This window comes from Mustela lutreola, chromosome X (genome assembly GCF_030435805.1).
Source record: "Mustela lutreola isolate mMusLut2 chromosome X, mMusLut2.pri, whole genome shotgun sequence".
In the NCBI taxonomy this organism is placed as follows: domain Eukaryota; kingdom Metazoa; phylum Chordata; class Mammalia; order Carnivora; family Mustelidae; genus Mustela; species Mustela lutreola.
This window is the reverse complement of record NC_081308.1, coordinates 41,831,636-41,971,309: the sequence shown is the minus strand read 5'-3', so window position 1 is coordinate 41,971,309 and position 139,674 is coordinate 41,831,636. Positions and strand designations below refer to the sequence as shown.

At 47.7% G+C, this 139,674-nt stretch overlaps 6 protein-coding genes, 2 long non-coding RNA genes and 1 pseudogene across 13 annotated transcripts; 5 read left to right on the top strand and 4 right to left on the bottom strand.

The window, feature by feature from the left end:
* The window catches only part of LOC131820931 (small ribosomal subunit protein uS2-like), a 747-nt pseudogene extending 585 nt beyond the window's left edge, over positions 1 to 162 (top strand).
* An 8,117-nt stretch (positions 163 to 8,279) lies between these two features.
* On the bottom strand, positions 8,280 to 13,115 carry LOC131820863 (uncharacterized). Its single transcript, XR_009349797.1, has 3 exons — positions 13,038 to 13,115; positions 10,329 to 10,442; positions 8,280 to 10,178 (listed from the first exon to the last, which is right to left on the bottom strand). It is a non-coding gene; the product is annotated as an uncharacterized LOC131820863 (long non-coding RNA).
* A 75-nt stretch (positions 13,116 to 13,190) lies between these two features.
* On the top strand, positions 13,191 to 21,519 carry UXT (ubiquitously expressed prefoldin like chaperone). Its single transcript, XM_059156711.1, has 7 exons — positions 13,191 to 13,261; positions 13,437 to 13,543; positions 14,542 to 14,623; positions 14,763 to 14,830; positions 15,107 to 15,214; positions 21,137 to 21,200; positions 21,420 to 21,519. The coding sequence occupies exons 2-7, from the start codon at positions 13,446 to 13,448 to the stop codon at positions 21,471 to 21,473; spliced, it is 474 nt and encodes a 157-aa protein (XP_059012694.1). The 5' UTR covers positions 13,191 to 13,261; positions 13,437 to 13,445; the 3' UTR covers positions 21,474 to 21,519.
* A 1,195-nt stretch (positions 21,520 to 22,714) lies between these two features.
* On the top strand, positions 22,715 to 37,296 carry ELK1 (ETS transcription factor ELK1). 3 transcript variants are annotated; one of them, XM_059156709.1, is made up of 7 exons: positions 22,720 to 22,849; positions 30,060 to 30,203; positions 30,809 to 31,082; positions 33,537 to 33,986; positions 34,624 to 35,070; positions 35,733 to 35,834; positions 35,920 to 37,296. In XM_059156709.1, exons 3-7 carry the CDS (start codon positions 30,873 to 30,875, stop codon positions 36,016 to 36,018), a joined length of 1,308 nt encoding a protein of 435 aa, XP_059012692.1. In that variant the 5' UTR covers positions 22,720 to 22,849; positions 30,060 to 30,203; positions 30,809 to 30,872; the 3' UTR covers positions 36,019 to 37,296. The 3 variants fall into 3 exon arrangements, with proteins under 3 accessions (XP_059012691.1, XP_059012693.1, XP_059012692.1); XM_059156708.1 differs by lacking the exon at positions 30,060 to 30,203 and having other exon boundaries at positions 22,715 to 22,849; XM_059156710.1 differs by lacking the exon at positions 30,060 to 30,203 and having other exon boundaries at positions 22,718 to 22,849; positions 30,839 to 31,082.
* A 4,429-nt stretch (positions 37,297 to 41,725) lies between these two features.
* CFP (complement factor properdin) lies at positions 41,726 to 47,413 on the top strand. Its single transcript, XM_059156707.1, has 9 exons — positions 41,726 to 41,882; positions 41,964 to 42,114; positions 43,567 to 43,742; positions 44,193 to 44,363; positions 44,496 to 44,687; positions 44,885 to 45,058; positions 45,265 to 45,456; positions 45,613 to 45,724; positions 47,182 to 47,413. The coding sequence occupies exons 1-9, from the start codon at positions 41,819 to 41,821 to the stop codon at positions 47,345 to 47,347; spliced, it is 1,398 nt and encodes a 465-aa protein (XP_059012690.1). The 5' UTR covers positions 41,726 to 41,818; the 3' UTR covers positions 47,348 to 47,413.
* Positions 47,414 to 51,626: 4,213 nt separating this feature from the next.
* Positions 51,627 to 98,685, top strand: SYN1 (synapsin I). 2 transcript variants are annotated; one of them, XM_059156896.1, is made up of 13 exons: positions 51,627 to 52,192; positions 63,312 to 63,369; positions 63,475 to 63,566; positions 66,819 to 66,975; positions 67,145 to 67,234; positions 92,886 to 92,948; positions 93,637 to 93,779; positions 93,878 to 93,952; positions 94,059 to 94,161; positions 95,249 to 95,395; positions 95,783 to 95,870; positions 95,967 to 96,552; positions 97,632 to 98,685. In XM_059156896.1, the coding sequence occupies exons 1-13, from the start codon at positions 51,816 to 51,818 to the stop codon at positions 97,657 to 97,659; spliced, it is 2,007 nt and encodes a 668-aa protein (XP_059012879.1). In that variant the 5' UTR covers positions 51,627 to 51,815; the 3' UTR covers positions 97,660 to 98,685. The 2 variants fall into 2 exon arrangements, with proteins under 2 accessions (XP_059012879.1, XP_059012878.1); XM_059156895.1 differs by having other exon boundaries at positions 97,594 to 98,685.
* TIMP1 (TIMP metallopeptidase inhibitor 1) lies at positions 85,031 to 88,780 on the bottom strand. The gene is made up of 6 exons (XM_059156900.1): positions 88,626 to 88,780; positions 87,666 to 87,807; positions 86,850 to 86,929; positions 86,571 to 86,697; positions 86,177 to 86,301; positions 85,031 to 85,307 (listed from the first exon to the last, which is right to left on the bottom strand). Exons 2-6 carry the CDS (start codon positions 87,784 to 87,786, stop codon positions 85,137 to 85,139), a joined length of 624 nt encoding a protein of 207 aa, XP_059012883.1. The 5' UTR covers positions 87,787 to 87,807; positions 88,626 to 88,780; the 3' UTR covers positions 85,031 to 85,136.
* Positions 94,392 to 97,552, bottom strand: LOC131821133 (uncharacterized). The gene is made up of 2 exons (XR_009349841.1): positions 97,261 to 97,552; positions 94,392 to 95,162 (listed from the first exon to the last, which is right to left on the bottom strand). It is a non-coding gene; the product is annotated as an uncharacterized LOC131821133 (long non-coding RNA).
* Positions 98,683 to 110,075, bottom strand: ARAF (A-Raf proto-oncogene, serine/threonine kinase). Of its 3 annotated transcripts, none has more exons than XM_059156897.1 (16): positions 109,943 to 110,075; positions 108,468 to 108,662; positions 108,203 to 108,306; positions 107,330 to 107,432; positions 107,082 to 107,236; positions 106,875 to 106,973; positions 104,210 to 104,369; positions 104,079 to 104,106; positions 103,843 to 103,988; positions 103,547 to 103,749; positions 101,647 to 101,823; positions 101,496 to 101,542; positions 100,916 to 101,034; positions 100,542 to 100,673; positions 99,448 to 99,582; positions 98,683 to 99,263 (listed from the first exon to the last, which is right to left on the bottom strand). In XM_059156897.1, the coding sequence occupies exons 2-16, from the start codon at positions 108,561 to 108,563 to the stop codon at positions 99,129 to 99,131; spliced, it is 1,839 nt and encodes a 612-aa protein (XP_059012880.1). In that variant the 5' UTR covers positions 108,564 to 108,662; positions 109,943 to 110,075; the 3' UTR covers positions 98,683 to 99,128. The 3 variants fall into 3 exon arrangements, with proteins under 3 accessions (XP_059012880.1, XP_059012882.1, XP_059012881.1); XM_059156899.1 differs by having other exon boundaries at positions 104,210 to 104,351; XM_059156898.1 differs by having other exon boundaries at positions 108,468 to 108,622.
* Between the last annotated feature and the right edge of the window lie 29,599 nt (positions 110,076 to 139,674).

Genomic DNA, 139,674 nt, shown 5'->3' with positions numbered 1-139,674 from the left:
GCGCAGGTGCGCTCTGTGTCAGCAGTTCCCTCTGAAGACTGGAGCGCCCACTGCTCGGGCCACTGAATGGGTAGGAACAACCACTGAGTGGTCTTAAGCTGCTCTTCCACAAACGCAAACAAAATGGAAATAATGTTGATGGAAAATAAACAGTTTGTAAAAGTCGAAAAAAAGTCAAGTACTCTACTATATTCATATTATTTTAAAGTGCCATTACCTCGCTATGTGCTAGAGATCCCTCTGAGAACTAACCTGCATTTGTCCATTTAACTCTCTTAATTCTGCCAACTGCATATTATTTCTCCCACGTAATAGCTGGGGAAACTTGGGCACAGAGTTGATATTAACCTAAGACAGGGTTATTAACATGACCTGTGGGAAAGTGGCTGAGTCGGGATTTGAATGCAGGTCGATAGGGCTCCAAAGCCTAAACTCTCCCAAGCACTACGCTTCTCTGGAAAAAAAAAATAACACAAAAACTAAGTTTTGGAATTATTGGGGATGATACTATTCCTTAATACACCTGGGAGATAGTCGTACAGTGTTGCTAATCCACGTGTGCTGTGCGAACCAACAGCGTGACCTGGGAACATGGTAGAAATGAAGAATCTTGAGTCCCAATCCAGACCTCCTGAATAAAAACGAGCAATATCCTAAACAAAGATCCTCGGGGGTTTCAGGTGCACGGGCTGGAGAAGCGTTGGCTAGAATTTGGCTAGAATTCCGCTGTGCACCGCAAAGGGCTAGCTAATGAAAGGTTCCATTCCACGCACAAACCCTGGAGCTCCTCCTACTGGCAAAACACCTGTGTTTCAGCGCCCAGCGCCCCGCCCCCCGCCCCGGCCGGCCTGCGTTTAGGCCTCTATCTCTGGCTCACTCGTTTATTAAATCCATTCAACTATCTCGATACATAGCACTGAGGATTCATCAGTGAATGATCACAAACCAGAGCAGAAGTGGAGAAGTTACATTCTATTGGTGGACGGCAGAAATTGGACTGATTGCAAATTATATGCTGGGTGGTGTTAAACTCTGTTGGAAAAACAAAGCAGGCTGAGGAAGTGAGGCGTCCAAGAGTATCGGTACAGAGAGGCAGGACTGATTCTGAGCCAGATAAGATAAAGAAATATCTTTCTGGGCAGAAAGACAAATAACCATCACACAGAGCACTATAAATTGAGACCTGATTTGCTCAAAAAACAAAACAAAACTAAATCCCCAAAGCATTAGAAAGAACTAGAATGTAATGGTTTTACAAAATATCAGGAGAGATTTTTTTGATGTTGGTCTACTTTGACTTGCCCTAACTGAGAGGTGCTGGAGCCAGATAGTTCTTGACCCTTCCCATCTGCACAGGACAGAACTTGAGTCTCCTTTAAAGATGAAGGCGGGGGGCAGGACACTAACTGTCTAAAGAGTCACCATGCAAAAAATATCCTCTACTGGGGCTCCTGGGTGGCTCAGTTGGTTAAACGACTGCCTTCTGCTCCAGGCGTGATCCCTGGGTACCGGGAGCGAGTCCCACATGGGGCTCCCTTCTCTGCGGTGGGTGGCCTGCTTCTCCTTCTTCCTCTGCTGCTCCAACTGCTGGCACTCTCCTGCTCTTTTGTTGTATCAAATAAATAAATAAAACTTCTAAAAACAAACCCAAACAACCCATAAAACCCACAAAACACCTTCTTACTGTTATCCCTTTCCTCATACTCATAATCTAGTCTAATCAAGAGAAAAATGTCAGACATACCCAGATTGGGGGACATTCTACAGGACATCTGGCCAGTACTTCACAAGGCTGTCAAGATCATGAAAGACAAGGAGGGAGTGAGAATCTGTCACAGACCACAGGAGACTGAGGAGACATGACAACTAAATCCTGTATGGTACCTGGACTGGATTCTAGAACAGAAAAAGAACATCAGTGGAAAAAACTGGTGAAATCCAAATAAAGTTTTGAGTTTTGTTACTAGCAGTGTATCAGTTTGGGTTTATTTGCTTTTGTTTTGTTTCGTTTTAAATTCAATTAGCCAACTTATAGTACATCATTAGTTTCAGATATAGTGTTCAATAATTTATCAGTTGCATATAACACCCAGTGCTCATCCCATCATGTGCTCTCCTTAATAACCATCACCCAGTTCCCCCATCCCTCCACCCCCTCCCCTCCAACAACCCTGTTTGTTTCCTAGAGTTAAGAGTCTCTCATGGTTTGAGTCCCTCTCTGATGACCTCCCATTTAGTTCTCCCTCCCTTCCCCTACAGTCCTCTGCCCTGTTTCTTATATTCCACATATGAATAAAACCATATGATAATTGTCTTTCTCTGACTGACTTATTTCACTTACAGCATAATACCCTCTAATTCCATCCACATCAGTGTAAATGGTAAGTATTCATCCTTTCTGATGGCTGAATAATATTCCATTGTGTGTGGGGGTGTATCACATCTTCTTTATCCTTCATCCGTTGAATAATTATTTCATTTTTGGAAAAATACCATGGAAATGCAAGATCTTAATAATGAGAGAAATTGGGTAAGGGATACACGGAAACACTTCCTATTATCTTTGCACCTTTTTTGGAAATCTAAAATGATTCCAAATTAAAGAATTTTTATCTTTTTTTAAAAAGTATTTTATTTACTTACTTGGTACAGAGAGAGACTGAGAGAGAGAGAGAGCACAAACAGGAGGAGTGGCAGGCAGAGAGAGAGGGAGAAACAGGCTCCCCACCAAGGAAGGAGCCTGGTGTGAGGCTCAGTCCCAGGACACTGGCATCACGACCCAAGCCAAAGGTAGACGCCCAGCCCAACCGAATGAGCCCCCCAGGTATCCCCTCCTTTTCTTTCTTTCTTTCTTTTTTAAGATTTAATTTATTTATTTGACAGAGAGAGACAGAGAGAGAGAGGGATTTAAAAAAATTTCAGTTCAAAGACTGGCAAAAGGTTGAAACTTGTTGAAGTTGAACAGTAAGTGCAAGACAGAGTTATTGTACTATTTTCTCCACTTTGATGTATATTTGAGATTATCCCTCATTAAAAAAAAAATTTAAAGAAAAATGAGCTCGTTCTGAACAAAGGGAGAGGAAAATCAACCTGAAAATAAAATGAAAAGGGAGAAATAACTACATGTAACATTTACTTTAAAAGATGTATAGAGAGGTGCGCAGGTGGCTCAGTGGGTTAAAGCCTCTACCTTCGGCTCATGTCATGACCTCAAGGTCCTGGAATCGAGCCCCATGGGGCTCTTTGCTCATCAGGGAGCCTGCTTCCCCCCGCCCCCTGCCTGGTTCTCCACCTACTTTGATCTCTCTCTCTGTCAAATAAATAAATAAAATCTTTAAAAAAAAAGATGTATAGAATATTGTAAACAATTTCACATTAATTCAAAACTTAGCTGATATCATTGAATCTACATTAACATCATAGCATCACTAAAGATGGGGTAACAGACATTATGTCTATCAACAAGAATACAAGACAATAGGAAGCCCACGATACCACACATGAAGCATGATAAAAAAAAATTAATTTAAATTTAATCTAGCATCCAGAGCTAGGTCACATTTACAAGAAATACCGAGAATGGAAAAACAAATTCAAAGACTCCATGATGAAAAAAGTCAGTTGAATCCAGGTTATGGGACATTCTACTAGACCTGATAACCAGAATTCTTTACAAAATCAATTTCATTAAAAAGGAGAGGAAACTGTTATGACTGGAAACATAACAGCCGAATACAAGGTATGAACTTTTTTTCCTATATCCCTGCCCTCTTTCCCCTGGATTATTTCAAAGCAAATTCCAGACACCCTATACTTTCTTCTTAGTTATGTTTTATGTTACTCCTCCAAATAAGGGCACCTTTGAAAATAATATCATTACCACACCTAAAAAATTTATAATCCCAGATTATCAGCAAGTGTCTAGTGTTCAAATGTCCCCATTTGTATTATACATTTTTAAATGAATGGTTTGAATCATGATGCAAATAAGTCTCACATGTTATAGTTAGGTGATCTATTTCTTAAATTTCTTAATTTATGTACTCCTTATCCACCTCTTTTATCCCTCCTTGTATGTATTTGTTGATGAAAAGAGATAGTTTTGAAGACCTTCAATGAATGTATTTGGAATGGATTTCCAAACACACCCCACAGTATTAGTTTATATGTTCCTCTGTTTTCTACATTTCTGGTCAATTGGTGGGTAGATCTATTGATAAGATTCTGATTCAATTTTCTGTCATTTATGTCATTTATGCTTCAGAGGTGGTGTGACCAATGTGCTTTCTTCAGGTTGGGATGTTAGGCTGTCTGTCATTTTTTTTTTTTTTTAAAGATTTTATTTATTCGACAGAGAGAGATCACAAGTAGGCAGAGAGGCAGGCAGAGAGAGAGGAGGAAGCAGGCTCCCCACCGAGCAGAGAGCCCGATGCGGGGCTCGATCCCAGGACCCTAGGATCATGACCTGAGCCGAAAGCAGAGGCTTTAACCCACTGAGCCACCCAGGCGCCCCTGTCTGTCATTTTTTGGTGATTTTATTAGTAATTGGTGGTTATTGCCTAATAACATTAACTCACAATGGTTTACAAAATAATGATATTCTATCACTCTTCTTCACTTGTTATAAAAGTACTTTTATGAAGAAAGGCTTTCTCTCATCAACTGCTAGCTTTGATCAAAAATGATACAAAAAAGCAGAATAAATGTTTGATTCTTTCCCTGTATTTAAGCAAATTTTAAATTAATGAAATGGTTTATAAGCATTTCTAAATGTGACATAGGAGTTGTTTTTATATCAATATGAACTCCTGGATTTAAACATATTTAATGTGCTTTGAACCATTGCAGTTATCCCTAATGATGCTCAAATTGTCCCATCTTTCACCAGTGGAAGCTTCTTCAGTTGGTTTCTGAGTTATTTTGACATGACAATAGTAGTCTTTGAAAGCTTCCTAGCCAGCTGGAATAACATGATGGTCCGATACAATTTTATACACTTCCTTTTACAGTCATAAAATCACTCCCTGATTGCTTTTAGTGAGTAATGGTATATATAGGCTCCCATCCAGATACTGGGAATGCTCAAGGCCACTGCATTGACCATTGCTTCTAAGTCTTTTCCATAAACAGAGCTAGGAAATAACTACTTTTTAACCATAAAAGACATCATGATTCACATTGATACTTGTTTATATTTTTTACCTTAATTTAAGTGTAGTAAACATATAGTGTTATGTTTTAGGTGTACAATATGGTGATTCAATACTTCCATATTTACTCAATGCATATCAGTTTAAGTGTACTCTTAATCCCCTTCACCTATGTCACCCATTCCCCCACCTACCTCCCCTCTGGTAACCATCAGTTTGTTCTCTATAATTAAGAGACTGGTTCTTGGTTTGTCTTTTGTTTCTTTCCTTTGTTCATTTGTTTTTTTCCTAAATTCCACATGGGAGTGAAATCATATTTGTCTTTCTCTGACTGACTTATTTCCCTTAGCATTATACTCTCTAGCTCCATCCACGTCATTGCAAATGGCAAGAGTTCATTCTTTTTATGGCTGAATACTATTCCATTGTGTGTGTGTGTGCATGTGCGCACATGAGTGTGTGTGTGTGTGTGTGTGTGTGTGTGTGTGTGTGTACCACTTTATCCATTCCTCTATCTGTGGACACTTGGGCTGCTTCCATAATTTGGTTATTATAAATAATGCTGCAATAAATTTAGGAACGCATACATCCCTTTGAATTAGTGTTTTTGTATCTTTTAGGTAAATACCCAGTAGGCTGATTACTGGATCATAGAGTAGTTCTATTTTAAATTTTAATTTTTAAAAAAATTTTTAATTTTGACGAACCTCCATACTGTTTGCCACAGTGACTGCATCAGAATTGCATTCCCACCTACAGTGTGCGTTCATTTTCCTCCACATCCCTGCCAACACTTGTTTCTTGTGTCGATTTGAGTCATTCTGACAGGGATGCGGTGATATTGTAGTTTTGATTTGCATTTACCTACTAGTAAGTGATGTTGAGCATCTTTTCATGTGTCTGTTGGCCATTTATATGTCTTCTTTGGAGAAATGTCTGTTCATCTCTTCTGCTTATTTTTAATTGGATTATTTGGTGGGGTTTTTTGGTGTGGAGTTTTATAAATCATTATATATTTTAAATACTAACTGATTATCAAATCATTTGCAAGTATTTCCTCCCATTCAGTGGGTTGTCTTTTAGTTTTATTGGTTATTTCCTTTGCTGTATGGATGTTTTTTGTTTGATGTAGTCCTAATAGTTTATTTTTGCTTTTATTTCCCTTGTTTTAGGAGACATATCTAGAAAAATGTTAAGACTGGTTTTGTGGGCTGATATGTGATCTATTCTGGGAAATGTTCCATGTACATTTGAAAAGAATGTGTATTCTGCTGTTTTAGAATGGAATGTTCTGAATGTACCTGTTATATCCACCTGAGTGTGTCACTCAAAGTCATTGTTTCCTTTTTTTATTTTCTGTTTGGATGATCTGTCCATTGATATAAGTGGGATGTTAAGATACTCTACTATTATTGTATTATGGTTGATTAGTTCCTTTACTTTTGTTATTAACTGTTTTATGTATTTGGGTGCTCCCAGGTTGGGTGCATAAATATTTGTAATAGTTATATCTTCTTGTTGGATTGTCCCCTTATTAAGTATAAAGTGTCCTTCTTTGTCTCTTGTTGAGTCTTTTAAAAAAGTCTATTTTGTCCAAAGTAAGGATTGCAACCCCAGCTTTCTTTTGGAACTTGTTTTCATTTGTGGAACATAAGGAATAGCATGGAGGACATTAGGAGAAGGAAAGGGAAAATGAAGGGGGAGGGAATCGGAGGGACAGATGAACCATGAGAGACTATGGACTCTGAGAAACAAACTGAGGGTTTTAGAGGGGAGGGGGCTGGGGAAAGTGGTTACTCCAGTGACAGGTATTAAAGTGAGCATGTATTGCCTGGAGCATTAGGTGTTATATGCAAACAATGAATCATGGAACACCACATCAAAAACTAATGATGTACTTCAATATGGGAAAGGAATCCATCAAAATCCTTAAGGAGAACACAGGCAGCAACCTCTTCGACCTCAGCCACAGCAACTTCTTCCTAGAAACATCACCAAAGGCAAAGGAAGCAAGGGCAAAAATGAACTATTGGGACTTCATCAAGATCAAAAGCTTGCACAGCAAAGGAAACAGTTAAGAAAACCAAAAGACAACTGACAGAATGGGAGAAGATATTTGCAAACGACATATCAGATAAAGGGCTAGTATCCAAAATCTATAAAGAGCTTAGCAAACTCAAAACCCAAAGAATAAATAATCCAATCAAGAAATGGACAGAGGACATGAACAGACATTTCTGCCAAGAAGACATCCAGATGGCCAACAGACACATGAAAAAGTGCTCCACACTACTCGGCATCAGGGAAATACAAATCAAAACCACAATGAGATCCCACCTCACACCAGTCAGAATGGCTAAAATTCACACGTCAGGAAATGACAGATGCTGGTGAGGATGCAGAGAAAGGGGAACCCACAACCCACACTATTGGTGAGAATGCAAGCTGGTGCAACCACTCTGGAAAACAGCATGGAGATTCATCAAAAAGCTGAAAATAGAGCTACCTAACAACCCAGCAACTGCATTACTGGGTATTTACCCTAAAGATACAAACGTAGTGATCCAAAGGGGCACGCACACCCAAATGTTTATAGTAGCAATGTCCACAATAGCCAACCTATGGAAAGAACCTAGATGTCCATCAACAGATGAATAGATAAAGAAGGTGTGGTATAATATATACAATGGAATACTATGCAGACATCAAAAGAAGTGAAAACGTGCCATTTGCGATGATATGGATGGAACTAGAGGGTATTTATGCTTAGCGAAAGTCAATCGGAGAAAGACAACTATCATATGATCTCCCTGATATGAGGAAGTGGAGATGCAACGTGGGGGGTTTGGGGGGTAGGAAAAGAATAAATGAAAAAAAGATGGGATCGGGAGGGAGACAAACTGTAAGACTCTTAATATCACGAAACAAACTGAAGGTGGCCGGGGGGAGGTGGGTAAGGAGAGGGTGGTGGACATTGGGGAGGGTATGTGCTATGGTGAGTGCTGTGAAGTGTGTAAACCTGGCGATTCACAGACCTGTCCCCCTGGGGCTAATAATACATTATATATTTATTAAAAAATTAATAAAAAATCTTAGAAAAAACTAATGATGTACTCTATGGTGCCTAATATAACATAATAAAAATAAATTTAAAAATAATAAAAAATAAGGATTTTATTTATTTACTTGAGAGAGGAGGGAGGGAGAGAAAGAGAGAACATGAGCATGGGGAGAAACAGAGGAGGAAGAAGGGAGCCCAGTGTGGGGCTCAATCCCAGGACCCTGAACTGAAGGCAGATGTTTAACTGACTGAGCCACCCAGATGCATCCCCTGCTTTTTTTGACATCCATTTGCATGAGCGATGTTTCTCCATCCCCTCACTTCCCATGTGCAGATGTCTTTGGTCTGAAATGATGGGTCTTGCTTTTTTTATCCATTCCATTACTTGATGTCTTTTAATGGTTTACAAAGCCTAAAATATTTATTCTCTCATCCTTTTACAGAAAAAAGACCACAGAGGATTGGTTAGAATATTTAATTCCATACATTAAATATATGGCTTCATTACTAACATTCTATATAGTATCTGACTAAATTATGCCCATTATCTATTAGAATCAAGTTATAAAGATAGTCATAATTTAGTCTGATTAGCATAAATTCAGCAGACTAATTAATAATAGTTCAGAAAGCATATATTTCTACTATATATTATACACAATCACCATTGCACTATATGCCTGTGATTCTAAATAATCCTTTCGTATCATCCATAAACAAATTTGTTTTCAAAGGTGGTTTGGCAGTAATCCGAAATATTTTACTTTATAAAATCAAACGTTCATTATTTTTAGGGGCACCTGGGTGGCTCAGTCGGTTAAGCATCCTACTCTTGATTTCAGCCCAGGTCTTGATCTCAGGATCGTGAGTTCAAGTCCCGCCATGGGCTCCAAGCTGGGCATGGAGCCTACTTAAAATAATAAATACATAAAAATTAAAAACTACGATTAAAAAAGATACTTCTGTATTTTCTCCCCAGTATTGGCTTCCCCTCATACCTGTCAACTCCAGCCAAATGGAGATGAGCCTCTCAGATTCCTCTTCTAGAAAGGACTCATTGCCCGGCTGTAAGAAGTGTGGTTACTGGAGAGACTCCAGTTAGCTCTGCTGGGCTTCATCTCAGCTTTAGCACTAAGGGCCTGCTATTCTCAGGGCTGTCTCCAGCCTATGACTGAGCAATGAGGGGGCTCAAAGGGCGAGGTGGGACTCCTCTAACAGTGAATCTTTGCTCTGGAGCTCTATGTTGGGCTAGCGGCAAGTCTGTCAGGTTGACATCATGGTCTGAAGCTCCCACTGCTCAATCCTGCTTCCCCACTTTGCTTTCACAGGTGCCCAATACACCTGCACTTCTAATTCCATGTCAGTATCTTCTTCCTGTGACACCAACAGTGTATTACATATCCTTCTGGTCTTTTCCAACTTGATACATGAAAAACAGCATTTCACAGGTTTTCTTTGGCATTTCACTATGACCGAGGATGAACATATTGTCACATATTTAGAAGTGATCTGCATATCTATGAATTGTCTCTGTCCTGTTTCTTTTAAACTGCTGGGCTTTTATATTGATTTGCAGGAGCACGTTATTGATTGCATCTGTTGCAAATTTTTCTTTGCAACTTGCCGTTTGGCTTTAAGGTTTTTAAGGTTAATTGAGCATCCAGTAATTTTATGAACACAGTGTATTGATACTTTCACGACTTCAGAATTTTATGGCATCACTACAAAGGATTTCAGTCTAAGATAATAAGTACTTTCCCATTTTTTTCTTCTCACGCACTGATGGTTCCATTTTTATATTTAAATCTTTAATCCACCTGGCATTTATTTTAGTGTAGGAAGTAAGGGAGAGTTCTAATTTTATTGTTTCCTGGAGAATGGCATGAAATATTTCCTTCTGCTGATGAACTGGCATGTTTTCCTCGTGGACGATACAAATCATGTAAATGACTCCATTTCCCCTTTTGCTATTGTTGTAGAAAGATCAGAGACAAATTCACAAGCACACAAGTGAATTTCATACCAACATCCCAATTTTCCTTGATGTCAATTTTCTATCTGTTTGTGTTTTTTGTGATCCTCCCTTTATTTTTCAATTTTATGAGATGTATTCTTACCAGGTTCCAAGTATCCAGTGGAAAATAAAATAGGGAGTAAATGAATACATAAGCTCTAACTCAGCTGGGCCTCAGTCATTTCTTGCTCTTCCTTCCCTTTGGGTAGGAAGCTGGCTGGGAGGGAGAGAAAATACAAATGGAGATGAGAGACACGGTCTGACACGGTTTGCCTCACCTCTCCCAGAAGCACCAGGCTGGAAACGCCCACCCATGAGCCAGGTAAGAGGTCACCAGTGGAAGCTTGGAAGGCCCACATGCTTAGAGCACCAACGTATGTATTGGTGACTGGCAGAGTTGTACAGATATGACATGATTGGGGCTGGCAAACCTCTCCTATTAAAGCCCAGATAGTAAATACTTCAGGATCTTCAGGCTATCTGGTCTCTTTGGCAGCTACTTTGCCAGTAACAAGCACGAAAGCATCCACAGACAATAAATAAGCAATTGAGTATAGCTGTGTTCCAATAAAACTTTACTATTTGACACTAAAGTCTGAACTTTATGTACTCTTCAAACATCACAAAATATTCTTCTTTTTACTTTTTCAAGCATTTAAAATAGGGAAAACCATGTTCTTAGATTTCAGGCTGTAAAAAAAAGGGTCAGAAACCCTCGATGCAGAGCTTAGATGAGAAAGTTTGTTATTGGGAATATGTGTATCATTGTTAATGCTTGATTGTCAATGCAGTGACCTCCTTTAGATCAATAATTCTATGTCTAGAAATTTATTACAAGGAAATAATCACGGTGGTACACAAAAATCTGAAAGCAAAGACTGTTACTCCATCCTGGATTATAACAATGAAAAAAATTGGGACACATCCAAACATCCAATAACAGAGGAGTGGCTCAAAAATCTGAGGCCATCCAAAACATGGAATGTGATGCAGCCATGTCAATTATCGTGTGGCTCACAAAGAGAGAAAGCAAATGCAGTCAAATATTAACATTTGTTGAGTCTAAATGCAGGCTCTATGCACTGCCAACTTCTCTGTAGTTTTAAAATGTAAAAATAAAGTTGGGTACATGGTTTTATAAGGTAAAAAATGAGGGCACCTAGGTGGTTCAGCATCTGCCTTGAGCTCAGGTCATGATCCCAGGGTCATGACTCCCAGGTCATGAGCCCAAGTTGGGCTCCCTGCTCAGCTGAGTCTGCTTCTCCCTCTGCACCTCCCCCTGCTGGTGCTCTCTCTCTATGTCTCCCTCCCTCTCTCTCTTAAATAAATAGAATCTTTTAAAAAAAAAAGTTAAAAATGTTGTTGTGAAATATAAGTTAATAGGCTTGCACGGACTCATCTCCAGCTCATCAGAATTCTGTGTTCTTTTGTGTTAAATAAAGATAATAAACATAACACTCTTTTTTCCCCACAGGAAAATGGTATAGATTAACTCAATAATACTTGTCTACCTACCTGGTGTCTGTTTTGGTCATACCAAATGTAATTCTAACTATATGAAACATGAGAAGATTTTTAAAAAGATTTTATTTATTTATTTGACACAGAGAGAGAGATCACAAGTAGGCAGAGAGGCAGGCAGAGAGGGTTGGGGCGGGGGGGGGGGGGGTGGCAAGCTCCCTACTGAGCAGAGAGCCCGATGCAGGGCTCAATCCCAGGACCTTGAGCTCATGACTTGAGCCAAAGGCAGAGGCTTAACCCACTGAGCCCTCCAGACGCCCCTGAAACATGAGATTAAAAAAAAAAAAAACAGGGGCGCCTGGGTGGCTCAGTGGGTTCGGCCGCTGCCTTCGGCTCAGGTCATGATCTCGGGGTCCTGGGATCGAGTCCCGCATCGGGCTCTCTGCTCAGCGGGGAGCCTGCTTCCCTCTCTCTCTCTCTCTGCCTGCCTCTCTGTCTGCTTGTGATCTCTGTCTGTCAAATCAACAACAACAACAACAAAAAAAACAAAACCCACATTTTAAAAAATCACGTTTCCTTTACAAGCATCTTGTTCTAAAGGCAAAGAAAAGCTTGACTTGCTTAGGTTTTGAGCATTTGAAAGAAAAACTTGATTTTACATGGGAAACACACAAATTATCTGAGAAGACTTCCCTGGTAGAAAGGTGTTCTCTAGGCCCTATAAGTGGAACAGCATTTGAGGGATCTGGCCATCTGGGTTCTCCCTTCAGACTCAGCCTCCACTTCCTGGGTTTGATGCTATTATTTGAAAATCTAACATGGGAAAATAAATTCATTAACTTGAGTGCGTACAAATAAATAAAAAGTTTACATATTTAAGTAATGACATAGGAACTATTTCTAACTACAGAACAGAGCACTTGAGCAGAGGACTTGAGCGATCTTGAGCAGAGGACTTCAGCGACCCTCCAGTCGCCGCCTTTCTTAAACGAGGTAATAGACATAGTGCGTTGTCGGTATCTGCTTGAAATTTAGTTATGGATTGCAAACTGCAAAACTGGAGTTATCGAAGACGAGTTTCAGAAAATCTGTCTCCGTTTAAATTTTTTTTTAATGCTCACATTCATTCCTATTACCGGGAGTCAAACCCAAATCTCCCGCCTGAAAAATCAAAATCACAGCGATAGTTCACAGGAGGTACACTCCCTTTTACAAACCAGAACCATAATCAATTTTTGCCCGTCTGCTTTCAAAGCTCTGACTTTTAAATACTAAATGATTTACTTTCTTTACCTCTACCTGCGCGACCCGCCTCACCCCAAACCTGCCAGATCCCAATAAAGCCACTTACTCCCCAGAGGCTCTGCGCATCTCCCTGTTCCCACGCTCTGCGGTCGCGCGTACTCTCTTCGGATTCCCTGAAGCCCCGCCCTTCTCTCCTCCGCGTTCAGCCCTTTAGAACCGCCTTCCCCACCTGGCTATTTGGTTGGCCAGCGCCCTTGTCATACGTCATTCTCCCGCGCCACCCGGAAGCCACGGTTTATAGAAAAGGTTCTTATTGTCGGCGGCTCTAAGGTGAGGGCCGCGTTTGGGTGTCCCTGGGTGGCCGAGTTCCAGTGTTGGGAGGGGCAGAAGGCAGAACCCCCTGGCAGGAGCCAGACGAGCCCACTCCCGCTGTTGAGAGGGTGCAGATGTACTGTGTCGGAGGCACAGAGTGGTCAACGTGGTCTACCCCCTCCCGATTCCTCAGGAGCCCATCATGGCGACGCCCCCTAAACGGCGGGCGCTGGAAGCCACGGGGGAGAAAGTGCTGCGCTACGAGGCCTTCATCTGTGACGTGCTACAGCGGGACCTGCGGTGAGTGACAGCGTGGAGGGCCTGGCGTGTGGAACGTTCCACGTGGGGGGCGGGGCGTTCGAAGTCAGGGCCTAGCCTTCTGATTGGTGGGGGAGGCGTTTGGCGTCCGGCCCCGTGCGCGGATCCGGCGAGAAGGAGGGGCGACATCCGGGGTGCGACTTGGGCTGGGAGGTGGAGGTCTTAGTAGAGGGTGCGTCCGCGCCAGAGCGGCCTCCCATATCACTTACAGGTTGAGCTAGAGTCCAAAGCGGGAGTTCTCAGGTTCGAATCCATGGCCATTTCGCCATCCGTGTGAAGACGTTGTACCCTGACTCGCCTTTCATTGCCTCACTTTTCTTATCTGTGAAATGGGAAAATTGATGGAACCTTCTTGATGGGATGGTTTTGAGTTTTTAATGTGTTCAGTGCCTGTAAAGGATTTAACATGGATACTACGGGCTCAGTGTGTATGAAAATTATTACTATCATTATTAATCTGAGCAAGAAGTAGAGTGTCCAAAAGTAGGATAATGAACATCTTAAAAGGGATGGAAGATTTTTTTTTTTTTACAGTGAGAATGGGACACTTTTTTTTTTCTTTTTTAGAATGGACATTCTGATTGGAGGGAGGTATTGGGAGTAGAGTGTGATAATAGAACTAATAAATAGTAGCTAATACATACATAGAGCTTACTATTTGGTTAGGCACTCCTATAAGTACTTTGTAGTAAACACTCGTTTAATTCTCCTAATGCCTCTGAGGTAATACTTGTGATCCCTTTCCTATAGATAGGGAAATTGAATCCTAAAGAGGTTATTTAATTGCCAAAGTCACACAACTAGTAAAAAAGGGGAGCCTGGGTTCAAACCCAGGCAGTCTGACCCACAATTCAAATCTTAACTTCTGCACTAAAATGCTTCTTTAGAGCATGGCAACATGAGGGTCTTGGTGATAAATTGAGGTATTCTGAAAGGGCCAGGGTTTCCCTTTGGTCACTGTTGTCCTCTTGCCCCATCAGAAAAGTGCTGGACCATCGCGACAAGGTATATGAGCAGCTGGCCAAATACCTTCAACTGAGAAATGTCATTGAGCGACTTCAGGTAAAAACACCAAGGTTAGGTACCATTTTGGTGTGTGTGGGCAAGGGAGGGGGATGGGAGGAGAGACCCCAGACCAAAAGCTGTCAGCTGACCTGAAAGTTGACCACTGACCCCTACCTCTTTTTCCCTGGCCTCACAGGAAGCTAAGCACTCGGAGTTATATATGCAGGTGGATTTGGGCTGTAACTTCTTCGTTGACACAGTTGTGTGAGTGTCTACCTGCCCCTCTGAGCCCACAGGGCTCAGCTTCCCCCTTCCTTCATTCAACAAATATTTTTTTGAGTACTTGCTGTGTACCAGACGTTGCCCTGGGTGCTGGGGATATGACAGTGAATCAAATAGGACAAAATCCCCGCCCTCCCAGAGCTCCAGTTTGGGTAAGGTGGGAGGAGTGGACTGAAAAAAAAAATCTTTAGTAGGCTATATGGTATGCTAAACAGTGATAAGGACTTCCCCCACTTCCTCTAATGATTGTTTCCTCAGCTCAGACACTTCACGAATCTATGTGGCCCTTGGATATGGTTTTTTCCTGGAGTTGACACTGGCAGAAGCTCTCAAGTTCATTGATCGTAAGAGCAATCTCCTCACAGAGTAAGTCCATCCTATGAGGATAGTGTCTAAAATGCCATCATTTGCAACACCCTTTTCCCTTTCCCCATGGCTCACTGGGATGAGACTTCAGGGGCCATTTCCCCTCCTCCTCAGGGCTAGGGCTGAGGAAAGTGGAGAAACAAAGCTTAGCCCCAAGTATAGCCCATAGTAACCACTCAATAAATAAATGGTCGTTGTATTGTTCATTCACCACATTTGTTGGCTCTCTGTTCTGTGTCAGGCTCTGTACTTGGCAGTGGGGAGGTAGCAGTGAACAAGACAGAAGGGTTCCTTGAAGGTCTAATTTTGACCAGATCCAGGAGGTTTTGGCCTATAAATTAGTAACAGCAAGACAAATTACCTCTGAATCCACCTCCTACTAATTTTCCTGCTCATTCACTGTACTCTCACCACACTGACCTTCCCGGGCTTCTTGAAACACCCTCAGAATGATCCCACCTGAGGGTGACTGCAGTGGCTGTGCTCTCTGCCAATAACACACTTTTCCAAAGTGCATACATGGCTTCTTTTCTCCTCAGTTTGAGTCTTTCTTAAATGTCACCTCCTCAGTGAGGCCTTCTGTAACCTAACTTGAAAATTGCAACCTCTGGGGGTGCCTGGGTAGCTCAGTTAGTTGAGCATCCGACTCTTGGTTTCAGCTCAAGTCATGATCTCGGGGTCGTGAGATAGAGCCCCACATCAAGCTCTGGACTCAGCGGGAAGTCTGCTTGGAAATTCTTTCCCTCTCCCTCTGCCCCTCCCCACTCACTTTATCTATCTATCTATCTATCTATCTCTGGGTAAAATCTTTAAAAAAAAATTGCAACCCCTGGCACTGCTCATTCCTCTCTCTTGTTCTACTTATGACCCCTTAATGTTTACTGTATAATTTAGTTCTTTCTAAAATTCATTGCCTTCGCCCATTAAGGGGAATAGATTGTCTATACCTTCAAGAGACCAGAGTAGTACATAGCATTCAGTAGGCATTCTATGTTTATTGAGTGAATTTAAAAGGGTATGCCGGAACCAGATGGAAGGGGGGGATTGAAGCAGATCTCTGGTGGTGGAGGGGAAGGTAATGTGGGGAGAAAGTGTGAGCTCCAGTTGAGTTTAAGGCTTTGTGCAGGGAAGGGAAATTGGGAGTGTGGATGAGAGGTTTGAAATGTAGCTAGGGAAAGCTTTCCAGGGGGAAATGACATTTGAGTCTCTCGGTTGTGTGAACAAGCCGTGGGGCTATTTCTGGCAAGGGGACCACATGTGACTGCCACATTTGCAGAATTGCTAAGAGAGGCAAACATGCCAGGAGAGGGAACACCGAGCAATATACTTAGATGAATACCATCTTACAAGAGTGAATATCACTTATCTAAAATGGTTAAATTTTTCCTACATTCATTTCTTCCAGACTTGTCTCTCTCATGGTTTTAGTAATTCTTTTCTTTTCAAACCACTCCAATGTTTCAGTGTTAGTAGACCCGAAAGAGCCTCAGATCTGCTGAGATTTATAAATCTCAGTGATCAGACCAGTTGGTGAGGGGGTCAAGGGGCCTGCTCTCATGGGCCAACATGAGACCAACCACGTGGTCTCATCGTGGCCAATGGACCACGAGTTCTGAACTAGTGGTCATTTAGGCCACATCCATTTTTTATAACAAAACTTTCCTTGTTCTGTGACAGGACTTCTGATACTTTCAGATATAGATTTTAATTTTTTTAAGATTTTTTTTTATTTGAGAGAGAGAGCTTGAGAAGGGGGAGGGTCAGAGGGAGAAGCAGACTCTCAATAAGCAGGGAGCCTGATGCGGTACTCAATCCAGGGACTTCAGGATCATGACCTGAGCTGAAGGCAATTGCTTAACCAACTGAGCCACTCAGGCGCCCCGAGATTTTAATATTTTGAGACTTGATGTATTTACCAAAAATATATTTACATTGTCAGTGCCTGCCCCCCTTGTCTGTCTTTTTGATATATTTATCTGGTTTACTAGTGTCATGAGAAATGTGATTCACTCTCTTATTATTTTATTATAATTAGGAGGGCTTCCTAGAAGCTTAATCTTTCTAGGAGATGAAGATTTGAGTCTGGGTAGCTCGCTCTCCTCTTTAAAATACTTTGTTCTGGGCGCCTGGGTGGCTCACTGGGTTTAGCCTCTGCCTTCAGCTTGGGTCGTGATCCCGGAGTCCTGGGATTAAGTCCCACATCGGGCTCTCTGCTTTTGCGAGGAGCCTGCTTCCCCCTCTTTCTCTGCCTGCCTCTCTGCCTACTAGTGCTCTCTGTCAAATAAATTTTTAAAAATCTTTTAAAAAAATACTTTGTTCCTTGGGACACACTTGGAACTAACTTTCTTTCAGGTTATTGTATGCAGCCAAAAAGACTGTCAGTCCTTATTTTTAGCATATTTCTTTGGGGAGTGGGAGGATCAGGTCTGTGTGTGTATTCTTTCCTGATTACACAGAAAAGAGTACACGTCCACAAACGTGTAACTGTAGAAGAGACAGATTAAGGGCACCTGCTGGGCTCAGTAGGTGGAACATGTGACTCTTAATCCCAGGGTTGTGGGTTCAAGTCCCACACTGGGTGTAGAGACTGCTTAAAAATAAAATCTTTTTAAAAAGAGAGAGAAGAGACAGTAACCATTTGACTGTTAACACTGCCTTACATATTGAAACAGTAGCAAAAAACGAAACATCTCTCATTTGTGTTACAACTAGCCTTTGGTGGACTTTGTATTTCCCTCCTTTTTAAAAAGTATTGCAGCTCATAGCCCTTCCTAGACCAGGCTTGTACCATTAACTAATTTTGTTCTCTTTATGGATGTTCCTATTGCCCTTAGAAGCTGATCAGTTTCATTACTCTGTTCTTTGAGTAGTAACCCTGATATTCTTGAAAGCATTCTTGCTCTCTGGTAAAAATACCATGCTTCACTGGTTTCTTGTCTTTAAACATATATTCAACCGTCTCCTGAGGACTTCAGGCACCTTTGCATGGAGTCATTCATTCAATATACTTTGGTGCATACTATGGGCCACACACAGTTTGCATCCTGGAGAGACAGCAGGGAACAAAGCAGACCAGTCTCTGTTCTCTGCCCTTACATAGCTTACATTCTAGGCAGGGGAGCCAGACAATAAAAAATAAGTAAATGATGTAGTATGTCACAGGTTGGCAGTGCTACAGAGAACAGCAGGGAACAGAGAGAAGAAACATTGCCTGGGAAAAATTTTTTTGTATGATGATTTTTTTGTATGATGACCATTACCAATTAGTCTTATTGTGATGATCCCTTCACAGTGTATACAAATACCAAATCATTATGTTGTGCCCTTGAAACTAATGTTACATGTCAGTTATACTTTAATAATTAAAAAAGGGATGGGTGCCTGGGTGGCTCAGTCGGATAAGCTGCCCCACTCTTGATTTCAGCTCAGATCATGATCTCAGGGTCCTGGGACCAAGCCCCACGTCGGGCTTTGTGCTCAGTGGGGAGTCTGCTTGAGGTTTGTCTCTCTCCCTCTCCCTTTGCCCCTCCTCCACTCTCTCTCTCTCTCAAATAAATAAATCTTTAAAAAAATTTTAAAAAGGAAATGAAACACTGCCTAGGATGGGGTGGTTGTAATTTTTTTTAAATTTTATTTATTTATTTGACAGAGATCACAAGCAGGCAGAGAGGCAGGCAGAGAGAGGGGGAAGCATGCTCCCTGCTGAGCAGAGAGCCCGATGTGGGGCTCGATCCCAGGACCCTGGGATCATGACCCGGGCTGAAGGCAGAGGCTTTAACCCACTGAGCCACCCAGGCACCCCGGACGGTTGTAATTTTAAATAGAATGCAGGGAGCTGCCATTATCTGAGAGGGAGATGATAGAGAAAGAGCAGATTTAGAGAGAAAGACCCAGGAGTTCAGCCTAGACCCGTTAAGTATGAGGTGCTTATTAAACGCTGAAGTGGAGTTTTTGAAGATGTAGTTAAAACTCCCAAGGCTGAAGTTCAGGAGAGGGGTCTGGACTGAAAATATAAATTTGGGAGATAGTGATACATAAATGGGTTCATAGTGCTGTATTTTTCCCCCCAATTTAATCTTCTGTGTTGTTACCTTCTACTTTCCTTATCTAGTTTGCTTAAAACTGATTTCTACTTTGATGTATAGTTCAGCAAAATAAAATATACATTCCTTATCACAGTTTCAAGACCCTGCACGATCCAGCCACTTCCTACCCCTCGGACCTTCTCTCATACCACTTTCCTTCCACCATTCACTTAATTCCTAACACTCTGACTTCCTGACTGCTCTTTCCTGCATCTTGGCCTTTTTGAGGAAAAGACCCTATCTTACTATATTACTTACTCATTCTTCATTCTTCAGAAGGGCCTTCCTTGATCCTTTCTATCAATTAGGATTCTTTTGGGTGAGACTGATCCCAGTCGGCCCAGAAGATATAAGGAACTGACTGGTTTCTGTACTCAACAGTCACGGGCCAGAGTGGTTTCCGGCAATTCCAGCTTTGCAGTTGCTTAGGCCTGAGCATCCTTCGTGAGTCATCTCTCTCTCTCTCTCTCTCTTTCTCTCATACCTGACATCCAACCGTTTGGTAAATCCTGTTGATTCTGCCTTCAGAATATATTCCATATCCAGTCACTGATCACTTCAGCTGCTGACAGTGGTCTGAGTCTCCCTCTATCACCTAGGCTATTACAGTAGCCTTCTCACTGGACTTCGGCTTCCACACTAGCTCTCCTTATCCCCAGTTCTCCATACTGCAACCAGGTGGATCCACCGAAACCCTAGTCAGCAGAGCCCCTGGTGGTTCAGTGGGTTAAGCGTCTGCCTTCAGCTCGGGTCATGATCTCAGTGTCCTGGGAACGAGTCCCACATCGGGCTCCCTGTGTAGTGGGTGGTCTGCTTCCTTCTCTCCCTCTGCCCCTCCCCCTGCTCATGCACTCTCTCTCAAATAAATAAATAAAATCTTAAAAAAAAAACACCCTTTGTCAGTTCACATCCCTTCTCTGATTACAAGCTTCCCTTGGCTCCCATCTCACTTAGAGTAAAAGTCAGAGCCTTGTGGCTTTCACCTGATCTGCCTCCCCAGCTTACCTCTCTGACCTCACCTCCTACCATACCCCCTTCACTTATTCTTCTTCAGCCACACCAGCCTCTTTGCTGTGCTTCAGACATGCCACGTACACCCCCACCTCAGCATCTTGCCATGTGCTGGCCCTTGTGTCTGGGACTTTCATCTTCCATCTGTCCACATGATTCACGTCTTTAAGTCTTGACTCAAGTGCTTCTCAGTGCAGCCGTTTGTAAGTACCCTCAGAATTAGCAGGCCTCGGGGCGCCTGGGTGGCTCAGTGGGTTAAAGCCTCTGCCTTCGGCTCAGGTCATAATCCCAGGGTCCTGGGATCGAGTCCCGAATTGGGCTGTCTGCTCAGCAGGGGGCCTGCTTCCCTTCCTCTCTCTCTGCCTGCCTCTCTGCCTACTTGTGATCTCTCTCTGTCAAATAAATAAATAAAATCTTTAAAAAAAAAAAAAAAGAATTAGCAGGCCTCACTCCTGCACTCCGTATCCTCTCTCATCATTTAACTTTTTCATTCTGCTTACAACCATCCAACATATTCTTGGTGTTACTCTATCATTCGTCCCTCTTAATGAGAGCTCGAGCTCTGGAAGACCGAGATTTTTGTCTGTTGTGTTTGCTGTTCTCTCCCCAGTACCTAAAATTGCCTGGCATAGAGTATGGATTCAGTAAATGTCTCCGAGTTAGTGCAGTCCAGAGGGTGGCTAGGCGTTTGTGCACAGCAGGAGGTCAGGCAGCAACGTATCCTACCACCTGTCACAGGAGGTAGGTAGTTCTCGAAATGATGTGGAAGCATTCTCATGAGCGTTAAGTGGGGCCCACTTCACCCTTTCTTGTTTCTTTTCTCCAGGCTCAGCGACAGCCTCACCAAGGACTCCATGAATATCAAGGCCCATATCCACATGTTACTAGAGGTGAGAGCAGCTCAGCCCACTCTTAGACTCTGTCTCCAGATGTGTTCAGGGTGCTGTGACCTGAGGAAGGGAGAGAGCCAGGGACTGGAAGGACCATCTTTCTCTCTAAGCTGAAGCCAAGCTGGAGCTAGGCGGGCTCTGAGGGAGGGGAGGTCACAGCAAGCCTGTGTGGAGGCCCAGACCCAGTCTCTGCTCAGTGCCTTCTGTCCTCTTTTTCAGGGGCTTAGAGAACTACAAGGCCTGCAGAATTTCCCGGAGACACCTCACCATTGACTTCTTCCCCGCTTCCTCAGACATTAAAGAGCCTGAATGCCTTTGAGTCACATGGCCCTTTTTTCCCTACCTCAACCCCTGCTGTTTGCTGAAGGTGCCCTGTTTCTAAAGCACAAAGTTACCAGGAGCCCTAGAGATATAGTCTCTGTGTGGAACCTATAAAGTAACCCTGAAGTCCCGCCTCCAGCCTGTTGCCTGGCAACATTTGCCACTTGGCTTTCCACTCTGCCCTCTCTTCCGTTGTCTTGGCAACCTGGGCCTCCCACCTGACCTTCTCTTTTTTCTATTTCTTTTCCTGGATATAACTCTTACTTGTCTTAGAGAATGGGCCGATTCAGGGTGGAGGTTTGTAACCAAGACAATCAGCCTTTCCCTCCTGGCCCAAAGGTTTATCCCTCTTCCCCACCTCAGTGGTGAGTGGGGTGCCTTACGTTACACCCACGCTCGCCTCGGCCCAACTTTGGCCTCGCCCCGCTTCTAAATAGTTCTAGGTTCCACCAAGGGCTGCAGAACCGCATCCCGCCCTCCTCGGTCCGGCCCCTATTTTAGGTTGAGTCCAGCTTTCGCCAATCAATACAGAGCCAAGTTCCGCCCCTTTCTAACTGACTGCTGCTCACCGCTGACCTCGTAGGCATTTAGTTTCCGCCGCTCAACGCTCCTTTGCGTGCCTGGCGGCTGTCCAAACCTCCTACCTGGGCTCGGTTCTAAACTCGTCTTTTCTAGCCAATCACGGTAGAGTTATCCTGCCCACCTACGCACGGCCCAGACCCAACCCCCTCCTTGCCTGCTGCTCCGCCCGCTTCCATACAAGTCCAGCTTCCGCTGAGCGGCGTGGAGTACAGCACCGCCCCGTTGGTGTTTTGGCAGCTGTCTGGAGTCCCTCATCCACCAATCAACAGGGAGCAGAGTCCATCCGCCCCTGTCCTCGGAGGCTGTCTTTCGTATAGGCCAATTGTTGTGAGGCAGGCGCCCCCAGGATCTTGTCAATCGCCCACGGGCTGTCAGGCTTGGGCCAATCAGCGTGAAGCACCGGCGGGTTCCCGCACGCCTGCTCTGGATGCAAGCGGCCATCTGCGGTCCATCAGTTCCCCTTGGACCAATCACGGCACAGCTCTATGGAGCAGGACCCGCCTCTCAGCCCTAGAAGCCTCGCGGTCGAGCCAAGCGCTCTGTCCAATCAACGAGTGGCAGAATGCTCGGCTCCTCCCCCGTAGGCCCACGTGAGCGGTGAGGAAAGGCAGGGGCGGCTTCTAGGTGCTGCCGCCGCCGCCACCGCCGCCACCGCCGCCTCGGAGCCCGGGCCTGGGGGGCGGTGGGGCTGCGCATGGAGCCCCCGCCCCCCGGAGCTGCCAATACTGCCACTGCGCTACACACAGGTGAGCCCGGGGCTTGGAGGGTGGAGGGCCGGTCCGTGACCCCACGTATCCTTCCCGCCCCCGCGCGAGGGATGTGGCTTGGCCCGTGGCCTGCTGATGTTCGACTGCCCACCGCCGCCACCACGGCTGGTGGACCTGCCTGTGGTGTTGTCCCCTCCCTTCGCCCCTGTAGTGGATCTGACCGTGGCCTGACCCCCCTTCCTGTTTTATAATGGATCGGTCTGCGGGCTTGTATTTTCTCCCCACCCCACCGTACAGTGGACTCGTCCGTGGTCCTGCCCCCACCCCCACTTATAGGGGAGCAGTCTTTAGCATTGTCCGATTACTTGACAGTAGGTGCATCTGAATGTTTTTCTCCCGTCCTTAACTTTCAAGGGCCCCGTCTGTGGCCTTGTTTGTTCCGCCACTCCTTTTCCTTGCAGTGAATCAATCCATGGCGTTGTACACCCCCCAACCCCCTTTAACAGTGAGTTAATCTGTGAAGTTGTATTCCTGCCTCCTCCAGTCCCCCAGTGCATTAGTCCACGGTTTTATCACACACTCTGTTTTACGGTGGACCCGTCTAAATGCCTGTATTCACATCCCCTTAATCATCAGCCCATTGCCCTAATCCTTTTTTTTTTTTTTTTTTTTTTTTGTAGACTATTGCCCCAGTCCCTGGGATTCTCCCTTCCTTTTAATAGTGGGTCAGATCAGTGCTTTTTATCTCCCCATTTTCAGTAGCCTAGTCCATGGCCTCCTTCTCTTCTTTTAATTGGTCTGTGTGATGGCTTTTCACCCCATCTACTGTGGTACAGTCAGTATGCCTTTCTGCTCCCCTTGCACCACCCTAATAAGATGAGCCTTTGCACTCCCCCACCCCCGCCTTTGCAGCGGATCTGTTCATTGGCCTCCCTGCTACCCATGTGCTTGCATTCAGGCACACACCCCCATGCCCTCCCCTGAGTCCAGTGTGCTTTGTAATCCCTCTTCCAGGAGGGGGTTTTATTTTGCCCCTCTTTTCCTTGTGATGGATCAGTCCATGCCTTCCCTGCCCCCCCATCAGTGGCTCCTCCCTTGTGCTTGTTGAACCCAGGGCTTTTTTACTCTAGAATACACCCCCCTCGTACACATCATTAACTCCTAAGACTGTCTGCCTCCTTCCAATAAGTGGGTGTATCAGAGATAGTGATAATGCCTTTAGGCGCTAATGTTTACTGAGTGCCTACTAAGTACCTGCCAGAGAGCTTTGTGTCAGTGAGCTCATTGAATCCTCACCACAACCCTGGAGATAGGTACCCAGGAAAGTTTCAGCATAGGGGGTTCAATACGTCATTTGGAGGTAAGTACACAGTTAGGCTGCCCCTCAGAACACAGACTAATTTTTGAGGCTCCCCTCTCTCCCATCCCACCTGAGACCCCACTCCCCAAACACCACATTACTTGTCATCTCCAAGCTTTTGTTTTTGCCATTCTCCCCGGGACTGCAGAGCTGTCTCCATTCTACACCTTGTCTCAGCACCCATCCACCCCCAATCACAGCAGCTTATGACCTGAGTGACTTAACCACTTTCTCTCTGCCTCCGCTTCCTCATTTCTAAAATGGAGGAATCAGAACCAGAACCCCCTCCAGTGTGAAGCATCCCAGGGAGTTAATAAAACAAGTCACCTCCCTGACCTCACCTCCTGCACCTCATCCTCCCACCTCTGTGCCAGCCACACTGAGCTCCTCACTCATTCCCAGGTGCAGCAAATGCAGTCCAGCCTCAGGGCCTTTGCTTTGGCTCTGTTTTCTGCCTGGAACGCTCTACCCCCAATCTTTGCATGATTGGGTTCAGAGCTCTGATCAGATGTCAGCCTGTCCCTGACAATCTGAACCTGCGTATGTAGCAGGCCTCAGGTCCCTTCTTGGCTTGACTGGTCCCTTTGCCCTCGGTCGCTATCAGACACACCGTGTAGTTTACCAGTTTATTGGCCCTCACCATTAGAACAGGAGTCCCATGAGGGCTTACAGTTTCTTGTCCACTTATTTATTGCTGGGTAGATATACCTAGTATATAGTAGCTGCCCAATAAGACTTTATCACACGAATGAATGTGAAAAATACTATTTTAGACAGATCAGGGTTGGGAAGATGGAGATGAAGAGGGCATGGGAGAGCTAGTTAAAGAAGCTAATTGGGACTGTTCATTCAGCCAACACTTAGCACCTACTGAGTACCAGGCACTCTTCTAGGTGCTGGGGATATGGCAGGGAACAGAACAGGCAGAAATTCCTGTCTTTGTGGAGCAGACGTTTGCTAAAAGTAGGGGAGATGGACTATATAAATAAAACAGTAAGTAAAATTAGATAGTATGTTAAACAGGTGCTAAGGGGGAAAATGAAGTAGGGAAGACAGGGAGAGAATATTAGGGTGGTTGAAATCTTGGGCACCGGGCAGGCCTCCTTTAGAAGGTGACTCTTGAATTAAGGTCTGAAGGAGATCAGGGAGGAAGCCATCAAGTCTAGGGGCAGAAGGACCAGCTGGTGCAAAGGCCCTGAGGTGGGATTATGCCTAGTGCATTCAAGAAACATGGAGAAGGCCATTGTGGCTGGGGCAGAGTGGAGGGAGGGAGGCAGGCAGGAGACAAGGTTAGAGCGGTGATGGGAGCCAGGCGGTGTAGGCCATGGTAATACATAAGGTTGGAGAGTGAGGGGATGGAAACAGCTAATACATGAGGTGAGAGCTAACATTTGTCCAGTGTCTACCACATGCCAGAGAGATTTTTCTAAGTCCTTTACATATATTGGCACTTAATCTTCACAAAAGCCTTTGAGAATCATGTATCTGGAGGATATTTTGCAGATGCAGAAACAGACCCAGAGAGGTTGAGTAACTCGCCCAAGGACACACAGCTAGAACAGGGCAGAGGAGCAGGAGACCAGAGAGCCAGAGAGAAGGGCTTTGCAAGAGCAGACAGGTTTATTTGGCACACTGGATCACACAGAGGAGGAATTCATTCTGCCCAGGAGATAGGAGAACCTGAGGACCGTAAAGAGTTCATCAGGTGTGAGAAGGGGGAAGGGTATGTGCGTGTCCTCAGAGATGGGAACTGGGTGAACTCACAGTGCCCATGATGCAGGGTGCCAAGCTCGTGGGCACTTTAGTCTTCATACAAAGGCCCTTCCCACAGATGTTCACGTGGCTTGCTACCTCCCCTCCTTGAGGTCTCTGCCAGCATGACACTTTCTCGGGGAACACTCCCTGCTCACCCCATGGGAAACACCATCCCCGATACCCTCGAGGGTCTTGCCTCTCCGTCTCACTTTAGAAGGAGCTGCTCTTGTAAAGCACTGAGACCACTGCCTGCAGCCAGGCTGCCTGGGCTTGAACCCCAAGTCTGCAAACTTCCAGCTGCATAATGTGGGGCAGGTGACTAAAGTCTGCGCCTATTTCCTCCTCAGGAAAATGGGAGGATCATAATAACGCCCGCCCCCACGGTGTTGCTGTGATGATTACATGAGTTAAATGATGAAAACGGTGTGTGATACACAGTAAGGGTTGTATGACTATTTTCAAAATTCTCATCATTATTCATAGTGTGCATGTAGGTGTCTAACAGGCCTCTGAGATCTCCTGAATTGACCTGACCTTGTCCCAACCCCTGCTCTCCTGCTGTGCTCCCATCTCAGAGGGTCCCAGGTCCATCCTTCCAGGCACTCAGGCCACACACCTAGAATCCCCTTTGATGATGTCTCTCTCACTGCCCCCCACCCCGGCCCACCGCCATACTGTTTGATCAGCAAGTCCCACTCACTCTCTTTCCACATTTTGTCCAGAACTCAGCCATCCCTCCCCAGTTCCACTGCAGCCGTGGCCATCACTCACTTGAACGGTCACCATAGCCTCGCCAAACCCTCCAGCCAGTTCTCCTCACAATAACCAGAAGGATCCAGTTAAAGTCCAGGTCATGGCCTGTTGCCCCTCTGTTCACAGCCCTCATGTGGCTCTTCTCTCAGAGTCAGAGTCCTGGCAGGGCCCACAAAAGCCTTACTCAGCCTGGCCCCCATAACCCCTCTCTTCTCACCTCACTACTACTTTTTGGACCCGTACTCCTTCCTCTCTGATCTTGCCTGACACCTTGCTCTTCCTCTGACCTGCCCTGCGCGCTCCCGCCTCAGGGTCGTTCACCCTAGCGGTGTCCTCTGCCTGGATCACCCTGTTCCCCGGGTCATCGCTGACCTGACTCGCTCACCTCATTTAGGTGTTTGCTCAAATGTCACCTGCTCAGGGCCTACCCTCCCCTGACCACCCTTTTCAGAAAGAACCACTTCTTCCCTGCCTCCTTTTTTCATAGCTCTTCTCATTGTCTGACTTACTCTTTGACTCATTTATCTTCTTCCTTAATTGTCTTCCCCACTGAGATGAGAATTTTGTTTTGTTCACTGCTGTATCCCCACCCAGCCCCCAGCCCACAGTAAGCACTCAAGAGACTGGTTGCTAAATGAATGAGACAAAGAGACGTAAATACACCTGAGTGAGGCAGATTACTAGGCCTCTTCTGAGGGGTCAGGTGGGAAATAAAATAAACAAAACATGAAACCCTGTGTGCTGTCAAGGCTTGGAGCAAACGGTCAGATATTACCTTAATTAGTAGGTCTGATCACGGCTGGAAGAGGATCTGGTAACATTGCCAGTCTTGGCCACCAGGAGTCACACTGGACTCTTTGTGCCTCTGAGACAAGCAAGTCTTTGAAGTCAACTCAGTAAAGCCTCTGATGACAGGACTCTCAAATGTGGACACTTTCATGGCTTTGTGACTTGTATAATGGCCTAAAACTGTGTCCGCCCAGTGAACTTCAAAAGAGCTCAGACAAGAGAGACTCATGCCGATCATATTGTATATTTCATTACAGATTAAAGAATGAAGGATGGTTCTTTAAAACCTGGTTTGGAAGGTCTTATTCTTAACCCAACAGTCCCAGCCTGTGAACAGGCGATTGATGAAAGCTTGTTCCTTAAGGAATAGGAAGCTCCGTGTTCATTTCCAGTTCACCGTCCAGTTCAGCGAAGAGAGCAGTTTTGGGGTTGGGTGGGGACGTGCTGAGGGAACAAGGTCGGAGCAGTTTAGCCTAACAGATTACATGCTTAGATAATGGGAATCTGACTGCATGGGGTCCAAATCCTGGCTGTGCCACTTGGGCTCCATGGCCCATAGGACGTCATCTGGACATTTTGTATCTTAGCTCCCTCCTCTGTAAATTAGCGATGATAAAGAGCGCCTACTTTCCCAGATTTGTGATGAAAGATACATGAGTCAGTACTTATAAAAATAGCAGTACACGTCTGCATGCCCTTATCCAAAACCCTTGGAACCAGATGTGTTTCAGAATTTCAGATTTTTCAGATTTTAGGAAGGTAACAAGGTGCACATACAAAATGTTACATAACGCCCTCAGTAATCAGCCACATTCAGATTTATGTAGCAGAATGTAGGAACAGTCAGCACTGAGTGAGGATCACTAAAGACCGGAAAGGACTTCATTGATTTCCAATCTGGTTTTGCTGCCCAAAGGGTGATAAAGAAGTTTTCTGGGGTTTTGGGTTTTTGGGTTGTGTTGGGTTTTTTTTTAAGATTTATTTATTTGAGAGAGCAAGCTCACACATGCACAGGGGGAGGGCAGAGGGAGAAGAAGAGTGAGAATCCCCAAGCAGACTCTGCGCTGAGCCCAGAGCCTGATGCATGGCTGGATCCCATGACCCTGAGATCATGACCTGAGCCAAAACCAAGTGTCAGGTGCTTGTCTGACTGCACCACCTGGGCACCCCAAGAAGTTTTCTGTTTTTAGAGTTTGGGGGATTTTGGAATAGCAGATAAGGAATTATGAATAAATTGGAAACTAGATTCTATTAAAAGCTTATCATATTCCAAGCACATGATATCTAATCTGTAGAATAACTCTGTGAACTTGGTATTATTAGTATCCTATTTTACAGGTGAGCATGTTATTATCCCTATTTTAAAGATGGGAAAGTTGAGGCACAAAGAAGTTAAAGAATATGCCCAGGGTCAGGGCCCCTGGGTGATTAAATCCATTAAGTGTCTGCCTTGCTGCTCAGGTCATGATTGTAGGGTCCTGGGATCAAGCCCCTCATTGGGCTCCCTGCTCAGCGGGAAGCCTGCTTCTCCCTCTCCAACTCCCCGTGTTTGTGTTCCCTCTCTCACTGTCTCTCTTTCTCTGTGAAATAAATAAATAAAATATTTGGGGAAAAAAAGAGAGAGAGAATATGCCTAGGGCCACACTGCTAATAAGTAGCAGAACAAGGATTCCAGTCCTGGCAGTCTGGTTCTAGAGCCTGAGTGATTGTCTGGTAGGCCATATTGCCTGATTGGAACAATACCAGCCAAGCATTATGAACTCAGCAAATGTTAGTTATTGCTGTTACCAAGAAGGAGGACCGAAAGGGATAGTAACAGGCCCAAGGAGTGCAAAGTTGACAGAAGAAAGCAGGCATTGAGTTTCAGGAAAGCTTAAGAAAGGCTAGGCTCCTGTGGCTGGGACTGGAACGATGGGGAAGACTTCTAGAGAGAAGAGAGCAGCCCCACATGGCATGAACAGCTTTTGCGAGGGGCTGGCAGAAGGAACCTCCTGGAAAACTTGATATTTAATGTGGCAGAGATTGCAAATGAAAACGTTCAGGTGAGGGAAACTATGCTAGTTTTCTACTCCTGCTATAACAAATTATTGCAAATAGAATTGCTTAAAGCAATGCAAATTATTATCTTGGCACTCCAGAGGTCAGAAGTCCAGCCCAGCCGCACCAGACTGAAACCCAGGTATGGGCGGGGCTGCATTCCTTTCTGGAGGCTCCAGGGCAGGATCTGGTTCCTGCTCATGCAAGCTGCTGGCAGTATTCAGTTTGTTGAGGTTATAAGATTAAGGTCCTTGTTTCCTTACTGATAATCAGCTGAAGGTCGTTCCCACCTTTTTGAAGCCACCATATTCCCCCAGCTTGAGCCTCAGTCTTCCATCTTCAAAGCCAGTAAATGGCAGGTCAAGTCTCTCTCATGCTTTAAATCTCTCCTGCCTCTTCTGTCATTGCAGCTCTCCAAGCTCTCTTTCTGCCTTTTGCTTTTTTTAGTAAGAGTTCCTGTGATTAGATTCAGCTCACTCACATAATCCAGAACAATCTCCCTAAGGTCCGTACAGTAGTACCCCCCATCCACAGCTTTGCTTTCCGCGGTTTCAGTTACCCGCAGTCAAGCAGAAGATGGTTCTCCTCATCTGTCATCAGAAGGTCAGTGGTAGCCTGACACTGTGTCTCAGTGCCTATATCATTACCTCATCTCGTTATACGAGTATTTAATCATCTCACATCATCACAAAGAGGAGGGTGAGTACAGAACAATGAGATATTGGGAGAGCACATTCACAACTTTTATTCTAGTATATTGCCATCATTGTTCTATTTTAGTATTAGTTATTGTTAATCTCTTATTGTGCCTGATTTATAAATTACATTTTAGTGTGTGTATATGTATAGGAAGAAACATAGTATATATAGGGTTTGGTACTGTCCGCAGTTTCAGGCATCCTCTGGGGGTCTTGAAACGTATCCCCTGAAGATATGAGGAAACTACAGGAACCTTAAGTTCACCTGCAAAGTTCCTTTTTCCATGGACGTAACATAACATATCATAGGTTCCAGGGATTAGGATGTGGACGTTTCTGAGAGGGCCATTATTTTGCCTACCACAGTGTGCCCTCTGGCCCCCCAAAATTCATGTTTGTCTCACATGCAAACTACATTCACACCATCCTCTTGTCCCCAGAAGTCTCCTTCCATGATGGGGAGTCATCCAAAGCCAGGCTGAGGGCACATAGAATTTAGTCTGAGGGTGTTTAGGGAATGATGGTGCTTTGAGAACAGAAGCAGAGACAAGATGGAAAGAAAGGACTCCTCCTCCTGCTGACTTTTGCTGCCTCCTGTGTTCACAGCCTCTCAGCTCTGAGCCGTCTGCCCTCCAGGTACCCCTGGGATGGCGTGAGCACCCCGCCAGCGATGGACCCCTCTGTGACGCTGTGGCAGTTTCTGCTGCAGCTGCTGAGAGAGCAGGGAAACGGCCACATCATCTCGTGGACCTCACGGGATGGCGGTGAGTTCAAGCTGGTGGATGCTGAGGAGGTGGCCCGGCTGTGGGGGCTGCGTAAGAACAAGACCAACATGAATTATGACAAGCTCAGCCGGGCCCTACGTTACTACTATGACAAGGTAAGGCCTCTGGGACCGGGACTGGAAGCTGCCGACATTTATATCGGTTATTTCATTTTCCTGTCTTAATTGTCATAGCGATAACTTTGAAAACAGAGTTTACTGTTTTTTACCCTACCCTGTCATACTCTCAGACCAATGTTGGGCACCCCAAATATTTATCTCAGGTATTTTCTTTTTCTTTTCTTTTCTTTACTTATTTGAAAGAGAATAAGTGAGAGAAAGACCATGAGCTGGGGCGGGTGGGGAGAAGCAGACTTCCCCATTGAGCAGGGAGCCCGACACGGGGCTCAATCCCAGGACACTGGGATCCTGACCAGAGCCAAAGGCAGTCGCTTAGCCAACTGAGCACCCAGGCACCCCAGTCTAAGGTATTTTCTCTCTCTTACTGCTTTATGGATGAAACCTTCATAGTAATACTAATACCCCTACTCACCCCTTTTCTGAGGTCCCCAAGTTCATGCTGTTCCACTACTCCCCCCACAACATTTCATTTTCTTGCCTTATTCCTATAGCTAAAAATTTGGAAAACAGTATAATAATGACTTCCTTATCCTATCTCCTGGAACTGGACCAGTCCTGGACTCCTCAGTTATTTCATTATCTGCTCTTATTCCAGAATAAGAACTCCAGAATAATCTTATTCCTAGCATCATAATGTCCATGGCAATATTATACTAACTTTTCCTTATCTCATCCTCTAGAATAGTGAACGCTTTTGTCAGTTCTTTTCTTCTCAGACCTCCAGAACAACATGTATAATGCCAGCTCCACACACCATTCTCGTGCATTCTCAAAGCAACACTGGCCCACCCCACCCCAGCTTTTATTATTTTATCCTCTTATGCCTATATCTAAAATTTTACATTTTCCTCATCCTCTCAGATTCTTAGACAAGTGCTGGATTTCCTGTCCCTCACAATAGACCAGTTATTTCATTTTCTTCTTTATTTGAAACTTCCAAAGCAATATTAGTGAATATTCCCTTTTCATTCATTTTCTGAGAAATAAAAACCTACCCTGTGAAATATCTGACCATCATTAAAATGTCTCTACGGAGCCCTGGTGCCACCCAGATGCCTTTTGTCCCCCAGAACAGTCCTGGACCTATGCTGCACACCGTAAATCATCATAGCATTCATTCCATTCTCATATTTTATTCCTTTAGCTGAAACCACCAAAACAATATTGAGGCCACCTCATTCTGTGCCCTGAGACCACCACAGCATTCCTGAGACCCTCCAGACCTATCCTGAAATATCTCAAACATGGTCTGCGATCTACCCAGCCAGCCTTGAGATTCCCTCCAGTGCTTATACCAATATTTTAATGCTCCTGTCTGGTTGCTGTCAGTCACTTCATTTTCTAATTGCCTTAGCTTAAACCTGTACCACAATATTTTTTAACGTTTTTGAAGATGTTATTTCTTTATTGAGAGAGTGAGCAAGTGAGGAGGAGGAGAGAGAGAGAGAGAGAGAGAGCCAGCCCATGAGCGGGGTGGGGGGCAGAGAGAGAGAGGAGGAAGCCAGCTCCCTACTGAGCAGAGAGCCCAATGCAGGGCTCGATCCCCAGACCCCGGGATCATGACCTGAGCCACCCAGGCACCCCTTAAACCTGTACCACAGTATTAAGAATGAGGGTCCTCAGTTACAGTTAAGTCCAGAAATAAATTATGACAGCTCAGAAAAAGCCCCAAAACAAAAAAGAATAAGGCTCTTCAGCCTGTCCTTCCTAGTAACCTTGCCCTGTTCTGCCTCTCTATTGATAGCTTTAAATAATCCTCTTTATTAATAATTCACTGCTGCATTCTTCTCTATTAATTTAGTCTCTAACAGTATTTACATCAGTTACTTCATTTTCCTGTCTTACTGCATCAGCCACACTCCCCAGCTGTCCTGGCAGCTACTCCCAAGGCCTGGCCCTGTTAGCCCACAGACTCTCCCGGTTCCAGGAGCCAGGAGAAAAGCCTGTCCCTGCACTGGCTCCCCTAGGTGGGGCCTCTTGTGGAGAGGTGCTACAGGGTGTGGGGGTGTGCCTTTGAGGAGGGAGATGAAGGTGGAGATGAAGAGTGACGGGAAGACATGGAGAGGGATGGATGGGAAGGAGACATGGAGGGAAGGGCAGTAGACTAAAGAAAGAGTTGTGGAAGGGAGAAGAGGGAAAGGGGAGAAAATGGGAAAACTACAAGAGAGGGGAATCACAACAGCAAGAGAGGTAGAAACAGAAGGAGGGGAAGAGAGGAGCCCCCAAATTTTGAAAGATGTGGGTAAGAAATGGGCTGGGGGGTGCCTACTTGGGGGAAGATGTGTTAGTGGAATGGTGTATAGGTAAAAAGCCAGGAGAGGGGCAAGAAAGACCCTAGGAGACACCCCTCCGCCCCCTCTTCCATACCCTCCCTCCACTGCGGCCCTCTCAGAATTCTAAGGCCCTTTATCCTGTCTCCTCCCTTCCCAGAACATCATCCGCAAAGTGAGCGGCCAGAAGTTCGTCTACAAGTTTGTGTCCTACCCTGAAGTCGCGAGGTGCTCCACTGAGGACTGCCCGCCCCAGCCCGAGGTGTCTGTCACCTCTACTGTGGCAAATGTGGCCCCCACTGCTGTACATGCTGCCCCCGGAGACACAGCCTCTGGGAAACCAGGCACACCCAAGGGTGCAGGAATGGCGGGCCCCGGGGGCTTGGCGCGCAGCAGCCGGAATGAGTACATGCGCTCGGGCCTCTACTCCACCTTCACCATCCAGTCCTTGCAGCCACAGCCACAGCCGCCCCCTCATCCTCGGCCTGCCTCCGTGCTCCCCAACACCGCCCCTTCGGGAGCAGCAGTGCCCCCATCTGGGAGCAGGAGTACCAGTCCCAGCCCTTTGGAGGCCTGCCTGGAGGCCGAGGAGGCTGGCCTCCCTCTGCAGGTAAGGACTGGAAGATGGAAATTCAGTAGGAGGGCGGGTGTACAATTCCCAGATGAGGAGGGCTGCTGGCAGAAGGGACATAGACATTCTATTTAGATACCATGGAAGGAGAGACACACAAGTTCCCTGGGAGAAAGGCTTGGGGAGGAGAGCCGTGCAAGTACTAAGAACGGATTTGTTTAATGCATAGGTTCTCTCAGCTTAGCGTTCATCAGAATCACCTGGAGGGCTTTTGAAACGACAGATTTCTGGGGCCCATCGCCCCCCCCCCCCCCGCGAGTTTCTGATTCTGTGGATCAGGAGGACAAGCACGAGAATTTTTTTTAAACTAGTTTCCAGATGAGGCACATGCTGTTAGTCCCTAAAGCAAAGTTTTGAGAACCACTGCTTTCATGAATGAGGGCAGTATCCCCAGGAGGCCCACCCTTAGGGGAAGCCCTGTCCCGCAGAGAGAAGCCTCCCCAGAAGCAGCCTCACATCCTCGGCAAAGCATCACGTCCTGCTGGTGGACCTGTCTTGACGTGTAGTCACGCCCCGCCCCCGTACGAAGGACAAGTCCTTCCAAGACAAGTCCTTGGCTTCACTAGCCCAGCAATCCTTACGCGCCCCCTCTGCCCGCCCCCCCCTCCTCTCCCAGGTCATCCTGACCCCACCCGAGGCCCAGAACCCTAAATCAGAAGAGCTGAATGTGGAGCCCGGGTCGGGCAGGCCACTGCCCCCAGAAGTGAAAGTGGACGGGCCCAAGGAAGAGTTGGAAGCCGCAGTCGGTGGGGAGGCGGGGTTTGTGCAGGAAGCCGCTAAGGCCGGGCCGGAAGTCCCTCCTGCGGAGGGCGTGCCAGCCCGGCTGCCCGCGGTCGTCATGGAGACTGCAGCGCCGGTGGGCGGCCTTCCGGCTCCCACTGCTTCCAGCACAGAGATTGCTCAGCCTCAGAAGGGCCGGAAGCCTCGGGACCTGGAGCTTCCACTCAGCCCCAGCTTGCTGGGTGGGCCAGGACCCGAACGGACTCCAGGATCGGGAACTGGCTCTGGGCTGCAGGCGCCGGGGCCAGCGCTGACCCCGTCCCTGCTACCTACGCACACATTGGTGAGTGCCTGTGAAGGGGTGGGGCGGGCAAGGGAGGAGCTAGACTGGAAAGGCCAGTGCAGTCATCTCTGGGTGAGCGGGAGGGTGGAGCCTCCGAGTGCCATTGACTAGAGGGGCAGGGCTTGATTAATGGGGAGGGCGGGGAGGGCGAGCTGGTCTCTAGTTCCCCGGGGCAGAGAGTGCCTTTTGGAATGATGGGCAGGTCTCGGGGGCTTTGTGGGCGGGGACCGAGAGGCCTTGGGCAGGGCAAAACTGTTTCCTGGGTTGGGGCATGGCTTGGGGATCCTGCGTGGGGCTTTTCGGGCTGGGATTTCCTTAGTGGGTTTCCTGTGAGGTGTATGAGTTGGTGGGATGTAAGAGTTGGAGGTAGATCCTAAGCTGATGGGATGGTGACGTGTGAGGTTTGAGAACAACATGCGGATGGGGTCTTGTAGGTGGTCTCGCCCAGTGAAGCTGGAGGTGGGCTCTCAGGAGCTGGGAGGGGTTGTCTGTAACATTGGAGAGGTGTCCTGGGCTTAGCAGTCAGGGGGTAAGCCTGTGCACTTTGGGAGGGTGAGCTCAGAAGGCTGAGTGGGAAATCTGGTGGGACTGGAGCCAAGTTCCTTCCATCTTCCCACACCTGCTCTCTACTCACTTGAGCTCCAACCACCCCTTCCCTGCAGACCCCGGTGCTGCTGACGCCCAGCTCGCTGCCCCCTAGCATTCACTTCTGGAGCACCCTGAGCCCCATTGCACCCCGTAGCCCAGCCAAGCTCTCCTTCCAGGTAGGATCCCCTTCCCCCATGTCGGAGAGGGTGAGAGACCCCAGCATGGCCCCCATGCGTGATCTTTCCCTATTTCTGTCCCCAGTTTCCGTCCAGTGGCAGCGCCCAGGTGCACATCCCTTCCATCAGCGTGGATGGCCTCTCAACCCCCGTGGTGCTCTCCCCAGGGCCCCAGAAGCCATGATTACCACCACCACCACCACCCCCTTCTGGGGTCACTCCATCCATGGCCCTGAACTTCTCTCCAGCCAGCCGTCTCAAGGAGAAACATAGTTCAGCTGACAGACTTGTGCTCTAGTTGTGGTGGGGTAGGGATTCTTAGGAAAGATCTTTTAGTAACCCTTCCACAGGAAACATACAACTTCTCTCTTCTTGGTCAGTTCCCCAGTGGCCGCCCTTACACGTCTCCTACAGCAGTGGTGGGGACGGTTTATTTATTTATTTTTTGAAGGCCACTGAGAGGAGCTTGGCCCAACCCTTTTGAGGGTTTGGTGAGGACATCTCCCCCATCTCCACATTTTCTCCCAAGATGAGACAATCGGGGTCTGGCTTGAGAAGGACCTTTCTTTATTTATTTCTCAGCCGGCCCTTGGAAAGCTGAGGGAGCCCTGTCTCCATTTTGGGGTGTGAGTGGAAAAGGTAGCTTGTTGTTGTTTATTATTCCTGGCCACACCCAATGACCCAGGAAGAATTTGTGCCATTCAGCAGTTTGGGAATCTTGGCCAAGGAAAGACTCACACCCTTGAAGTAGGAATTTCCATCACCACCATCCCCCCCAGATACCACCTTTTCGGCCGGGGAGGAATGCCCCTTTTGTTCTCCTCCCCCAAGAAGCCATTCCTGTGTCTGCCAAACTCCTGGGGTCCTGCCTGTTACCTCCCAATGGAGGGTTTTTTTGGGGAGTTGGTTCCCGTCTGGGGGACCCCTCCAGCCAGTACTCCAGGTCTCCTTGTCCCCCACCCCTTGCCATTTTGATAGTATAATCTATTTTTAAACAGGGCTTTTCAATAGGGGAGAGGAAAGCATCTCTTCCTATATCTGAGATGGGGTGGGTGGGAAGGAAGGGATTGGGGGGGGGAGGGTCTTCCTGCCACCCCCAAGTGTTTATTTTTGATACCAAACGTGTACTTTCAGCTCCCTCCCTCCCAGCCCCCCAATTTCCTGCGGGCGGGTACAAAGGACCCTTTAAGTGTCCCTGGAGTTGGGAGGGAGGAATGGGGGACATAAATCCTGTCCTATCTGAATTCCAGGCTGGAGAGGGTGGGTTCACAGGACTCCTGGGCTCACCTCCTGTCAGCACCGGCCCAGCCTGGGCCTGGGGACCTGGGGGTTGGTGATTTGGGGGACGGTGCTACACCTGTCTCCACTGTTTGTTTTACTTCCCCAAAAATGGATCTTTTTTTTTTCTAAGAGTCCCAGAGAATGGGGAATTGTTCCTGTAAATATATATTTTTAAAGGTGATGCTGGAGGCTGCTAGCCTTTTTTCCCCCGAAGCCATTGGGACTGACTGTGACAGGCATGAGCTTCTGTGAAAGGCAGCGAGGGTGTGAAATTGACCGTGAGAGAGAGTGTGATGGCATGCATGGGAGACTGCAGACTGGTAGCCCCAGTGTGCGAAGAAGAGAGAAGGTGTGGAAAGCTACGACTGCGTGTGCATGTGTGTGTGAAGTCGCGCACGTGTGTGTGTGTGTGAAGTCGCATGTGTTTGTGAGTGGCAGCTGTAACCACAAATGACACCAGGCCTATGTAAGAAATGATGGCCCTGTGCCCGAAAATCACTGTGAGACCGAGTCCGGATTAAGGTTCAAAAGTCTGGAGGTATGTGGGACGTCCCGTTTAGGCACAGGCAGTGGGAACGGCACCCCCGACACCGTCTGACAGGCTGATGGTGGTAAGCAAGACAGACTGAGTGACCAGAACAACATGTGGTCCCGTATGGGCATGAAGGTGTGGCGGAGACAGATGGTCAGGGACCAGGTGCCAGCGAGAAGGTTGCCTATAAATAAGCAAGTGACTGCGTTTGGGAGATGGATGGTGTGTGAAACTTCATGCAAGGCTGTCGTAGTGACTGGGGTCCTGGAAGCCTTGTGGAAAAGAGCTGTTTGTGTGAGAGAAAATGGCTGTGAGGTCCAAGATCCAAGAATGCGTGACCGTGTGTGTGAACACCGTTCATGTGAGACTGGCAAGACTGTGTGAGAAACTGAAGAAAAATTGGCTCTGACGGAGGGGGGAGCATGAGGCTGTAAGAGTGTGTGTGTGTGTGTGTGTGTGTGTGTGTGTACCTCTGAGACCAGTGGCAGATTGGTTACAGTTACTACTCCAGTCTGGCCCAGAGGTTCAGGGACTGGGACAGCATGAGAGAAAAGGATGGCAAGGCCGAGTGACTGAAACAGTATGAGAGACCACATAAGTGTCTGAATGAGAGCCAAGGAGGAGCCTGGTGCCACGTGAGAGAAGAACCAACAGCCGAGCAGTGTGGGCACGTGTGCAGGTATGCGAAACATGTCATGAGGGACTTCAGTGGGACGCCTTATGTGAAGACAAGACCCTGGGATTGGGGGGATTGGTGTGTGGGAGAAGTGGGTGAGGCCCTAGTCGTGTTCAAGTGTTGCTGCTGAGGAAACGATGGCGTAAAGGACCAAGGCCAACCGGCAAGACTGTGTGACACGTTGAGAACCTCAGAGCACTTGGGAGTTAGTGACCACAGATGGCAGAGGCTGACTGAGGAAAAGTGACAACGATGGTGAATAGGCGACCGAGGCAGTGGCTGAGAGATTGGTTGTGTGGGGGTGCGTGTGAACGTCTCTGCAAGACACTTAGAGGCCATAAATGAGGCCTGGGTGTGCCGCTCGCCACTTGAGATGTGAGATGAGGTGACTGAAGCAGCATCTGAGGCGCTGTGTGATGGTGTGTGCGTGTGCATCTTAGCTTCCACCAGGGACTGTGGGTGTGCGAGATGGGGGCCTGGGTGAGAAGGAGTAGGAGAGGTGGTGATTGAGTTCGTGTGCGAGAAAGTTCCCGAGAGACCAGCAGGGGCTGTAAATCAGGGACTGAGTGGTAAAAACATCTAAAGGCGTGACTGCATTTGTGTGTGTGTAAGAAACTGGTAAGAGATGTTGGTGATCGTGGCTGAATGAGGGAGGCTGTTAAGACATGAGCGTGTGTGTGTGTGTGTGTGTGTGTGCGCGCGCGCGCGACACTATTAGTAGGAGACCGGGAATCCATGACAGAGAAAATGACACGAGCGTGGGACTGAGGGCCAGTCCAAGAGGCTGTGGGACTGAGTATGTATGTGAGTATGTATGTGAGCCTGTTCCTAAGCCTCCTGGTAGAGGCCGCAGGTCCAGAATTGTGTGTGTAACTGTGTTAAGGAAGAAAAGTAAGAGAAAATGACCAAGACCAAAGGAGACTGTATGAGAGACCACGGATCGAATGTGCCAGGCATGGGAAAAAAGCCACTTCCTGCATTGGTCTCTCCTCCTCCAACCGCTGGACTGTCCTCTCCCAGTTCTCCAAAATTTGAAATTCTGGAGTTTCCCAGGGCCTCACCTAGGATTCTCCTCCCCGTCCAGTCCCAGCACTTGAGACACTTGATCCCCCACCGGTGGCGCCCACATTTTTTACCTCCATTTTTGACTCTTCTTTGTCACACGCATCGGACTCTCTCTAGAATTTTGACGAGTGGTTTATCTGTCCAGTGCTTGTTTATTGAGCCTGGCAGACCCAGCAGTTACCAAACCAGACACAAACCCCTGCCCTTTGGCAAGCAGGTGTTTTAGTGAGGCCAATGGACAAGAAACAGATAAGTATGTCATCATCAGTGCAATAATTTCATGAGAAAAGACTTGGCTCATGCTGTTTAGATAAGAAATCTGCAGTCATTTCATTGCGCAAACATAGGGAAAGAAAGCACCAACAGTTCTCTTCCCACGGGGAGTTCTCGGGGTATACCGTTTAGGTGCAAAGGAAGTATTGATTTTAACATTACCGGGGCAACCAGTGATTAGAAAAAACAGCCAACCAGAATCACAGGTTTCTGGGGGAATTTCTTTCCACAGGATAACACAGCGCTGAGGTCTAAAGTCTTGGAATCTTAACAAAGCCCCTTTGTTCAAAGCGTACTTCCAAAAACACGCCTGTCTGATCAGGAAACAGTACATGTGTAATGGATACAGATGTCAACACACCTTATCGCCCCATAACGGCAGACCAAAATTCTTGAAAAAATTATCTTTTAACAACCTGACCAAATCAAAGTTTATTACTCTGGGCTAATTTACAGAACAGTACCTCACCCTCCACGAATGCAGAGCAAACAAGACCTTGCCTTCCTAACTTTCTTTGACTCCTTTTTGTTCATTAAAGAGATTCCTGGTTTTAAAGTGAGCTCTGGAGTTCCACTCATCAGGGCTAATAAGAAACAAGAAAAGAGGGGGCTCCTGGCCAGCTCAGTTGGAAGAGCGTGCAACTCTGGATCTCAGGGGTTGGGAGTTCGAGCCCTATGTTTGGTGTAGAGATTACTTTAAAAAAAAAAAAAAAGAAAAGAAAAGAAAGAAAAGAGTGGGTCCGTGGAGCTTGGTTTTACCTGCATGGAAAGGGGCTAAAGAGGACTGAACAGTAAAAGAAGGAGCACTTAGCATCATCTTTACAGATGACGTCTACAAAGAATAAGAAGTGTCAGTGGCTAGAATGGCTCTTGAAGTGTGTCTCCCAGACCAGCAGCAGCAGCGTCCCCCCAGGAGCCTGTTAGAAATCTTTAGAAAAAAAAAAAGAAAGAAAGAAAGAAAGAAAGAAATATACATTCTCGTGTCGTGCCCCAGACCTACAGAATCAGAAACGGGGGTCGGGCGCAGCACTCTGTGATTGGACATACCTTCCAGATGATTCTGAGGCACACTAAGGTTTGAGAGCCCCTGCACTACAGAGTGACAGGGGTCCCATACAAAAAGGGTAGCTGGGGAAGGCCTCAAGAGTGGGGACATTCTGTGTCTGTCTCTTTTAGAGCATAAGCCCCTCGAAGGCCAGGATTTCTGACCGTCTTACCATCTGCTCTGTCCAGTGCCAGGAACAGCATCTGACACCCAGTAGGGGCTTAGCAGGTATTGAATGGAGTTTTTTAACACACAGCACCTACTGCATGCCAGGTACTGTTCTGAGGACTTTTAAAAAACCTTAAACTCCCAATCTTTGCAACGAACTCTGCTGTAGGCTGGGGGGGAGGGGTTGTCCCCATCCCCAGTTACTCTGAAAGAACACAGCCAAGCTGATTCCCTCCCCCAGGCCAGTGGGAGGGGGTGTTCCCAGCTGGAGCCCTGGGACAGCCGAAATCCCCAATTCACTCTCAAACCCTCTCCCCACACTCTTTTCAGTTCCCCTTCTCACTTCCCCCGCTGCTGACCTGCCCTGCCCTGGCTGATCGAAGGCAACCTCACTCTCAGGAAAGGGGATGAAGCAGTGATCTCGCTGCCTGCCCCACTCAGTCAGGAGCACCACACTGAGCTCCTTTCACCCTTGTGAGGTTGACCCCATCGTGGTAGAGACCGCATTTCCGGGGGGGGGGGGGTGAGGCTCAGTGAGGTTCAAGCAACTTGCCCAAGGTCACACAGCTGGGAAGTTTATGCTCCATCTCCTCTCAGTAAGAATGTGCCCAGGGGACACTGATTGAGTGCTAAAGATATGGTGCGCAGGGCGTGTTTGCTGGGGATACAGTGACCAGCAAGATCGGACCAAGAGTGAGACAGGAAGTTGGTGGGAAGCAGGAGGCTTCAGGGCAAAGGTGCCAGTAGAAAAGTCGGAACTGCTGGGACCCTGCATGGCGCCCTTCGCACCGCCCCCCCCCCCCGCCTCCCCCGCCCCCTCCATTCCCAGCTGCCCTTTACCCGCCCACTTCCTCCTGGTCCAGTTCCTCTTTGCCACGGATCCCAGAGCCAGGTCAGTCTGTACAAAGCCAGGCCTCCTCCCCGGTAGGGTGGCAGTGCTCAACATGGGCATCCGGGGACACGTTCCTCAGCTGCTGCTGCTGCTGCTCATCCTGCTGCCGGCCACAGGTGAGTGCAGGAGGGTCCAGCTGGCCCGCAGGGGCGCCAGGACTCATCACACCGCTGACCATGTCCCCCACCCTATTCCAGACTCAGCCACCGTATTCTGCTACACCGAGTATGAGGAGTCCTCCGGCATGTGCAAGGGCCTCCTGGGGGGAGGTGTCAGTGTGAAAGACTGCTGTCTCAACCCTGCCTATGGCTTCCAGGAGCCTGGCAGCAAGCTTTGTCAGGCATGCAGGTGAGGGGGAGCCTGGGGTACAAGGGCCACCCAGAATTGGGCCCTCTCCTTCTCTGGAGTTTCCAAGGGTGACTCCAAGTCTCCAATTGCCACCAGAGCTTGGGGTTTCTCAGCCTTGGCTCTACTGACATTGAGGGCCAGAAAATTCTTTGTTGTGGGAGCCTGACCTGTGCTTTGCAAAGCCGGTGTTTTGCAGCATCCCTGGCCTCCCATTAGACGCCAGGAGCAACTCCCCCCAAACCGATGGTGACAGCCAAAATCCTCCAGATATTGTCAAATGCCCCCCCCCCCCCGCTCCAGGGCAGAGTCACCCCTGCTTGAGAACCACTGCCATAACTTACATTTACTGAGCCCCTCCTGCCTACTGGAAGCATTGCAGAGGTCAGGCATAGTTGGAGGATTTCTGAGGGTGGCTTTAGGCTCCTAATCATGACGCCAGCCTACATGTAATGAGCCCTTACTGTATGCCAGACATGTTTTCCCACAGCTTAGCATATATCCCAGATACACCATGGGAGTGGGGAGCTTGAGGGTTTTGGAAGGCAGCCCCGGACCCCTAGTAAGGTCAACAGTTGACAGCTATTTAGTATTATGCCGTGCATGGAGCCAGGGAGAGATCTGGAGTATTTCTCTTCTTTTTTTTTTTTAAAATTTTTTAAAAGATTTTATTTATGTATTTGACAGACAGAGATCACAAGTAGGCAGAGGGGCAGGCAAAGAGAGGAGGAAGCAGGCTCCCTGGTGAGCATAGAGCCCGATGTGGGGCTCCATCCCAGGACCTGAGCCCAAGGCAGAGGCTTAACCCACGGAGCCACCCATGTGCCCCTGGAGTATTTCTTTTCTTAAATTTTTTTTTTTTTTCTTGAGAGAGAGCAGGAGGAGAGGCAGAGGGAGAGTTTCACATGCTCAGTGTGGAGCCTGATGCGGAACTCCATCCCACGACCCTGAGATCATGACCCGAGCCAAAATCAAGAGTTGGTTGCTCAACTGACTGAGACAGCCACCCCCCGCCGCCCCAGGTGCCCCAGACCTGGGGTATCTCTGACAGGGTCTCTGAGCTCACTGGGACCATGGCTCCTATTAAGAAGTTTCCATTTGCCAGCTACCAATCATGGTGGTGGCCTGGTAGGTTTCTGAAGCAGTTATGGTCCCTTAGTCCTACATTTGCTTACTGCATGTCTGGAACTAGCCTTGGGGGACTTCAAAGGGTTCCAGGTCCCCAATCATGAAGGTCAGTGGTATTATTAAGTACTTACTGTGTGCCCTCCTCTTCCCGTTCAATCCCCAGCATCCCTGAGGGGTACGTGCTCTGATCAATCCATTCCACGTGCATTTATCCTGCGCACCCGCCTATGCCTGCCCTCACCCTGCAGTCCCGTACACCGCCCACCCCCCCACCCCCCACCCTGGCCAGCTCAGGCTAGGGTAGCACACGTGTGCTCCCCTCGACAGGCTCCCACGATGGTCCCAGTGGTCTGCATGGGCCCCCTGCTCGGTGACCTGCACCGAGGGATCCCAGTTGCGGCACCGGCGCTGCATAGGCCACGGTGGGCAGTGTGCTGAGAAGGTGGAGCCTGGAACCCTGGAGTGGCAGCTGCAGGCCTGCGAGGACCAGCCGTGCTGTCCTGGTGAGGAGGCTCAGCGAGGAGGCCGAGCACTGTCAGTTGGCTGGCCCTGGGAATTCACAGTCAGGGCAGGGGCCCAGAGGGTAGGACCGCGCCACCTGACGTTTGCGAAGTGCTGAGGAAGAGGCCGGTGGGGTTGGAGGAGAGCTGTGGGAAGCAAGGTCCAAGGAGAGACCCCCCTCCCCCCTCATCCTTGTGGGCCATGGTGAGGACACTGGCTTTTACTGGGTGCTGGCGGGCAGAAGAGAGATGTGATCTGACTCCAGGTGTGACAGATCCCTCTCACTGTCCGGAGGAGGGCAGATGGTCTGTGGTGAGGGCTGAAGCAACAGGACCCACGGGAAGGCAATGGTGGTGGATTGTGTGTGGTGGAGGACGTGGGGCACACAAGGAAGCAAGGACCCCTGAATGATGGCCCCACTTCCCTCCTGTCCCCTCTCTTCTCTCCCACAGAGATGGGTGGCTGGTCCAACTGGGAGCCCTGGACGCCTTGCTCTGTCACCTGTTCCAAAGGGACCCGGACCCGTCAGCGAGCATGTAATCAACCTGCTCCCAAGTGTGGGGGCCACTGCCCAGGAACGCCACAGGAGTCTGAGGCCTGTGATACTGAGCAGGTCTGCCCCAGTAAGTGAAGGTCACTGATGCAGGCACCGGGGACGGGTCTGGGGGGTTACGGCAGGGAACTTCCAGGGTGGGAGGACTTCAGCACACTGTGACCATACTTGGTGTCTCCCCACACCCCCTATCCCACTACAGTACATGGGGCATGGGCCGCTTGGGGTCCCTGGGGCCCCTGCTCAGGGTCCTGCAATGGCGGACCCAAAGCGCCTACCCAGAGACGAAGCCGCACGTGTTCTGCACCTGAGCCCTCCAAGGAGCCTCCTGGGAAGCCATGCCCAGGGTCGGAGCACGACACCCGGCCCTGCTCCAGCCTGCCACCCTGCCCAGGTACACAGGGATGAGGCCCCTGACACTCTGTTTTTGATTCAGGCACAGATGCCCTGCCGTCTCAGGGGACAGAGATCTTCTAGCATGTGATCATGGAACGCTTCAGTTTGGGGCAGTCTGCTTCAAGGGTCTAGGGGCTGAGGGGGGTGGGGGATGGAGGTGGCCTTTCTTCTCACACCTATCCCCCACCCCCACAGTGGCTGGGGGCTGGGGGGCATGGGGCCCCATATCCTCCTGCCCTGTGACCTGTGGCCTGGGTCAGACCCTGGAAAGCCGGAAGTGTGATCACCCTGCGCCCCAGCATGGGGGCCTCCCCTGTGCTGGTGAGAACACTCGAACCCACATCTGCAACACAGCCGTGTCCTGCCCTGGTCAGTAGCTCGAGATGTGCCGTCTCTGTGCCTAAGCCCCTCACCCACCCCTGCTGCCCGGTTCCCACTGCTAATGCTTTGTTCCTGCCTCAAATGCCCCCATTCCCAGCCCCAATGCCTCGGCCCCCATCTCTCCTCACTGCCACCCCTTACCCCAGTCATCATTCCTTCCTCCAAATCCCCTCACTGGCTCCCTGTCTCTGCAGTGGATGGAGAGTGGACCTCCTGGGAGGAGTGGAGCCCCTGCACCCGTAGGAGCGTAGGCAGTATAAGCTGTATGGAGATCCCAGGCCAGCAGTCACGCTCGAGGAGCTGCAAGGGCCGTGATTTTGGTGGCCGGCGGTGCCCCGGGGAACAGCAAGACATCCGTCATTGCTATGACATCCAGCGCTGTAGATGTGAGTGCCCCCCACAGACTCCACTGTGAGGATGGGGCCGCCTGTGTAGCGGCGGGGGAGGGGGTTCTGCCTTTCCCTTGAACCCCGTGTCCCTGCCACCTCTTTCCTTCTCCCTCTCACCACCCCACTGAGACCTCTCACTCTGACTCATTGCAGTGAAAGGCTCGTGGTCGGAGTGGAGTTCTTGGGGACTGTGCATGCCTCCGTGTGGACCCAACCCCGTTCGCACCCGCCAGCGCCGCTGCACGGCCGAGCTCCCCAAATTCGCGTGAGTCAGGGGGCAGAATGGGGGCAGAACGTGCCCAGGAAGGGGGTCACGAGATCTGTATGTGAGCAGTGAGGGTGGGAGAGTCAGCTTAGCTCCCCACAACCAGGACATCTGCCACTGGGTCTAAGGTGCCTGCCTTGAGAAGTATCCTTTATCTACCTCCTGCCCAAGAGGAGAGACACTGAAGAAGCAGCCGAGAAAGAGGCTCCTGAGGGGAGAATGGGTGGCCTCTGTGCCCTTCAGGAAGTTTCTCATTCAGTCCCTCAGCCAACACGGCCACTGCATAGTCCTTCCTGTGACTATGCACTCGGCCCTCTTGGTTACCTACACTTCCATTTGCTCCTTTGGTCACTCAGGCCTTGGTCCACTTACTCATTCCTTCAGTCCCGCCGCATCTCACTCAACGTCTCACCACCCCGAGATGCTTGAGGCCTTTTCCACAACAGTTGCAGACACAGAGAACCCAGGTCCTGTGGGTTCCCTGAGGGCTCCTGGTCAGCAGGGCCCTGCCAGAAGGCAGATGCGGAGAGATGGTACAGGGAAAGGGGGCTGACACCCTGCCCTGGAGCGAGGAAGCTGATCCAGTGTCACCCTGCAGGAAGGGGTCAGGAAAAGCATTCCCAGTGTCAAGACTGTGTGAGCAGAGTCCTGGACCCTGGTGACCATTTCCCAAAGCTGGTTTCCTGGTGGCCCAGGTGTTAGAGAGCAGAAAAACACTCACTCCTCCCTTCTTTATTTCCACATACGTCAAGCCGCTAGATGAAGTGGGAGATTTTAAATTCATGGAAGGTCTGCCATCTGGGAAATAGTCTCCAGCTCTAGGGTTTCTAGTGGGTCCTGAAGAGGAGTTAGAGGTGTTGAGTGGAGGCAGGAAGCACTTGACAGAATAGAGAAATGAATGGATTTGATTGAGGGAACGGGGGTGAGAGTGAATGAATGGAATGCTTGTCTTGTGGGAGGAACAAGCCAGGCACAGACCATTCTGGATGTGGGACTAAGTCTGGATAGAGTGGAAGAGAGAAAGATTGGCTTGGGGCAGGCATGTGGGCCCCAAAACAAGGCCTTGAATACCAGGGCAAGGCATTTTGTTTTGTCTTGTTTTTTTCCCCAGTGGGCAATAGGGCGAGATGTAAAGGGATTTGGAGGTAGGAGAAGGTAGTTCTTGTTAACTAATAACAATTACTAGCATTTATTGAGTACTTAACTGTGTACCAGACACCACCCTGTGCACTTGACCAAAATGAACTCGCTTATCCTCACTTAGCCCAGTAAGCTGGGTCTTATTATTCTTCCAATTATTCCTATTTTTCAGATGAGTACAGGGAAGATAAAGAAATTGCCCAGTATCTCATAGCTAACTAATAGTGTTGGACACAGTAGGCACTCAATAAGAGTTTGTCGAATGCATTCTTGCCTTCCCTGAGTTTCTCCCTTCCATTCCCCCTCTAATGCCCCAGGCCCACCATTACCGTGGTCGAAGGTCAGGGTGAGAAGAACATGACCTTCTGGGGGACACCATTTCCGCGGTGCGAACCTCTGCAGGGACAGAGGTTGGTGGTGGAGGAGGAACGGCCATGTCTACACGTGCCTGCCTGCCAAGATCCTGCGGATGAGAAGCTCTAACACCTCCCTCTCCCACTCTGAAACCCTGCCCTCCCAGACCTCAATAAATGGGCCACTTCCCCAGGAGTGGGACAATAGCATCTTCTAGGCCAAAGGGTACAGCACAAGCAGGGTCACAGTGGCTTGTTGTGGAAAACAGTATTTTCCACTGTGGTCATAGTTTGGCAGAAGTGAAGTGGAGTATCAGTCCCTGTGCCGCTGCCTTAGCTCCAGGGTCTGCCTCCCCCACCCCCACCCCTTGCGCAGCATTGTGGGGCGTCCAGCACGTCCCTCTGCAGAACTCCAGGTCACAGGTTTTCTGGTTGGCTACTCGCCCTGGTGGGCACTTTCTGATTGGCCGGCATGCCTAGGTTCCCACCCGCCGGAGCCCCTTGGCTGGCGGGCTCCGCATCAATCAGGCACCGAGCAGAGGCGGCAGAGGCGTGGCTAGGGTTGGCACCCAGCCGCGTGAACACCTGCACCCACCCACTCCCAACAGCCCAGATCCAATGCCGCAATTAGCGGAGACCGAAATGGGGGTGGCGGTTGGCCGGGGGTGGACCGAGGAAGTGCCTGTGAGGTGCTCTGAGCTGGGGCGGGAGCGAAGAGAAGCCAGAGTCAGCACCTGCCAGAAGGGGCCCCTGAGACAAACCCAGACACAGATTCCTTTAGTATTTGTGCATTCATTCAACACTTTATAGCGTCTACTGTATACTAGGACGAAGTCTGGGCATCTGGGGTGGAGGAGGACTGGTAGAAGGAGAGGACATGTGAGAGAGGGAACAAACTCAGAATATGCGATCCTTTCGTTGAACATTTTTTTCAACACTTATCAACGCCTACTGTATACTAACAATAGTGCTGGACCTCATGGAGAATAGAGGAGTCAGAACAGCACGTGTCTCCACAGTGAAGGGAACAAACCCAGACACTAATGCTGTTAGCATTTGCTCATTCAGTGCTGCACTAATTAGCATTTACTGAACACTTAGCCCCTCATGATGAGACAAATCACAAGAATCATCATAGTTATGGTATTAGCTAATACTTAGAGAGTACTTACTGTGTGCCTGGTAGTGTTTTAGGTTGCACAGCATGAATTCATTTACTCCACGACAAGCCTATGAGGGTCGCTATTATCGTTATTCCCATTTTATAGAGGAGTAAACTGAGGCACAGAAAGGTAGCAGGCTGGACACTTGAAGCATGATGTGTGGTGTGAGAGGAGGGACCCCTCTGTGGAAGAGTTCAGTTGGGAGATGAGTGACACCTGGATTCTGTCAGGGTGCTCACTTCTCTGGGTCGATTCCCCCCATAAGATAGGTCAGTTGATGGGTCATCTTGGGAGGAACGAGCTGAAAGGGAGAGGGTACGAGAGGTACATGTCTATAAGACAGTGGAACTTTGGGCATCATGAAACATATCTTTGTGTATGTGTGATATGCAGATCGATAGGTCTGTGCAAGAATTAAGGATGCATTGAGTGTATGTGGAGTGCGTGTAAAGTTACACCTATGTGTGTGCATAACAGTCTGAGTTATAGGTGTGTGTGTGTGTGTGTGTGCACGTGCCCACATGTACACGTGCATTGAGATGTCATGGACATATATGTGTGTGAGTTATAAACGTGGGTACAATACTGATTACAAACATATGTCAAGGGTGTGTGTTTGAAAGTCATGGTTCACCAATGCACAGCAAAGAAAATCATTCATGGAGCCCCTTCTATTTGTTCATTCCTGCTAGAGAAGATGGAGACAGTGCAGAGAAGCCCTACCTCTGCACCAGAGAGCTGAGACACTCCTAAGGGGAAATCCTCATTCTTCTGCAAAACAATCTCCAAAACATTAATTTCTGGAAACCGAGCCACCTGGAGAAAGGGAACGATGCTGGGGGCCATGAGTCCTAGAAACGTGGGAATAGGAACCCTGAGAAGAGGCATTCTGGAGACAGATTCCTAAAGGGAGCAAGATAGGTCTATAAGACTTGCAGATGCTCCTGTGCCCCAGAGAGGGCACCATGGGTCCAGCACAGCTTGTTTACTTCAGTTACTGAGCAAAAAACTGAGAAGCACATACTTCTAAATGTTGGAAAATATGTGATTCATGGGAGTTCCCCATCTGGGCAACACTGGGATGCTGAATGCCTGAGACAGCATCCACGAAAGAGAGGGAAAGAATGGCCAAAGCAAAGGCCTTGGAGGTAGAACTGAAGCTGCCTGGCATGGAGGAGGGAGTAGAGAATGGTTTGTAAGTATTGGACTTGAGGACTGGAGAGGCTAGGGGAAGAGGGTATGGAATCTGAGTCCTGGGGATCCTGGCCAAAGATCATCCTTGAGAGAGAGGTAAAGGACATTACTGGTGGAAGTCACAGCACGTGAAAATATAAAGGTTGCCTCCTCCCCCCACCCCTCCCACACCCTTAGAGATGGGTCAAGTGATCATCTTAAAAGATGAAACCAAGTCTCAGCGGGGATAAATCACTTTTCCAGGGATATGGTGGAAACCTAGTTTGAACTTTAAATACTCTGACTCTAGACTCCGCACCTTTACTACCTTGTTTAAAAAGGCCAAAGACTTAATGCATAAAGAATGAACAAATGAATAAATGGATGATTCACCTGAAAATCCTGCAGACAGAGAGACTCCAAATCTGCCTTTTTCTTATCGTACCTTCTTTTACCTCACTTGATCCACCAACCTCACTCACTATGGCCCACAAAGACCTGCTCAATGTGGTCCCTGCTAACCTCTCTGACCCCATCTCCTGCCACAACCCCCCCACACACACTCACGTTGTTTCAGCCACACTGACACCACTTTCTAGCACATTCTTTTTTTAAAAAATGCAAGGATCACAAAGTGAACATGACCCTTTGGGAATGAATTGGAGCTCCTGGATTCCTTCATTTGTAAAATGGGAACATTTCCCACCCCATTGTATTGTTGTGAGGGTTGGATGAAATAATACATGTAAACAGCTTAGTTGGGTGCTGTCAACAAATGATTGCTTTTAAATAGATTCACACTTTCATTGTAGTCAGGATCTTAAAGGAGCTGACAGGGTGGCTTCCACAGCCCCCGCTGCCTGGACTATCAAGGTCATTTGCTCATGTGGCAAACATCATTTGGCACCTACTGTGTGCATACCCTAGGATGGGTCTGCCTCTGTCTGTGGAAAGTTCTCTGGTGCGGGGGAGACAGCCATGGGCACTGACGATACCAGATGGTTATGGTGGGTTTTGGCTTTTCCAGGGCAGAGCAATGAGGGCATATAGAATGAGTCTGTGTGTGTGTAGGGCCTGGGTTGGAGGGACAGAGATGGACACACATCAGGTCTGGAGCTTCAGGGAATGTGTCTTTGTGGCAGATCTAGGTTTATCGTGATCATCTGTGGGTATGTGATTTGTCTGGATGTGCATGTTCGTTTGAGTTTCCTTGGGTCTCTGTGTGTAGGTGTGGTGCCTGTGTGTGTGTGTGTGTGTGTGTAGGCATATGCGTGCATGTATGCATGCATGCCCACGTGTGTTACCCTGGGCATCTGTGTAGATACCTAGATCAGTGTGATCTCTGTGTATACGTGCCTCTGTGTTTCTTTAATTTTGTTTGTGTCTATATGTATCTCCACATGTGTGTCCTTCCTCTGTGCCTCCAGGCCCCAGCAACCCAGGGCAAGGCTGTGTACCCCGCCCAGGTGTCCAAGTCTCCCTGTCTGATGCTGTCTATGCCACCCCCACACCCTCTCTCTGCCTAGCTGAGCCCGTAGGATATGGGAAATTGATCTCCCCTTACAGGGTACTGCTTGTGACCCCCATCTGTCGCGGTGAGGAGGTTATTTTTCTACTTTTGATTCTCTGCGTGTGCCTCTATTCCCCCCACACCCCACATGACTTCTGTGGTGAATATCAACACTGGAAACTTGAGTATCTGCAGAGAAACCTGCGTGTGGGTGCGTCTGGGTGTGAAGACCAGAATTGGGCGGCGTGGGGGGGGGGGGGTCTTGCATGACCACTCACCCCGACCCTCCCGAGAAATATCTACCCCGCCCCCACCCCCCAAATTGCGCATCCCCAATCGGACGAGGGGGAGGGGAAACAGGATGCGGCGTGGCGCGTGCGCACTGCCGCCTTCAGCACCACGGACAGCTCCTTCGCCCCCGCCTGCCGGCGCGTGCCACCGCCTCCCCAGCACTGAAGGCGCGCTGACGTCACTCACCGTTCCTCCCCAAACTCCCCTTCCCGGTCGCCTTGGTCGCGTCCGCGCCTCCGCCGGCCCAGCTGGACAGCACCACGAGGGGCGCGAGATAGGGGGGTACGGGCGCGACCAACAGCTCTGCGGCGGCGGCGACTCAGCGCTACCTCAGTCTGCAGCGGGCAACCGAAGAGTCGCGTCGTGCCTGAGAGCGCAGCAGTGCTCTTGGGCCCCGCGCGGTCCGCCCCCGCGGCTCCTGATCAGACTGCCCCTAGGACCCCCTGCCCCGCGCCGCAACCATGAACTACCTGCGGCGCCGCCTGTCGGACAGCAACTTCATGGCCAATCTGCCAAATGGGTACATGACAGACCTGCAGCGCCCGCAGCCACCCCCGCCGCCGCCGGCTGCCCCCAGCCCCGGAGCCACGCCCGGTCCCGCGACTGCCAGTGCCGAGAGGGCCTCCGCGTCTGCCCCTGTGGCCTCTCCGGCTGCCCCTAGTCCTGGGTCTTCGGGGGGTGGTGGCTTCTTCTCGTCTCTGTCCAACGCGGTCAAGCAGACCACGGCAGCCGCGGCGGCCACCTTCAGCGAGCAGGTGGGCGGCGGCTCTGGGGGCGCAGGTCGTGGGGGCGCTGCCGCCAGGGTGCTGCTGGTCATCGACGAGCCCCACACCGACTGGTAAGCCACTGCCGCGGACGTCTTCCCGCGGGCCTGGGTCCCCAGATCGTTCCACGACGAGCACTTACCAAGCACGGCTTGTGTAACAGGCACCTGGCCCCCTAGCCTAAACCCTTTTCCTTTAAATTATTATACCGTGTGCATCCTCTGTGCCCCGCCCTTGCCCCCCACCCGGCCTTCTCGATCCATACAAGGAGCAGTTATCCGGCGCCTGCTGTGTAACTCCTTCCCCAAAGACTTGGCTTTAGGATATCCTGTGAGCGTTCGGGAGCCTAATGTGCCTTGCCGCCCCCCCCCCCCCCCCCCCCCGCCAACCCTCACCCCAAAGGCCTTGTCCTTTAATGGATCTTGTTAGCATTTTTCAAGTACCTGCAGTGTGCCTTCTCTAGGAATCCTTCCCCAAAGCCTTTGGCTTCCCTGAATTTTGTGAACATTCATTGAGAGTTTGCTCTGTGTCTTGTCCCCCTCAAGTCTTGCCCTAAGGCCTTCTCTCTAACAGATCTTGTGAGCATGTATCCAGAGTGTGGTATGTGCACCATCCCAACCCTCCCCCCAAAGACCTTTCAAGCTATTCAGTGAACGTGGATTGCCTGCTGTGTATCCCATCCCCTCTTCTCCCCGAAAGTGTTGCCTTTAATGGATCCTGTGAGCCTTTATTGAATGCCCTCTGTGTGTCCCAACTCTAAGTCCCCTCTCCAAGAGCTTATTTCTCCAAAGCACCTAGAAAACATTTACTAAGTGCCTGGTGTATGCCCTATCTCCAAACCCCTTTCTCAAACGTGTTTTGCTCAAATGAGTCCCATGAGCATTTTTGAGGTTCTGTGTGTGACTCATCGTCAGACTCTCCCCCAAATCCTTTTCCTCCAATGGATCTAGAAAGCATTTATTAAGGGCCTTGTTTATTCTCCATTCTCAGGCTACTCCAAAGACCCTTCCTTTGGTGAACCCACCTAGAATTTATTCCCTGCCTGCTGCGTGAGCCTACTCGAAAGCTTCTTTCCTCCAGTGTATTCAGCAAGCATTTATTGCCTGCTGTTTACCCCATCCCCAAACCCTTTCCCCAGTGACATCAGTCTGCATGTGTTGAACACCTTCTGCATGACCCAACCTTAGACCTTCTCCATAAAGACTTGTCTCCAGTTAATACAGTGATCAAATATCTAATACTTGGTGTGTGCACCATTTCAGTCCTCTTTCCAGAGGCCTTTTCTTTTTACTCACCCCTTGGAGCGTTTGAGGAGGACCACCGTGTGCCTGATTCTATGCCCTCACCACAAGAGCCTTTCCTTTCATGGATGGAGAATCAAGCTTACATAGATCAGGCTTCTGCAGCCCCATTCCCTTTCCCTGAAGACTTTTCCTCTAGTGGATCCAGTGATTGTATGCCTACCTCTAGCCCACCTTCCAGCAAAGACCTTTTCTTTTAATGGATCCAGTGAGCATCTCTTTTTGTACTGTCTGCCAGGTGCTTGATTCTAATCACCTTCCCCCAGAGACCTTTTCTTCCTATGGCTCCTGTGAGCATTTATGGAGTGCTGTCTGTGTGCTCTATGTTCACACACCTCCTTCCCCAAGTCTTTTTCTTTTAGTGGATCCGGTAAGCACATATGCAGTGCCTGCTGTATGCAGGGAGTAGACATCTCTTCCTTATCCCTAGAAGAAATTGTGCCAGTCATAAAGCCTCTCCCTAGGGTCTTTTTTTTTTATTAATCTAGAGCCCAGTTTATAAGGATTACCCTTTTTCCACTCCCCTCAATGTCCGTAGGATTCCCTCTCCCAATCTTAAGTCCATACCCCAAAAGGTCTTTCTTCTACTTAAGCCAGTAAACACTTACTTGAGTTCCTACTATATAAGGGCCATTCTGAACGCCTTCTTTTCCAAGTCTGAAAGTTGCTGTCCTGTTTCAAGACCTCTCTCTCCAGGAGTCTACTTCAACCTAAATTTATTGAGTACCAGCTTTTTACTGTTTAGATCGCTCCTCCCCCCCTGCCTTTACCTAGCAGCCTTTCTCTCTATTCAGAGCCGTTTATTCACTCTATAGGTATTTACTGCATAGTTTCCATGTGTCAGAGTGTGGGAGGTATCCATTTAGCATTACTACATACTAGGAAGATCCCTCCTTCAGTTCCCCTTCCTTTTAACCCCAACTACCGGCTGGATTCTCTACATCTTTTTCTCCATTCAACCCCACAATTGTTTAATAAACACTTACTATATACTAAGGTCCCCATATTCAGTGCCTCTTTCCCTCCCCCTCTTGAAGCTCTAATTCCCCCTTTGACAATCCTCATCTGACCTTTGAGTCTATGCAATCTGGAAAGTTCACAATGTGCACCTACCGTATTCTGGCGAGGTCCCCTCCCTCCCTTCGCAGCCATCTTCCCAGCTGCTTCCCCCCACCAATTAATCCAAAAAGCATTTGTTAATCTCTGACCGTATTCTTTTCAAACAACCACCTCCTTTTCTCCATCAATCCATAAAGCAGTTCTTGAACACTTGCTGTAATTCCTTCACCAGCATCCTCTCACACAGGAGCCCTCTTCTTGGCTAAATTTGCTCCACTGAAGTCAACAAACATTAATGGGGCCCCTGCTGTGTACTGGTAGCCGCTCTCCTTTAGATTTCCCTTCCCCACTCCCGCACTCCAGGAAGTTCCTTTGCTGCATTTTCCTTTCGTCCAGCAAACATTTATTAATTATCTACGGAATACTGACAAGACCCTCCCCCTTTCCATAATTATAACTCCAATGTTTTCCATTGTTTTCGAAGTTGTCTGGCAAGCATTTATTGAGCACCTGTTAAATTCAGTGAAAGATTCTTCCCTTCTCATCCTGCATCTCAGAAACCCCCCTTTATCCAGCTGTTCTAGTCTTTTCTTCTGGTCAATCTAGCAAGTGTTTACTTAGTGTCTACTATAGTTGGGGTGTGATGGACTTGTATATGCACGGCAGGCTCAGCGTGGGGAACAGAGACCTCTGCATCACCTGCCTACAGATACTGCAAATACCATCCAGGCTTTGGGGATTTCAGCCTGGAATAGAGGAGGAGTTGTGCAGACTCCGTAATGTATTGGACTCCTAGATAGAGTCTGACACCTTTTCCACCAAATCTCACCACTCTCACCCTTTCCTGGGTCTCAGGTCCTCTGTGGTGCACACTTGCAAACTCTGAGTTGAGAATCATCTCCCCCTTTTAAAGAGAAAGTAGCTGAGTGTTTAGTTCAAACTGCAGGTCACCTACTGGCTTATAACCAGGATTTTGTTTTCTTCATGCAGTAGTATAAATGAAAATAGACTCTAACAAGAAATATATTACACATAGTAAGTGGGATTATTACCATTTAGTGGAACTGTTACTCCAGGAAATATAATCAGTAATGTATGCCATGTATTACATGTGGTATATGCTCTATCATACATTTGCTATATAATTGGTTTATAGTACATAATACATATATATATACATATGTGTGTGTTTTTCTTTGTGAAATGGAAGAAAATAGAATAGAAAATATCAGACTCCATTACACATAGTAAAGGTAATCATTTACTGAAAGTTTCATTCCAGTTCTATAGGTATGTTTATGTGCCTTCTAGGTACATACATGGTTAGTATGTAATATGTAATATATGATATATTACATAAGGCACACTATATTATATTTGCTGTGTAACAGTAGAGGTGTCATATAACATATATTACATATATAAGGTAGGTTATTATGTATCTATGTATACAGTGGGTTATATAAACTATATCTCTTCTTGTGGCTTCTTTTCTTAGACTTCTCTGGAAGCAGGCCCTGAGACTCTGAGGTTTGTGTGCAGATTTACTGGGGAGAGCTCTTGGGAACAACACCTGTTGCGGGGGAGGAGTGAGGGAAGCAGGATTTAGTGGAGGGAAAGGTTGATCTATGATGCAGCCACAACAGAAGCCTCAGCCAACACTTGGGGGGAGCTAGGGAGCTAGGATGACCCTTCAGAGAGACCTGCATGGGGGGGGGGTGTCCAAGCTTTTGTATTCTTACATCAGTCAATCATTAGGCATGGGCTGCCCCCTGGAAGGAGGCCTTTTCTTGGGGAAGGCAGACCCCTGCTGAAGAAGGCAGTTCCCAGTGAGGGACTCCCAGTGAGCACTGAGAGCCTTCAGCAGCAAATCTCCCCGGAAGTTGGGAACTAGATAGGAAGGCTTGAAGGTGAGCGCATGGTGTGGCGGGTGGAGGCGGGGGGAGGGGGGGTAGAGCAAATGGGAGTGGGGGAAGATCTGAGGGGAGCACAGAGTCCACTCCTTATACTGCTCAGATTCACTTCTTAGATTAAGTTAATCGCCCCATCTGGGCACAGCATCTCCAGGATTGTGATTGGTCAGATTTTCCGGGGAGGTGGGGGAAGCTTGAAAGAGAACGGGTTAGTAGCCTCCACTGCTGCAGAAATAAATGATCTGCTTCTTCCGTTTTCTTCTTCTACCATACATTCTAGATTCCCCTCCCCCTCAGCTAGCGCCTCTCTTGGTCTCTCAAGCTTACCTGATGAGTGATCCATTCCCTCATCCTTGAGGGATCCCTGAGCCCTTGGTCCCCATGCCCTTCTCAGGCTGTGGCCACTGTCCTTGTTCATTTCCCTGCAGAGCTGTGCAAGGAGTACCCACAGACAGCCAAGAAGATCGCCTGTGTGCCAAACATATCTCTCCCCAACCCCCGCTCTTGCCGTGTAATAACAACCCCACCTCCTCCTGATGTTCAAGGCCACGTACCCCTGTGAAGACAGTGATTCATTCCGCTTCATATTCATTGGCGTGTGAAACCTAGGTATCCAGGTGTCATCCGTAGCTTCGAATGTAATAGGATTCTTGCTGTGTCCCCTGGTAGCGGTGTTCCCCCTTGGAGAGCCAGGACCTCTAACCTTGCAGAGCCTTGAGGGAGCAGGAAACACCCGTTCCAAAAGTGGATCACTGGGACTGATGGTAAGCTGGGCCCCTCCTACTTTCTCCTCCGAGTTCCCAGACCCGTATGTTCTACCTACTGGAAACACAGCACAAAGAATGGGCCACTGATTTTGGGTGCTTTGGAGGACGGTTCCCCATTCTTTGACAGTATCATGTCCAAGCTAGCATCTTCGCCCTGGCTGCAAGCTGTTCCAGACCAGCAGCTCCTGGGTGCTGTGATGTATAACATCACCAAGCAACTCCAAGGTCATGGGCCCGCTTCAGGACCTCCTTTGCTATCAAGTGTGTCCTTCCATTTGATGCAGTGTTATGAGAGATCTCATACCGGTGGCTCCAACATTGGGTAAGCCCTCGGGCAGTGATACTGGCTTTGACCCTGCGGTCGGCAAACCCCCCACATACAATATTTCTGTCAAAATGAATCCTTCGTCTTTCCAGGGTGGATGGGGCCCAATGGAGTCAGCTCGCCACCAAGTGGCTAGCTAGGCTTCTTAAGGGATAGGGACAGTGCCGTGTCACAGGCTTGGTGTTGGTCTCTGCTGCTGAAAAATTGGACCTCAAGCAATAATGCCATTGGCCCCACTTAGAGCCACTCTCTCTGCTTGTCCTGCTACTTCATTCATGGGCCCATCTGCTCGCACTGGGGTGGCCGACTTGAGAGGCTGGCTGACATCATCGGGCTGACTCATTACGTCTACCTGGTTGTTTAGTGCCTCTTCCATTGTGGATGCTGTCTGGTGGGTGTTAACACACAATGCACAAATCTTCGCTCCTCACTTTTTGCCCACTCCCATGTCCACCCACGTTTCTGTGCCCCAGACCTTCTTGTCCTGATCTTCTTTTTTTTTTTTTTTTTAAGCTTTTATTTAAATTCCAGCTAGTTAACACACAGTGTGATATTAGTGTCAGGTCTACAGTCTAGTGAGTCAGCACTTCCTTACGTGGCCCGGTGCCCATCGTCTATTTCACCCTTGCCCTTCCACCCCTGTAACCATCAGTTTGTTCTCTATAGTTAAGAGTCTGTATCTTGGTTTGCCTCCCCCCCTTTTACACTTTGCTCATTTGTTGTGTTTCTTAAATTCCGCCTAGGAGTGAGATCATATGGTATTTGTCTTTCTCCACTGACTTACTTTACTTAGCATAATACTCCTTGTCTTGATCTCCTAATATTTTTCCTTCAAGGCCTCCAATCAGCCAAGCCACCCACCATGGCCCACCGGTGAATGTATATTCTAATGGTGGGCCATTTCCCTTTGCTTGCTAAGTAGATTACCAGGGGCCCAGCCCAAAGCTCTGCCCATTGGGAGCTCTGCCACTGTCTTCCACAATCACCCTGAGTGGGGCTATGACACAGCCTCTGTCCCTTTTTGGCTTCTCCCCACACACCAAACCAGTCCATTTGTGAACCAAGCTGAGGTTTTTTTCTCCCTTCCTTCAGCCACTGGCTGTGAGGGGTCCCCTTGGTGAGCTGAGAGAGACATCCGGGCACCAGGATGGGTGACACGGGCATCGGGATAACCTGTTCAGTTAGTTTGCTCAGTCCTGCTTAAGCCTGATCCCAGCTGCTGGGTCCATGTGACGTTATTATTTGGTGGGCCCGGCCAGACCCAGCTCACGAGGGGCACCCAGAAGCACAATCGCTTGGTGCCCCATAGCCATGCATTCTGTCTCTTCCAGAGCCTGGTAGGGCACCAGAAAGTGGTTCTCAAGAGTCACGTGATTCTCTGCTGCAGATGGCCTGGCTTTGCTCCAGAACCCCCAAGGGCCTCCCACTCACACTTCCCATAAGCTCCACATTGCATCTTTTCCCACTACTGGCTTATCCAGTATCATAGGATCTGCGGGGTATATGGCCTAAGTGGAAAGATGGCTGGCACCATGGTCTGGCCCTCCTGCCAATCCCTTTCTGCTCTGGCCCCCGTTCAGGGAGGGCAGCCTAATGCTCCCCCTGAAATAGGAATCAGAGTAGTATTTTCAGGTGCGGGATAGGCTGCTTCTAGAAGCTGGTAATGCCTACCAAGTGCGATGCGCTTTTCCTCGTGGCAGGAGGTGCGAGATGTGACACTTTGCCCTATTATTTGGAGGGGGCTGTCCTGGGCCTGCCTTGGGCTATTGGACCCCTGGAACTTTTACTAATGCTCCGGGCCCCTGAGTCTTTGTAGTGTTCATCTCCTGCCCTCTGGAGAGCATACATCTTAGCCAGACAACGTGCTACTCATCCCTTGCTTGTCTTGCCCAGTCAATAAGATGCCATTGATAAAGTGGTCCAGTGTGACATCCTGGGGGATGTCCACATGGCCCAGTGCCTTTGGACCATAGAATGACACATGGTGAGAAAGACAGCATGACTCCATGGCAAGACCTTCAACAGATATTGCTGTCAGTTCCATGTGAACGTGAAAGGTCACTGATCTTCTTTTCTGGTCAGAATAGAAGAGTGCATTCAGGAAGTCAGTGGCTACCTGCTGGACCTGAGTTCTGCTCTGACAATGGCAGCCTATCCAGTATAGCTGCTTCCCTTAGGGATACTGCTTGGTCGAGCTTTCAAGAGTCTACAGACATTCTCCAGGAGCCGAACTAGTCCATTCAATGGGAGATACGATGGGACTAACACCCCTGCATCCCTTAGATCTTTCAAAGTAGCGCTAGTTTCCACCATCACCCTTGGGATAGATATAATCTTAGCTTGGATTTGCTGATTTGATTGGGGGGGTGAGGGTGTGGTTCTAGAGGCGTCCATTTGGACCTTCCCACCACAATAGCTCTTACCCCACAAGCCAAGGAACCCACGTAGTGGTTCTGACAACTACAGATATGTCCAGTTTAATTATGCATTTGCGGACTGGAGAAGTGGCCGTGGGGTGGACCTGTGGACCCAGGGGACCCACTGTGAACAGGACCTGGGACAGGACTTCAGTTACCACCTTCCCACTACTGTGCTTCTCAGCCCGGCTGGTGCCACTCTTACCAGCATATTCCTTATTGATTTTGTGAGTTGGGTAGATCCTCTGGCCCTTCCCATAGAACATAGTCAGCTCATGAGTTTCCTAGACTCATGTAGCATAACTTCTCTAACATGTCTGCTTCTTTGAGTCCTTTGATCCTTTCTTCCACAGTCTGCCATGGAAGATTTGGCATTTCTGCTTCACTTGGTGTGGGCCACTGTTTTCTCCAAGCCTCCACAACTCATCCAACGGTCCTTGCTAGGGTTTCCAGTTCTGGGTCCTGGGAGAGCACTCCAACTTCATGTTCCACCTCCTTGTTCCATTGTCCTTAGGACCCAGCTTCTTGCATACTTTTACAGCTCTTGTCAGTACATACTGGCCAGATTTTTCAGCTTCTGTATACTGTTTCCTTCCTTTGCAAATATACCTCTTCAATCAGACGTACTAGGATTTGACCCTGCTTATTGATCTGGTTGCTAAGAGGGGAGGGAGGGAGGTTGTGAAAGGGGCGAGCATTGTTTTAAAAAGCACCTGCTTCCTTCAAGGCCTCTGTATTACCTTCAAGCAGAGGGAAGGTCTATATTTTAACAAGGAGGAGAAGCCTACCTCTGCAGGCCCAATCAGTTCAGGTGAAGCAGTAAGTTTAAGGTATCACATGCATCTTCCCAGATATCCCCATCCCAAGTCTAAGGGCTTCAATCTTGGCCTATTTGGGCCCTGATCATGACATAAGAGATGTGCTAGGCCTGAGAATTCAACCTCCTCTGAAGTTTTGTTACACTTAGGATCATGCCCTAAGTCCCTGGTCTTCCCCAATGCCTGCCCTCCAGTTGCAAAGGATTAGGGTTTCCTTAAATGTAACCAAGGGGATCCTCTGGCTTCCACATTTTGCTTTGGATTAGTGATCACTCACCCTGAACATATCCCATCTTTCTTCAGCTAATCATTGGCGTTTAGCAAACAGTCACTGGAGTCTGCTGACCATTTCCTCCAGGCCTTTAGAGTACCAGGGACATTTCACCAAACTGGTGCACTCCATTCTGCCAGATCTTATTACAGTTGACCTTCAGTAAAAGTTACTGATGGCCCCACACCCCAGGGGATGCCACACTGTAATTCTTATGCTCATGAGAATGAACTCCACACTGCCTCTTTTCCCACCACGGACAAGTCCAGTATCATGGAATGTGCCAGAACATAAGGGTGTGAGTGGTTTCCTGCTGGTACCACAGCGCAGACCTGCCGCAGAGTGTGTTATGTGGCTACAGTATGTGGGTGGCTTTCCGTGCCCCCCAACAAAGGAGGGTTCCTCCTTGCCTGCTGGCTGCTGGGTGACCCAATTCCAGAATGGCATTAGAGTCTTTTTTTGTGGTTTGACATCTCTGGCACACTGGTTTAGGCTGGGTTCTCTGGGATCGGATTTCGAGGTAGGCACTTGTATGCAGGAGGCTTGCGGAGGTGTGCATTTAGGATCAACCCCTGTAAGAAGGGCAGGGTTGGGCAGAGGGGACAGCTGGTCCACAAGGCAGCTGCATCAGAGACTGACCAGGGGGAAGGCCTGCGGGTGGGATGGTCCTTCAGAGTCAGCCTATACTGAGGCCAAGAGGCTAGCCTTTGTATTCACCCATGGACCAGAGAGAAGACACGGGCTGCCTAAAGTAGGTCTAACCTTGGCCAAGGCAATTCTCTATGAGAGGAGACAGTTCCCAGTGGGACATAGCCCTAAGATGTCACCAGCTGACACTCAGGGTGCATTGGCTGTGAAGAGGCCATCTGAGCAGAGCACCACAGTATTCACTACACTTAGGGTCAAAAAAGTTTGAAATACGGGGCGCCTGGGTGGCTCAGTCAGTTAAGCATCTGCCTTCAGCTCAGGTCATGATTCTGGGGGTCCTGGGATGGAGCCCTGCATGGGGGTCCCTGCTTGGTGGGGAGCCTGCTCCCCCCTCTCCTCCCCACTCTTCTTCTCCTCTCTCTCATTCTCAAATAAATTAAATGAAATCTTTTTCTTAAACTTTGAAATACAGTGATAGAGTCTACACTCATCATTATTTTATAAAGGAAAAAAATGTGCCAGTCTCAGAGAAATTCCCCTCCAACGCTTGTGAGGGGACAGTGTCGGTAATGGAGTGTGCTTGTGAGAGAGAGGGAAGGAGAGGGAGGCGAGAAAATGGCTGTGCTTGGGGTCTTTGGGGTTTGTCCATGAAGTCTGTAGGGCCCGTTTATGTTGGGTGGGTGTCTGTGTCAGAGACAAGCCTGGGAGTGCCTCCTTTCCTCATCCCTCTTGAGTGAGACCCCTGACCAGAGATGATCTTCTGCGTGTAGAGAAGCCTGTTGGGTAGGAATCCTGCGCCTGGGGTAGGATGCCGCTGGAAACCCAGCCAGGCCCAGGGATAAGGAGGTAGGATTTCACGCTGCTCTCCTGGCTGGCTTCCCCTCGCACTCTCCTGGCTGGCTGGCTGCCAGCCACATCCCTCCCTACGCCCATCATTGCTGCCCTCCCCCTCCTCACCGGTTCTAGTAGAACCACCGCCAGCCTGCACCCCTCGGATCTGCTCCTCTTTTATCTAGTCGCCCACCCATAGTTGGGTCCCTCAAAGCACTCAGGCACACATGGACAAGTGTGATCCTCCACGGGGAAGGGCCAGGGCATGGAAGGATCCTTCAGGACTCACAAGCAGACACAGGCGACTGAGGCATTCCCCAGGCACACTTCATATATACATATTCTCTGCGGGGTTTTGGTTTTGTTTGTTTGTTTGTTTGTTTGGGATTTTTAGGTGTTTTGTTTTGTTTTGCTTTGTTTTGTTACCATTTACAAACCTCCATGCAATTCCAAAGTACATTACCACTTGCAGAGTGCACTCCTCCTTTGGCAACGCTTTTTGAAGAAAAACATTTCTGGGAGCGGTGTGACGAGCAAACAACCCTCTGGGGAATGTCTGCCTGCCGGCTGTGGTTTGAGAACTTCGTTTAGAGTTCACAACGTCCTCTGACATTTACACACCTCCAGAAGGGATCACAACAGAACTTACGGTACCCCAAGCACTGTTGAGCTTTGCAAAGGGTTTCAACAATCACGAAGGGTACCCCAAACACTGTTGAGCTTTGCAAAGGGTTTCAACAATCACGAAGCACTTTATGGCTCTGAAAGATAAACGGGTCAAAGGAACTGGCCTGGGTTTTGACTTCCTGAGACTGATGACTGTGCTCTGCTTTTCCTCTCCAGGGCAAAATACTTCAAAGGGAAGAAGATCCATGGAGAAATTGACATTAAAGTAGAACAGGTTAGTTGGGGCAGATGGATCTGGGGGTCGGCTGTCCAGACCGAAACCTGGGTGGTCGTTTTGGTTTGATGTGGGTAAATCACAGATATTTTTTCTCCTTCCTAGGCTGAATTCTCTGATCTCAACCTCGTGGCCCACGCCAATGGTGGATTCTCTGTGGACATGGAAGTTCTTCGGAACGGGGTGAAGGTCGTGCGGTAAGCAGAGAGGTGAACTTGGTGTTATGGGACAGGCATAAGGACTCCCTTAGAGCTGTGGGAGCGTCACCCCCCCCCCCCCATTCTCCTGGGAGCAAGAACTTAGGTATGTTACAATAGCCAAGATATGGAAACAATGTAAGTGCCCACTAGTGAATGAATGGATAAAGAAGATGTAGTGTGTAAATACTATGAAATATTTAGGCACGAGAGAGAAGGAAATCCTGCCCTTTGCAACAACGTGAATGGACCTTGAGGACATTATGCTAAGTAAGATAAATCAGAGGGAGAAAGACAAATACTGTATGATATCTCTTGTCTGTGGAATCTAAAAAAAGTCAACTTCATAAAAATAGAGAGTAAAATGGTGGTTACCGGGGACTGAGGAGTGATAGCATAAAAGAGATGTTTAGGGGCACCTGGGTGGCTCAGTGCGTTGAGCCTCTGTCTTCGGCTCAGGTCATGATCTCAGGGTCCTGGGATGGAGCTCCGCATCGGGCTCTCTGCTCAGCGGAGAGCCTGCTTCTGCCTCTCTCTAAGCCTGCCTCTCTGCCTACTTGTGATCTCTTTCTCCGTCAAATAAATAAATAAAATCTTTAAAAAAAAAAGAGAGAAGAGTTGTTTAAGGGTATAAACCATCAAATAAATAAATAAAATCTTTTAAAAAAATAGAAGAGTTGTTTAAGGGTATAAACCTATACCTGGAAGATAGGTCCTGGAGATCCAATGTACAGTGTAGTGAATATAGATAACAATATTGTATCTTTTTTTAAGAAGATTTTTATTTATTTATTTGACACAGAGAGAGAGATCACAAGTAGGCAGAGAGGCAGGCAGAGAGAGGGGAAGCAGGCTTCCCGCTGAGCAGAGAGCCTGATGTGGGGCTTGATCCCAGGACCCTGGAATCATGACCTGAGCCAAAGGCAGAAGCTCAATGCACTGAGCCACCTAGGCACCCCAACTATATTGTATCTTAACTATGGAAGTTATTAAGAGGCCAGATCTTAATTATTCCCACCACAAAAAGGAAGTGATAATTATGTGACATGATAGAAGTGCTAAATAATGCTACAGTGACAATTCTATTACAATATATGTGTGTCTACTTGACATCTTTTTTTTTTTTTTTTTAAGATTTTATCCATGGGGTGCCTGGGTGGCTCAGTGGGTTAAAGCCTCTGCCTTCAGCTCAGGTCATGGTCCCAGGGTCCTGGGATTGAGCCCCACATCATCCGGCTCTCTGCTCAGCGGGGAGCCTGCTTCCCTTCCTCTCTCTATGCCTGCCTCTCTGCCTACTTGTGATCTCTGTCAAATAAATAAATAAAATCTAAAAAAAAAGAAAAGATTTTATCCATTCACTTGACAGAGATCACAAGTAGGAAGAGAGGCAGGCAGAGAGAGAGAGAGAGAGAGAAGGAAACAGGCTCCCCGCTGAGCAGAGAGCCCAATGCGCTGGATCCCAGGACCCTGGGATCACGACCTGAGCCAAAGGCAGAGGCTTTAACCCACTGAGCCACCCAGGCGCCCCTAATCCGACATCTTTTATGCCTTAAATTTACACAGTGTTATATGTCAACTTAAAAAGAAATTAGTGGGGGCGGGTTCCTGGGTGGCTTAGTGGGTTAAAGCCTCTGCCTTCGGCTCAGGTCCTGATCCCAGGGTCCTGGGATCGAGCCCCGAATCAGGCTCTCTGCTTGGCGGGGAGCCTGCTTCCCCCTCGCTCTCTGCCTGCCTCTCTGCCTGCTTGTGATCTCTGTCAAAAAAAAAAAAAAAAAAAAAAAAAAACTTAAAAAAAAATGAAATTAGGGGGGCACCTAGGTGACTCAGTCGGATAACCATCTGCCTTCGCCTCAGGTCATGATCCCAGAGTCCTGCGATCCAGTCCCATGTCTAGCTCCCTGCCTGGCATGAAGCCTGCTTCTCCCTTCCCCACTTCCCCTGTTTGTGTTCCCTCTCTCACTGTCTCTCTGTGTGTGTCAAATAAATAAATAAAAATCTATATTAAATAAATAAATAAACAAAAAGAAATTAGGGGGGTGCTTGAGTGGCTCAGTTGGTTAAGCGTCTGCCTTCAGCTCAGGTCATGATCCTGGGTCCTGGGATCGAGTCCTGCATCGGGCTCCCTTCCCAGCCAAGACCTGCTTCTCTCTTTCCCTGCTTGTGCTACTCCCCCTGCTTGTGCTCTCTCATTCTCGTCTCTCTCTGTCATATAAATAAATAAAATCTTTTTTCTTCAAAGATTTTATTTATTTATTTGGCAGACAGAGATCATAAGTAAGCAGAGAGGTAGGCAGAGAGAGGAGGAAACAGGTTCCCTGCTGAGCAGAGAGCCCTATGCGGGGCTGGATCCCAGGACCCTGGGATCATGACCTGAACCGAAGGCAGAGGCTTTAACCCACTGAGCCATCCAGGCGCCCCTAAAAAAAACCTTAAAAAAAAAAAAAACGAGGTACAGAATGTGGGAAGATCGCCTCTCTTCTGCAGAGCCAAGGGTCCTAGAAGACCGCAAGCCAAACTTTTTAGATATTAAATCAGAAAATATTACTTGAGCATCTACAGTATGCCAGCTGCTGCCCTCAGCATTCTACATTCAAGAAATATTTACTGAGTGCTGATTGTGCACCTGGACCTGTTGCATGTGCTGAGGACCTGGCAGTTAAGAAAACTGACCCCCCCCACCCCCCCGCAAAGAGCCCCTGCTTCCCCCACCTCAAAAAAACCCCTCTGCCCTCACGGACCTTGTGTTCTACTGTGGGATACATGCAATAAACAAATCAGAAAATGTAAAGTTGCTAAGAAAAAATATTTAGCAGCAAAGGGATAAAGGAAACGTTGGATGCTGGAGGGGTCTGCGGTTTGGAGGAGGAAGACCGATAATTGTGAGAGACATTTTTTTAAAGGTTTTGTTTTTTATTTGCTTGTTTGAGAGAGAGAGAGAGAGAGAGAGAGAGCCCGCGCAAGCAAGGGGAGAGGCAGAGGCAGAGGGAGAAGCAGATTCCCCGCTGAGCAGAAGCTCGCTGTGGGGCTGGATCCCAGGATCCTGGGATCACCAGAGAGTGGGAAAGTGTGACAAGGGTATTGCTGCGGAAGGAAACAGCTTGCATGTGTGTGCGCGCGCGCAGACCTAAGCAACCACTTTGCAATTTCTAGGAGCTGCAGAGAATTCGAGAGGTGGTTTTTGTTCTAAGGGTGGTGGGGAGCTCTGGGGGAGTGAGGTGAATATCCTCGACACCTCTTCCCCTGCCACCCCAGGTCTCTGAAGCCGGACTTTGTGCTGATTCGCCAGCACGCCTTCAGCATGGCTCGGAACGGAGACTACCGCAGTTTGGTCATCGGGCTGCAGTATGCCGGGATCCCCAGCGTCAACTCTTTGCACTCTGTCTACAACTTCTGCGACAAGCCCTGGGTGGTAAGTGGCGGGAAGGGCGCTGCTGGCAGAGGGACTATCTCCTGTATGCATGCGTGTGGGAGTTTGAAATCCCTGCGATCTTGGAGGGGGGTTACTCAAAGCTCAGAATCCCAGCTTGGAGACTGTCCCCGAGGAGGGCGTGCTGACCCATCTCTCCTGGCTCTCCTAGTTCGCCCAGATGGTTCGACTGCACAAGAAACTGGGAACAGAGGAATTCCCTCTTATCGATCAGACCTTCTACCCCAATCACAAAGAGATGGTGAGTCTGGGGGCCGTAGGAAGGGCAGGAGGGGAAAGCGTCGTGCCTACTGCGACCTTATTGCCAGGGGACGCATTATTAGCAATGGCGACGGTGTCAGGGAGCGCAGCCAGTGTGTGTGTGTTGGGGGGGACGGTGAAGTTGCTTCGCGACCGGGTTTATTAATAGCATGAATTTACTGATGGGCTTACAAGTGTGATTGCAGTCATTGATCCTGTTTCTTATAGTATCTTTTCTCACCGGTATTAAAAATCAACTTCTACTGTAAACGAACAGAGCTAATGTAATGAATCAGATTATATTACATATAGAAATCAAGTCATGGCTACTTATATTAGCAAATATGCTTCGTGATAGAAATGTCACCCATGTTGCAAATGAGGGTTGACAATGAAAATCATCACTAGCGATGTTACAAATTAAATTGCTTACCAGGAGCAATTGAATTGTGGGTTACTATGATTGTAAAATAAAATCACCAATATTACAACCTATCACTACTACTAAAAATTACTGTCATTGCAGCAAATTATGAGGATCCATGTTATGAATCAAATTGCAGTTCCTTACAGAAATTGAATAATCATTACTAGTGTTATTGAAGATCATAACTATTATTACAAATTATTATCAATATTACAAATTATGTTCTAATATAAATTATAATCTCTGTTTTGAATTATATTATGCTTACTAGAAATTTTATGATCATTACTAATATCAAATATTATAACTAGTATTACAAATTTCTGCCAATGTTACAAATTAAGATTACTAATGTGAATTATGAGTAACTATATTTTGAATTATCTGGTAGCTTCTAATAGAAATCATTATTAATATGGTTTTAACAACTCCAGTTTATATTATGAATAATTACTAATATTAAAGTTACGAGTACTAATATAATTTATGAGTACCACAGTTATGAATCAAATTTCAATTGCAAATAGAAATTGAATCACCATTACTGATGCCATCAAACTTTACAACTAATTTTATAACTTTATAAGTTTTTAACAATGTTATATATTTTGTTTGCTTATATAAATGATAACACCACTTGTGTGAGTTAAATTACAGTTAAATGTCAATATTGACCCAACGTTACCAACTTGGTTAAATAAACATTGGTATCAATATTAAAAATTCTTACCAGCATTACCAATTATAGCCACTGATATAAGTTAACAGTGTTACGAATCAAGTTTTCTTACAGATGAAGATGAAATCATTAGTTCTTAGGAAACCCAATTTGCTTATCATTATTATTATTCAAGTTCTTTGAGAGGACAGAATAGCTGACCGTGGTTGAGAGCGTGGACTCTGGCCAGAATTTCTATATTGGAATCTGACATAGAAAATGTTACTTAATGCTCTGTGCCTCAGTTTACCCACCCACAAAATGGGGGTAATAATAGGTCCTGCCTCCCAGAGTTGGTGTGAGAACTAAATTATTTAATGATTGTAAAGTGGTTAGAACAGTGCGTCTGACATATGTTAACTTCTCCCTCCGTGTTAACAAATTTCCCTTCTATTCCTAATTTGTGGTGTATTATTATCATGAAAGGATGTTGAACTTTGTCAAATGTTTTTTTCTGTATTTACTGATATGATCGTGTGGGTTTTTTTCTTTTATTGTGTGAATATGATGTATTACATTACTTGAGTTCCATGCGAGTTGAGGCACATTGGCATTCCTGGACCATCTCTCACTTAGTCTGGTGTATAATCCTTTTTAGGATTCAGTTTTTAGTATTTTGTTGAGAATTATGGTATCTATAGTCAGAAAAGATATTGATCTACTGTTTTCTTGTGATGTCTTTGTTTTTGGTATCCAGGTACTAGTAGCCTCACAGAATGAGATGGATAGTGGTCCCTTCTCTTCTATTCTGGGGAAGAGCTGTGGAAGATTAGTGTTTAATCTTTTAAATACTTGTAGAATGTGCAGGTGAAGACATCGACATCTAGTCCTGAGCATTTCTTCTTCTTCTTTTTTTTTAAGATTTTATTTATTTAGGGTGCCTGGGTGGCTTAGTCAGTTAAAGATCTGCCTTCGGTTCAAGTCATGATCCAAGCGTCCAGGGATCGAGCCCCACATCAGGCTCCCTGCTCTCGGGGAGCCTGCTTCTCCCTCTCCCCTCACTTGTGTTCCCTCTCTTGCTGTCTCTCTCTCTCTCTCTCTGTGTCAAGGAAATAAATAAGATCTTATTTATTTATTTTTTAGAGAGAGAGAGAGAGAGAACGTGCACAAGTAAGGGGAGGGGCAGAGAGAGAGGCAGAAGCAGGTTCCCCGCTGAGCAGGGAGCCCAACATGGGGCTTCATCCCAAGACCCTGAGATCATGACCCGAGCCAAAGGTAGACGTTTAACCGACTGAGTCACCCAGGCGCCCCTTCCTGGCATTTCTTTGTAGGATGTTGTTGTTGTTGTTATTATTATTATTACTGATTTTATAGGATTATTCAGATCTTCTAGTTCTTTTTCAGTCAGTTTTGGTAGTTTGTGTCTTTCTAGGAATTTTGTTGATTTTTTCAAAGAACCACCTTGTGATTTCATTGATTTTCTCTATTGTTCTTCTATTCTCTATTTCATTTATTTCCATTCTAATCTTCATGACTTATTTTTTTCAAGATTTTATTTATTTACTTGACAGAGAGAGAGAGAGATCACAAGTAGGCAGAAAAGCAGGCAGAGAGAGAGGGAAGCAGGCTCCCTGCTGAGCAGAGAGCCCGATGCAGGGCTTGATCCCAGGACCCTGAGATCAAGACCTGAAAGCAGAAGCTTAACCCTCTGAGCCACCCAGGCGCCATCACCCCTCATTACTTATTTTTTATTGAAGTATAATTAACATGCAGTGTTATATGTTAGTTTCAGATGTATAATATAATGATTCAACAGTTCTGTACCTCTCTCGGCGCTCATCAAAGATAACTGTACTCTTAATCTCTTTTATCTATTTTGTTCATCCCCCCCCCCCCCCGCAACCCACCTTCTCTCTGGAAACCACCAGTTTCTTCTCTGTATTTAAGAATGTGGGTTTTTAAAAAATTATGAACAATTTTAAAGATTGTATTTATTTATTTGTCAAAGAAAGAAAGAAAAAGGACAAGCAGGGGGAGCGGCAGGCAGAGGGAGAAGCAGACTCCCACCTGAGCAGGGAGCCCAACTCGGGACTCAATCCTAGGACCCTGGGATCAGACCTGAGCCAAAGGCAGATGCTTAAGCAACTGAGCCTCCCAGGCATCACTAGGCATTTTTTTCTATCTCCTTTATTCTTGTTTTGTTTCTTATTTTTATTTAAAATCAATTAATTAACATATAATGTATTATTAGCTTCAGAGGTATAGTTTAGTAATTCATCAGTTGCATATAACACTCAGAGCTCATAACATCAGGGGTCCTCCTTAATGCCCATCACCCAGTTACCCCATCCCCACATCCACCTCCCATCTAGCAATCCTGTTTGTTTCCTAGAGTTCAGAGTCTCTTATCATTTGTCTCCCTCTCTGACTTTGTCTTCTTTTTCCCTCCCTTCCCCTAAATCCCACATATGAGTGAAATCATATAGTATTTGCCTTTCTCTGACTTATTTCACTTAGCATTATCCGCTCTAGCTCTGTACATGTCTTTGCAAATGGCAAGATTTCATTCTTTTTAATGGTTGAGTAATAGTCCATTGTAAATATACTGCATTTTCTTTATCCATTCATCTATCGATGGACACTTGGGTTGCTTCCATATTTTGGCTATTGCAAATAATGCTGCAATAAGCATAGGGATATATATATATATATATATTTTAAAGATTTTATTTATATATTTGATAGACAGAGATTACAAGTAGGCAGAGAGGCAGGCAGGGAGAGAGGAGGAAGCAGGCTTCCTGCTGAGCAAGAGAGCCCGATGTGGGGTTTGATCCCAGGACCCTGAGACCATGACCTGAGCCAAAGGCAGAGGCTTTAACCCACTGAGCCACCCAGGTGCCCCAGGGATATATATTTTTGAATTAGTGTTTTCCTTTCCTTTGGGTAAATACCCCATAGTGGAATTACTGGATCACATGATGATTCTATTTTTAATTTTTTGAAAAGCCTCCATACTATTTTCCGCAGTGACAGCACCAATATGCATTCCCACCAACAGTACATGAGTGTTCCTTTTTCTCCCCATCCTCGCCAACACTTCTTATTTCTTGTGTTTTTGATTTTAGCCATTCTGACAGGTGTGAGGTGATATCCCATTCTGGTTTTAATTTGCATTTCCCTGATGATTAATGATGTTGAGGATCTTTTCATGTGTCTGTTGGGCATCTGGATGTTTTCTTTGGAGAAATGTCTATTCAAGTCCTCTGCCCATTTTAAATTAGATTATTTGTGGGCTTTTTAGTGTTGAGCTGTATGAGTTCTTTGTATATTTTGGATATAAACCCCTTATCAGATTAACCCCCACTGATTTGAAAATATCTTCTCCCATTCAGTAGGTTGCCTTTTTGTTTAACTGGTGGTTTCTTTTGAAGTACCAAAGATTTTTATTTTGGTGTAGCCCCAGTACTCTAATTTTGCTTTTGTTTCCCTTGCCTGAGGAGACATACCTATAAAAATGCTTCCATGACTGATGTCAAAGAAATTATTGCCAGTGTATGTCTCTAGGAATTTTATGGTTTCGGGACTCATGTTTAGGTCTTCAATCCATTTGAGTTTATTTTTGAGCATGGTGTCCAGCTTCATTCTTTTGCATGTAGCTGTCCAGTTTTTCCAACACCAGTTGTTGAAGAGACTGCCTTTTCCCCATTGTGTATTCTTGTCTCCTTTCTCACCGATTAATTGACTGTATATGTGTGGGTTTACTTCTGGAGTCTTTATTCTTTTCCATTAATCTACATGTCCACTTTTGTGCTGGTAGCATACTGTTTTGATTACTGCAGCTCTGTAATATATCTTCAAATCTGGGATTGTGATACTGTTAGTTTTGTTCTTCTTTTTCAAAATTTCTTTGGCTATTTGGGGTCTCTTGTGGTTCCATACAAATTTTAGGATCATCTGTTCTAGTTTTGTGGAAAATGCTGTTGACATTTTGATGGGGATTACTTAAATCTGTATATTGCTTTGGGTTGTATGGACGTTTTAACAATAATGGTTCTTCCAGTCCATGAGTACAGAATACCTTTCCATTTGTTTGTTTCATTTTCCATTTCTTTCATCAGTGTTTTATGGTTTTCAGAGTATGGGTCTTCCATGTCCTTGGTTACGTTTATTTTATTTTATTTCATTTTATTTTATTTTATCACTTTTGGTGCAGTTGTAAATGGGATTGTTTGTTAATTTCTCTTAATTAGTTTCTTAGTTTCTCTTTCTGCTACTTCATTGTTAGTGTATAGAAATGCAACAGATTTCTGTATATTAATTTTATATCCTGTGACTTTTCTGAATTCAGCAATCAGTTCTAGTAGTTTTTTGGTGGAATATTTAGGGTTTTTTTTATATATAATATCATTTCATCTGCAAACATTGAAAATGTTACTTCTTCCTTACTAATTCAGGTGACTTTATTTCTTTTTCTTGTCTGATTGCTGTGGCTAGGACTTCCAGTAGTATGTTGAATAAAAGTGGTGAGACGTCCCTATCATGTTCCTGATCTTAGAGGAAAAACTCTCAGTTTTTCCCCATTGAGTAAGATGTTAGTCATGGACTTTTCATGTAAGGCCTTAACTTATGTTGAGGTATGTTCTCTCTCAACCTGCTTTGCTGATGGACCCTGTGCACCTGTTGGGGCCTGCCTTCAATGCTCTGGCAGGCTGTTTGCAATTTTGTCTTAGCCTTTACTTCCCGGTTTTGCAGAGCCTCAAGGTCAGCCAGAGATCCTGAGCATGCACACAGCCTTGGGCATATTTGTGGTTTTCTAGATTCTTGGGAATTTGTCAATGTTTTTCAAAGCCTCCTATGAAGATCTCCTTACCCAACTTTTCCTGTTAGGTTTTATGGTCTGCTTGTAATGTTTGTCCTAGCTATAATCACTGCCTCCAGCACTTGCTATGCTAAACAATTGCTACTGATTGTTTTTGAAAAAACAAAAACAAAAACAAAAAAACAGGGAAAGCTGTTCACACTAGGTGAACTTTGAGTCAAATCAAATAGACAAGCCCTGTGAATGGAGTTTTCTAGGAAAGTGCCAGATAGGTCAAATGAAGATAGTTCTCTAGGAATGGGACTTTTGGAGGAAATTCCAACCCTGTTCTTCCTCCCGCTCTGGCTGATAGGCTGCTGGTTTTCATCAGGACTACAAGACTGTTGATTTTCAAGGCTGTTGTGGAGGTAGGGAGAAGGTGATGGAAACAGAGAAAGTCCGAATGCCACAAAGCATACTGTTCTTACTGAGATTCAGCCACTTTTCTTGAATAGATACTTCCTGAATTATTATAAGCCTTTGGCCAATTTTTAGAGTTCTGAAAAATTAATTTTGACAATTTTTGCCAGTATTCCCATTGCTTTTATGGAAGAGAAGATTTTTATAGGCCCTTACTCTGGCATTCCACTGACATCACTTCCAGACACACCTTCCTCTTTCCCACCCCAGCCCTAAGATGATAGCATTTCAAAACCAGGGTGTGGAAGCCAGATGTACTCATTGATACTAGAATATCTTTGCTTCTAGGCCTTCTCATTATATAGAGCAAAGAAATTTATATATATATATATATATATATATATATATATATATATTCACACTGATACCTCTCATTGTAACCCAACACATCACAGGGTCCCATCTAGCTTTCCCCAGTCTATACTTATATTTTTCTTCTATAACAATGGGAACACTAACTTCCAATATCATCAGTGTGTTTACTCATTTGCTCAGTCCCACGATACACAGAATGTATTTTTAGAATTTCAACATCCATACCACTATGAAAAACAAATTAAAAGCCTGAGATTTGTTTGCCCTTTTTAGATCTTCAGATGAGGATGTATAGTCAAAGTGCTATATTCAAAAGTTTCTTGGTTATTTTATTTTTCATTCAGCACAAATACCTTATTCATTGTATTTTAAATATAATTTCTCTTTCTATTAAATTTTAGTCTTTTCCCTATCTATGACTTAATTGTATATTTTTTCATTTAAGACATTAGCATGATCCAAAAGTCAAAATATTAAAAAGCATACAAATTTTTAAAACCTAGACAGAACGGATAATTTCCTAGGGAAGCACAATTTACCAAAATTGACCCCATTAGAGCTTAAAAGACCAATTTCCATAAAACAAAAGAGAAAATGAGTAAGAAACTGCCTCATAAAAAAGCATCGGGCCCAGATGGTTTCACAGGAGAAGTCTCCAGACTTACAGAGCAGTTAATCCTAATGCCAAATAAATTGTTCCAGAGAACAGAGAATGAAAAGAAATTTCCACATGGTTTTTCTAGAGCAATTATAACGTTTATTGCACTCAAAAAAGCATGAACTATTTTCACTTGTTAATAACAGTGCAATAATCCTAACTGAAATTTCAGCAAATTAATTCAAAACTACATTAAGAAAATAATGTAGCATGACCCAGTAAGTGAGTTTCCTTCTGGGAATGCAAGGATGGTTCTTTATAAGTAATGTGTTAATATCATACAATTTATTAATAGATCTAAAGAGAAAACCATATGATGTTTCCATAGCTATTTTAAAAGACTTTGGCAGAATTCTGATATGATCATTCAAAAATAGAAATCAACTGATAACTTCTTAACATGATAAAATTTGTATACGTCAATCCTAAAGTTATCCTAATGAGACAACATGGAAGGCATTTCCACCAAGTTCAGAAACAAGGCAATGGGGTGCCTGGGTGGCTCAGTGGGTTGGGCCTCTGCCTTCGGCTCAGGTCATGGTCCTGGGGTCCTGGGATCGAGCCCCGCATCAGGCTTTCTGCTTGGCGGGGAGCCTGCTTCCCCCCCACCTGACTCTCTTCCTACTTGTGATCTCTGTCTGTCAAATAAATAAATAAAATCTTTAAAAAAAAAAAAAAAGAAACAAGGCAATGCCCTCTGTCTGCACTCCTTTTCAAAGTTGTACTTAAAGGTATTAGACCAATGCAGTTAGACTAAGAAAAATAATTATAGATGTAAGAATGGGTAAAGAAGATATAAAAATATCTCTATTTTTTAAAGATTTTGTTTATTTATTTGAGAGAGAGTGTGTGAGAGAGAGAGCACTAAAGGGGAGGGTCAGAGGGAGAAGCAGACTCCCCACTGAGCAGGGAGACTGTTGCAGGACTCAGATCCTGGGACTCCAGAATAATGACTTGAGCTGAAGGCAGTCACTTAACTGACTGAGCCACCCAAGGTCCCTAAAAATATCTCTGTTTAAGACAATACCAATAGTATACCTGGAAATTTCCAGGAGAACCAATAATAAAGTTAATTCAAGCAATAAAGAATTCAGTAATACAGTAGAATATAAAATCAATATATAGAAATTAGTTTTCACACACACAAAGAACCAGATATATAATATAAGGGAAAACGCTATTTATGATAACAAAAAAGGATAAGATCTGTCATGATAAAGTCAACAAGGAGTAATGCAAACTTATATGAAGAAAAATTTAAAACACTTCCTGAAAGACACAAAGGTAGACTCACACAAAAACAAAGACATTCCTTGTTCTTGGATAGGATGAATTAGTATCATAAAGATGTCAGTTTCCCTTCTCAAGTCTTCATTTATAAATGCAATGTGATCCCCAGAAACATACCTATAAGCTTTTATCTGCAACTGATAAAAGTTGATAGTGAACTTCACATGAAAATGCAAACATGAAAGAATATCCATTAAAAAAAAAAAGAAAAGCAATAATGGGGGTGGGGGGTATTAGCCCTAACAGCCTTGAGGGAGTCTAATGTCTCTGCCAGCAAACATTCTATGAAGGTTTTCTAATTTAAACAATATGATGCTGACACATGAATGGGCAGTCTGGCAGACTAAAAGAAAAATTAAAGTCCAGATATAGATCCATGTATACATGGGAATCTAGTGGATGATAAAAGTGGCAAGCTTTGTTTTTGACATTTAAATCCTTTGTCTGAAATGATTTTTTCCCCTTTTTTTTAACGCTGTTATGGACATCTCTATTACATGTGTTCTTGAGCACTTCTCTACATGCATTACAGGATGGTCGAAATGTCCATTCACTTATGTAACACTGTTCTTCACATAGCGAAGAAGTAGCACTCTCACAAATGTCTTTATTACGCATGTTCTTTAGAATTGATTTTCCTATACAGGATGAAGTAGGTTGAGATCCACTTTCATATCTTTCCTTTCCTCCCCCACAGATCTGGTATGCCACCTCCACCGTGTACCCAAATCTCATGTGTTAATGGGGGCCAGTTCTGGACTCTGATCCAGTCCATTGGTCACTTTCTTTACACCTGTCCTGGGGCAACCCTAGCTTAATGACTATATTTTCTCATTGACTACTGATACCTAGTAGGGCAGTCCCACCTCCTGGCTGTTCTGTAGCTATACATAGGCAGGAAGAACAGGACCGAAGAGGCCGGGAAGAAGACAGAGCTAATGGCGGGCGATGGATGATGGCGGCTGGATCACATGGGCATGGGACTTCCTGCAGGCTAGCTTGCCACTCACATTTCCTCTTTTGTCCCCCATCTCAGTGTGCAGCATGGAGGGGCATAAGGTAGGCCTGGATTTGTGGAAGCTGTCTTCCCCACCCCATACTTTTGAAGCTCTGGTGGGAAGGTTGCCCAACCTCCATCACGTGGTGGGAGGTACCTATGGAGACTCTGACTCCACTACCCCATCTACTCCCGTCCAGGCTGCAGGGCACCAGGAATCATCAGGGTTGCTTCCCCTCCCTTGCTTCCTACACTCCAGGTGATATATGGCTCAGTGAGTATGTATGGAGGGTTCCCAGGAGAACAGGTGGAATCTGATCCCAAGGCTTGTCAAGATCCAGTCCCTTCTCTAGGCCCAGGATTCATGGATTTCGTGCTGTGGGGAAGGAGATGGGTGCTTGGGAGTGTGAGTCAACAGTCAGGCATGTAAGGATTGTGTGAAAAAAGAGAGGGCAGGAGTAAGTAAGGCAGTGAAGGAAGGCACGTGGGAGACGCATCAAGAGGATGGGGAGTTTTCTTTGGAGGGCCCAATCTTACGGAGATATGACAAGTCCAGGAGAGAGGACCCCGTCCCAAGTGTGCAGCTTCTTACATTGTCGCAAAGTGAACGCATTCCTGTTGTTTGTGTCCAGACAAAGAAATATGATGTCATCAGATAGATCCCTAGAACAGGTAGAAGGCGATGGTCTGTGGGAGGCTTGAGGGGCCAGTAGTGGGAAGTTGGTGGGCTTGAGGAGTCTTGCAAGTGAGAAAGGTGGAGAGTCCCTTACTTGCTGTGGCTGAGTAGAAGGCCGGGCTCCAGGCAGAAGGCTGTTGTACCTGAGGGTTCGAGAGCAGATACTGGGTCATCAGGGAAGGCAGCCAAGTTTGTGGCTTCATGCTCTTTTTTTTTTAAGGTTTTATTTATTTGAGAGAGGGCGCAAGAGAGAGCACAAGCAGGGAGGAGGGGCAGAGGGAGAGGGAAAAGCAGACTCCCCGCTGAGCAGGGAGCCCGATGAGGGTCTCGATCCAAGGACCCTGGGATCTTGGATTGTAACCTGAGCCGAAGGCAGCTGCTTAAGCATAACGACTGAGCCACCCAGGCTCTCCTCATGGCTTCATGTTCTTGCCCATGCTCAGATAAGCAGGTGTCCCTCCACAGACACTGTGCAAGGTTGGGACTTACGGATGTGGCTTTGTTGGGGGGGGGGCGCTGCTGGCAGGAAGGCATGTAGAAGTGGTTGGGCAGAGCACCCCTCCTCACACTTCTCATAGCTTTTTGCCCCAAGGAGAGCAGGGTGGTGTGCACAAAGGATGGGCAGAGGGGCCAGGGAAGAGGGAAAGGGAGTAGCTCATGGTGGGGAAGCAGGGAGGAGCAGGGTGGGAAGAAGAGAGCTAGGAGAGGGAGCAGGAGCAGGAGCAGGAGCAGGGAGAGGGGACATGGAGGAGAAGCAGGGGGCAGGGGACACGGGGAACAGGGTGAAGGGGCAGGGGATGCAGGGAGGGAGCGGGGAGCAGAAAGAACAGGGAAGAGTGGCACTGTGGCCACGCACACCTGAGAGACACACTCAACACCCAACCGCCCACCCTGGGGCACCCTTCCCTGTAGATACTGAGGAAGCCTCCCTGACAGGCTCCTCTCAAAGCCCCTTCCGAGGATACACCACTCATTTCCGGAAGTGCAAGTTCCCATCTCTTGCAGAGCCTAGAGAGGACAAATGCCATCCCTGACTCCCGGAGGTCAGTAAGGTGTGACCAGAAGTCCCTTGGCTAGGAATGTGATCCGCTAGTGGTCAATCCCAAAAGCTCAGAACACTATGGTATTGGGATAGAATTTGCTGGGATTAGTCTAAACTGGGGGCACAGTATCCTGGGGGGGCACTTGTGGGAAAAATATCCTGGGCAGGGGGTACGGAGTTCCAGGACTGAGATGGGGAGAAGCCTGAGGATGAGGAGTCCATGCAGGGTAGAGACTCTTCTCATGAATGTCTCAGCTGTTCTTCATGAGCATGTAAATAAAATGAACCACATTGCTCTTTATATTTGGGTACACTTGTGAACCAGAGGTGCCCCTTTAGGAACCTTGATTGTTTGTGAAACAAGGAAGGAAAGGGAGAGGTACCCTGAGGAGCATTTATGGGGTGAGGGACTGAGGTCTTAGTATTACATCAGTAGCTTTTTGGTCTCAGAGACTCACCCATTTCCTCTGCCAGTGCAGGGTCAGGGACTTATATTTTGGTGGGGAGACAGGTGTGAGGAAGAGGTTGGCAAAGTCTCCCACATGATGGTCCCACATGAGGAGGACTAGCCCCCGGAATTAAGCCATGAGAACTAGGAATGAGAGAAATGTGTCAGGGAACCCTTTTGGGTTGAGGCAAGATTTCCACCATCCCTAAAACTCCTGAAAAAAAGTTTGCAGAGCACCTCCCCTCCAGGTTCTCTCACCTCAGGGGACTTTACCTCCCCTTCTGGAACCTCACCATGAGCCCCTGTGTTGGAGGCCTCTCCAAGGTCTGGCCAGACTTATCCATGTCTGGGTTATGATAAATAGTATGGGTGTGTGGATGGTAGCATCCAAAGGCTTGCCCAAGGGTGGTCACGGACAGAGCCAGGAGCAAAGCAGGAACCAGCAGGAAGGTGGGACTCATGGCAGGTGCTTGAGAGACATGGGTAGGGGTTAGAGCTGAGAAATGGTCTTTCTCTGGCCCAGCTCACCCCTAAGCAGGAGAAGATTCAGGGAGCACCTCTCTAACACTACTGCTTTTCAGGGTCCTGGGGCCAGGGGGAGGCCCCATGGTGGGGTGAGGGAAGACACAGAGTCTGGGCCTCTGGCCAGCGGCCCCACCTCCATCCATCAGAGCTATAGCTCTCCTCAAAGGTTCAGCAAGAGACCCAAGTTCAGGGGTAGATAAATAGTCAACAAGAGGGGCACCTGGGTGGCTCAATGGGTTAAAGCCCCTGCCTTTGGCTCAGGTCATGATCCCAGGGTCATGGGATCCAGCCCCACACTGGGCTCTCTGCTCAGCAGGGAGCCTGCTTCTCTCCCTCCCCCCCACCTGCCTCTCTGCTTACTTGTGATCTCTATGTGTCAAATAAATTTTAAAAAAAAAACTTTGTAAAAAAAATAGTCAACAAGAGGAAGGTGTGGCGTGGGTATCCCTGCACACATAAGCTCTCTTTTCTTCTTTCAAGGAAGCGTACCTCCAGCCTTCTAGTGGAGTGGGGAATCAGGAGTTGGGCAGTCTATTTGAGGTTCCAGTGGCCTCTTAAAGAGACTTTCAACTTATCTTTTTTTTTTTTTTTTTTTCCAAAATCTCCACCTTCATTCCCACACTGAAAGACAACCTGTGTCCTAATTGTTTCCTTTGGAGCAAGCTTTCCGGTGTGATAAGAGTTGGTTTTGTGGTTTTCACTACTGCCATAGAGGAGGCGTCCAGGGCTGGATGGTGAGACCTAGGTGTCCATCATTACTAAGGAAAAGAAAGGGCTGGTCTTATTATAGAAATCTGCTTCTTCATGTAGAACGCCTGGCTGGCTCTGTCAGCACAGTCAGTGGAGCATGAGGCTCTTGATCTCAGGGTTCTGAGTTCAAGCCCCAGGTTGGATGTAGAAATTACTTAAAAAAATTTTTTTTAGGGGCGCCCGGGTGACTCAGTGGGTTAAAGCCTCTGCTTTAGGCTCAGGTCATGATCCCAGGGTCCTGGGATCAAGCCCCGCATCAGGCTCTCTGCTCAGCAGGGAGCCTGCTTCCTCCTCTCTCTCTCTCTCTCTCTCTCTGCCTGCCTCTCTGCCTACTTGTGATCTCTGTCTGTCAAATAAATAAATAAAATCTTAAAAAATTTTTTTTAAATCCCCCCCCCAAAAAAGAAAAGAAATATACCTCTTCATCTGTCATTGGTGGGCTGGGGAGAGATATTTCAACATATATGGTAATACATTGGGAGCTGTTCCAGCAAGGACATTTTTCCAACTGGAGGTATCTAAGAATGGGGAAATTTCAATGAGGGTCGATCAATAGGGGGCTATATGGGGCTCAATGAATGGAAAGATTTTCAAGCAGGCTAATCAATGAGATAGAGATCAGTGGTGGGTATTTCTGAATGGGAAGATTTGACAAGGGGTTTATCAATGGGAGCATTTTTATGGGCCTGTCTGAATGAGGAGATATGTCAGTGGGTAGAGATACAGGAATAGGGTGATTTGTCGATAAAGCTTGTCAGTGGGGGATGGTGACTGGCTGGGTTCAGTAGACAAAGCATGTGACTTTTGATCTCAGGGTTCTAAGTTTGAGCTCCAGGTTGGGTGTAGAGATTTCTTAAAATAAAATCTGTTTTTAAAAAAGATTTTTTTAATTTATTTTTGAGAGAGGGACAGAGAGTGCCTGAGCAGGAGCAGAGGGGGAGGGGCAGAGGGAGAAGCAGGGAGCCTGACCTGGGGCTTGATCCCAGGACCCTGGGATCATGACCTGAACCAGAAGCAGTTGATTAACTGACTGAGTCACCCAGGCATCTCAAAATAAAATCCTTTAAAAAAAAAAAAGATTGTCCATGAGAATTATGTCATAAATTGAGAATATACCATTTGCAAATAGATTTGTGAACTGGGTGGTCAGTAGGGGATATTCAGATGATGGGTAATTATGAAGAGAGATATTTGTCCCTGGGATCCCTCAGTGGGTGATAGATTGCTGCCAGGTATTTATAAATGGGGAGATTTGTCAGTGGGGGGTCACCAATGGGGAGATGTCAGTAGGGTATTTATGAATAAGGCAGTAGCTCAACAGAGATATTTGTTATGGGGCTAGTTGTGAAAGAGGGGATTTGTAGAGTGAGAAGAGAGAACTTTTCCAAGAAAAGATTTAGCAAGTACTTAGAAACTGGTCACCTGTGGTCTTGGCAACAGAAGAGATTTGTATGTGCGGTGATTTCGTCACCACAGTGAGGACTTGATAGCAGGGAACATTATCACTGACTTGGGGGCAGTTCCTTAGAAGGCTTTGAAAATGTTGGTGTTTTTCGGTCGGGGAGACTTGCTCACTGGGAAAAAATGTACAAGCTTCAGAGGAATAAGAAAAAACATCCCAAACGAGCATATTAAACATCTATAACATCTCTGGGGAGGTTACCAGGATCTCAAGTTAAACTAAGGTTTTCCGAGTGCATTAAATTATTACTACTGATATTATACATTATTTACAATACTGTAAATAATAGTTACTGATAAGAATGATCACTACTGTTGTTATATGTGAAATTATATTCGGCATACAGCTACTACTAATGATAACTAATACTTGTAAGTGCTACGTATGACCTCATTTATTGCAAACACTGTCCCTGCGAGTTAGGCATTCTTTCTATCCCCATTTTACAGATATGGAAACTGAGACACAAAGAGATCATGTGATTTCCCCAAGGACATAGGGCTTGTATAGGGAAAGGGCAGGACTGGGATGCAAATGGCCTGGCTCCAGCCTTCATGTTCATGTTCTTATTCACTACACGTCACCTGTCTAGAAACAAAGTCACTGTTAATGATATTACCCATGAAGTTGTTATTTATGAGCGTTTTGTGTTTTGACCTGAAAAAAAATACCCATGGGACGAACGCACGCATTAACCATCCTCCAACCATAGCATGGACCTCAGAAGGATTCATGGGGTGCCTGGGTGGCTCAGTGGGTTAAAGCCTCTGCTTTCGGCTCAGGTCATGATCCCAGGGTCCTGGGATCGAGCCCCACATCGGGCTCTCTGCTCAGCAGGGAGCCTGCTTCCTCCTCTCTCTCTGCCTCTCTGCCTACTTGTGATCTCTGTCTGTCAAGTAAATAAAATCTTTTTTTTTTTTTTAAAAAAAAAAAAAAAGAAGGATTCTGAGTAGGCACCTTGAGGCCTATTTTTTTAGGGAGAATTATTGAGGCTCAGATGAAGTTCAGATGAGGGCCAGCCCCCCGGCCACCTGTTAAGCTGGGACCGCCCCCCCCAACTCCATCCTGCACACCTCACAGGGCTGTCATCCCCACGTGCTTCCTCTCAGCCATCCGTCTGTTCCGAGCAGAGATTCACGCCCAGACACATGGAATGCTGGGGGTGGGGGCGTGTGACTCACTTTACTGGAGAAGCTCAGAAGAGCTATGGGGAGAATGTAGGGACCCCAGGACCATAGAAATCCTGCCAGGGACTCCTGCTTGGGGAGGTGGCCTAGGATGTTGTTTTGGCCTCCACAGGGCCTGCTGGTCGGCCGGCCTTGAAGCCCTGCCGTCTGGAACCAGGGCACCACCTGCTGGCGGGCAAGGCGGCAGGAGACCGGCCTCCACGCTCGTCTCTGGCCTTTTCCGCTGCCTCGTCCTACCTCACCTTCCTCCCACGGATTCCAGCCCAGCCAAGGGCTCGGAGACTGGGCCCTGGGACCAGGGAACAACAGTGGAAGAATGCAGGGAGCTGCTACTAGGGTTTGGTGAACTGTTGGGAGCAGCTGAGCCCATAGCAATGAGGGCACCAAGGGTCCTTACCGTCACACGCATCAGCCAAGGAGCCATTTGCCCCTTCCAGTGGACGGGGTTCAGAGCCTGCCAAGGCATAACTGAGGTCTCAATGTTGACACAGAAATTTTCGGTGCAGTGGTTGTCCCCGGAGTGGGCAGAGAATCAGGTGCAGAGAGCTCAAAATCTACCCATCCTGATTTAGGACGTATGTTGGACCCTGGGGGCATCTCCCAGGAGTGCAAGAGCAGAGAGCCATAGAGGATCCAGGGGGCCAGCTTGCTGACCCCAGAACTCCCTGGAGGAGATCTGGCTTCTTGTTAGGAGCGGTGGGCAGTCCGATGGGAGGGCATTGGAGGGGGCCTCCTTTCCTTCACCTAAGAAGGTGCACTGGAGCCTTTTTGCAAGCAGGTTTGGATCAAGGGTGATGCTCAAGTGTGCACCAGTCTGAGGTTCTGGGTCCCAGGAGCTCACTTGAATCAGGATCTTTGGGGCATAAGGGACAGAAGCCAGAGACTGGGAAGGGCCATGCTGGGGAACAAGAAGGCCTGCGGAAGGGAATGTTTGGAGCATCTGTCACTCAGGATTTATGGGGGAAGATGAGCCAGAAAGGTGAGGCTTGGGTCTAGAGGCCCCAGTTTGGATAAGGCAACGTCTGTATGGGAGATACATGGGCAGTGTAGGCTGACATACCTGGCTGGTCTTGATTTTGAACCCTACCTGCACTTCACTGCTGTAGTGCCTTCAGTGGTAGTCAAAGGAGTTAGGGGAGGGGCTCCTGGGTGGCTCAGTCGATAAGTGCCTGCCTTAGGCTCAGGTGATGATCCTGGGGTCCTGGGATCAAGCCCCGCCTCGGGCTCCCTGCTGAGCGGGAAGTCTGCTTCTCCCTCTCCCTATGCTCCTTCCTCCCTGCTCCTGCTCTCTCTCCCTCTCCCAAATAAATAAATAAATAAATATTAAAAGGGGGGGGAGTTAGGGAGAAGTAGGGGAAGGGGATGAAGAGCAGAGGTTGGGGATTTCCAGATCACAACTTCTCCTCCTCCCTCCTATTCCTCAAATGGCCACTCTCCCGCAGGCCACAGGTGGGGAGCCCTGACTGCCCCTTCTTCCAGAGGCCCTGGCTGGGTCACGTGGTGAGATGGGACACTGGGGCGCTCTGAGCGACCCCCCCCAGCTTTCCCCTTTCACTTAGGGAAGACTCACAGTAGGAAACCTAAGGGTGGGGATGGCAGTACCACAGATGTGGAGGGAACAGGGCTTCCTCCTGGATGACATTAGGACAGTGCCCAGGGGAAGAGAGCTGTTTGCTGATCAGTCAGACATTTGTTGATGAGCTTGGCGACTGGAGAGGGGCTTGTGAATGGAGGAGGGGTCTGCCAGGGAGGTAGTGATTTGTCAGTAGTGGGATAATTTTCTAGAGGGCCCGGTGCAAACAGGATCAGAAATTAGCCTGGTAAGCTGTTCTTAAGTATCAGGGAAAGCGAGATTATCTGGTACGTTGTGGTGGGTAACGCAGGTGAAATGGCCATTGCTGGTGTGGCCGATCGCGGGTGCCGATGCCGATGCCGACGTGGAGAATGACTCCCAATACCTGAAATTTTAGGCGAAATGCAGATTTCCCATCCCTCACCCCCCTCAGCCTCGGTCCCCTGATGCTGCCACCAGGTCATCAGCGACATGGATTTGTTCCCAGACATGACACGGGGACACTACCTGCTGGATGGTAGTTCTTTATTTCATTGTCTTGTGGGATGAAGACAGACAGGAGTGGGAAGTGGGGTGAACACTGTGCAGGCTCCGGCTTCCGCCGGGGGTGGGATCTAGGCCACCCGAGACCGCAGGGACTGCCAGGTGCAGAGCCCAGGCTCTCTGGGCAGGCAGGCAAGCTGGCGGCTCTGGAAACCCTTGTCCGAGCCAGAGAGGAACTGGTCGGTCCACAAGCAATGAGTGTCACTCTGCAGCTTGCAGGGGAGGGATGAGCAGGGGAACACCTAGTGGAGGGAAGGGAGGCGTGTCTCAGGACTTCTCCCCCTGCCTCTACCTCCCCTACACAGCAGAATCTTCCCCTCCTCAGTTTTCAACACTGAGCTGCTAGGGAGACCTGGTGTTGCCCCACCTGGGGAGAGACTAGAGAAAGCCCCTCCTGCTGGAGGAACAGTCACTGGGCTTGGCCACAGTAGTCCAGCCAACTGTGATCAGTTTCCTGGAATACTGGTTGGGGAACAGTTATGTGTGGGGGGCGGTCAGGCAGGCTTCCAAGGGAACTATCCCGAAGGATAGGGAGCAGCTGGCCCAGGGATGGGGGGTGGGGACTTGGGAATAGGAAAGAGCCATGAGGCTCAGACACAGCCACTGGGATCAGAGGACGTTCAGGGCCATAGGGAGAAAGCCTTGGACAGTCAGAAGGGCAACGTAAAACACACCCCTGTGTGTGAGGCAGTCAGAGCAAGAATCGGAGGTGCTGGGGAAAGAGTCAGTGGGTTGGGGGATCAGCACTTTGGGAACTTGGAGAACATTCTAGAGAACCAAGAAACAATCCCGGGGTGGGGGTGGGGGGATCAGGAATAGACAGGGGGACTAGAAAATAGTCACAAGGGGGATTAAGAGGGAAAAGCAGTAGCTCGACAGTCAGGGGAACAGCAGAGTCCTCAGGAATCAGACACAGCTAAGAACAACCAGAATTTTAAGGGAACAGTGTCAGGTTCGGGGGAATAACAAGAGAGATCAGGGGCAGCCCTAGGGTTTGGGGAGCAGCCATACGGACAAGGAATAGCCAGAGGGAGCAAGAAACAAGCCACGGTTTAGAGGAAGAGCCCCGAGGGTCGCTTTCCAGGCGGGGGGCAGGGCCCAGGCTACTCACCGTGCACTCCTCGCAGCCGGCGGCATAGGTCTTGGTGAAGCCCCGACGCTGAGAGCTACTCAGTCCGTTCCAAGGAGCCACGAAACTGCAGGTGTTGATCTGCAGGTGTCCATTCTGCAGGTTTCCTGGGGTGTTGAGGGGGGGGCAATAGGCAGCAGCTGATTGGCTGGGCTGGGGGGGCGGTGGGCAGGACGGCACCTGATTGGCGTCCCTGGAGCACAGACCCCGGGGGGGGGGGGGGCGGGGCAAAGCCCCGGCTTTTCTAATAGGCTGAGATCGGGGCGATCCCCATTTCAACTGGGACCAGCCCCTCGGAGCCTCGCCTGGTCCTGGCTGCGGGGCAGTGTCGGAGGGACCGGCTGGCCTGGCACCGGGCGAGGGGGCGGGGCCTCACCAGCGATGAGAAACTCCTCGCTGCGGTTCTGGGACTTGTGGAAGTATCCGCAGACGCTCTCCAGGGCGGGGGTGTCGACGAACCGGATGTCAGAGGCATTCCCCAAGGCGCTGAACCCTTTGAACATCTGTCAACAAGAGTCTGTCTTACTGACAGCCCTCCCACTCCACGCTCTTCCCTGAAGTCCTCTCTAGCATCCTGACATCACAGCTAACTTCCTGGGCTTTGACTTTGACGGGAAGGAGTTAGGAAGTGCTGGGGAAAGGGCAGGAGGGATACCTTGGTCATCTTGATCTCGTAACGCCGGTTTAAGTCGGTCTGGTTGACTTCTGCGGTCCCCACGAACTTGGCCCTGATGACTGCAGGAGGGAGCGAGGGGAAGACGAGTCAAATGGACTGCCTGAGCCAATAAAGTAAAATAATCACAGTCCTAACATTCGCGAAGCCCAGACTTCAGTAGGGATCGCTGGAACACCAGCTGGCACGCCAACTGATGTACACCCTGGGTAATCGATTAATCTCTATATTGAGTGACTACTCTTTGCCAGGAGCTGCTTTAAGCCTTTCTCATATACTCGTCGTGTGTTCATTCGCACCACAGATATTTCAGAGCACACCGTGTGCCAGGCACTGCTATGGGTGTTAGGAACACCACAGTGAACAGAAACCACAGAAGCCCCGCTCCCTTGTGAAGCTCACATTCTAGCCAGGAAGAGACTGAACACAAGCGAAATAAATAAGCGTATGGGAGGTATTCAGTGTGTTGGGGAATTTTAGAGCTGGGATGAGGAGTACTAGGGGATGGGGGTTAAAATTTCGAACAGAGTAGTCGAGGAAGACCATCTGACATCTGGGGCCGCCCCACCCCAAGACCTTCGCAAAACAGTGTCCCAGGAAGAGGAAGCCGCCAGTGCAAAGGCCCTGGGGTGGGACTGGGCCTGGAGAAATCAAGGAAGCCTGGGGATGCCAGGGTGTCTAAATCAGTCAGTGCAGGGCTGAGTGGGATTGCTCTAAAGGTAGGAGCCATTGTGAACCTTGCGGGACTGAGGGGAAACCAAAGCACGGAGTGTGGGGGGCAGAGTGGGGTGCACTCACCGATCTGGGAGTTGCAGAAGGCTGTCTGCGGGTGCGGTGGGGCACAGGTACAGGCCCTGCTGGGGGCTGTCAGCCACAGCAATAACAGGATGCAGGAGGCCAGGGGTGCCAAGGGTGCCATGGTGGGTGCTGCGGGTGGTTGCTGCGGGTTGGGGAGGAGTGGTCAGTGGTCCTCTGCCAATGTGTGCAGCACCCCCTCCGACTCCCACTGCCAGCTTGGAAGGCAACTAAGCCACTGCACTCTGGGCTTGAGGGGTTGGAGGTGTGTGGAGATTTTAAGGAAGTTGGGGATTTGGGAGTTGGGAGCCCAGAGGAGCTGAGAGGGCTGGGGGTTGGGAGAGTCTGGGAGTTGAGGTATTTGAGCGATTTCAGGGACTGGGTGAGTGGGGAGGGCAGGAGATTGTAGGATTTAAAGAATAAGGGGGCAGAGGGGTTACAGGATTTAGGGACGCTGGAAAGTTGGAAGGTCGAGAAGCTGGGGTGAGGAATTTGGGGTTTGGGGAGCTGGAGGAGTTTGGGGTTTCAGGGTTGTGCATATTAAGATTGGAGGAATGGAGAGAAGCTCAGGAATGGGGAGGACATTGGGGGTTCAGGAAGTTTGGGGACTTAAGGGGGCGGGGTGCCTGAAGGATTTGGGAGCAGAGAACGTTGAGGAGTTGGGGACTTAGGAGTCTGGAGGGTTGGGGGAGCAGAATTTAGGGGAGCTGGTGGCCTGGAAGGCAGCTGTGATATTAGGGGTTCATGGGTTCAGAGGAGTCCGGGGTAGATGTCGGGATTCCAAGGAGTTTGGAGCGTGGGGATGGTGGGGGGGGAGCCGGTCCAGCACCCTCCCGCCCTCCTCCCATTGACCAGCCCAGGATCCCAGAGCCCGCCACCGGCCAGGCTGAGCGGCCAGGGGTCTGGCAGGAAAGCTCCAGCCTGGCTCCAGGCCCCGCGGGGCTGCCCAGGGCCCCAGCCTACCTCTGGTGTATCTCTCAGGGGTGCTGGGTCTGCGGCGATGGCGGCAGGGCCTGAGCAGCAGGGGATAAATGTCCACGCGAGGGGCGGGGGTGGGAGTGGTGCGGAAACCACAGGCCTCCAGGCTTCCTGGATGCATTACTCATCCACCCACCCTCGGTGGAGGCCAAGGGGCGGGCCGAAAAGGAGATGCACCCTCCTCCTCTCCCTCCCTCTGGGCCTCGCCCTGGCCACCCACCCCCATCTCCACATCAGTCACCATCCTTCCAGGCAGCCTCTATGCAGGGCTTAGAGGCAGAACTAGCCCCCCTCCCAAGGCAATTCCCTAAATTCTCCAAACTCTCTCCAAAGTCTACCCAGTCCCCCGCCCAGCCCCCCATGGCTGAAGCCCCAGTGAGTTCATCCCTTTAATAAACATTGCTTGTGCGCCTACTGTGTGCCTAGCACAGCCGAAATCCCTCTCCTGGGAGATCTGACAGTCTGGTGAAGGGCAAGCAAGGCAGAGAGGAAACAAATGGAGTAGAAGCAGGGAAGAGAGATAAGGCAGGTGGGGGGAGCGGACGGAGAGGGGCGTGAGGGTCATGCAAGGCGCCAGCTTTTGCTTTGTCTTCAGCCAGCCTCGTGCTCCCTCATCAAGTGGAAGAGGAATACAAGGTAGGACAACTGAGGTACGGAGGGGTTAAGTGACTTAGCCAAGATCACCGCTAGTAAGTAGCAGAACTGGGATTTGAACTCAGGTGGCCTGAAGCCAGAGCCTGGATCTTAACCCCTCAAAAAAACACAGGAAGGGGCTCCTGGCTGGCTCAGTCCGTGGAGCTGACTATTGATCTCAGGGTTGTGAGTTCCAGCCCCACGTTGGGTGTGGAGATTACTTAAAATAAAATCTTTAAGAAAAGCAAACAAACAAACACAAAGACAAATGATCATAGATCATTTATAGAGCACCAATTGTGTACCAGGCACTCCGCATAACTTTTCTCACTGAAAGCTCACAGTAAAACCTCTGAGATGGGTACTGGTGTTATTCCCATTTTACAGATGAGGAAATAGGAGCATAGAGGGATTGGAGAACTTTCCCAGGATCACAGGACACGGCTGGGATTTGAACCCAGGCTAACCGGTGCTAGGCTCTCACTGAGGCGTGGCACAGCCCTGGCAAGTGGGGAATGTGCCAGTGAATTAGTGAGCATTGGGGGCTGGGGGGGGGTAGTTCACTGGTGGGGAAAGAGGGCAGTGAGTCAGGAGAAAACAGATCCGCTCCCATCCTGCCCTGCCCCTTCCCCACCAACCCTCCCACACCTCTGGAGGGGGGTGGTGGTGAGGCAATCCCTGCCCACCAGCTTCCAGATGCTGCCTGAATCTTCACTGGGGTCCTGGGAAAGGGCTCTAAGGGCTCATTAACGTCCTTTGTTAGTCAGGGAAGGCAGACCAGTAATAATAGTGATGGGAGCGATGCCGGCAGCCACTTACTGAACACTTACTGAGCGCTGTGCCCTATATTCTTTGTATAAATTCTCCCATTTGGTCTTCATTGCCCCCTTGCTCCTGAAGCTTGCGGAACTCAGGGAGGTAAGCTCCGCCAGCACCACCACCTCCAGCTGTTATGGGTATTAAACCCAGCTGTAAAATCTCGGTGAGTGCTTTGATCCCAGCTGCTTCCTTGTTAATCAATGTTGGCTGCCCCTCCCCCCACCACCACCCCAACCCGTGCTGATAACGGCGCCCCGAGCTTTTTGAGGATGGAGGAGGCTTCCTGTGCGCAAGATAGCGCGCTAAGCACTTTTCCTGAAATAACTAATCTCTTCCTCCCAACTTCCCTGGTAGGCACAGACTTGCGTCTCTCCCTAGGCAGATGAGGAAAATGCGACACACCAAGGGGTCAAGAGCCACCAAGCAAGGAATGAGGATGAAGAAATGACCCTGATGGGGGGAAGGGAAGTAAACCAGGAATTTGGGGAAGCCGGTTGTGAAAGTGGGGAGGGAGAGTGAATGAGGCAGGGGCTGAGTAAGTCAGCGCTTGGCCGGAGGGAGCTGCGCAGGAAGGGAAAGCCCCTCACGGACGCTGCTTCCCAAGGCCGGCTCTGACTCCCCAGCCTGAGTCAGCCCCAAGTCGGGCTGCATGTCTACACGTGAGGGGTTCTGGGCTTCTGGTTTGTAGTGCGGGCTTTGAAACCGGGGCGGGGGGGGGCGGTGCTGTCAAGGAGGGGTATCCAGGTGTGTGGTCCCCGGGGGGAGCCCGATGGGTGGTGAAGAAGGACCGTGGGGCCGGCCGGGTGTGCGGAGCAGACGCCCCATCATTGCCCACAGCATGCCAAGTGCTTTGGGCCTCCGTGGTACCCCTTGTACAGATCAGGAAACTGAGGCCCAGGGAAGGTTCAGCGACCTGCCTGGGGGTGCCATGTGGCCTGAGGAGGAGGAGAGGCCGAGAGTCAAAACGCAGGGCTCTCCGGGGGAATCCTAGAGAGCAAAGCTCCCTGCCCTCCTGCACACATGGGCCAGCACAATCGCGCACCGACACCCGACACCCAGGGCTGTGTTCAGGCTCAGGTCCAGCGCAAACAGGGAATGTTTATGAAAAGAGGGGCCTAGAAACCTGGGGGATTGGCGGTGGGGTGCGGGGGGTGCGTGTGCACTAATGCGCAGCTCTCCTGTGTCTCTGCCTCCAAGAACTGCGTGTGTGCCTTTAGGTGGCGTGTGCCCCTCTGCGTGGTGCAGGCATGCTCCATGTCACTTCGGGGAGTTGCCCGTCAGCCTCTGCAGAGCGGGGCGAGGTTGCACGTGTAATTGTGGACGTGGTGTTCGGCTCCGAGCTGCGTGTGCGCTGGAGCCTTGCGTCAAGCGCCGCCTCTGCATTGTCACACTGGAATGCTAACTAGAGGATCCCGGTAACCCCTGTCCCAACACCGTGCCTCTCAGGGCCCCGTCATGACGCCAGTCATTTGGGAAATGAGGAAGGTGGGGGTGCGGGGAGAGAGGGTGAGGCCTGAAGGTCAATCGGTCATCCTGAGCCTGCGGGCTTCCTGTGCCTGTCGGGAACTGGGAACCGCTGCCGCCGCCCCCAGCAGCCCCTCCGGGAAAGCCATTTCTGGGGGCGAGAGGGCGAGGGGGCGGTGGTGCAGGGCCCCCGAGTTGGGGGCGCCCGGCCCCGGCCCCTCTCCCCAGCCAGGGTCGCAGGGCACTCGGGGTACCCCCACACTCAAATGCGTGTGTGTGTGTGTGTGTGTGTGTGTGTGTATTTCCGTTTGTATAGATGGCAAGGCATGTTTTGTGTGTGTGTGTGTGTGTCCCTAGATGTACGTTTTGCTCCCCGGGGGGCGTGGTGTGGGTGGTTATGTGACTACCTAGAAAGGTGGGTATCTCTATAGGAGGCATGGGTTCTGTTCTTTGTGCAGATGCCTGGGAGTGTTGCGTGTGTGTCTGTGAGTGTTGAGTCTGTGCCCGGTTGTGTCATGTGTGCCTGTCAGTTGTGTCTCTGGTGCATTCTGAGGGTCGTCTCTGTATTGCGTGGGTAATCCTCCATGTTGTGTATCCTTCTGTCTGGTAGGTTTGGGTGAGAGGAAAGGGGCTGCACGCATATGTGTGTGTGTGTGTGTGTGTGTGTGTGTGTGTCTGCTGCTGGGCAAGGAGGCTGGCCGGGAGTGCCTGCCCCAAAGTGCGAGCACCCGGCTGGCTGAACGACTATGTGGATATCTGTAGCCAGAGAGCAGAGTGTGCCCAGAGCCTGTATTGGTTCTGGGTCTTTCCATCTTGCTAGTGTTGACATGTGTGGGAATCTCTGGGTTTGGTTGTGTAGGTCTGAGTTCTGAGGGTTTGTGTGCAGGTCTGTAGGTTGCGTCTGTGTATGACTGATGCTCACACGAGGCCTGGCTGAGGGGTCTGGTTACTGTGTGCTCACCACCACACCCCCGTGCACGCACAAGTACACACTCACTTCTCTATTATCCATTCACTGTCAAAACAAACTTTCCCTTTTCCGGAAAAGTCCCCCACCCCTATCCCATGCCTTGCCTCTGCCCGGGAAAGCAGAGGCGGAATGTCTGGCACTTGGGGGTAGTGGAGGGAGGGATGGGCAGGCAGGGCTCAGAGTTCGATTCTGGGCTCAGAGACGCTGTGTGACACCCTTGCTGCTGTCTGTCTCTGACTCGCCTCTTCTGGGAAGTGGCTCCTGATGTGGCTCCCGCTAAATGGGCTTCTCTCAGTGCCATCCCCCTGGCGATCAGACCCCCAGCCCTGACCATGCTCTGCCCTCCCCTCCCCAACCAGCTCAGCAGCACGACGTACCCTGTGGTGGTGAAGATGGGGCACGCACACTCCGGGATGGGCAAGGTGAGTCCCCAGACGGGTGTGTGTGTGTGTGTGTATGGTGCACACTCCTGGCATTGTGCATATATGTGTACATGTATATTGCATAGTCAATGCACCGCAGTCATTCTGTATGCTTGTGTGTCCTGGGGCATCTTTATCAATGTGTATTGTTTCCCTTGCATTCTTAGATTATGGTGGCCCAGTCTCTGTCAGACATTCGGCCAGTTCTGTGTGTCCTGTTCTTTTGTTCGTGCATCCTGCTTCGTGCCTCTGTGTATGCATGCCTCTGGGTTGAACATACAGCATGTGATCTTTCAAGTTCAAGGGTTTCAAGGTCCTGTATGCTTTCCATCCCCCTGACCCTGGCGCTGTGTATGTAGGAAACAGACTTGGGATGTGTATGTTCGTGTCTGTGCTTCTGCGTGCTTTCCTGTTGTGTGGACCACTGACTTTGGGTCTGGGTACTCCATGCACAGCTTTACTGATATAAAAGTCACTGCCCATAACACTTAACCACTTGAAGTGGACAATTCAATCGTTTTCAGTATGTTTCAAGTCGCATCTCCCCACCTGTGTGTCTGTTGCGTCCATGTGAAAACTCTACTCAGCTTCCCGGGCCGTCGGCGTGCATGCCCCCCCCCCAGAGGCCTCCCCAGGCCCACGGCTGCCCTGACCTCAGCAGGCCCTGATCCCCACCCTGCCCCCACAGGTCAAGGTGGACAACCAGCACGACTTCCAGGACATTGCGAGTGTTGTAGCGCTGACCAAGACGTACGCCACCGCCGAGCCCTTCATCGATGCCAAATATGATGTGCGCGTCCAGAAGATCGGACAGAACTACAAAGCCTACATGTGAGTGAAGAGACCAGGGCTGGGGTCAGGGTCCCCTGCCCTGGGCAGCCCAGGCTCCCCTGAGCTTCTGTCCTCTCTCCTCTTGCCCCCCACCCCAGGAGGACGTCAGTGTCAGGAAACTGGAAGACCAACACTGGCTCCGCGATGCTCGAGCAGATTGCCATGTCTGACAGGTAGGGGTGGCCCAGGCCTGGCTGGCGGGCAGGTTGGGGGAGGGGGGTAAGCGTGGCGCGCCCCAAGCCAGGCGCTGACAGGCTGCCTTGCTCCCCATCTCGGCAGGTACAAGCTGTGGGTGGATACATGCTCAGAGATTTTTGGGGGACTGGACATCTGCGCAGTGGAAGCACTGCACGGCAAGGACGGAAGGGATCACATCATTGAGGTGGGAGCACCCAGAAAGTGGTGGGAGTAAGGAGGGAGCGGCAGGCGCATGAACCCTGCAGCTCTCCATGGCCCAGCCGGGGGCTACTAAAGCCCTCTGCAAACTGTAAAACACCTTATAAAGCAGGAAATGCCACGGGAACAGCAAAGTGCCTTATAAAACTATTTAAAAAAAAAAAAAAAGGAGCTCTGTAAACTGGGAGGGAGGTCCCTGTTATCGGAGCAAAGCACTTCAACATTCCAGAGTTCTTTATAGACAGCTGTGCCTCTGGGAAACAGTAAAGCCATTTATAAACTCTAAAGCGCCTTGAAAAGTGGAGGGCTTGGTAAACGGTAGGTAGCACTTTATCCGTGGTAAGGCATTTTGTAAACAGTGGTGCCCTTGCAAAGCACTTTCCAAAGTCTAAACACACCATGTATCCCCTAGTCCCTTGAAAAGGATAGCGGCATTGTAAACTGTAAAGCACCATATAAGCCACAGAGTTCTTCGCGAACGAACAAGCACCAAGCACACTGTAAAGCAGGAGTTAGTTGGTAAAGGTTTTCTGTCAAGGGCCAGAGAGCGCACATTTCAGGCTTTGTGGGCTGTATGGTCTCTGTTGCAGCTGCTCTGCAAAAGCAGCTGAAGTCAATATGTTAAAAGAAAGTAAGAAAGAAAAAAAAAAAAAAAGGCACGGCTGTGTTCCCCTAAAACTGTATGGACATAGAAATTTAAACTTCATATATTTTCACGGGGCATAGAATCTTCTTGTGGTTTTTTCCTCCCCAACAATTAAAAAATGTAAAACGCAACCCTTAGCTTGCAGGGTCATCCCCAAACGTAGGGGGAGGTGCAGATTTGGTCCCACACTCCACAGGCCTGATTGTGGAACTCTACTCTACGCTGTAGGTCCCCCACGCCCCTTCCTGAGCTGTAAGTTACCTTGTGAACAACAGGCCTTCCTTACACTGCGAAACTGATGCCTCTCAGCCTGAATCTGCTTCCTTGGCAGCAGCCCATGCCTTTCAAAACAGAAGGCGCTTTGTCACTGTCCCCCTCCCAGGGACCTGCCGCCTCTCTCCTCACTGGACCCCATTTCCTTCCCCAGGTGGTGGGCTCCTCCATGCCGCTCATCGGGGACCACCAAGATGAAGACAAGCAGCTCATCGTTGAGCTTGTGGTCAACAAGATGGCCCAGGCCCTGCCCAGGCAGCGGCAGCGGGATGCCTCCCCTGGCCGGGGGTCCCACAGCCAGGTCAGGCCCCCAGTGCTGGGAGAAGGCCAGGCTGGCCCGAGGAGGCTGGTGGCGGGCCAGCCAGCCCCGGTCACACCACCACAGAGCTAATCAGTAGCAGGCAGAGGGCACAGCCATGACCCATGTGTGGCGGCAATGACCAGTGGTTTTAAAAAAAACATGATAAAACAGCTGCTATCCTGTTCCCCCCCACCCGCCCCCGAGTGCCTCACAGCCACCCCCTGGGAACTAGCCCCCCGCCAAACACACACAGCCCCACATCCCCTCAGCTCAGCCACAGACTCGACAACACCCAGCACAGGGGGAGCCCGTGTCATTTTGATTGGCTGAGGCTCAGGCTGGCCGGTAACTATTTTGAACCTCTCCTGCTCTGCTCCTCTGCCACAGACTCCGTCCCCAGGGGCCCTGCCCTTGGGCCGCCAGACCTCCCAGCAGCCCTCGGGGCCTCCGGCTCAGCAACGACCCCCACCACAGGGTAAGTGAGGGACCAGCTTCCGGGACCCCTACGGGACTGGCAACCACCCCCCCCCCCCGCCACGCCTCTCACGTGTGTACTTTTTCTGTCCCTCAGGTGGCCCTCCACAGCCGGGTCCAGGCCCACAACGCCAGGGACCCCCGTTGCAGCAGCGCCCACCCCCACAGGGCCAGCAGCACCTTTCGGGCCTTGGACCCCCAGCTGGCAGTCCCCTGCCCCAGCGCCTACCAAGTCCCACATCAGCACCCCAGCAGCCTGTGTCCCAGACCCCACCGCTGACCCAGGGCCAAGGCCGCCAATCCCGGCCGGTGGCAGGAGGCCCTGGGGCACCTCCAGCAGCCCGCCCCCCTGCTTCCCCATCTCCCCAGCGCCAGGCGGGACCCCCACAGGCTACCCGTCAGACATCCGTCTCTGGTCAGGCTCCACCAAAGGCCTCAGGGGCCCCTCCGAGCGGTCAGCAGCGCCAGGGCCCACCCCAGAAACCCCCGGGCCCTGCCGGCCCCACACGCCAGGCCAGCCAGGCGGGTCCCATGCCCCGCACTGGGCCACCCACCACGCAGCAGCCTCGGCCCAGTGGCCCGGGCCCTGCTGGACGACCCACCAAGCCACAGCTGGCCCAGAAACCCAGCCAGGACGTGCCACCACCCGCCACTGCCGGGGGACCCCCGCACCCCCAGCTCAAGTAAGAGGACCCCACGGCAGCCCTTGCTTTGCTGCTCACAAAACAGGCTCCCGAACCAGGAGAGTAGCCCCAGCTCCCAGGCTCCTCAGACCCAGGCCCTATACAGGAAGTCCCGAGAGTTCCATCTCCAGTCTGAGCAGAACCCTCCTCCGAGCTATCCACCCCCCAACCTTGCCCCAGTTCCTGGGGGCGCCTGCCCTCCATCCCAGAGATTCGTTCCAGAATTCCAGAGAAACTTGTTTTTCTTTTTGTCCTCCCAATAGGCCCCTGGGAAAGCCCCCTCCCCCAGCCCCTCTAGGCCCAACCCAGGCGCCTTGCTGACCCTCCCTAAGTATCTCCCTGCCCAGCAGATCTTCCTCCCCGCCTGTCTGGAGCCTTCCCAGCAAAACGCACCCTTCTCCTGCCCAAACAGACTCCTCCCAGGCAAACCCCCAAACTCCTCCCGGCCCAATTCACAGTCCTCCAATCGCTTCGTGCTCTTCCCAGCTGCCCTCATGCTTTCCCTAGGCTCCTTTCTGGGCCATCTCAGTCTCCCCCCAAATCATCACACCAACCTCTCTACCTCTTCTGGTCTGCTCCAGACCTCCCCCGCACCTTAGCTTGAAAGTCCTCTGTGCCACACACAACCACTCCCCTAAGGGAGACCCCCACCCCCCACCAGCCTGTCCTGGGTGCAAACCCCACCGCCCTCCCTCCAGGACTCCTCACCCAGACTGGAAATATCCTGGCCTGTCTTCACCTGCCACTCCTCCCAGTCCAGCCTAGAATGTGGAGGCGGTTCAGCCCAGGGCTCTTCCCATTAAGCCCTGACTTCCCCCTAGAGCCAAGTCCTCCCAGCCTGGCCCAGGGCTCCCCCACTCCACCTGAGGATCCATCAGGGTCCAGGCCTGTGATGGTGGTGGTGGGGGGCGGGTCACAGGCACAGCCCCAGGACTAGAGGGGCAGGGCTGGGCTGGGCCTGGGGTAACATTGTGTTTCTCTCCCCTTCCTCCCTTCCTCCCCCCCCCCTTCCTCCCATGCCTCCACCTTGTCTCTCTCTAGCAAATCCCAGTCTCTGACCAATGCCTTCAACCTTCCAGAACCAGCCCCGCCCAGGCCCAGCCTTAGCCAGGACGAGGTGAAAGCTGAGACCATCCGCAGCCTGAGGAAGTCTTTCGCCAGCCTCTTCTCCGACTGACACCCCACCCTGAGAACCCTTAATTCTTCCTGGGCAACCCCTCTCTGGGCCCTGAATCCATTTCTCACTTTTGGAGTCTCCGAATCCCTTGAGAAGCCCTCTCCTGGTCCGAGACCCCTCTTCTCACTCCGCTGAATGCCCTACTCCCTGGGGAAACCTCACTCTTGGTCCTAACTCCAACTCCCACTTTTGGAATCCCCAAGTCCCTTTAAAAGCCCAGTCCCTACCACCTCAAGACTTTTCAGTTTTAGAACCTCCAAATTCCTGAAGACCTCTACTCCTGGCCTCCCAGAGGGCACTTTCCTTCCCAGAAGCTCCCAAATACCAGGCAACCCATTCTGGTCCTCACACCACTCAGTCCCCTTCCAGAACCCTGGAATTCTCAGAAAACCATATTCCTGGTCCTGGATCTCTCAAGTATGCCTTGTTCCCCATCAGAATTTCCAAAATCCTTAAGAAACCCCTGCCCTGGAGCCCCTCCATGGATGTCCCATCTCTGGAGAGCCGCCTCATCAGATGCCACTATCCAGCCCCACAAAGATTTCTCCTACCCGCCCCCAGCCCCTTTCCGACACACTGGGAGGTCCCCCACTGCTAGGACCCTTCTGTTCCCCAGGGACCCATACTCCCACTTTCCTGCCTCTGACAGCTATCTTTAAATATGCAAACTCTAACCATCCTCCCAGAATCCTTTGCACATGGAGGGCCAGTGGTCCTCCACTTCCCCACCTTTGCCGTGATGTCTGTGTCTGTGACTGATGTGGCCTCCTCTTGTGCCGTGCTTGGCATATGTGGTCTTCGTTCATCATGCCGCCTGTGGTGATGCGTGCAGTGGCGCTGTTTGTGTGGTCCGCACTCCCCCCCCAACCACTCCTTGCCTGGACTCACCCCCACCCTTCAGCGGCTCTGAACCCCATGAGAAGAGTCGGGAAGCAAAATAAACAAGCAAAGGCCCAGCAGAATTCTGTGCTTCTTGGTGAAGAGGGGAGTCCTTGAATGGTGGGGAAGACACAGAGGGGACCCCCCTAAATCCACAGGGGGTGCTGGGGACCCCAAAATCCAGTGGAAGGCACATCAGGCACAAATTCCAGAGAGGTTCTGAGTGGAACCCCTGCCACAAATCCCAGCCATTGCAGATGGAGGAGCTCCCAAATTTAGAAGTATCCCCAAAGCCAAGAGGAAATCAAATTACAGAGGAAGCAGGGGTGTTGGTCTTTGGGGGTTCCCCCAATTCCAGAGGAGCTGGAAAAGCACATGGGGACACCCTCATCTCCCGGGATGGGGATGGGGGGGGTCCTGAGGCAGTTATCAGAGCAGAAACAGAACACTGGCTGGCTGGTGGGCAGGGCTCCTTGGCGTGGCAGGCTGAGATGGGTTCCCTGGCCGCTGGGGGCAGGGCCTAAGGCACGAGACGGGCCGCGCTGAGGAGGCAGGCAGGCAACTCATCAGCCTGGGTGCGGTGCAAGGAGGGTTCAGAGGCACTCCGCTCAATCTTGGGGAGTGACCGCTGCAGCAGCTCAATCGTGGCCAGGATCTGGGGGCAGGGGCAGGTTGGGGGGGTGTCCAGAGCTATGTAGGCACCCCGACAGCCACAAACCCCAGCCTACAGGGGAAGCACACATGCATGCGCACACACACAATTCCCGCGGACACCTCAGAGTCGTCCTCCTCCTCACACTCCCCCTCCCCAGTGTGTCCAACCCTCCTGCCCAGCCCACCTGGGGGAAGAGGGGACGTTCCTCCCGCTGGAACTTGAGGCAGTCAGACAGCAGGCGCCGCATGGCCTTGGGGCAGTTGCTGGAGATTTTGCTGAGGTCCGGGGACAGATAGCCACGGCCCACCATAAAGATGATCTGGAGGGACAGGAATGGGGTGGTATGGAGGTGTGGGCTGGGAGGCTGAGGGAATTGTGGCTCTAAAGGGGCTTTGGGGGCTCCTTTTGGGGGGAAACTAGGGCACTCTGGGTATTGGGATCTGGAGTGCTATGGGGATCCAGTGGATCCAAGGACACTGGGTCTCTGAGCACAGGGCTTCTCTGCAGAACAGAGGGATTGAAGCTTGGGGGAAATCCAAAATTACAGGTATCCCTGACCTCACAGGTTTCTGGGGGCTTACAAGCCTACTGAGTCAGGGGAAACATGAAGTTCTGGGTCTGGGAGGAGCCAGGGGAGTCAAAACCTCAGGGGCCTATATTTCTGCAGGGGTCTGGGGCCTAGAGAACTATGGGTCCATGTGGCCTGTAGGATTGTGAGTGCTTGGTTCTTAGAGCCTAGAGGACCCCAGGTTTCTGAGGGCCTGGAAGATTCCAGGTTGAAGAACCTGGAGAACTCGGGAGAGCCTGGGGCCCAGAGTACCATGGGTTCCAGGGCCCCAAAAGCCTGGCAGATACCCAAGGCCTGAATGACTGTGGTTATCTGTGAGTAGTCCAGAAGCACAGGTGGTTTCTGTCATTAGGAGAAATGGGATGCTGGGCTTTGGGACTTGGGAGATTTGGGGTACTGCAGGCACTGGAGGACTGTAGGTATCCCGAGCCCCAGAGGGCTTCTGGGTGTTTGGGGGCCATGGCGGGTTCTGGGTAGACGGGATTCTGGGGGTTCTGGACCTCAAGGACCCAGAGGATTGTCGATGTGTAGGGAAGGAGGGGATTCTAGGTAGGGAAGACCAGAGGATTCTGAGAGTTCTCAGCCCAGAAGATTTTGGGTTTCTGGGGGCAAGTGTGGCATTCCTGGTCTTTACAAAGGAGGAAGTCTAGGCTTTGGAGGCTGAAAGGAATCCTCTGCCTGGGAGACTGTGGGTGACGCGTGGGACTCACCTGGTCACGGCTGCCAATGTGGCTGTAAGGCAGCGAGCCGGTCATGAGCTCATAGAGCACAACCCCATAGGCGTAGACATCCGACTGGAAGCTGTAGGGGTTCGGGTCCTGCATACGGATCACCTCAGCCGCCTTCAATGGGGCAGACCAGACCAGGCAGGGGGACCACGGAGGTCAGCCAATGGCCAGCCGCACTCCCAGATCCCACCAGCCACACTGGGTACAACTCAGATCACCGATGTGAGGCAAAGCACGAGCAGTCTAGACACCCCCATCTGGCACAAGCATTCCCATCCCCACTCAGCTCCCCACATCCCACCCCAGTCACCCAAGCTCCTACCCAGATGGCCCCAGTCCAGCCTGGCCCAACTCACCATCCATAGCACGGAGCCCGAGGGCTGCTCCAAGGGCTGGGCCCCACTCCACCGTGTCTTCACTGTGGCCAGGCCAAAGTCACCAATCTTCACTGTGAGCCCCTCATGTAGGAAGATGTCCACCAGGGTCAAGGGCCACTACAGGAGCTCCCAACAGCCACATCTCCCATCCTGACTGGGTGGTTCCCACTCATGCCCCCACACCAGTCTTGCCCCTGACCCTGACCAGAAGCCCTCCATATCATACAAACTAGCTACAATCTTGACTTGGGTAGGGAACTCCCAATTATTGCCCCTTATGCTACCCCCCCCCACCCCATGACTCCTGACCAGGAAGCACCTCGCGTGGGACTTCAGACTTGCACGGTTCACCAAACCTTGGACCCCGTCCAAAGTCCCCAACAACAGCACCGAAACCAGCCACAGCCTTGAGCCTGACCAAGAGACTCCCCCTGCCTTAGAGGACCTATTAAGCCACATGCCATGTGACCCTTCCATGCATCCCCAGAAGGCCCCCAACAAAAGCCACCCCGCTAAGCCCCCACCCCGGCCCAGCCTGCGCACATGGACAGGCAGATACTGTTAGACTTGAGATCTCGATGAATGATGTTCTTGGCGTGGAGGTAGCTGTAGGGGTGGAAGTGGAAGGCAGATTGGCCGGGGGGTTACCTCCTCTCCCCACCCCAAGCCTCCCACCGCCCCCCATTTTGTCCCCAGGCCGGGAGGCTCACTCCATGCCCTGGGCAGTCTGCCGGGCCACGTCGATGAGCTGGACCATGTCGAAGCGAGTGTCGGCCACGTGCAGGTGGTGGTAGAGGCTGGAGCCCTCACACCACTGCGTGATGATGGCAAATCCCGGCCGGGTCATGAAGCCCATGAACAGCAAGATGTTGACGTGACGGGTCTTCCTACAGGCAGGGAGGGCAGTACCAGGACAGGAAGGAAAAAGAGCAACAATCACTCACTTCTGGAGCATCAGGAACAGGGCTATTCACTGCTGCCCTCTGTCAGCACTTCTGCCCTTTCAGGAGGCTCAGGGCCAGACTGCCGCCAGACTCAGTGCATTTGTGAGATACACTTGATGGGCAGGGATTCCCTCCTGGTGGGGGTGGCGTATGTCCCCAGCTTCCTCAGCCGAGTCTCTCAACAGAAGCAGGAGAGACTACTGCCCCCTCCCCGCCCCTCTATCGACCAGTGGCTCTATGTCATCAACACCTGCCAACCTCCAATCTTGACCGTGACCTGGGCCTGTGACCATTTTATAGACAAGAGAGTGGAATGCCAACCTTCTTCATTGATACAGCAGCCTGATACTGACATGCCAGTAAAGATACCCAGTAATGTGTGGCTATTTCCTGTTAATTGCCACAAGAGGCTCAGAAGTATAGAGCTTGGAGTTAACACTTGGATTAGATCCTGTGTTCCAATCCAGGCTTCCCCAGGTACTCACTGTGCAACCTCAGGGATGACACTTAACCTCTTGGTGCCTCACCTTTGTCAACTGCAAAACTATGATCATTATACTAGCTACCTTATAGGGATGTTGGCAAGAATGGGTACCAAATGATCTGTAAGGCACTTGGAACAGCACCTACCAGAGCACCCCATAAATGTCACTGTCCTCGTTATTGCCACTGGGTGCCTGAGTCTACCTCAAAGAAACTGAGACACGGTGAACAGACGCCACCGCTCTAGTTTAGGAGGACACCTTCCCTCCTTACAAAAGGAGTCACCATGGGTATAATGGCAACACAAATGCGAACACCAACAGTGCTCTGCGATTTTGCTCATGTCACAGTGGGTAACGGAGGACAGGAGTGCTCTTCACAGTGGTCCAATTACAGTTAAAATATTAACATGATACAGGCTAGCAGTGGGCTCAAATCATTTCACAGAGAGGAAGAGAATAAAAGTTTTCTTACTGCGGTGTCCATAATGAGGATAAATGTTAAAATGGCACAAGAAATTATGAGAACATCAACTCTGTAATGTACCTGTACCCATTGGTCAGAGGGCACGCCCATGTCAGCAAGCCCAGGACTGGTAGGTAGTAACCAGAGCGGCAGAAGAGGAACACCAGGGCTTCTCAGGGCAAATGAACTGATATAGTATGAGGGGCTTATTAAGCAGAGAATTACAACTGTTAATGAAAACAAGGACTAAATCCTAAGTGAAACAACACCCACGGTTCTTTAAATCATGGCATGACTGTGATTAGTAACAGGAATCCAGTAGGATAAACCTACTGCTAACAATGTAACACAAGCAGAGGGGAAGGAGAGGCCCAAGCTTCCTGGCAATGTGCTTAACATCAAGCTATGAATGTGAGGGCACGTGGTAACGTGGCCGGCCTCGGCCATATCCACTTCAGTGCCAGGCAAATAAGAAGATGCACGTTTTGGAGGCGGAGACATTAGTTAATATCAGTATCAACCGGAACACAAACAGTATCATCATCAGAGGGCCTTGAAACGAAGCCATTTCCCAGAGGAGAAAGGGATATTCCCTGAATGAGAAAGAGCTCATTAACACAACACAAACGTGGCTGACCTGCGGGAAGCGCCCCAGCTTGGCCCTTCCCCGGGGAGGTGCCCCGTCCCTCTGCCCCACCCCACACACGTGTCATCTCACCTGAGCACCTGCATCTCGTTCTTGAAGGCCTGGGCCTGCTCAGCTGTGGGTTGGGCCACCTTGAGCACCTTCACGGCCACATCGCCATGCCACCGCCCGCGAAACACGGTGCCGAACGAGCCTGTCCCGATCCTCTTCAGCAGCTGCACCTCGCTGGGCGGTACCTCCCAGTAATAGCCGGAGTCCCGGTACCCCAGATTCTTCTGTGGGCCACATGGGCGGCATTTCAGGGGCCTGCCCGCTTCCCTCATCACTCAGCCTGTGGCGCCCCCATCAGAGGCTCCCCTGGAGCTTACCACTTTCTTCTTGTCATCGGCCAAGGACTTCCGCTCCCGCTGCTCCGACGGGGACTTGGAATGGGGGGACTTCCTCCCCGAGGGCACGCTGGCTGGGCTGGGGCTCCCCCGGGGGGCTCCATCACCACCACCTCTACTACCGGCAGCTGCGATCATTGTGGGGGAGGTGTGAGCAGAGGTGGCACAGGGGTGAGGGGGTGTGATGCAGGGGCATGGGGTGGACGGGGTGGACTCACCATCAGTGCCGAAACTCTGGGTAGTGAGCTGGAAGAAGAGGGCCAGGAGTCAGAGAGGGCACACGGGAGCCAAGAGGAACGGCCCTCTTCTCAGCCCGGTGCCCTCAGGCAATGACCCCCTTGCCACCAACCTGGATGAGGCTGGAGTCCGTGGCGGCTGTGGTGCTGACCATGTGGACATTAGGAGTGGATGTGGAGCGGATGCGCTGGAGCGGGGCATTGGCCGGCGCGGGGAAGGGAAAGTGCTCGGGGTCTCGGTGCGGGGCGCAGGAGCTGGAGGGGGGGTAAAGGCTGGGAAATCACTGTGGGATGAACGCAAGAACAAGGAAAGCTGCCCCCCTAGCCCTGTAAACGTATGTGTAGACCAGAGTCACCATCTACTGTTACTATTGCCATTCGTTTCCTCAAGAGCCACTTACTGGGGGCCTGCCCACTGGCAGAAAGCATTCTAGGTAGTGGAAATAAAACCATGGGCAAAATGAAAACAAGTTCCTGCCCTCATGGGGCTCATTTTCCAGTGAGGAGAGCGACCCCCCCGCAAAAAAAAAAGAAGAATATTTAATATGTCCATTGGTGACAGGTACAATAAAGAAAAAAAAACGAAGCAACACAAAGAGAGAGAAAGTATCATGGGTGATATCTGGAAAGGCTTCCCCAAAGGGACATCTGAGTAAAGACCTAAAGGAGGAACAGCAAGCCACACAATATAGGGGGGAAGAAAGTAATATGTAATATCTTCTAACTGTGTGCACTACTCAAATATGTTGTTATATAATATATAACACATTATCTGTATTAAGATACCAATGTTTCCAAATATGTGTACTGCAGTAACATTACACAGCGGACCCTTGAACAATGTAGGAATTAGGGGCACCACCGACCCCTGCCCAGGTGAACGTCCATGTATAACTTCTGACTCCCCAAAAACTTAACCACTAAGAGCCTACTACTGACCAGAAGCCTTAGTGATAACATAAACAGTCGACTAAGCACGTATTTTGTATGTTTTATGTATTATATACTGTATGTTTACAATAAGAGTAAGCTAAAGAAAATGTTTCTAAAAAAATCATAAGAGAAAATACATTTATAATACTGCACGTAAAAAATCCACGTGTAAGGTGGACGCAAGCAGGTCAAGCCCATGCTGTTCAAGGGTCAACTGTGTATGTTATATGTAGATGTAAATACATAAAGATACATGTTATATATATTTTGATGTCACAAATGCATTTTTATTTTTAATTTTTATTATATCTATTTTTTAAAGATTTTATTTATTTATTTGACGAGAGAGAGATGGCAAGAGCAGGAACACAAGCAGGGGGACTGGGAGAGGGAGAAGCAAGCTTCCCGATGAGTAGGGACCCCAATGTGGGACTCGATCCCAGGACCCTGGGATCATGACCTGAACCGAAGGCAGACACTTAACAACTGAGTGACCCAAAAGCCCCACAAATGTATTTTCACTATCCTGAAATGAAATGCATAGGTAATCCACATATACCCATAATTAAAAGTAACATAATGCCCTACACTATTTTATGTTGCATAAAAATGTGTTTTATATTATAGAGTGTACATAGAACACATGATATATTAATATAATGTACCATATGAATACATCCTACAATATACAGACAAATACAATGTATATCTTATAAATTTGTGCTATCTTAGAGCAATAATATACTTTAATATAGAAATACTACAGTATTGGAGCACCTGGGTAGCTCAGTCGGTTAAGCGTTTGGCTTTGGCTTAGGTTGTGATCCCAAGTTCCTGGGATTGAGCCCTGCATCAGGTTCCCTGCTCGGCGGGAAGCCTGCTTCTCCCTCTCCCGCTCCCCCTGCTTGTGTTCTCTCTCGCTGTCTCTCTCTATCAAATAAATAAAAAAAATCTTAAAAAAAAAAGAAATACTACAGTATTATAATACTGAACATAAAAGAGAAATAAAAGGGAATTTATGATAAAAATAATATGTATTGGGCGCCTGGGTGGCTCAGTGGGTTAAGCCGCTGCCTTCGGCTCAGGTCATGATCTCAGGATCCTGGGATCGAGTCCCGCATCCCCGCATCGGGCTCTCTGCTCAGCAGGGAGCCTGTTTCCTCCTCTCTCTCTCTCTGCCTGCCTCTCTGCCTACTTGTGATCTCTTTCTGTCAAATAAATAAATAAAATCTTTAAAAATAATAATAATAATAATATGTATTTCAAAATGGAAAGACTTGAGCATGATTATACTGTAAGAATTAACGAAATAGTTAGATGCTTATATATATGTCCTTGTAATTAATAAGGACTTTTTAAAAAGATTTTATTTATTTATTCGACACACAGAGAGAGATCACAAAGTAGGCACAACAGCAGGCAGAGAGAGAGGGGGAAGCAGGCTTCCTGCTGAGCAGAGAGCCTGATGCGGGGCTCAATCCCAGGACCCCGGGATCATGACCTGAGCCGAAGGCAGAGGCTTAACCCACTGAGCCACCCAGGCGCCCCTTAGTAGGGACTTCTTATTCTCTACCAGATCTCGTTCTAAGTACTGGATACACCTCAACACATTTAAATTCTCACCAGAACGCTATGTGGTAAAAAGTATTATTATCCCCTCTTTGTAGACAAGAAAGCTGTGGCCCAGAAAGATTAGGTGACTTGCCAGATGTCCTACAGCTCCACACCTATAGGTGCTCAATAAATGTGTGCAAATAAACAAATGAATGAAGTACGGCTTGTGATCTACAAAGGCCTCCAGATCTTTTTCTCCTAACAACAGGCCTTCAGCTAAGGCATCCCTACCTGGGACCCTGAGGGGTTAGCGGCTCATTCAGGGGACGGTTCGAGGGAACTTCGTGCTGCCTGGAGCCTCCGGACAAATCCTGGACACTGTGGTAGAACCTTGAGAGCATTTAAGAGGATGGAGCAAGAGGACAAGGGTCAGCTATCTGTAAGAACCCTGTGGCGTCTGTCATCCCCATTCCCCCACCCACCATAGGCCAGGCTCACTGTCGGCAGTTGGTGCTCATGTCAACACAGACTGTGGGGACTTTAGAGGAACAATGCTGGTGGAACTTGTAGCCACAGGTTTGGCAGCGGAAGCCGTGGAACAGAAACTTAAGGCAGAAGTCACAGAATGCCAGGCTGAAGAATGTCTTCCGTACCTGCTGCCACAGAGCAGGGAAAGTTGAGGCCTGGTCAAGGAACCTCCCCACACCATGCCCACAGTCTGCCCCAACTCTCCACTCCACACTCACAAAATTGTGCATGGTCAGTGGAACATCTTCGAGGACCTCTACAATGAGTTCCTCTCCATCCAGGGGGGCAATGGCCGTGTCCCAGGCGGTGACTGTCTTTCGCCTGTACGAAGCATGGAAGGCAGTGAGTGAGAGGGTGGACAGAGACTGTGGGAGGAAGGGAACCCCTAAAAGTCCCTCCACGCCCACCATCCATGGAGCAACATCTGACGTGTTTCATTTTCATCACAGCAACTTTAGGAACTAGTTACTATCCTTGCCCCCATTTTACAGATGAGGAAACGGAGGCTCAGAGGGATTCAAGTCACTGGCCCAAGGCCACAAAGGACTGTGACTGGCTGGCCCGTGTCAAGAGTCCATGCTCTTAACCACAAGGTGAGGGGGAATAAGCCACGAAATCCCAGAAGCACTCAGCAAGCCCCTGAAAAAGTGGCCGACTGGCACTGAGACAACAAATAAAAAGCCATGTGGGCATGGAATAAAACAGTTCAGGAAGCCCAGGACAGAGGAATAAATGGAAGGCCGGCATGGCCCAGCTCAGCAGACCAACCAAGAATGAGGAAGCGGAGGACGCAGAGAGCTGGCAAACAGATGAAATCGTGAAAGAACACCACAGACGAACTCCCACATGGGGTGCAGGAGCTGGACAAGGACCTGAGGGTCAAGGAGAGACGAGCTGCTGGCCTCAAAGGCCGGTGAACGAATGATGTTATGAAACAAAAGCTGCATGCACTCGTGGATTCACTGAGCTTAAGGAAAGACTAACGGGACACTGCACCACAGAGGGAAGGAGTCAGGGGCCTCCGAGGAGGGGATGGGAGGCTGGGGAGCCCAGTAGAGGGAGGCGAAGTGGCAGGGTAGGGGCACACTTACCCCTCGATGAGCCGGTAGACCACACAGCAATCCTGATTGAGACCCCGTACCTTGAGGGCCTTGTCTAGAGAGTCGTAGACACTCATGCCATCCCGGACAGTCACCTATGCATTTGTGTGTGCACACGGGGGATGGAAGGGGTGGTCAGTGCCCAACATGGACCCCAGCTGACTCTGCCTGGCCTCTGTAGAAACCTCCTCCCCCCCACCCCCAGTCATAACTGGATCTGCCCTGACCTCCTGCCAGCTTTGCCCGTCAGACTCACCACCGTGCGTTGCTTGTTGGGCAAATATACTTTGACAGTGCCCACTGCCCGGGACGGCTCGGCCCCGTTGGCAGGGGGGCCCCGTGGTGGCTCCATGGAGCCTAGGACTTTGTCAAGACGGGTTGAGGTGGGGCTGAGCAGGTGCCATGGGGCTCCTAGAACACAGGAGGAATTCAGAGGTCCAGTAATGACAGTCTGGAAGCAAAGTGGCAGGGACAAAAAAAATTTCAATGTCCAGGCTCCACATCACCCCCTCCCCGCTGTTGCCCAATCTACACACAAAGGCCAAGGGATCTTGTAAACACCTCGAACTCATCCAGTCTCTCCTCTGCTCAGGCTGCTCTCCTGTTGTTTGTCTCACTATTTTAAGGGCCAAGGTCTAGGATTCACTGCATAGGGTGGGGGCAGAGGAGAGGGGAGTAACGAACAAGGAGAGGCAGCACATACTGTCCTGGAGGGCACAGGCGTACCCAGTCTCTGTGCTGGGGGGTTAACAAGGAAGTCAAACCACACTGCAGTTGGGCGTGTTACGTCCATAAAGGACATGAACAGGCAGTCCTGGCTTTTTAATGGAGAAAGGGTGGTTACCAGATACTGTGGTGAGGGAGGAGTCACAGACAGGATGATGGGAAAGAAATGGAAGAGATCATCAGATACTGCCCTTAGTTGGGGGGAAATGGGAACCGCACCAAACGGTGTTCTTAGGGGCACTGGGGGAATCCCTAAGCCCTGGGCTGTAACGATAGCAGGCTCTCAAACACTGTTAGGTGGCTAATGGCTGTCATCAGACTATGATGGGGACTTCATAGGGCCTCAGCAGAAACTGTGCTGAAGGGACTGTAGTGGGGAGAAGTATGGATAATGGACATCACCAGACACTGTCATGGGGGAATGGAGGGACATGGTGCATTACCAAACACTACTGAGGTGAGATAAACAGTTTGAAAGCGAGGGTGGAGGGGTCCAAACTCTACCCTAACTAATGAAGGGGTCACAGACCTATTACTGCTGACAATGGAAGGAGGCTGGGTAGGGTTAAAGAGAAGTAACGGAGAAATTCTCAAACGTTCGCCCAGCTCGCGACTAGTAAACCACAGCTCCACGCACTCCCCATTGCCGGCAAGGCAGGGTCATCAAGACATCTCAAGGAGGTTTAGAGGGAGTCCGGGCACACCACAGCCCAGGCCCCATTCAGCCCGGCCCCGCCTACCGAGGGCTTTCCAGCTCTGCGCAGGCGCACTGCCACACGCGACGGGCGAAACCATCCCCCGCAGCCTTGCACCCCTATTCCTGTCTACCCACCCCACCCCCGCTGTCGACGATGGTCTCGCCCCAGGTCAAACCACTCCTCCGGTTCCGGGCGGGGGGCGCCGGCGTCCAGGCGAAGCCATCCTGGAGCTAAACTTTCGGTCCCGGCTCCCTGCCCGTGCCCGGCGGTCGCTCCAGAAACCTAACCCCGCCGGACCCGCCCTCACCTGTCACGCCGCTACGGCCACCGCCGCCTCCATCTTGGGCCTGTCTTCTTGTTTCCTCGCTGAGTCCGCCTCCACCGCCCCTCGGACTTTCACCATTGGCTCCGCCGGATTCACCTCTCCATCCTTATTGGGTTAGGGTCACGCCTGTCAAAGCAGGACCGGCGGAATGTGGGTCGTGTTCCGGATTAGGAGGGACTGCCTGAAACGTCAGGGTCTGAGGGAAATTCGCCTGTCCGGACTCGCGCAGGCGCAGTTGGGTGGAGAGCGCCGCGCGTTGGACTTTAACCCACATCGTGCCGAGCTGGAGTAAAGCTGAAATTTTTTTCAACAACTTGGGGCTGACTCTAGGGGTTCTTGAATCTGGGAGGGGAATCTTTAAGTGCCCTTTTTTGGGCCAGTGACCCGAAGCCCTAGGTAGCCATTTGGACTTTCCCTGTGTCTCGGTTTTACCATATTTGAAGTGAGTTGCCATCAGACCGCAGAACTGCAACGTTTGCCAGTTCTAAGAAATTTGTAGTCATAGCTTTTGATAACAGCGGGTCTCAGGTCGGGCCGGGGCCGGGGTGTCTGGCCCTAGCAGAAGCATCCTGCCCCATTCTGTGCAGCTTACTTGAGGAATGGCTTTGGTAAGGATTTGGGGGGAGATTAGTCATAGGTGACCATGTTAAAGAGGGGAGGGGAAGTGTGGACCTGGAATGGGGCACAGAGCAGGGGAAAGACCTTGTAGGGTGAAGAACTTTTCAAAAGCCGAATTTTCCCTGGTGTCAAAAGTGAATGAGGCTTTCCATCCTCCTTTTTCTTAGAGCTTTTCCTTTAGAAAACTTGTAGAAGTTTTTCCTTCTCCCTTCCAGATGTATGTAAATCTTGTAAAAAGCTAAATAGGCCTCCTGTCCATATCATTACCCAGGAATGTTGTTCTCAAGGGCCTTGGAGCCATCTCTTTGAAGTGTAAACATCAGCGAGTCTAGTACCCTTATCTTCACGTCTGGGTAGGAATTTGACCTAGGCTCTTGGCCCCATGTTGTTAACCTGCTTGTCAAAGAGATAGGTGTTTTATTTTTCCTTTGAGTAAGGGCAGATGGCGACCCCGATCTCCAGGTGGATTGGAGATAAACTATGGATAGCAAACAGTGCTGTCAAGTTTTCTTGCTGGAGGACAAATTGCCATTCTTGAGAACGTGTATATAACGGGTCAGAGCTGCTCGGCTGAATAGAAGATGTTTCTTTCTGTCTTCCAAAGCTTTTTTTTAAAAGGTCTTTAAAAAAATTTTTTTTAATTCTTTCTTAAAGATTTTATTTATTTGGCAGAGAGATATCACAAGTAGGCTCCCCGCTGAGCAGAGAGCCCGATGCGGGGCTCCATCCCAGGACCTTGAGATCACGACCTGAGCGGAACGCAGAGGCTTAACCTGCTGAGCCACCCAAGCGCCCCTCTTCCAAAGCTTTTTAGCACATTGCTTGAGTTGCACGTTGCCATCTGGTTTAATGTTTATTCAATAATAAAACTATTTCAATCTTTTCTACCTTTGTGGAAGGGATTCACAAGCAAGCACAAGATTTTTATTTTCTAATTATTTCCCCAACAGTGTGAATTCTGTGGTGTTTGAACTGGCTACATTCTCCTGTTTGGAGCCTCAGCTTCCTTATGTGGTAAAATGGAAAAGAGCAAGAGAAAAGTCAGTAGGTGCAGAGACAGCAACATGCTTCAGTGTGTATTTAACGTTTCTCTGCCTATAAAGAGAGAGACAAGTTTGGCTTACTGGGCTGTCATAGAACCTCCATTTTTCCACCGCCCCATTCTATTTTGGGATTTTCACCATTCAGTGGCAAAAATTAAAGACTGACAATAGGGGTGGCTGGGTGGCTCAGTGGGTTAAAGCCTCTGCCTTTGGCTCAGGTCATGATCCCAGGGTCCTGAGATCGAGTCGCACATCGGGCTCTCTGCTCAGCGGGGAACCTACTTCCCCCTCTCTCTCTGCCTATTTGTGATCTCTGTGTGTCAAATAAATTAATAAAATCTTTAAAAAAAAATAAAAAGACTGACAATAAAGACCACATGTCATTGAGAATGTGGAGCAACTGGAACTTTCATGCATTGCTATTTGGGAGTGTAAAAATGGTGACCCACTTTGGAAAGAGATCGAAAGCTTCCTATAAAGGTAAACACACACAATCCAGCAATCTGACTCCTAGGTATTCAAAGAAATAAGAGCTTATGTCCAGTGATGTGCTGGTAGATGTTCAACAACCAGCTCTCCAGGAAAAAAAAAAACCTCTAATTTGTAGCATTTGCCAACTATGGTGTAAACACTCCCACCATGACTTATTTCAAGCTAGGAATATGACATCGCTTAACCACAGTTGAGATTTGAAAAATTAGCTCAGTGAGCCATCCACAGCATGCAATTGCAATATGTGCATACAAAAACTTGCATGCAGATGGCCATATTAGCTTTATTCATAATAACAAAAAACTGGAAACATCCCAGGTGTCCAGTAACAGAAGAACTGACAAGAAACTCAATGGTGGGATCATGGAATACTACTCAGTAATGAAACAGACTACTTCCTATGTCTCTGAATCTTGTAGACATAAGGTTCAGTGAAAGAATCCAGAATCAGGGGCGCCTGAGTGGTTCAGTGGGTTTAGCCGCTGCCTTTGGCTCAGGTCATGATCTCAGGGTCCTGGGATCGAGCCCTGCATTGGGCTCTCTGCTCAGCAGGGAGGCTGCTTCCTCCTCTCTCTCTGCCTGCCTTTCTGCCTGTTTGTCATCTCTCTCTGTCAAATAAATTAAAAAAATCTTAAAAAAAAAAAAGAGAGAAAATCCAGAATCAAAGAAGAAATATTGTATTATTCCTTTTGCATGAAATTCTAAGTCAGGCAAAACTAATCTACAGTGAGGGATTTTCAGACTAGTTGTTATCTTAGGGGAGAAGAACTCGGAAGCATATGAGGAAACTTTTGGAGGTGATTGGGCTGTTCAGTATGAATCTGTCCAAACCACTGAACTCTGTACTGAAACTGGGGACATTTTATTTTATGTAAAGCATACCTCATAAAAAAACACATGGCAAAGAAATGGCTTCAAACATAATTCCAAACATCGTGATTTCTTGCAAATTCTTACTGGTTAGAGAATTTTTTAAAAAATTCTCTTTTCTGAAATTGAATCCCTGGACCCCAAATTTCCATTTCTCAGTCCAAGAGCCCTGGCGCCCACCTCAGCACCACATGGGGTCAGGAACAACTACTGGAGCTCAGCAAAGGGCTCCAAAATACTCCGACTAAGAATAATTTCCAGGGTCGGGGAGACACATTTTAAATTCCAATTCACTGAAATATTATTCAGTTATATATTATTAAATTTGTTTAAAATTTTTAATTTCTAGGCAGTATTTGAAGACAGACTTCCTGATTGTTGCTCGACCATTGCAAAGAAAATCCCTCCATGAAATCACTGCACAGGTGCCAGGGGGTGCGGTGGCAGGAAGGAATGGATGGTTCTCTCCCGAGGACTCATAGACTCACTTCAAACCTATCCTAACTGGCACGACTTTAGCCAAGTGTCTCACAGGTACCTAACAAAATATGGAGGCCTTTAGAGTGACTGGGGGGGGGGGGGGAGCCTGGGTGGGTCAGTCGTTAAGCGTCTGCCTTTGGCCCAGGTCATGATCCCAGGGTCCTGGCTTCGAGCCCCACATCAGGCTCCCTGTTCTCCCACTCCCCCTGCTTGTGATCCCTCCCTCTCTGTCTCTGTCTCTGTCAAATAAATAAATAAAATCTTTTAAAAAATTAAAGTGATTTGGGTTTTTAACATCACTGTCTTCATACATTTAAAACCATCAGAAGCACCATGTATTAAAACAAAAATTAAAACCGGAACTAGCTGATAACGATTTTTTCAAAATTACCCACCTAGAAATTTTAAACGATTTAAAAGTGGTTGTTGGTTTTTCTTATTGTTGATTTAAAAGCCTTAGAAACGTGTCTAAAAACAAAATTACAGGGCGTCTGGGTGGCTCAGTCTGTTAAGTGTCTGCCTTCCGCTTAGGTCATAATCCCAGGGTCCTGGAATCTAATCCCACCTGGGGCTCTCTGCTCATCCGGGAGTCGGCTTCTCCCTCTCACTTTCCCTCTGTGCTCTCCCTCTCTCCCTCAAATAAATAAATAAATCTAAAAAAAAAAAAAAATAAGTGTTCCCTGACTGCTGTTGCAATGCTACCCATTTTTCAGATGAGCAAACCGAGATTCAGGGTGCCCTAACTGGAGGGAGAGAGAAGAGAACTCAGTCCAGGAATTCAAGTTTGATAAAACTGTTTAACAAGGGTGGAGGCCAGGGACACCTCCTTAAGGAATCTTGGATCCACACCAGCAGTCCAGACTCCCTGAAGCCCGCCTCCAGAACCTGCTACGCCCATTTCCCTAAGCCAACGCCCTGACTCCCGCCGCCGCCGCCGCCCTGAGAATGACATCTTTGAGACCTGATCGCAATGCCTCCCTCTCAGCTAACCATTTTCGGAAGAGATGACCGCGCATATATACATTTCACTGAGGAGGGAGACTTGGCTGGGCGCCCCTCACGCTTTACTCAGGACCCTCACCTATCGACTCCGCTAGGCCACTCCGCCCTCCAGCCCTCGACAGGCGTCGAGATCAGCCAATAGCAATGGAGAGGAGGGTGGACTTTGGGATGCCGCGGGCATTGATAGATTCTACCTCAATCCCTGGTGTTTAAGAATGAGAAGGGAGGGGACGTCGGGACGCTGAGGAGCCACTGACAAACCAATAGGTACGCACAGGAGGTGGGCTTTGGGCCATCCCAGCCAATGGGAGGTGATGCAAGCCTGAGACTTACTACAAACCAGCAACTTAACGTTAACTTTTAAATTAATGGCAATTGTCCGTAATCGGGTCCCTCTAAAGCAGAGCGTGGAAGTTTCCACTTCTGAATATTCCTGGAAGAGATTTTTAATATACAACCCAGGGGTAAGAAGTGTGAGGAATTCACATGTGAACCAAAACATTACTTTTAACATAAATTTTCCTCATTATAAAGTCTAACAAAATGCTTTGAGCAGGAATTTGAATTTGCTATCCCTATGATCCAAATGGATGAGAAACACCATTAAACCAACACGGGATTCTTTTGTTTTAAAAAAAAAAAATTATGTTCATTATATGCTACATATGGCATTCCCATGCTTTCATAAAATTAAACAAACGTGCTGGTTTATTATGTATTTTCAATTTCCAAAGGATCAGAGGAGTAAAAAAAAAAAAAGTCAATTATTCCTCAATAAAGAGGGGGAAAATAATTAAACCAAATAACAGTCCTGTAATTGTTATTAAAAATTTCCTCTGGTGGGGGGCCTGGGTGGCTCAGTGGGTTAAAGCCTCTGCCTTCAGCTCAGGTCATGATCCCAGAGTCCTGGGATCAAGCCCTGCATCGGGCTCTCTGCTCAGCAGGGGGCCTGCTCCCCACCCCCCCACTCTGCCTGCCTCTATGCCTACTTGTGATCTCTATCAAATAAATACATAAAATCTTTAAAAAAATTTCCTCTGGTGATGGAATCCTTTGGTCAGTGTGTTTATTTTTTAGAAATAAAACAAGTATTTTCAAGTATGAAAATATTTAATACTCGGGCAAAAGGATCAAAAAAACCCTACAAACAGCAATGGATCCACCTTTGATGTGCCATAAACAGTAACATTCACCTCTGGTCCTCCTTGGTAGCTTCCTAGGTAGGAACCACTATTTAATATGGTTGGCAATTATTTTTAAATTTTTAATTAACTGAACAGCAAACAAAAAATAATTTCCCCAAAGAAAATGATTCAGGGGACACCTGGGTGGCTCAGTGGGTTAGGCTTCTGCCTTCGGCTCAGGTCATGATCTCAGGTCCTGGGATTGAGCCTGGCTTTGGGCTGTCTGCTCGGCGGGGAGCCTGCTTCCTTCTCTCTCTCTGCCTGCCTCTCTGCCTACTTGTGACCTCTGTCTGTCAAATAAATAAATAAAATCTTTTAAAAAAAGTGATTCAGAAGGGTCTACTTTGGATTTCATCAGAAATGCATCTGGTAAAATTTTTCTTAAGGTTAACAGATTTATTTCAAGCACATATACACTGACCTACAGACCCATCATAGGTGAAAGAAAAAGTTTAGTATCTGTTGGTTTACATCTCACATACTTAATAAATTTCTAGTCAACATCTAAAACCGTTGTAAATGAGATTTCACGCCAATGTACTTCAAGTAAGTTTTCATTATTTCATTCATTAAATGACCCACATGTTGTCTTTTCTATACCATTCCTGATACAATATGCATATTATATGTAGTCCTTTGTATATGTAAAAGAATTCCTCATAGTTTTTATGCCACTTAAGTCAATGTTATGTATGGTCACGTGGTTTGAGAAAATCAATTCTAGATTACCTAGAATGCCTTAGGATTTGACCACTTGTCTAGTTAGTGTGCAGGTATCCACATGTCCTGCTCTGTAACTGTGTGACCTTGGACAAGTTGATTCCTCTCTCCACGTGTCTCAGCCTTATCTTAATATTATCTTAATATTTCCTAAGTACTGATGTCATTTAAGGACTTCCGTAATACTCTGTGAACTAATCTATATCAAACTTTACACAGTGCCTGATACACAGTGACTAAGCAGGAATTATTAGCTTTTCCCGTTATCACTATCATCACCATCAGTATTGTTAAAGTATTAGAGCAATGATCTATGGCCCCTGGCAGAACTTGGTATGACCCAAGTTCAAGGACGCTGACAGGATTATAGAAGGTTAAACATTCCAAAGAACCCAATATGAAGACTAGTTTCATTTCAGAAGGCTCAGTACCCATTAACAGATATGTGAGCCATTCTGGGTTACCAGCCCGTAACCAGCTCAGCCTGTGCTAGGGTCTTGAGAAGGTCTTCCATTTCTTCTTTCCTTTTCCTTTTCAAAGATACCCTCTAGAAGGTTGATAAAGTTCCCTTTTATGCTAATATTCTGGGAGTTTTTATCAAAATGAGTGTTAGATTTTGTGAAATGCTTTTCTGCCATATGGTTTTCTCCTCTAGTTTGTTATTGTTATTGTGGTGCATTCTGTTCAATGATTTTCAAATGCTAAGCTAATGCTACATTTTTAGGGTAAACCCTACTTGGTCATAATGTATTATCATTTTAATAAATTATAGAATTTGATTTGCCAAAATTTTGTTTAGAATTTTTGCATCTATGTTACTGAAGGATATTGGTCCATAGTTTTTTTTTTTTTTTTCTTTTCTGTTAATGTTTTTGTCTGATTTTGGTGTGAGGGTAATGCCAGCCTCATAGGATGAGTTGGGAGGTATTGCCACCTCTCCAGTTTTGGGGATGAGTTTGTGTAGAATCATTATTTCCTTTTTTTTTTAAGATTTTTATTTATTTATTTGATAGAGAGATCACAAGTAGACAGAGAGGAGGGGGTGGGGGAGCAGGCTCCCCGCTAAGCAGAGAGCTGGATGCAGGGCTCTATCCCAGGACCCTGGGATCAAGACCTGAGCCGAAGACAGAGGCTTTAGCCCACTGAGCCACCCAGGCACCCCTCCTCTTTAATATTTGATAGACTCACCAGTGAAGCAACCAGCACCTGAAATTTTCCTTGTAGGAACATTTTAGATTTTTTAGAGATTTATTTATTTATTTATTTGAGAGAGTGACAGAGAGCAAATGAGGGGAGGTCTGGGGACAGATAGCCAGTCCCCACCATAGAGATAATCTGGAGGGACAGGAATGGGTTGATCTGGGGGTCTGGGCTGAGAGGCTGAGGGAATTCTGGGTCTCAAGGGGCTTTGGAGACTCCTTTTTGGGTAAACTGGGGTACTCTGGGTATTGGGACCTGGAGGACTGTGGGGATCTTGTGGATTCAAGGATTCAGGGTCTCTGAGGACTTGCAACTCGGGTTCTAAGGATAAGAGTTCTCTGCTTGCAGAACAGAAGGCTTGAAGCTTGAGAGAAGTCAAGAATTATAGGTATCCTTGGCCTCACAGGTTTCTAGGGGGCTTACAAGCCTAGAAAGTACTGAATCAGGGGAAACATGAAGTTGTGGGTCTGGAGTTTGACTGGGGGGCTCAATCCCATGGCCTGTGAGTTCATGACCTGAGCTGGACCCTTAACCAGGTGTCCCACATTGAGTATATTTTCAAAGATTTTTTAATTTATTTTAGAAAAGGAGAGAGAGAGAGAGAGAGAGAAAGAGTGAGCAGGGGGAGAGGCAGAGGGTTAGAAAGAGAGAATCTACAAGTAGACTCCCCACTGAGCACAGAGCCTGATACTGGGTTTGATCCCAGGACCCTGAGATCATGACCTGAGCCGAAACCAAGAGTTGGCAGCTTAACCGACTGACCCACCCAGGCGCCCTGTGGATTGCATATTTTTATGATGATTCCATGTATCTCCTTGAGGGTTTTTGTGGTTGCTTTAGGCTTTATAATAAACATACTTAACTTACTAAAGTCTGCCTCTGAGGGACAATATACCACTTCATAGGTAGTACAAGAACCTCACAACAGTATACTTCTATTGCTTCCCTCTTGAGATTTATGCTCTTGTTGTCATGCATTATATTTTCACATTAAAATCCCCATAACACGTTATTATGATTATTTTTAAGCAAGCAAGTATCTTTTAAAGCTATTTAAGTAGGGGCGCCTGGGTGGCTCAGTCGGTTAAATGTCTGCCTTCAGTTCAGGTCATGATCCCAGGGTCCTAGGATGGAGCCCAGAGTCAGGCTCCCTGCTCAGCAGGGAGCCTGCTTCTGCCTCTCCTCACCCACTCCAACCCCCATCCCCAGTCCAACAAATAAATAAAATCTTAAAAAAAATAAAATAGATTTAAGTAACATCTTAAAAAAGATTTAACTATATGAAATCTTGTTTATTTACCGATACAACTATTACTTCTCTTGTTCTTCTTTCCTTTATGTAGGTCTTGATTTCTATCTGGTATCATTTGCTTTCTGCCTGAAGGATATCCTTTAGCAGTTCTTATACTGAAGGTCTGCTGGTGATCCATTCTTTCAGCTTTTGTATATCTGAAAGCAACTTTATTTCTCCTACCTTTTTTAGAAAAGATTATTTATTTATTTATTTGACAGGCAGATCATAAGTGGGCAGAGAGGCAGGCAGAGATCGGAAGGGAAGGAGGCTCCCTGCTAAGCAGAGAGCTCGATGTGAGGCTGATCCCAGGACCCTGGGTTCATGACCCCAGCTGAAGGCAGAGGCTTTAACCCACTGAGCCACCCAGGCGCCCCTTCTCCTACTTTTTAAAGGAATTTGTTCGTTTATTTATTTATTTGAGAGAGAGAGAGCACAGGCAGGGGGTGGGTGGCAGAGAGAGAAGCAGACTTCCCGCTGAGCAGGGAGCCCGACGACTCAGGGCTCAACCCAGGACCCTGAGATCATGATTTGAGCCTAAGGCAGATGCTCAACCACTCAACCAAATGAGCCACCCAGACATCCCTCTCCCACTTTCAAAGTTAAGGGTTTTGGTTTTTTTTTTTTAAGGTTTTGCATTTTGAAATAATGGTAGATTCACATGCATCTATAAGAAATAATAGAGAGGGACACCTGGGTGGCTCAGTTGGTTAAGCAGCTGCCTTCGGCTCAGGTCATGATCCCAGCGTCCTGGGATCGAGTCCCACGTCGGGCTCCTTGCTTGGCAGGGAGCCTGCTTCTCCCTCTGCCTCTGCCTGCCATTCTGTCTGCCTGTGCTCGCTCTCTCCCCCTCTCTCTCTCTGATAAATAAATAAAATTAAAAAAAAGTTTAAAAAAAAGAAATAATACAGAGAGATCTCTGTTCCATTTTCCAAATTTTCCCCAGTGGTAACATCTTGCAAAACTATAGCGTGCGATCATACTATAGCATGCTATCACAGCCAGGAGCTCTCCTCAACTCAGGGAGTCCACTGGGCTCCATCTCATTCGTTGGTCCTTTGCTGGGTCTAGAAACTCTAAAGACAGTAAGCTGGGGCAATCACAGGGCTGATCTTGTTTATTTTCCATTTCTCAGGTATCATGGTCCTTCAGTGCGTGATGTCCAGTATCTTAAAAACCATTGTTTTATTTATATTGTCTGGGATTTTTTGGTTCTTTTGGATGGGAGGTTATATTTATTCCCTCTTACTTCATCTTGGTTGGAAACAGAAGTGTTTACTCCCTTTCTTAATGACTCCACACAATCCCCAAAACCAAGACCTTTGGTGTTTTTTCCAAAAGAATGATATTACTGGCCAAAGTTTCTTTAAAAGCTGCTGCTTCCCCGAAACTGTGTGTGTTTTTTTTTTTTTTTTCTCCTCACACTGGCAGAGTTTCTTCCTCTTGAGAAGATTCATCTGTCATCCCCAGGATTTAATTCTGAGCTCACAGTTAAATGCGTGTTCTAGAAATAATCTGGGAGCACCTGTCTGGCTCAGTCAGTGGAGGGTACAGCTCTTTGATCTCAGGGTTGTAAATTTGAGCCTCTCGTTGAGTGTAGAGGTTACTTGAACATAAAATCTTTAAAAAAAAAGGAAAGAAAAAATAGGTATACAATATGCCTCCACACAATATTTCTGTCCAACAGCTATTTTGAAAAACAAATACCTTTGGGCATAGGATGAATATTCTCTGAACCTTCTGAAAAAAATTTTCCATGTTGTGGAATTCCATCATCAACCTTAACATTGAAAGAGATTTATCAATATATATATATGGGAAACCAGCACATCTAGTACATCCAGCTTATTTATGGAAGAGAACGTGGACAGCCTCACTGTATGTTACGGACTGAATACTGTGTCCCCTCAAAATTCCTGTGTTCAAGCCCTAACCCCCAGTGTGGCTGTATTTGGATATGGGGCCTCTAAGGAAATAATTAAGGTTAAGCAAGGTCATTAGAGTGGGGCACTGATGTGATGGATTAGTGTTCTTATAGGAAGAAAGAAACACCAGAGAACACTCAGGTACTCTCTTCTCCAGCCCTCACCCTTCTTTCTCTCTCCCTCCCTCCCTTCCTGCCTCCTTCTCTCCCCTCACAAACAAGAGGTTCTGTGAGCTCACAGTGAGTTGGTTGCCATCTACAAGCCAAAAGAAGAGGTGTTGGGATGAAACCTATCTTGCCAACACTTTGACCTTGGACTTCCAGCCTTCAGAACAGTGAGAGATACATTTTCATTGTTGAATTCCCCCAGCGTGGTATTTTGTTATGGCAGCTCGGGAAGACTGATACACCCTATTTCTCACCCAAGGATGGGGATTTGGGAACATTTCTTTCCTCTAGATTACACAGTTCTGTTTCAGAGTCATGTTCCCAATACCTATATGAGCAAAGACAACATTATGAAAAGGCATGGAAGGAAACTATTCAAAAATGCCTTTTTATCAGTGATTCTTTTGGGAAATCACTAACAGAGTGACAAGTTCTTGGTACTCACAAATGCACACACATTTGAAGATCTTTACAATTTTATAGATGATGCCTATTTTTCTAGTCTAAATATCATGCTATCTCATGGGCACCCTTTTGCAGTACAGAAGGAAAAGGGATATCTCATGGCATTAATTTAGTGAGGTGTCCAAACTGGCGATCAGTCCAGGCAGAGGCTGGCAAAGATAAGTGAGAAAATCAGACCCCTCTTCTTCCTTCCTTGTTCCCAAGGATGAGGAAGCTGAACTTGCCAGGGACAGAATGAGGGGACCTAGAGCTGCCTTTTCCAGCAGGGCCTAGCCTAGGTCTCGAAACTTGGGTCCCTTCCTTTATTCCCAGTATTACTCCTAACATAATGTAATTTGCATTGTAATATGAGAAGAATTTTAATTGAGACTGAAGACAAATGGTGCCAGAGCTTCCAAGAATGCCTCAGAAGGGTGAGTTTCTCTCAAAACTTTCTCTTCAAAAAAGTTTGTGTTTCCCCATCATGGAACAGTGGGTGGGAATGCAAACTGGGGCAGCCAGTGTGGAAAACAGTATGGCGATTCCTCTGAAAGTTAAAAATAGAACTCCTCTACAATTGAGCAATCACACTGCTGGGTATTTACCCAAAGAATACAAAAACACTAATTCAAAAGGATCCATGGCCCCCTGGTGTTTACAGCAGCATTGGCTATTTACAATAGCCAAGATATCGTAGACAATGGAATATTACTCAACCATACAAGAGAAGGAAGTCTTTCCATTTGTAACAACATGGATGCAGCTACAGAATATAATGTTAAGTGAGATAAGAATGATGTCACTCACATGTGGAATTTAAGAAACAAAACAAATGAGCAAAGGGGGAAAGAGAGAGAGACAAATCGAGAAACAGACTCTTAAAGACAGAGAACCAACAGATGGGCACCAGAGGGGAGTTGGGTGAGGGGATGGGTGAAATAGGAGACAGGGATAAAAGAGGGCACTCCTAGCCAGGAACACTGGGTGCGGTTTGGACCTGTTGACTCACTTGGAACTAATATAACACTCTATGTGACCGACATGGGCATTAAAAGAAAAAAATATAAAAAATTTTTAAAAAGTACAATTAGGAAAGTCCAGAAGGGGGGCGCCTGTATGGCTCAGTCGGTGAAGTGTCTGCCGTTGGCTCAGGCCATGATCTCAGGGTCCTGGCCTCAAGCCCTGCCTTGGGCTCCCTGCTCAGCGGGGAGTCTGCTTCTCCCTCTCCCTCTCCCCCTTCCCCTGCACCGGCTTATGCATTTCCTATCTTTCTCTCTGTCTCAAATAAATAAATAAATAAATAAATAAATAAATAAAATTTTTAAAAGCTTTTAAGGCTCTTAAAACCAGCAGTTGTTAAACCTAGCAAGTTCTCTGGTACCAAGTGTTTGCTGCTCTGTAGGCCCTCTAGTGGCACTATTGAAAGATTTCTACAGAGACTCGCACTAAAAATTTATAATTTTATAAATATCTATTTATATTCCACGAGATGGGTCATTTATATTGCACTAAAATACTATTTCAAGAAGATTCAAGTCTTTTATTCTGATATTAAATGTCTCTATTCAGAATAATTTTAAATTTTATGTCATATAAAAGAATAAGAAACAAAAAAGACTAAGGTGGTGAAAATTACTTTCAGCCTCAAAATGAGGGTTTTTTCTTTTTTTTTTTAAGATTTGATTTATTTATTTGACACAGAGAGAGAGAGAGAGAGCACAAACAGAGGGAAGCGGCAGAGGGAAAAGGAGAAGCAGACTCCCCACCGGACACAGGGCTCCATCCCAGGACCCCGAGATCATGACCTGAACCAGAGGCAGATGCTTAACCAACCGAATCACTCAGGTGCCCTAAGAGTTTTTTCTTAAAGATTTTATTTGTCAGTAATCTCTACACTCAATGTGGGCCTTGAACTCATGACCCCGAGATCAAGAGTCCCATGCTCCACCAGCTGAGCCAGCCAGGCACCCCCACCACCCAGTATGAGGTTTTAATTCGTATAAAAACCCTTACATTTCTAGAGCACTGATGTTCTTCACAATTAGCAGGCAAATTTTCATGGTTTTTTTTTTTTTTTTTAAAGATTTTATTTATTTATTTGTTAGAGAGAGTGAGCACAGGCAGACAGAATGGCAGGCAGAGGCAGAGGGAGAAGCAGGCTCCCTGCCGAGCAAGGAGCCCAATGTGGGACTTGATCCCAGGACGCTGGGATCATGACCCAAGCCGAAGGCAGCTGCTTAACCAACTGAGCCACCCAGGCGTCCCAAATTTTCATGTTTAATCCAAGACTCTGTGTGCCTTAGTATTTGTACAAACGAACAGAAATCTGAGCTGGGTTAAAGGATATTTTCCATTTTTATCTTTGTTCAAAATGCCCCTATTTCACAGTAGGCTGAAGCTTTGTGGCTTGAGGCACAATCTAGATACACATTATTAACTATATTATATACAGAAGTTTATTGAAACCGTATACCTTGAAGCCAAAGACTAGTCCATCTGCTCTGGTAGTCACAATGTCTGTCATTTCCTTTAAAATCTGACAGCAGAGGCCTCAAGATTGAAAGGTGACTGTGCAAGTTGGGTTTTCTAATAAACAGGCCCTGTGGTGGAGTTTAGTTCATGGACTGTTTATTCGGGAATGTTCTTGGCATCGGTGCACATGGAAACAATGGGAGAGGCTGGATTGGACTGACGGACAAGGAGAGCTCTTATGTGCAGTGCCTTGGACAGCCTTGGCTGATCACGCAGAATAGCTCTAGATGGAGGGTGGCCCATCAGAGATTTCCAGAGCAGGGCCGAGATAGCCAGGCCTTTCTACCCCCTTATTAGTCAGTAACTGGGTGTGGACTGCCCTGGGGAGGGCATAGCCTTGTGCAAAGTGGCTCTCTGCAGCCATAAGCACCCTTCCGGGGTTTGATGGCTAAGGACTGTGTTCTCAGTGCTCCCAGCAGCTGGGGCCACAAGTTCTTGCTTGAAGGGGCATCTAAGTGCCACATCAGAGTATCCCACCATAGCTGGGTTGGGGACTTTTTCTAGCTTTATTGAGGTATAATTGACCATAAAAATTATATATATTTAAAATGGACAAGGTGGGTGCCTGGGTGGCTCAGTCGTTAAGCATCTGCTTTTGGCTCACGTTATGACTCCAGGGTCCTGGGATCGAGTCCCGAATCGGGCTCTCTGCGCAGCGGGAGCCTGCTTCTCCCTCTCCCGCTCCCCCTGCTTGTGTTCCCTCTCTCATTTTCTCTTCTCTCTGTCAAATAAATAAAATCTCAAAATGGGAAAGGTAATGGTTTGATATACCTATATGTTACAAAATGATTACCACAACCAAGTTGACATAAGCCATCACTTTCCATAATCGCCATCTTTTTTTGGAGGGGGGTTGTATTACAGAGACAGAGCATGAGTGAGGAAGAGTGGGGACAGAGAGAGAGAGAAAGAATCCCAGGCAGGCTCCACCCTCAGCATGGAGCCTGACGTGGGGCTCCATCTCATGACCCCCAGATCATGACCTGAGCCAAAACCAAGAGTCGGATGCCTAACTGACTGAGCCACCCAGACACCCCCTTATCGAGATCTATAATGCCTTGTTAGTTGATGTTTCGTAGATAGTGTGAAATAAAGAACCAATTTCAGTTTTTTTCCATATAGATACACAACTGGCCCAGGACCATTTATTGAAAAGGCCCACCTTCCCCCAATGCTCTGTAGTAGCACCTGGATCATAGATCAAGGTTCTGTGCTGGGCGAGTTGCCATGCTTTCCATTCAGCTAAATTTATTTGCTTGTCTATTCCTGTTTCATTACCACATTGCCCTAATTTATAGACATTCTGACACCTGGTGGAAAAAAGTCTTCCAAACTTGCTCTTCTTCGAGAAGAACATCTATACAGCCCAACACTCCCTCCCAGCAGGTCCTAAAGCGAAAACACAAACACAGGCCAATTGGGTAGTTGAAAGTTATAAGTCAATCAGAGAAAGATAATTATCATGTGGTTTCACTCATATGTGGGATATAAGAAACAGCACAGAGGATCATAGGGGATGGGGTGGGAGCACTGAATGGAAAGTCAACAGAGAGGGAGACAAACCACGAGAGACTCTTAACTCTAGGAAACAAACTGAGGGTTGCTGGAAGGGAGGTGGGTGGGGAGACAGGGTAACTGGGTGACGGGCATGAAGGAGGGCACTGACGGGATGAGGCCTGGGTGTTGTACGAACCTGATAAACTGCTGAACACTGCGTCTGAAACTAACAATGTACTGTATGTCGGCTAGTTGAATTTAAATTAAAAAAAGAAAAAGTTATAAGGCAAATTAAAAATCTAAATAAATATGCAAGAATAATCAATGAATACTAAGCGGGAGGGAGGATTTTGGTCTACAAAACGTCCTACCCTAGGGCACCTGGGTGGCTCAGTGGGTTAAAGCCTCTGCCTTGTGCTCGGGTCATGATCTCAGGGTCCTGGGATTGAGCCCTGCATTAGGCTCTCTGCTCGGCAGGGAGCCTGCTTCCTCCTCTCTCTCTGCCTGCCTCTCTGTTTACTTGTGATCTCTGTCTGTCAAATAAATAAATAAATAAATAAATAAATCTTTAAAAAAAAGAACCCTACCCTCATCAAAGTGTCTGTGTACCATTCTTGCAAGTTTTCTGTTAAATTTAAAAACATTTCAAAATAAACATTTAAAAATGTAAAATAGGGCCATGCACCTAGGTGGCTCAGTCGGTTAGGCATCTGCCTTCGGCTCAGGTCATGATCTCGGGGTCCTGGGATCGAACCCCACATCGGGCTCCCTGCTCAGTAGGGAGTCTGCTTCTCCCTCTCCCTCTGGCCCTCTCCTGACTTGTTTCCTCTCTCTCTCTCTCAAATAAATAAATAAAACATTTCTAAAAATGTAAAAGAAAATATGGTGGGAAAGAGAAGAAATACCCTATCTTGGAACTAGAGAATGCGTACAAACCTACTTATTCCATAAGTACAGCCCACTCAGGCATACATGGCATTTCCATGTCCGCAGGTTTGGCTCCAGGGTTTCCTGGCCTTCCTTCTTGATGCCCACAGTTAAGCAGAAGACCTGGTGTCTGCAAGGAGTTTGAGGAAGGTGCTCATCCAGGGGTACAAGAGAAAGCAAATGCCTGAAGGGCAGAAGCCAGCTGCGATGGGAGACATGAGAAGGTCTCCCTGAAGCGCAGTTGAAGAACTAAGGAATGAAGGGGCCTTGGCCAAGTGACAGCTGGGCTTTCGGAGAGAGAAGATCTACCAGAGGGAATGAAAATGGTAACAGTGCTGGTTTCCTGAGATGTAGGGCTTGCAATCTACATCAGTCAGGGAAGTCTTTTGGGGGGTGGGGTGGGGAGAGAATTAATGGAATGATAAGCGCCTAGTACCTCAAAGGAATTTGTAAATATTTGTGGAAAAAAATAAATAAATGATCTCTTAATTCAAAACACACTTTAACGACAGAGAGTCATTGGACAGTTTCTTCCCCCCTCCTTGAAATCAAGATAAAATTTCTTCCTGGAAAAGTGATCCATGCCGTCTTCACATAAGTACATTCTTCCACTTTTTTGCTGAAAGGATAAAAATGACCAATGAGTGGCGCCTGAGTGGCTCAGTCGGTTAAGTGGCTGACTCTTTAGTTTCTGCTCAGGTCATGATGTCAGGGTCCTGGGATGGAGCTGGGTGGGGCTCTGTGCTCAGCACGGAGTCCACTTGTCCCTCTCCCTCTGTATCCCTCTCTGTCTCTCTGCCAAATAAATAAAAATTTTGAAATACATAAATAACAAAAAATCAAAAATTAAAAAATTAAAAATTAAAAAATGACCAATTAGGTAAAGGCTGAATGAGTCACTCTCATGCACATTTTAGACTGTTCTAAAAAATGTTCTTAATAAAAATTTTAAAAAGTTGGTCCAAATGTCTTGAATTTTTTAATTTTAATTGAATTGAATTATTATTTTTGAAGCAGGCTCCTTGCCCAATGTGGGGCTTGAACTGATGGCCTTGAGATTAAGGGTCCCGGGCTCTACTGACTGAGACAGAGAGGCACCCCTTGAATTGTTTTGATAGGCATGTATTTACTTCCTGTCTCTTGATGTTCCCTTTTGTGTTTTCTCTTTTTGAAAACGGAATATTCCAAACCAAAAAAAAAAAAAAAGTGCTATGTTTAAAATCAGGAAAATAAAAGAATGCGGCAAAATCAGCCATAATCTCTTCAGGAAGACATTGTGATGTCTTCCTTTTTAATGCATTTTTCCTAAGCATTCATATTATGCGTCTAGATATCTTTCAAATACATTTTCAAATGCGGCTAGGAGCCCTAGGGGAATAAAAGCTGCAGTATAAAATACTTGCATGGTAATTCACATAATAGGGATATTTTCCCAAGCTGGTAGTTATTCTTAGAAACCATTTCTTCTGCCTCCTTGATTAAAAGGAAGCTCAGAAGCCATCTGTTGTTAGCCAAACGGCTGTAACTGGAAACTGATGAGCCTGTGGGTGGAGTGTGGGAGGTTGGAAGCCCTCATTCCTCATTTCCTAACTGGTCTCTGCAGTCTTAAATACGTGCCTGATTGTGGCTCAGAACACAGGGCCCTCTACTGGGCTACGTGCAAAATCCCATCCAGGGAATTTTCTGGAAGGAAACAGGCCATGGCCAGTATAAGGGAAAAATTCTGAGAACCAAAGAAAACAAAGAGGTATTCGTTTGATTTTGTACACATTTTGAAAACTGCTTAGAGGATACAATATTTAGACCATAAAGTAGCTGCTTTTCCCTCTCTCCTTCTGGTTAACAACACCTGACCTGTACTGATGTGTTGTTCATTTTTTTTTCAAGTTAATGACTAAAATGGTACACTTTTATCATCACTCTGGAAAGCAAAACTTTGTAATTTTCCAACCTTTGTAACTTTATGGTCTTCAGAATCTTAATTACTATTTTTTTTAATATTAAAATTCATATCTACCTGAGAGGTGGTGAAAAAATATATATGTTCTGTGACTCAGCATTTTGTTTTTCCAGAATCCTTTATCTCTAGTTACACACTGGAGCAGAGGATGTCAGAAAACCTTTGGATTAGGTCCTTTGAAACCCTTTGATAAGATTCTCTGGGCATTATAAATATCGCTGTGGGCTTATTTGTTGCTTCTCCTGTAACCTAGTTAGTTAAGATATTAACAAAAGAGGAGAATATGAAAGAGAATACATTCTCAGTTCCAATGTAATGAGATACTTCTACATCCATTAAAACAAAGGCACTAACTTGGAAAGATGCCATTATTCCATTGCCAAGTGAATAAAAATAAGTTGCAAAGCAATAAGCATTCACTGCTCTCATTTTTTTTTTTAAATTATATTGGTACAAGAATAGCAAAATGCTCAGAAACATCCATAATTATATTTTTAGGAGGCTAATTGAGCCATTTTTTTTCTTTCATGACAGCTGATTTGTCAGTTATAAAAATTTTCGCGTGTGTTTTAATTTAATAGTTCCAATGTGTTTTTCTTTTTCTTTAGGCTTGTCTGGGTCGTTTTGTTTTGTTTTCAGCATTTAAAGCTTCTATCCTAACGGCATTTATTTTGGTATGAAGCATAGGATAGATCTCGAGTTTTTTTTTTTTTTTCTTCTCCAAAATAACTACTAGATACCCTAGAAATGTCTGAAATTTCTTGGAACCGGTCAGGAAAATAGCATGTAGGGAAAATAGTGAAAACTTTCAATCGAAACATTTCAGAGCACTTTGAATTTCTGCTGTTTTACAAACAGTGAGATGTAGAGGAAGAAAGGCCACAGAACGGGTAATTCAACTAATCACCTCCCGAAACAGAAACATGTCAGGGTATTACCTGAGGAGGGAAAAGCCACAGCACTTGGAAATACATGCCCTTTTGGCATCAAAATCTCCAAGCTGGTAAGGCAGAAAAACGCCTTCATCTTGAGGTCTGTAAGAGAAGAGTCATTTAAAAATAATTAACAGTTGGGGCACCTGGGTGGCTCAGTCATTGAGTGTCTGCCTTTGACTCAGGTCATGATTCCAGGGTCCTGGGATCGAGCCCAGCATCAGGCTCCCTGCTCTGCAGGAAGCCTGCTTCTCTCTCCTGCTTCCCCTGCTTGTGTTCCTTCTCTCACTGCCGTCTCTCTCTCTGTCAAACAGATAAATACAATCTTTAAAAAAATAAAAATAATTAATAGTCCAAGTAAGTTTTGCTCTCTGGCTATGAGCCCACAGAATGTAAGGCAGCTAACTGTAATATGTGTTTCCTTTACCCATTTGTGAGGTAAAACTGTTGGGTAAAGAAAATATTGCTGGACATACATCACTCACCAAAAGGAACTCGAAATGGATTAAAGACTTAAATTTAAGACCCAAACCCATAAAACTCGCATAAGAAAACACCAGGAAAAAGCTCCTTGATGTTGGTCAGCAGTGGTTTCCTGGATGTGACCCTAAAAGCACAGACAACACAAGGAAAAATAAACAAGGAGAACCACATCAAATTAAAAAGCTTTTGCATAGCAAGAGGGACCACCAAACATGAAAAGGCAACCTAAGGGTATGGGAGAACATATTTGTGAATTGTGTATTTGATGAGGGGTTAATGTTTAAAACATATAGAACTCCTATAACTCAAAAGGGGAAAATGAACAATCCAATTTAAATTGTGGGCAGAGGATCTGAAGAGACATTTTTCCAGCAAAGACTTACAGTGGGCAATGGGTACGTGAAAATTGTTCAGCATCACTCATCATCAGAGAAATGTGGGAAAACCACAATGAGAGATTACCTCCCACCTGTTAGAGTGGCTATTCTCAGCAAAGATGAGAAAGAACAAGTGTTGGCGAGACTGTGGAGAAAAGGGAACCCTCATGCACTGTTGATGGGAATGAAAGTTGGTGCAGCTGTTGTGGAAAACAGTATGGAGGCTCCTCAAAAAATTAAAAATAGAACTAGCATATGATCTACCAATTGCACTGCTGGGTATTTATCTTAAGGAAATGAAAGCACCAACTCAAAAAGATTTATGCACCCCTGTGTTTATGGCAGGGTTATTTATAACACGTAGAATTAACCTAAGTGTCCATCAATGGATGAAAAGATCAAGAAAAAAATAGATAAACACACACACAATGAAGTATTTACTCAGCCATATAAAAAGAAGGAATTCCTGCCATTTGCAACAGCCTGGATGGACCTAGAGGTTACTAGGCTAAGTGAAATAAATCAGACAGAGAAAGACAAATACTGTTGTGATATCACTGATATGTGGACTCTAAACAAAGACAGAGAAATGGAGTAGAGTGTTAATTACAGGGGTAGAGAGGTGAGGGTAATGGGGAGACATTGGTCAATGGGTACAAACTTCCAGTTATAAGATTAACAGTTGGGGGATCTAAGGTACAGCATAGTGCTTCAAGCTGATGACACTGTATCATATATATATATATATATATATATATATATATATATTTTTTTTTTTTTTTTTTAAGGATTTTATTCACTGATTTGATGGAGAGAGACACACAGCGGGAGAGGGAACACAAGCAGGGTTAGTGGGAAAGGGAGAGCAGGCTTCCCATTGAGCAGGGAGCCTGATGCGGGTCTCTATCCCAGGACCCTGAGATCATGACCTAAGCCAAAGGCAGTGGCTTAACCCACTGAACCACCCAGGTGCCCCTTTATATCAACTTTTATATGTCAATATTGTCAATTGCCTGTTTCAATTTCTTGTTCATTTTTCTATGTAGTTGTCCAACGACTTTCTCTTTTTTTCTTTTTTAAGGATTTTTCAAAAAGATTGTTTATTTTTTTATTTGACAGAGATCACAAGTAGGCAGAGAGGCAGGCAGAGAGAGGAGGAAGCAGGTTCCCTGCTGAACAGAGAGCCCAACGTGGGGCTCGATCCCAGGACCCTGGGATCATGACCCGATCGGAAGGCAGAGGCTTTAACCCACTGAACCACCCAGGTGCCCCAATACATGCTCTTCTTAATACCCATCGTCGGGCTCACCATCCCCTCCCCCCAACACTCGTACTTTCTAATCCTCAGACCCCGTCAGTGTTCACCTCTTGTTCCAACAGTGTTCAGTTATGTTTAGTGTTGAGTGTTCGTGTCTCTTTAGTGTTATTCAATCAAGATTAGTTCTCCAGGGCACCTGGGTGGCTCAGTGGGTTAAAGCCTCTGCTTTCAGCTCAGGTCATGATCCCAGGGTCCTGGGATCGAGCCCCACATCGGGTTCTCTGCTCCGCGGGGAGCCTGCTTCCCCCCCTCTCTCGGCCTGCCTCTCTGCCTACTTGTTATCTCTGTCTGTCAAATAAAGAAATAAAATCTTTCAAAAAAAAAAAAGATTAGTTCTTCAGTCTGCCTTTGTCTTTCATAAACTTTTGAAGATTGCAGGGCAGTTATTTTGTAGAATGTTCCTCAGTTTGAATTTGTCTGATGTTTCCTCATGGTGAGGTTCAGGTTATGTATCTTTGCTAGGGATAGAACAGAAGTGATGCTGTGTCCCAAGGGCATCCAATCAGGTGGCACATAATGTCAATTTCTCCCCTTACCAGTAATATTCATTGTAATTGCTTGATTGAAGTATATCTGCCAGGCTTCTCCCCTGTAAAGTTACTCTATCCCCCTTTGTAATTAACATGTAATTTATGGAGAGTCCCCTTGAGATCATGCAGATATCCTCTCCCTCATCAAATATTTAATTTATTCATGGCTTTATATCAGGATGCACTCACAATGCCCTGTTTTAGTCTATGGGCTATAAGTTACTATTATTATTTATTTTTATTTTTTAAATTTAATGTTGTTTTTATTATACAAATTAGGATAAAGGTGGAGAAGAATGGAGTAATACAAAAAGAAGACAGCAAGTCTGAACAGTCACACAAATGGGTACATATAGTATACGTTAGTTATCCCCAGAATAATGAAATTTTCATAAGTTAAATATTCATCTGATGTAGTTTTACGGTACTTTTTTAAGATATCAACCTAGCATTTTTTTAGTGCGCTGGGGAATCAATGTCAGAAGTTGAGCATTATCCTTCCTAGGTGAAATAATAGAAATAATAAGAAATCCTTGAGTGCTAACTATGTATCAGGTGCTGTTCTAAGTGATTTATACATATTAACTCATCTACATTTTATAGATGAGGAAACTGAGGCACGGAGGAAGGGAGTTAATAGCCAGGGCTGTAGAACAAGTATGTGGCAGACTCAAGATTCTAGCCCAGGCAACGTGACCCCTGCCACCACATGCTTGCTTGTTTTCTCTGTTGTTTCCAGAAGATTCCTGCCTTCCCTACTTTATTCTCATCACCCTCTGGTGACTACTTTGTAGCCATGATCTAAACCAGAGATATATGACCATCAAATGTGAGCTATGCATTTTTAAAAATAAAACTTATTTTGAGATCATTATAGATTTACCTGCAATTGGAAAAAATAATACAGAAAGATCCTTTATCCAATTTCCTCCAATAGTACACCTTTCAAAACCATAGTATGATATCACAACCAGGGGATTGACATTGATATAATTCACAGGATCTCTCCTGCTGCCCTTTAATAACCACATCCGCTACCTTTTCACCCTCCATCCTCACCTCCATGTCCCTGTTCCCTGACATGAATCTGTTCTCTGTATCTATCATTTTGTGACTTCAAGACTGTTACACAAATGGAACCATAGAGCATATGACCATTTGGGTTTGGCTCCTTTCATCCAGCATCATTCCCTGGAGGTTTACTCAAGTTGCGTGTTCCTTTTGGAACATTTCATTCCATTTTATTGCTCTGTAGTGTTCCATAATATGGATGTACCACAGTTTATTTACGTGTTCGCTGGTCGAAGGAATCTAAATTGTTTCCACATTTTCACTATTACTAATAAAGCTTCTGTGAACATTTGTGTACAATCTCTTCATTTGAACATAAGTTTTTATTTCTCTGGAATAAATGCCGAAGAGTATAAGTGTTGAGTCATATGGTAATTACGTTTAGTTTATAAGAAACTGCCCTACTGTTTTTCACAGTGCTTGTACCTTTTCACCTTCCCACCTGCCATGTATGAGTTATCCAGTTTCTCTGCATGCTTGCTAGCATTTGGTATTACTATTTTTATTTTAGTCATTCTGTTAGGAGTGCATGGTGAAAGCTCATTCTGGTTTTAATATTCATTTCCCTAGGGATAACAGCGTTGAACAACTTCTCATGTGTGTATTTGCCACTGCATATCCCATTCAGTGAAATGTCTCTTCATACCTTTTGTCCAGTTTCTAATGGGATTTTTTTTTACAGTTGAGGTTTTTTTGTTTGTTTGTTTTGTTTTGTTTTTAGTAGGCTCCATGCCCAGTGTGGAGCCCAACACAGGGCTCAAACTCATGACCCTGAGACGAAGACCTGAGCTGAGATTAAGAGTCAGACAATTGGAGCACCTGGGTGGCTCAGTTGGTTAGGCATCTGACTCTTGATTTTGGCTTGGGTCATGATCTCAGGTTCATAAGATTGAGCCCTGCAATGGGTTCACTCTCAGTGCAGAGTCTGCTTTCCCTCTCCCTCTCCTCTTCCCCTCACTTGCTCGCACTCTCACATGCACTTTCTTTCTCTCTCTCTTTAAAATAAACAAATTTTTAAAATCTTTAAAAAAAAAGAGTTGGACAGTTAACCAACTGAGCCACCCAAGTGGCCCTTTACTGTTGAGTTTTGAGAGTTCTTTATGTATTCTAGCATGTTATCTGATCATGTTTTTTTTAAATTTTTTTAATTTATCTATTTGACAGACAGAGATCACAAGCAGGCAGAGAGGCAGGCAGAGAGAGAGGAAGGGAAGCAGGTTCCCTGCCGAGCAGAGAGCCCGATGCGGGGCTCGATCCCAGGGCCCTGTGATCATGACTTGAGCCGAAGGCAGATGCTTTAAGCCACTGAGCAACCCAGGCGCCCCTATCTGATCATGTTTTTAATCCACTCTGCCAATCTCTCTTAATTGATGAACTTAGATCATTTACATTTAAGGCCATTATAGATATATTACAGTTTAAGTCTGCCATGTTAATATGTTTTTTGTATGTTTTCTCCTTCTTATTTCTTTCTCTTATTTTCCTGTGGGTTATTCGAACATGTTTTAGAATCCCAACTTGATTTATTTATAGTGTTTTGAGTATATCTCTTTGTATAGATTTCTTAGTGGTTGCTCTAGGTAACAAGTAGATACACATAACTCATCTGTCAGTATAAGCATTTACTAATTTGAATGAAGTATAGACACCTTACTTCTTTCACCCTTCCCCCTTTTTATTTTTTATTATTTATTTAATTTATTTGAGAGAGAGCAAGCACAAAGAGAAAGAGAAGCAGACTCACTGAGCAGAGAGCCCAATGTATGGCTTGATCCCCGGACCCTGAGGTCACGACCTGAGCTGAAGGCAGACGCTTAACCAACTGAGCCATCCAGGTGCCTCCCCTTTCCCACTTTTTAAATATAATTCTCTTAAATCTTTTTTTTTAACATTTTATTTATTTATTTGAGAGAGAGAGTATGAGTGGGAGGAAGGGCAGAGAGAGAGAGAGGGGGACAAGCAGACTCCCCATGGAATAGGGAGCCTGATGCAGGGCTTGATTCTAGAACCCCAGGATCATGACTTGAGCTGAAGGCAGTCGCTTAACTAACTGAGACACCCAGGCGCCCCTTAAATCTTTTTTTTTTTAAGATCTTATGCATTTACTCAATGGAGAGAGAGAGAGAGATCACAAGTAGGCAGAGAGGCAGGCAGAGAGAGAGGGGAAAGCAGGTTCCCTGCTGAGCGGAGAGTCCAAAGTGGGACTAGATCCCAAGACACTGAGATCATGACCTGAGCTGAAGGCAGAGGCTTGACCCACTGAGCCTCCCAGGTGCTCCAAATTAATGTTTTCTTTAAGATTTTATTTATTTATCTATTTATTTATTTATTTATCAGGGAGAGAGAGCACACAAGCAGGCAGAATGGCAGGCAGAGGCAGAGAGAGGAGGCTCCCCGCTGAGCCAATGTGGGACTCAATCCCAGGACTCCGGGATCATGACCTGAGTCGAAGGCAGCAGCTTAACTGACTGAGCCACCCAGGCATCCTTATATCTTTTTTTAAAAAAATATTTTATTTATTTATTTGACAGAGAGACAGCGGGAGAGAGAACAAAAGCAGGCCAGTGGGAGAAGCAGGCTCCCGGGGGGGTAGAGAGCCTGACATGGGGTTTGATTCCAGAACCCTGGGGTCATGGCAGACGTTGAAGGACTGAGCCACCCAGGTGCCCCTTAAATCTTCTCTCTACTTACACTGAGCACCATATCAGATATTATCTTCAAGAAATTCACCGCAAACACAATGACATAATTAGATTGAAAGTAAAAGAATGGAAAAAGATATGCCATGCAAACATTAACTTTCTTAAAAAGTAGTGGCTGTATTAATATCAGATTAATAAAACCTTAATAAAAACAAAGAGGGATATTGCATAATGATGAAAGGATCAATATACTATCCTAAATATGCAAGTACCAAACAAAAGAGCCTCCAAGTACATAAAGCAAAAACTGATGCCCACCAGTCAGAATGGCTAGTATCAAAACCACACGAAATAACTAGTGTTGTCATACATTACTGGTGGGAATGTGAATTAGTGCAGCCACTATGGAGATTTCTTTAAAAATTAGAAAACAGGGGCACCTGAGTGGCTCAGTCGTCAAGCATCTGCCTTTGGCTGAGGTCATGGGATCGAGCCCTGAATGGGGCTCCCTGCTCCACAGGGAGCCTGCTTCTCCCTGCTTCTCTTACTGGCCCTGCTTGTGTTCCCTCTCTTGCAGTGACTCTCTCTCTCTCTGTCAAATAAACAAAACTCTTTAAAAAATTAAAAATTAAAAACAGAAATACCATATGATCCAGTAATTACTACTGGGTATTTATCCAAAGAAAACAAAAGCACTAATTCAAAAAGATACATGCACCCCTATGTTCACTGCAGCATTATTGTCAATAGCCAAGATATGGAAGCAGCCCAAGTGTCAGTCCATAGATGAATGGATAAAGCAGATGTGATATACATACTCAAAATGAAATATTACTCAGCCATAAAAAATGAAATCTTGCCACTCACAAAAAGATGGATAGGCCCAAAGGGTGTTAGGTTACGTGAACTATGTCAGACAGAGAAAATCAAATACCATATAATTTCATTTATATGTGGGATCTAAAAAACAAAACAAAAGAAACAACAACAACAAACAAAAAAGGACTCAGAAATACAAAGAAGAAATTGGCGGTTGCCAGAGAGGAAGAAGGGCTGGGGAGATGATTGAAAGGTGAAGGGGATTAAGAACTACAAACTTCCAGTTATAAAATAAATAAGTCATAATGTTGAAAAGAACAGCATAGACAATATAGTCAATAATACTGTGATAACACTGTATGCTGACAGACGGTAGCTACATTGTTTGTGCTGAGCCCTGCATAATGTATAGAATTGTCAAATCGCTCTGTCACACCCGAAAGTAATGTAACATTGTATGTCAACTGTACTTCCAACAGTATTTTAAAAATCAATGGAGGGGCGCCTGGGTGGCTCAGTGGGTTAAAGCCTCTGCCTTTGGCTCAGGTCATAATCCCAGGGTCCTGGGATCGAGCCCCACATCGGGCTTTCTGCTCTGCGGGGAGCCTGCTTCCTCCTCTCTCTCTCTCTCTGCCTGCCTCTCTGCCTACTTGTGATCTCTGTCTGTCAAACAAATAAATAAAATCTTTTAAAAAAATAAATAAAAATCAATGGAGCTGAAAGGAAAAATAAACAAACACATTGTTATAGTTGAGGACTTCAGCACCCGCTCTTATCAACTGATAAAACTACTAGACAAAAACTCAGCAAGTATATGGAAGCTGTGACCCGCCCAACACCTGTAGAATGCGCATTTCTTTCCAAGTGCCCCGCGAAGACGGAGCGCTTATTCACGCTGCCTCCTTCTACTGCAGGTGCAGTGGAAACTCATCTCCTCCCCCAGCAAGAAATTTGCCCCCAGCAAAATTAGGGCCCAGACAGGCACCACCCCCTTATCTCTGTGTGGGATTGTGAGCTCATCAGCCTGCTGGGTCCTGTTCACACCGGAGGTGAAGGGAATGTGGAATCCAGCTTAGAGCCCTCTCTCATCTGTTCACGTGGCTGGGGGTAGAGACTCAGTTCACTTCCTCCTGCTGAGGGGTGGGGTGGAGCAGGAGCGCCACATGCCCCTGATGAAATGATGAAATCTGGCTGTTGTGAGGGGAGCAGTGCTGTGGATTTTCCATTGTGTTTGGCCTTGCAGGGCTGGTATTATCTAAAAACATTTCTGTTGTCAGTCCACCTGTTTTCCCAGACCTATGGCTAAGGGGAACAGGCTTTCTTTGTAGCCTTTCATTTTTTTATATCTCTTCGGTGTCTTTCGGTGGTTGGGAATTGGAGGCTTCTGGAGCCCCTGTCCAGGATGCACAGGTAGCAATCGGAAGCTGAGGAAATTCACTGTTGTGTCCCTAGGAGTCCTGGAGTCCCTAGGAAGTTTGTCTTCTTTCCACCTTTTGGAGCCTTCCCATGTTTGTTGTTAATTACAGGGGTTTTTAGTTGTAAGAGGGAGGGCTTGGGAGGAATGGGGCTACTCCAACTTGGTGGGAACTAGAAGTCCTATTATTATTTATTTTGGTGCTTACATGGTCCAGATTTGACCCAGTGAGGCCCCCTTTGATCTATTTCCCACATCATTCTGATATGTTCCCATCATTCCTGAGCATTCCCTTACTTTCTGGTGCAAGATGCTGCAAGCTTATCTTATACTTCCCTTGCTCAGCCCTAGAATAAGCGATTTCTCCAAAGGGCCCTGTATCCTTTTGTGGAGAGTAGCATTTAGAAACCACTGATGAGGTTAGCAGATATCCCCTTCATCCCCCTGGGGCTCCAACACATTTTTTTTCCAGATATAAGGTGTGGGAAGGCCAAGGTTAAATGTAAATACTCCTCTTGCAGCCCCTGAGCACCGCCCCCCAACCGGCTCTCCAACTCCATTCGCCCTGGCATTGGTCGCTAAGGAGGTATGGCTTTGATTCTGGGGGTGACCTTGTGTTTGGCCAACCCCAGACATACCTGGAGGGTTCTGGAAAGATCTAAGCGTTGAACGAATGAATGCCTTAGTTTGTTCAGGGGCGGGGTTAGGTTACGCAATGGGCAAGGAGGCTGCTTCATCCAGAGATTGGTGCTTTTCTAGTGTTTCCCTCCCTGGAGCCTTGTCGCCGCCCCCTCCAGCATACACCCCCACCTCCACCCCCCACCCCCGCGCCTCTCTGGCCTCCTTGAGCACCTCGGGGCGGGCTGTTCACGTCCCACCCAGCCCCTCCTTTCTAGGTTTCTAGGTCTCCCCCAGCCCTTCGCGATCCCCCCCCCCCGCCTCCACCTTTGTGTCGTTCATTGGTGCGGGCGGCGCCGCTGCGGGGACGGGCTGCGCTGCCCACTGCCCAGGAGGCACATCTGACGCACCTGTGCCCTTGGCGACAGGGGCAGCGCTTGGTTTGTCGGGGCTGCAGGGAGCCTCGCGGACGGAGAGTTAACCCTTATCCCCTAGGTAATACGCAAGACAGTATTGATTGCTTCCTGAGCACCAGCCACCTCGGACGCAGCAGATACAAGTTTAAAACCTCACAAAGTCTCATGTATTTACCCTTCTTTTTTTTTTAAGCTTTATTGAGGTAGAATCGATATACAAAATATTGCACATATTCAACCTACACACTTTGATGAGTTTGGACGTGTGCCATTGGACCTGATGCCATTGTTTTCCAGCAAGATGCTAAAAATATCCATCGCCTCCCAGAATTCCCTTGTGTTCTTTTGTGTGTGTGTCTGTGTGTTTTTCTTTGGGTGATAAGACTATTCAACGTGAAATCCTGCCTCTTAATATATTTTAAAGTGCCCAATAGCTTTTTGTTAACTAGAGATGGCCTATATAGTTACCTATATGGAGATACTATGTTGCACCACCGATCTCTAGAACTTATTCCTCTTTGCATAACTGAAATTTTATAGCCTTTAGGCAACACCTGCCCATTTCTTCCTCCTTCTCACCACCGGCTGGCAGCTCCTGACCAGCACCATTCTACTCTCTGCTTCAATGAGCTTAACTATTTTAGGTTACTCATATAGGTGTAGTCACGCAGTCCTTGTCTTTCTGTGACTTGCTTATTTCACTTAGCGTAATGTCCTCTAGGTTCATCGTGTGGTTGCAAAT

Excerpts from the sequence above, each read along its gene's own strand:
- UXT (XM_059156711.1), top strand. The coding sequence starts at position 13,446 with ATGGCGACGCCCCCTAAACGGCGGGCGCTGGAAGCCACGGGGGAGAAA. Across the intron at positions 14,831-15,106 it reads TTCTTCGTTGACACAGTTGT|CTCAGACACTTCACGAATCT; the intron begins GTGAGTGTCTAC and ends TTGTTTCCTCAG. Across the intron at positions 15,215-21,136 it reads AAGAGCAATCTCCTCACAGA|GCTCAGCGACAGCCTCACCA; the intron begins GTAAGTCCATCC and ends TCTTTTCTCCAG.
- ELK1 (XM_059156708.1), top strand. The coding sequence starts at position 30,873 with ATGGACCCCTCTGTGACGCTGTGGCAGTTTCTGCTGCAGCTGCTGAGA. Across the intron at positions 31,083-33,536 it reads TACGTTACTACTATGACAAG|AACATCATCCGCAAAGTGAG; the intron begins GTAAGGCCTCTG and ends CTCCCTTCCCAG. Across the intron at positions 35,071-35,732 it reads TGCTACCTACGCACACATTG|ACCCCGGTGCTGCTGACGCC; the intron begins GTGAGTGCCTGT and ends CCTTCCCTGCAG.
- CFP (XM_059156707.1), top strand. The coding sequence starts at position 41,819 with ATGGGCATCCGGGGACACGTTCCTCAGCTGCTGCTGCTGCTGCTCATC. Across the intron at positions 42,115-43,566 it reads AAGCTTTGTCAGGCATGCAG|GCTCCCACGATGGTCCCAGT; the intron begins GTGAGGGGGAGC and ends TCCCCTCGACAG. Across the intron at positions 43,743-44,192 it reads GGACCAGCCGTGCTGTCCTG|AGATGGGTGGCTGGTCCAAC; the intron begins GTGAGGAGGCTC and ends TCTCTCCCACAG.
- SYN1 (XM_059156895.1), top strand. The coding sequence starts at position 51,816 with ATGAACTACCTGCGGCGCCGCCTGTCGGACAGCAACTTCATGGCCAAT. Across the intron at positions 66,976-67,144 it reads TCTGCGACAAGCCCTGGGTG|TTCGCCCAGATGGTTCGACT; the intron begins GTAAGTGGCGGG and ends TGGCTCTCCTAG. Across the intron at positions 93,953-94,058 it reads CAGATTGCCATGTCTGACAG|GTACAAGCTGTGGGTGGATA; the intron begins GTAGGGGTGGCC and ends CCATCTCGGCAG.
- TIMP1 (XM_059156900.1), bottom strand. The coding sequence starts at position 87,786 with ATGGCACCCTTGGCACCCCTGGCCTCCTGCATCCTGTTATTGCTGTGG. Across the intron at positions 86,930-87,665 it reads CTTCTGCAACTCCCAGATCG|TCATCAGGGCCAAGTTCGTG; the intron begins GTGAGTGCACCC and ends TCCCTCCTGCAG. Across the intron at positions 86,302-86,570 it reads CGAGGAGTTTCTCATCGCTG|GAAACCTGCAGAATGGACAC; the intron begins GTGAGGCCCCGC and ends TCAACACCCCAG.
- ARAF (XM_059156897.1), bottom strand. The coding sequence starts at position 108,563 with ATGGAGCCACCACGGGGCCCCCCTGCCAACGGGGCCGAGCCGTCCCGG. Across the intron at positions 108,307-108,467 it reads CCAACAAGCAACGCACGGTG|GTGACTGTCCGGGATGGCAT; the intron begins GTGAGTCTGACG and ends ACAAATGCATAG. Across the intron at positions 104,107-104,209 it reads CGGACTCCAGCCTCATCCAG|CTCACTACCCAGAGTTTCGG; the intron begins GTTGGTGGCAAG and ends CTCTTCTTCCAG.